Source organism: Melanerpes formicivorus, unplaced genomic scaffold (genome assembly GCF_026170545.1).
Source record: "Melanerpes formicivorus ecotype bairdi unplaced genomic scaffold, bMelFor1.0.p_v2 SCAF_14, whole genome shotgun sequence".
Classification (NCBI taxonomy): Eukaryota; Metazoa; Chordata; class Aves; order Piciformes; family Picidae; genus Melanerpes; species Melanerpes formicivorus.
This window is the reverse complement of record NW_027142366.1, coordinates 541,098-661,250: the sequence shown is the minus strand read 5'-3', so window position 1 is coordinate 661,250 and position 120,153 is coordinate 541,098. Positions and strand designations below refer to the sequence as shown.

Sequence of the window (120,153 nt, the reverse complement as noted above, 5' to 3'; positions counted from 1 at the left end):
CCCGAGGGAACAGCACTCCCTGCTCCTGGAGAGGTCCTCTGCTGGGAGGCCAGGCTGAGAGAGCTGAGGTTGTGCAACCTGGAGAAGAGAAGGCTCCAGGGAGACCTTCTGGTGGCCTTAAAGGGACTAAGAAAGCTGGGGACAGACCTTAGAGCAGGGCCTGGGGTGCCAGGGCAAGGGGAGATGGCCTGAACTGGAAGAGGGAAATTTAGACTAGAGACAGGGAAGGAATATTGTATGATGAGGGTGATGAGACCCTGGCCCAGGGTGCCCAGAGAGGTGGGAGAAACCCCCTCCCAGGAACCGTTGCAGGGCTCTAGCTGGGGATGTCCCTGCTGGCTGCAGGGGGCTGGGGCAGCTGACCTTGCAAGATCCCTTTCAGCCCAAGCCAGCCTGATCCTTTGGTTCCCAACAGACAGGAGTTCATCAGGAGGTTTTCCCTCAGAAAGATGAACACTAGAGGTCCATCTAACAGCTTGTTCCAGAGATAGATATGCCTGGAATAAACCATCACAGTCTTCCTCCCTGGGCTCAGCACCTCTCTAACTCCATCCAGACTCCCTGGCTGGGCAAGGCACTTTGGATCCTTCTGCTCCTTTGCAGCCCTCCTTGCCTCTCTCCTCTGGAGCTCGCTGTCCTGACTCACCTGGCTCCCTAAGGTACTGAGCTACTCATTTGTGAGCCCACCAGGGACCCTGGCACTTGGGGCTGTAAATGCTGGAGGCCAAAGCTGCCCCTGGTGCAGTTCCACTGCAGCCCAGTTGTGCTGGCTTACCCCTGAGTGGAGCAGCCATGGGGAGCAGCCACAGCTGAAAGCCCAACCAAGGCAGGGCTTGGTGTCCCAGGGCTTCAAAGAGGCAGCAGGGAGCCTGTGGAGCACTGAGCTGGGATGTGAGCCATGGGCTTTGCCTTCAAGCCCCACTCCCTGCCCAAGTGTTTCCCAGCTAATGACAGCAGCAGTGACCTCCTTACCTGCACTGCACAATTTCTTCATCTCACTGGAGGGAGAGAGATTGACCCTGAGCTCAGCACTGCTGAGGCTGCCCCCCAGACACTGCCTTCAGTTTTGGGCCCCTCAGGCCAAGAAGGAGATTGAGGAGCTGGAGCAGGGCCAGAGAAGGGCAACAGAGCTGGGGAAGGGTCCCCAGCAGGGCTGGGGAGGAGCAGCTGAGGGAGCTGGGGGGGTTCAGCCTGGAGAAGAGGCTGAGGGAGACCTCATTGCTCTCTGCAGCTCCCTGAGAGGAGGCTGCAGCCAGGTGGAGATTGGGCTCTGCTCCCTAGTATCAGGAGAGGAAATGGCCTGAAATTGTGCCAGGGGAAGTTTACTTTGGACATGAGAAAGAATTTCTTTGCTGCCAGAGTGGCCAGGCACTGGCAGAGGCTGCTCAGGGAGGTGCTGGAGTCCCCAGCCCTGGAGCTGTTCCAGAAGTGTGGCCATGGCCCCTGGGGCCAGGGTTTGGTGGCCATGGTGGTAATGCTGTGCTCTGCATCCTGCTCCAGGTGAATCTGCTCTGGGGGCAGGGTTGGGCTCAATGATCTCCAGAGGTCACTTCCAAGCCCTCTCGTTCTGTGGTTCCTAAGTGCTCAGCCTTCTAGTTTCAGGTGGATTTCTTTCTCTTTCTTCCCAGCTCTTCCTAGAAACAAGACCTGGCCCTGCCAGCCTGCTTCAGCCTCCCCACTGCAGCCTTCTGCACAGCAGCCCCCACAAAAAGCCCTTTTGCAGGCTCCCACCTCAGCCAGCCTCGATGGAGGCATGGAAGGGGCTCAGGCTTCACCACCATGGAAGCTGCCTCCACCAGGAAAGCCAACGGAGGTCCAAGAAGCCAAGTCAGATAAAAGTGCAGACCCAGCAAAGGCTTCCAGCACAAAGCTCCCTCGGGGAGCGGCTGGGAGCAGCGGTGTGCCTGCCCTGAGCACATCTGTGAGTGCTTTGCTGAGCCCAGGCCCAAATGCACTTCTTTTGAATGGGGGCCAGATCCTGCAGCACTGAGTAACACCAAGGAGCAGCATTTGTTCACACAAGTGGTCTCTGCAGAGCAGGGCTGCCAAGCCCTGGCCCTGGAGGTTGTTTTTCCCCCCCCTTTAGCGAGCAGCCAGAGCAGAGCTCCATATGGCACTGCCTGCTCCTCACTCAGCAGCTCTCCTGCTGCCAGCTCCTCGCTGGAAATGGCCTAGCAAGGCAGAAATGCTCCAGCCCAACCTTCCTGTTACAATTACCTCTACAGAACCTGCCAGAGAAATTCCTTTGACTTCTTCCAGGGGGTTTCTTTCTGCAGTGGTTGCCTGCACGACCGTGGCAGCGCTGCCTGTGGATCAGAACACAGAGTGGGTTGGGTTGGAAGGGACCTGAAAGATCACCGAGTTTCAGCTCCCCTGCCATGGGCAGGGACATCTCCTGCTGGAGCAGGCTGCTCAGGCCTCCATCCAGCCTGGGTTTTGACACTTTCAGAGCTGCAGCCTCCACAGCTTCCCTGGCAGCCTGTTCCAGTGCCTCACCACCCTCGTGGGGAAGAATTTCATCCCAATGTCCAATCTAAATCAGTTTGAAGCCATTCCCCTCTCCCTCACTCCCTGCTTTGTCAAGAGTCCAGCCTCCCCATTCCCAGCAGGAGCAGCACAGGCACCAAAGGCCCCTCCAGGCTGCACAGGGGGCTGGATCCCAGCAGAGACAGCTCCCCACCTTCTCCTCCCTGGGGACAGAAGGATAGGGCCAGCAGTGCTCTCCTGGGGCAGCACCCAAGCACTCCAGGTGATGCTGTCCCCCAGAGCACAGCCAAAGGTTGCCCATCCTCACTGCCCAGCCCCTGAGAGAGCAGCCTGTGCTGCCCCTGCCACAAGGAGCTGGCTGGGAAACCTCTTCTGAGAGGCTTCTCTTCAGACAATGTGGCCACAAGGTGAAGCTTAAGCTTGTGCAGAGACCTCTCTGAGAGCCCTTCCTGGTGAGTGCACATGCAGAGAAGAGTTAAGAGTGGCACAGGGATGGATGCCCTCTGCCACCACACAAGCTGTGCAGCACCACCCTTGCTCCAAGCAGTCAGACTGGGCAGAGCTGCACAGGAAACCTCCCTCCCCAGTGACCTCCTGCGTGGTACCCCCCAGAAGCAGGCTGGGGTCCCCATCCCTCACCTTGGCAGGTGGTTGGTTTTCACTATTTAATGTGTTGTGCCCCATTAAAATGCACACAGGAAGGTGCAGTCCCCACCAGCCACGGGGGCTGCCCTCCCCCCTGCCACCATTCCTCCCCCCGGCCATTGCTGCAGCCAAGGGTTGGATCTTCCCCAGAGCTGGCAGCAGTGACCAGAGAGAGAAACCTCTCCCCACAGCAGAGGCTTGGCCCCCCTGCCAGCTGCACCAGCCACAAGAACCCCCCCAGGCACCGTGGGGACCCTGCCCAAGCCCCCAGGCACCACATGGACTGCACAGCAGAGAGCAGCAGCTGCCCAGCCAGGGTCCCACATGCATCCTGTGCTGTCACCATCCCCTCTTCCAAGGCCCACACATGTAACTGGCACAGATCCACGAGGGGGCTGGTGGCTTGCAAGGGTCTCTGAAGGCTGAGCAGAGTGCTCAGAAGACAAAGCTGCCAGCAAGGACTGGCAGCAGCTGATGGGAGCGTGGCCACCTCACACCCCTCACCAGCAGCTGCTCCCCAGCACAGCCCTCAGAGCCACCACCCTCAGCACAGGAGCTGGGCAGAGGGCAGAGCCAGGGGCACACCAAAGGGACAGAAGCCACAGCAGCACCTGAAGTAATGTGGGCTTGACCCAGCCAGGGTCAGGCCTGCCAAGCACCTGGACAGGATCAGACCCAAACCAAGACTAAGCCTGAGCCCAGGTTCCATGCCTGGGGGCTTGCAGCCCCCCCAGCCTCAGCCCTGCTGCAGGTGGTTGCTGCCAGATCAATTTGTGCATCCTCCTGGGGAGTGCTGGTGTTGGGGGGATGCTGCTGGTGCTCAGTGCTGCTGGTGTTGGGGGGATGCTGCTGGTGCTCAGTGCTGCTGGGGGCAAGGCTGCTTGCCTTTCCTTCTTGTTGGGTCAACAAAGCAAAGGCATCTGCCTCCCTCCCCCCTGGAAACACACAGAATGGGCTCCAGACCCTCCTCCTGCAAGGAAATGAGAACCAGCCCCGGAGGATCACCCAGCAAGAAGCCTCTGTGGGGAGATCTGACTCCTCTTCAAAGGGGAGGCAGCAAATGTGCTCCTACCTCTGCTGAGCTGTGAGCAGAGCCTGCACCAGGGCTGCAGGGCAAGGCTTCAGTGCTGCCAGCAGGGTCAGGCCCTCGGGGCTGCCCTGAGCAACCTCTGCTTCTTGCCTTGCTCTGCTGCCATCAGATGCAGCTTGCACTTGGGAAGGAGACCCCAGGAAGCCAGCAGCTGCAGGGCTCTGTGCCCACAGCAGAGCAATCCCAGCCAGCCCTGCCCAGCACAGGCTGATGGCACCCGGGGGTGCCAAGGGTGCCTCCTGAGCTGTGCATGGCAGAGCTGGCCTGGGACTGTGCCCCACGTGCCAGGGGACATGGGGAAAGCAGGTGGCTTGGCCATGCTGGTGGGAAAGCCAGCAGCAAGGGCTGGGGAGGAGCAGCTGAGGGAGCTGGAGGTGTTCAGCCTGGAGGAGAGGAGGCTGAGAGAGACCTCATTGCTCCCTGAGAGAAGGCTGGAGCCAGGTAGGGCTTGATCTCTTCTCTCTACTGCCAGGGGATGGAATGGGAAGAAATGGCCTGAAATTGTGCCAGGGGAGGGTTAGGTTGGAGCTTAGGAACAATTTCTTTGCTGCCAGAGTGGTCAGGGCCTGGCAGAGGCTGCCCAGGGAGGTGGTGGAGTCCCCAGCCCTGGAGGTGTTCCAGAACCCTCTGGCCATGGCTCCTGGGGCCAGGGTTTGATGGCCATGGTGGGGTTGGGTTGATGTTGGACTGGGTGAGCTTAGAGGGAAGCAAGTCCATGATTCTGTGCTGTGACTCCACATCACCTCAGCTGGGGCAGGAGCAAGGCCAGAACCATCAGTAACTGACCTAGCAGCCCAGGAAAGGCTCAGTCAGGTCAGGGGCACAGCCCAGAAGCATCATCTGAGGCTGTTCCATTCCTTCCCTCCCCACAGGGCTGGAAAGCCTCTGGGTGTAAATCATTCCAAGCTCTCTGTTTGGGTTCAATCTCTGCTGGTGCCCCAGAGTTATTTATGCTCTTGAGACACAGCAGCAGGCACGTGGGGAGCCTTGTGCTCAGGAAGTGCAGCCTGCTGCCCAAGGTACTTACTGATCAGGGCAATAACTCACTCCAGCAAGCACAACTCATCCCAGGAAGCAGAGGATACAGCCAGAGGCTGCCCATCTGCCAGTGCCTAGCACACATCCCCTCCAGGGCTGACAGAGCATTTCAGGAGCAGCTCTCTCTCATCCAAAACTACACCAAGAGAGAGTTTGGCTCCCAGGTGGGTCCCAGGGGCAGTTGTGCCCAGGGCTGGCACCAGGATCCCAGCCAGGATGGCCACTGCTGTGGGGGCATCCCTGAGGACAGGGGCTGCAGCCCTGTGCTCACCATGGGATGCTGCCAGTGAGCACCAGAAGGGCAGTGACAAAAAGCAGCTGCCTGCATCTTGTGACAGCCCCAGGCTGCCCCAGGTGAGGCTCAGGTTGGATAGCAGAGAAAGGTCTTCACTGGAAGGGGCATTAGGCACTGGCCCAGGCTGCCCAGGGTGGAGTTCCCATCCCTGGAGGGCTTTAAAAGGTGTTTGGTGAGGTGCTGAGGGATGTGGTCTGACAGCTGTGCACAGGCAGAGGTGAGGCTGTGGTTGGCCATCTCCAGCCAGGAGATGCTCTGACCTGAACTGGAGTGGAGGCACCTAAGGTACAAGCAGCCACACCAGGAGCTGGATGCCCTCAGCACCACACCCCCCAGGACAAGCAGGAGGCCACTGCTAGGAATCCAAAGCTCTCTGCAAAGGTCCTTTTTAGGGGTTGCTTTGACCATGCCTGGGGGAAAGAGGGAGGCAGTGCAGCCCTGAGCATGAACAGTTCGTGAGCAGGGGATTCCTGCAGGCTCTGACTGCTTGCCCTTCTCCAGGGGACTGCCTCACGCTGGCCACACTGAGCTTTCTCTCTCAGCTGTCCAAAGGATTTCCCTGGAAGCCTTCCCTGACCTGCAGCAAGAGGAGAGACTTGGGAAGGCCAAGCACAAGTCTGGATAGCTACACTGGGACTCATTTCTCTTAGCTCAAAGGTGACCCTCACATCAGCCTGGAGGACAGGAGCTTAACAAGCAGAGCAGGCAGAGCTCAAGCAGGTCCTGACCCAGTCCCAGGCATGCAGCTGAACCAGAGGAGGTTGATTCATGGCAGTCAGGAGCCAGCCTCAGGCTCCAACTCATGCCCAGCTCCTGCTACCACCAGCACTGCTCAGCATGGACAGACAGCTCCAGCAGAGCTCCTCCCATGAATGCTGTCCCAGTGCAGACCCACGATGTGACCCCCCCAGGAGCTCAGGACACTCACACCAAGGCACTGAGCCACTGGCATCACCATCCTGCTTGTGGGCAGCCTGAAGTGTCTGAGGGTGGCTAAGGACCCTGAGAAGGGGAGGTGCTGCAGCAGGCACTGCTCTGGGTCTCACATGGCTGCCCACCAGCACAGGCACCATGCACCTGAGGAGACCCTCAGCACCACATCGTGCATGTGGCACTGTGCCCCCAGGCAGCTCCTGGCTTTGCTGAAAGGACATTCAGACAACTAAATCCCTTCCCAGGGAAGATAACTTGCCCCAGGCTGGTGGCTCAGCCACGAGGCCAGCCCTGGAGCAGGTCCCTGAGCAGGCAGCACAGCAGCCTGCAGGGGAGCAGCCCTGCAGCTCAGGAGCGATTTTGTGCTCAGGCACAGAGGGAGACAGCAGCAGACACCTGCTGGCCCCAGCTCCTAGGCTCAGAGAATGGGTTGGGTTGGAAGGGACCTTAGAGACCATCTAGCTCCAGCCCTCCTGCCTTAGGCAGGGACACCTCCCACTAGCCCAGGTTGCCCTTAAGCTCAGGACCTTTCCACCACCAAGGAACCTTTCACAGCCTTGAGGAGCTGCAACATCTTCCATGTCCTGCAAAGTGCCCCAGCTCACTTCCAGGGCCCAAGGCACAAGTTCCTGCTGCTAGAGACACCCCCAAAGCACCCAGCATCAACAGGGTGGGGGAGCCAGCACCCACTGCACTCCCCAGTGCCCCAAGCCTCACAGATCTGGAGTGGAACCACTTCACCTTGGCCCAGTCCCCGGGTCAGAGCTGGCTGCCAAGTTCAGGCTTGGATCTAGCAGCAGACTTTTGTGCTTTGGCTCAGGGATCCTGCAAACAAGAGCTTTAATCATTGCTGGCTCTCTGTGCTGAGAGCCAAAGCTGTCTTGTTAAATACAGTAAGTGATCAGTGCTCTCAGTAAGAACATTTCCATGACTGCCTGTGTGGGTAATTATTTCAGGCTTGCCTCTCTTCCCCTCTTGAGAGATATTACAGAATGTGGAAATTATTGCAGAGCCTCTCTGGACTTGGAGCCCTTCCTGCTGCTCTCTGGGCAGCCCTTCAGCCTCTGCCTGCATTTAGCTGCCTGCTTCTGCAGCACCCTGCTCCCCAGCAGGCACCAGTCTGCCCCAGGATCACAGGTTGGGCTGGAAGGGAGCTCCAGAGCTCACCCAGGCCAAGCCCTGCAGGCAGCAGGGACATCCTCCCCTGGAGCAGGCTGCTCAGAGCCCTCTCCAGCCTCACCTTGAACAGCTCCAGGCAGGGAGCCTCAACCACCCCCTAGGTACATGGCTGTCCTAGAGGAGGACTGGTCTAAGTAACCCCCAGACCTGTGCTAAAGGCAGCAGAAGTCTCTGCTCTGCCAGCCTTGGTGAGCCTGTGCTCTCCTGCCTGAGCACACCACAGCCACTCAGCAAGAGACCTGTGGCCGTGGCACGCTGGGGCATGGCCTGGTGGCCACAGTGGGGCTAGTTGGGGAGGTTGGACCCAGTGCTCCTAAAGGCCTCTTCCAGCTGGAACTGCTCTGTGAGTGTGGGCAGCCAAGCCCAGAACACATTGGGTTTGGTGGATTTTCCCTCCCCCACCAGCTGCATGTGGCAGCCCCTGCCCCACACCTGGCAGCCTTGGCTGTGCCATGGCCCAGCCCCAGGCAGGGACCTTGCTCTTGGTTCACTGAGATGGGAACTCCAGGCAGGAATCTTTCTTCCTGCACCTCTCCTCCAGCCCTTTCTACAGCAGCTCTGTTAGTGTAGCCTCTGCCTTTCATTGCCATTTGTCCCCAAGGACAGAAGAGCTGCAGAAGCAGAGGCCCCCAGCAGCAACCACCCACGGGAGGTGCCGGCGCAGGGAGGCTCAGCAGGGAGCACTGCAGTGAGGCTGGAAGGCAGAGGCAGGGAGGAGGAGGATGGTGCTCAGCTGTCTCACCACTCAGCCCCAGCTTTGATGGAGGGACCAGGAGGGCAGGCTGCTCCAGCATCAGGAGATGTCCTGCTGGAGCAGGAAGGATTTTTCCCTTGGAGCACAGCACCCCCAGCCCCCTCACAACCGGGTTTGCGTCACCTCCTCCTCTGCAGAGGCAGCTTCTGGCCAGAGCCTCAGCAGCAGGAGAGCAAAACCCCAGACAGAGGACAACTGTCAGCTGAGACTCCTCTCTAGAGAGGGTTAGGGTTGGGGAAACACAGAACTGGCTTGGAAACACTGACAGCTTTGCACACAGCCTGCTCCACAGCAGGGTTTGGCACCCACAGACTGCCACTGAGCCTGGAAGCCCTGGGAAAGCCCAGCCCGGGGCGGGGCAGGGGATTGCCTCCACCTACAAATGCATCATCTGCCCTTGGTGAGGAGGAACAACACAGTGCCCATGCCCCAAAGTCCCCCAGCAGCCCCCACCCCCTGCTAGCAAAACCTTCAACCTCAGAGTTGTGTGGGTTGGATCATTGAGTCCAAACAACCCAACCATGGCCACCAAACCCTGTCCCCAAGGGCCATGGCCACAGCTTTCTTGAACACCTCCAAGGATGGGGACTCCACCAGGCCTAGAGGCACAGAGGCTCTGTGCCCACCTGGCAGGGGCATCCCAGGGCACCTTCTCAGGGCACCTCAAGCAAGATCACAGCAGAGACCTTTCAGGGTAGACTTCAGCTCTGGGTAGTGTGACCCCAGGCAAAACCTGCTGTGAAGAGAGACCCCAAGGCACTGCAGATCCACCCAGCACCAAGATGTGAGGGGCAGGGACAAGCAAAGCCAACCTCAGCACCACGAGCAGAGGGAGCAGATGTGTCCCACAGCAATCACAGCTCCACAGCATCAGGCCAAAAGCAGCCAGGCACACAAAAAACACCCCCAGGAGGAGCAAACATCTTTGGGGGCTGGTCCCAGCCTCAGCTGGGTGTGAAGCAGCTCCTCAGCAGCTCAGCTGCACGCACAGGGAGCTGCTCCAGATGGTTCTGGGCTTGGCTCTCTGCAGAGGCTCTGCAAGCAGCAGCAGAGAAGCCACAGGTCCAGCACAGGCAGCAGGCTTTGCCTCTTCGGACTCCTCCCTCCCCTGTGCCTCCTTGCTGGGCACTTCAGGTGTGGCTTTGACCTCCTGCAGCTGTCCCCAGACCTCCCAGTCCAGCACTTGTGCCACGACCACGCTGTGCCCTCCCAGCCCCTTCCACACCGACTGCCCCGGGAGCTGCAGCAGGGCAGGAGGATGAACTCCTCCCCTGCCTCTCTGCTCTGCGGGTGCAGGGAGCTGCCCAGCACTCCAGCCAGCCACGGCCCCGGCTGTCAGAAGGCTGGGAGCAGCGGGGTGGGGACCCTCACCCTCACGCAGGGCCGACAGGAAGGGAATCGTTCCCAAAGAGAATTGCTTCTAAACCACTCCAATATGGGCAGGCAATGCTAACCAGCTGGGGGAACGCTTTCAAGACCCTTAATTAAAGGCTGGCTGTTGCACAAGCCCCTTCCCCACCCCCACCAGAAGCCTCCTCCCCCAGTTCCTGGCCTCTCCCCCTGCTGCCCTCCATCCCTCACACTTTCTTTCCCTGCTGGCATCTGCCAGCAGCATGCTGGGGCTGCTGGGGGATGTCTCTGTGGCAGCCAGCCCCTGCTGTCAGAGGGAAATTTGTACTCACAGCAAAGAGGGAGAGGGGGAAGTGAGAAATCCTCTCCCTGTTGACTTTTCAGCTGCCAGTGTGGATGTTGGTGCTGGGGCAAGGCTGGCATGGCCATGCCAGCCTGCTCCTGCCAAGGTGCTGGGGGCATCATCTGGCTGTGCTCTGCGCCACCCCTCACCAGCTATCAGACAGACTGCTCTGGGTGGGTACAGACCTCTCAAGCTCATCCACTCCAACCTCTGCAGCCAGCAGGGACAGCCCCAGCCAGAGCAGGCTGCTCACAGCCCCAAACAGCCTGGGATGGTGCCAGGGATGGGGCAGCTCCCACCACCAGGCTCTCACCATCCTCAGTGTCAAGAACATCTCCTTCACATGGGCCTGAATCAGAGCATCCAGCACCAGTGCTCAGCTCTGACACTGACCCTCACTGAGCTGCACCACCTCTCGGTGCCACCACAGGCCAGCCCCCAGCACCACGGCACAGAGACACCACCCCTGCACTAGGGCCACCTTCTCCTTATGCCCCCACACTCTGGAGCTGCCTGCACCTGATGGTGGTGAGCTGTGCCTGCATGTGGCACCCAGCCCACCCTCTGCATGGCTTGGAAGCCCCCCCCAAGCTCCTGGTTGCAATTGCAGTGGTCCCTCCCTCGGGGTGGGCATTTCCCATCTGCTGGGGACCATGGCAGAAGCTTATTCCATGTCTTGAGGCCACATCAAGACCAAAACCAGAGCAGAAGCCAGCAGGGGTGGCAGCTCCAGGTGCTCTTCAGGGGCTGTCTGTGGGGTCAGGGAGCAGAAACCCTGAGAGGCAGCAGCAGCCTCAGCCCCTTGCTGAGCACTGCTGCCCCTGGCCCTGCTGCTCCAGCCCCAGGCCATCACAGAATGGTTTTGGTTGGAAGAGACCCTTCAGATCCAGTCCAACCCTTACCCCAGCACTGCCAGAGCACCACCAACCCATGGCCCTCAGCACCACAGCTCCAGGACTCTGAAACCTCTCCAAGGATGGGGACTACACCACTGCCCTGGGCAGTCTGGGCCAGGGCTTGACAGCCCTCTTAGGGAAGAAATTGTTCCTCATGTCCAACCTGAATCTCCCCTGAGGCAGCCTCAGGCCATTTTCCTCTTGTCCTGACACTTGCTCCTTGGAAAGAGAGACCAACTCCACCTGGCTCCAACCTCCTTCAGGAAGAGCAATGAGGTCTCCCTCAGCCTCCTCTTCTCCAGGCTGAACACCCCCAGCTCCCTCAGCTGCTCACCAGACCAACACTGCAGACCCTTCCCCACCTTTGTTTTCCTTCTCTGGACCTGCTCCAGCACCTCAATGTCCTCCTTGTGGTGAGGCCCCCAAGCCTGAACCCAGCATTCAAGGTGCAGCCCCCCATGCAGCACAGACAATGCTCCCTCTGCCCAGCAGCAGACTCCACTTACCAGCCAGTGCCTGCTCCTTGAGCTGGCACAACTCCCTGCAGCCTCCTCACCAGGAGCAGCTTCTCACCCCTCCTCACCTCCCCATTTATAGTCTGCAGGCGCCCCCATGCCCCACCTGAGAGCCATGATATGGGGCAGGTGTGAGCACAGAGAGCAGGCAGGGAGTGGGGGGAGCTGGGGCATTTTCAGGGGGAAGCCTGGCTCTGCCCTCTTCCAGGCTCTAAAACGTTCCCAGAGCATGTCAGGATGAAATATGGGACTGCAAACCAGCCCTGCTGCTCCCCTCCATCTCCTGAGCTACACAAAGGCCTCTTTAATTTCTTCCTTTTGGAAGGTTTTTGGTTTTTTGCCTTTTCCTATTTTTGTGCTTTGCCTTCTGTCCTCCTCAGTTTGGTAGGAATGAAAAATGAGTAAATAAAGCTGCTGGAAAGCTCCTGCAGTGCTGCTCTCCCTGCTCATGGGGTAGCTGGGATGGAGCAAGAGGCCCAGGGCACTGGAGCCACAGCCCTCTGGCCAGCTGGGGCTTCCAAACCCAACCAGGGTCAGAAATGGACACTGAGATGGGGACAAAAGCTTCCCCAAGCTGCAGCTCCATCAGCCTCCTGCTCTGGCACTTCCCCCGTTTAACTCTGTGCCCCCAAGGCCATCCTGCAGCTCTGGCAGCGTGGGGGGCATCTTGTCTCAGAAGGGTAGGGGGCAGAAGGGACCTCTGGAGCTCATCCAGCTCGGCTCCTACCACTCTGTGCCCCTGGCAGAGCCACCAAGCAGCTTCAGCTGCAGGCACATCACAGAACCATGGAATGCACTGGGTGGGAAGGGACCTTTGAAGCCCATCCAGTCCAACCCCCCTGCATCCAGCAGGGACATCCCCAATGGAACAGCTTGCTCAGAGCCCCACCAGCCTTCACTGGACTCGTTCCAGGCATGAAGCCTTCACCACCTCCTTGTGCAACCTGTTCCAGTGTTCCACCACGCTCCTAGCAAAGAGCTTCTTCCCGGGGTGGCCACGGCACCGCCAGCCTGCTGGTTGGACTCGGTGGTCTTGGAGGTCTTTTCCAGCTGAAACGCTTCTAGGGCTCCATTCCCAACCTGCCGTTCTGCAGTCTCAAACCATCGGCCCCTGTCCTGCCGCATGCCTCAGAAACGACCCAAAGCCTGCCCCGGAGCCTCCACCCTGGGCACCTTCCCCCTTCCAACCCAAAGCCGCTTTTTATTGTCTTGATCTAATGAAGTGCAGCCTTCACCTGGACAGAGCCATAAGTGGCTCCTCTTGGAGGCAATGAATACAAATACTTGACCTCCTGAGCTGTGGGGGCAGCAATTAGTTTAAGCAAGGGGTTTGTGTAACACTTCAAAAAGTCTTAATCCGGGCGGTCACCCCTGGCAGGGTATTTGCCAGGACCTATTGAGTAGTCTTAATGAGTCCGCAAAGCAAAGCTTTCAATGCATTTTGGGTCGCTTCAGATGCTCTAAATGGCGCAGTCTATATGGCATTGTGGGGCTTTAGAAAGCCCGGGGCCTTAAAAAAGTGTGGGTGCCTTTCAGCGGGCAGACAGAAACCATCTTTAGAGCTGGGGACCCTCAGCGTTTTGCATATCAATGTGGCTGGGGCTGAATGCGGTCACTCAGCTGGGAAATAGGATCACTATCAGCGTTTCCAGGCTTTCACAGGCACTTGGGAAACTTTAAAGCCTTGGCTGGAGAATAATTTGGTCGAATGTCATGGCTGGAAACAAAAACTCAACAAGCAGAGCGCAGTCCATCACGCTGAGCTGCCAGTGAGGCTGACAACAGGCTCCAGCAGCTCCGACATCCAGCCCCCAGCAGCTCCAGCATCCAGCCCCCAGCGGCTCTGACACTGAGCCCCCAGCAGCTTCGACATTGAGCCCCCAGCAGCTTCCACATCCAGCCCCAGCGGCTCTGACATTGAGCCCCCAGCACCTTCCACATCCAGCCCCCAGCAGCTCTGAAAATGAGTCCCCAGCAGCTTCCACATCCAGCCCCCAGCGGCTCTGACACTGAGCCCCCAGCAGCTCTGACATTGAGCCCCCAGCAGCTTCGACATTGAGCCCCCAGCAGCTTCCACATCCAGCCCCCAGCGGCTCTGACATTGAGCCCCCAGCACCTTCCACATCCAGCCCCCAGCAGCTCTGACATCAAGACCCCAGAAACTCTGACATCCAGTCCCCATCAGTTCCAGCATCCAACCCCCAGCAGCTCCAGCATGCACCCCCAGCAGGGCAGTGGGCAGAGGGTGCTCTGGGAGTTCAGCCAGCGGCAGAGCAGTCTCAGTTTCCTCTCTTCAGTTTTCCAGGAGGTTTTCCCAGTCCTTGTTGTGTTCCAGGGTCCATTTCCTCTCTTATCTTGTTTCAGGATTCCCCCCCCCCCAGTTTTCCCAATTCTTCACAATTTCCACCCTCAGCCTCCTCTCCTTTGTACACCATCCCAGGTTCCTGACACCATCCACAAGCCCCAGGCTCACACCACACTGCTGGCATCTCCATGCCATCCCCAGCACACCGATGGATCCACGGAGCCCAGGCAGCAGCAGCCATCTGTTGGCAGTGACCTCTGGCACCACATCAAACCATCCCCACCCAGCTCCCTGCTCCCAGTAGCGACCAGAGGAGCCCAGAAGTGGAGCTGGGCACAGGAGCTGACCCTCAGCTGCAGCCTCCAGCACTGGGACAGAAATAGCTGCCACCCACCAGGGGCACAGGGAGGTGGCAGCAGATGGGAGGTGGGAGTAGGGAGAGCTCTGTGGGGTAAAGCATGATGTGCTGGTGTGAAACTAGGAGGAACTGGGACAGGGATGCATCCCAGAGCTGGTACCTGCTGTCTCCAACCCCCCTGGGGAGCAGCAGTGAGGAGGGGAGAGGATGGCACAGCTGGCAGGAGATGCCAGGCAGGATGGGCAGCTTGGGGATGCTGCTCCAGGGGAGAAACCACTGCAGCCAAAGCCTATTTGCAAACAATGCAGGGCCCGGGGGCCCTTGCAGACACCTAATTAGCTCATTAAAGAGACAAAATCATGTCACTAATAAGATATTAGAGGTTAATTGAGTGTTTCCCCTGTCTTTAATTAAGGGGAAAATGAGTTATTCAGATTAAAGCCATTCCTGCAGCCTCCCCTCCTGGTGCTCCACAGCTTCAGGTCTGAAAACCTATTGAGGTGCTTGAGCTGGGAGGTCGAAGTTTGGAGCTTTTGTCTGCTCTGCTGGGGTGGATTTGGGCAGGGGGAGGAGGGATTCCCATGCCCAGGGTGAGGAACCTCCTGCTTCATCATCTGAAGATCTGGGAGAGCAGCTCCCTCACCCAGAGCTGGCATTCGCTGGCATTCGTTCTGCTCATGGCTGGGATGGGCAAAGAGCTTGCTCAGGCCAGGCCCAGAGGGAGGTGGGGGGTGGAGCTGCAGAGAGCTGCCACCAGGGCTGGAGACTCCTGCAGACCATCTTCTGTCTTCAGAGCACATCCCACCCTTGGGGTCTGCTGCTTGCTCAGCCTCCCACCCCCCACCGTGCTGCCAGCCCTCAGAACCCAGGGTTGATCTAGCAAGAACCTCCTGGCCACATGCCCACAGACCAAGTGGTTTCCAAAGCTTTTATTGTGGATGGCAGAGCCAACGTGCCCAGGGCCCCAGGCTGCCACCCAGCAGGGCCCCAGGCTGCCACCCAGCAGGGCCCCAGGCAAGAGAGATCAGCAAGATTTATATGGAAGAATATTTAATCTGGTCAGGGAGGGGGAGAGGTCATCTGTGGGTTTCTCTCTTAAATATCTCTCTCTACTCCAGCAGGGTCCATTTCTCACCAGAACAGGTCTGATATAAATTAGAACAAAGGGAGGAGGTTGTGGTGGGGTGGCCACAGCCATCCCTGGACCATGAGAGCCATGAGCATCCCTGGGCCAAGGCAGCCATGAGACCCCTGAGCCACGAGAGCCATGAGCATCCCTGGACCACAGCAGCCACAAGAACCCTGGAGCACAGGAGCCATGAGGCCTCTGGACCACAGCAGCCCCAGGCAGCCCTGGAGCAGAGTGGCCATGAGACTCCTGGAGCACAGGAGCCATGAGGCCTCTGGACCACAGCAGCCCCAGGCAGCCCTGGAGCATAGCATCCAGGAGCATCCCTGGACCACAGGAACCTTGAGCCTCCCGGAGCACAGCGGCCACAGGCAGCCCCGGGCCACGGTCCCGGCTCTGGAGGCTGCCAGGCAGCCCAGGTGCCAGCACAGTGCCAAGCCCTTGGAGGGCTCAGTCCCACCCGAAGTCCTGCCCTGTCATCTGATAGAACTTCATGTTGAAGGGTCTGTAGAACTCCCGCAGGCGCTGCACCACCTGCAGGTCGATCCTGGGGTGGGGTCTGCCCTTGGACTTGCCCAGGCAGCGAGGCTTGCTGCTGCCCTCTGGCTTCTTCAGGCAGGGAAAGCCCTTGGTCTCGTTGAAGTAGAAGTGTTTGTCCGTCACCACCCTCTGGAGGCCCAGGAAGTCCTGGACACGAGCCACCTCCGCCGCGGGGTCGCTGACCAGCCTCTCCCCGCTGACGAAGAGGAACTTGGAGAGGGGGAAGTACTGCAGCCAGTTGTCCAGGTGCTTGGCGTAGATGCCGATGCGCACCGCGCTCCAGCCCGTGTCCACCAGCCCCGTGCTGAGGTTCTTGAAGGCCAGGGCCTGGAAGCTGGGGATGGAGGGGTTCTTGGAGAGGGTCTGTGTGTAGTCTGAGATGGCCCTGGTGACAGGGTTCCTCACCACCACGATCAGCTTCGTGTCCCGAGACATCTCGTAGATGCGCCGCGGAGCCTCCTTGGTCACAAAGTAGCTGGGGGTCTTCTCCATGGTGATCTGCCCCTCCAGGGTCCGTGGCATCAGGCTCCTGGGGGTGCAAAGGGACAGGCTCAGGGCTTCAGGCACAGCTACACCAACCTGATGAAGCAGCAGCACACTGCTCTGTGTCCAGGGAAGGGCACCAGAGCTGGGGAAGGGTCTGGAGAGCAGGGCTGGGGAGCTGAGGGAGCTGGGGGTGCTCAGCCTGGAGAAGAGGCTGAGGGAGACCTCACTGCTCTCTGCAGCTCCTGAGAGGAGGCTGCAGCCAGGTGGGGTTGGGCTCTTCCTCTCCCTGGTATCAGAAGAGGAAATGGCCTCAAGTTGTGCCAGGGGAAGTCTGCTTTGGCCACGAGGAACAATTTCTTTGCTGCCAGAGTGGTCATGGACTGAAACAGGCTGCCCAGGGAGGTGGTGGAGTCCCCATCCCTGGAGGTGTTCAAGGAAGTCTGGCCATGGCTCTTGGGGCCAGGGTTCAGTGGCCACAGAGGTGCTGGGCTGATGCTGGACTCAGGGATCTGCAAGGTCCCTCCAGCCCAACCCCTTCTATGGTTCTGTTATGCACAGCAGTGGGTGCTGGGCGCCATCAGGAGCAGGGCTTGCAGGTCCTGTGTCATCCCCAAAAGGGGAACAGGGGGCTGGGGGTGGGGGTGGGGAACCTCTTCTCCATTGCTACCAGAACCCCAAGAAGAGAGACAAAAAGCCCCAACAAAGGGGGTGCTGCTAGGGGGGAGAGCTCTCTGCAGGGCCACAGAGAGACTCTCTCAAGGAGCTCAGATGGGCAAGGGGACAAAACCAGCCAGGCCAGCCCAGCTTAGTGGTGCTGAGGGCTCCTCTCACCCGCCCCAGTCCAGCTCCGTCTGCCCAGGGGCACCCAGCGCCATCCGGCTGCGCCCCCAGGGGACCTCCCCGCTCAAAGCAGGGTGACAGGCAGCCCGGGACGGGGCTCAATAGGGGACAGAACCTTTTTTGTGTGCATGTAAAGCAGTTTGGAACCAGGAGAAGGGGACAGGGCTCGGGACAGATTTATCCTCTCCCCGCAGACACCCGGTACCACCCGGATCTGCATATGAATCACCCGGGGGCTTATCTCAGCCGGCCGGACAAGGCTGCCTTTGTGGCCGCACAGCAGCTATGAAGTTGTTAAACTGGAGCCAGGGATGGTAGAGTGGAAGGTACCGGCCCCTCGCAGGCGGCCAAAAGAGCAGCACCTTCGCTGGGCACCGGGAAAGGAGCAGCACCAGCGGGAGGATGTCAGCAGGGACAGGTCCAGCCTCGCCCCCCTGCTCCCAGCTCTCCCGAGCAGATCCTGGCTGCTGCAGGGTCCCCAAAGCGGGGCGGGGGGCATGCTGGGCAGCCGTGCTCACCCCCCAGCCCTGTCCCCTCCATCTCCTCCTCTTCCCAGGGGAGGCAGCAGGGCATCTGTTGAACCTCTGAGCAAGGGCCGGGGCTGACCTCAGCAGGCTGCGGTCCCCAGCGAGCCGCCCGGGAGCAAATTAGTCAATGTTCCTTTTGACTCCTCATTACCGTGCCGCCCCCCTCCTCACCCTCGCCGCCCCCCTCCTCACCCTCGCCGCCCCTTCAGAGCCGGCAGTGGGTCCTGCCAGCGCCTCCCCGAGCGGGCAGAGCCCCCGGGGCATTTTCCATCCCAGCCCTGCCTCCATCATTGTTTGGTTCTCCCAGCGATTCAAAACGATGTGGAAATGAGGCCAGGGCTTCCCAATCAGGGCTGCCCAGGAGCTAATTGGCTTTAAGCAGGGACCTGAATATGCTAATGCCGGCGGTAACGAGCCCGGGATGCGCCTGGAAGGGGCTCAGCGATCGCTGGCTCCGAGACACGTCAATTAACAGCAAGGAAGATAATTTATTAATGCTCCTTTGCACCCCCTTGGCCTTTGCTCCTAATTACAGCTTGATACATCAAACGTCCCCGAGGTTTGACGGCTCCTGACGCAGCTCCAGCCCCAGCTGCAGCATCCCTGAGCATTCCCTCCTGCCCCCCAGCAGCCTCTCACCAGGGCTGCAGCCTAGGACCACAGCTGGAGCCAAAGCAAAGGGGTCCTGCTGCAGCTCCCAAGCCAGAGCATCTGTGGGCAGCCCCAGACACCTCCTCCTGCCCCCAAGCAGCCCTTTGCCGGGGCCCAGGACAATGACTGCTGCAGCCTTGACCCCAGCTGGAGCACCCTGGGCAGCCTCAAGCATCTCCTCCTGCCCAGGAGCATCCTCTCACCAAGGGCAAGAGCTCAGGACCACCCCTGGGAGGTCTCCAGCTAAGCAAAAGGAGCCCAGAGCTCTCCTGCTGTGCAGAGTGGGGTCCCTGGGCTGGGATTCATCCAGGTCAGGCTGCAGAGCAGATGGGCTTGGGGGTACCACCAGCCAGGGCTGCTTCCCAGGGGGTGCCCACAGACCCTTCCTGAGGGGTTCCCTCACCAGCTGCAGAGCCTGGCTGCTCCCTGGCTGGAAGGCAGGAGGCCAGCAGCAGTGGGGGCTGCTGGGGGGCTCTGGGAATGGCTGGGAAGGTTTGTGTGGGACGTGGGAGAGGTGGAGCTAGGGGCAGGGGAGAAGCTGGAGCCAGCACTGGCAGTCCTGATGGGGTGGCTGCTCTCACACCCAGCCACTAACCCTGCCAGCAGCTGGCACCACTGGGGAGAGCAGGCCTGCTCTGCCAGCTGCCCAAGCCTCTGGGCAGCCCCAGCTCCTGGCCAGCAAGGTGAGAGGATGTTCCCCCTCCCCAGCACCACGGGGCAGCTACAGCCCTCTGCTCCTGCTTCCTCCCCCAGCAGCATTTGCATCCCCATCCTGCTCATGTTTATGGCTGGGGGTTGCAATTATAGAGCTGCTGGAGGCCCTGAAGGCTTTTTCTATGCATGGTTATTCCAGAGGGGTCGTGAGGGCCAAAGGGCTCCTGCTGAATGCACAGAGCAGCATCTGATTAAGAGGGGCAGAGAGCAGAGCTAATAAGGACTCAGCTCCTCAGAGGAGGCTGCCTGGGCTCTGCCACCATCCATGGGGTTCAGAGCTGCTCCCTCCTCACTCTGCTCCACTCTAGAGCTGTGCTGCATGGGTCCCCCCAAAACCAAAGCTGAACTCCCTGTTGATGCCTGCCATGGGCACAGCACAGCCACCATCAGGTCCCCCCCATGCTCTGGCTGGAGGTGGTGTCCCTTAGCCAAGGCACAAAGCCATCACCACCCCAGGAGCTCTGCTCACCACCCATGGCTGCAGCAGTGAGCATCCCAGGACGTGGCCTGGGAGCTGCCCCATCCCTGGCGCCATCCCAGGCCAGGCTGGTTGGGGCTGTGAGCAGCCTGCTCTGGCTGGGGCTGGCCCTGCTGGCTGCAGGGGGGGCAGACTGGCAGAGCTTGAAAGGTCTCTTCCCACCCTGACCAGTCTGGGAGTCTGTGACACTTGGTACCCCCAGAGCTCCCCCAGTGACAGGGCAAGAGGGACAGGGACAGGCACAGTCCCACCCACAGCCCTCAGCTGCAGGAGGAGGACCCAAATCCAAACCAAGCTCAGGTTCCCAGGAGCAGCCTCTCCCTCCTGTGCTTTGTGCAGCCCCCAGCCCTGCTGCTGGGGTTGGAGCAGCTGAGAAGCAGCACAGCCTGGGGCAGCTCCCCCAGGCAGCAGGGGCTGGCACATGCCCAGCCGCGGGGGGTGCTGTGCTGGGGGTGTAGGGGGAGGGCAGGGCTGCCAGGGGCACACCAGTGCCTCCCCTGCCCGCTGGAATGAAGTCTGTCTGCCCAGCAGCAATCAGAAACCCTCCCCCGGCAGCTCCCTCCCCCCCCCAGCTCCCTCCCCCCCGCAGCTCCCCCCCAGCTCCCTCCCCCTGCCCGGCCGGCCCGGGGCCGTGGGGCAGCCCGTGGCAGGTGTCTTGCCTGCGCCCCAGGTCAGTGGAGGGCTGTGATCTCCAAAGGACCCTCCCCAGCAGCGAGGATGTAGCCAGGCTGCAGCAGCTTGCAGATGAAGGAGCAGCAGACTGGAGATGATTTATGCAGGAATGGAAGGGTTCAGCTCCCCCGGGCAGCGCCTCGGCACTGTCAGCCTTCATTGCACACAATTAAAGGGGCTGGTGGCCCTGGCTCACCGTGGGCCTCCTCCCTCCCAGGGCAATGCAATTCAGCCAAACCGACCCCCCCAGGCCCCCCTGCCAAGCCCCAGGGCAGTCCCTCCAGCCCACGGTAGCCTGTGCAGGGGACCTGCAAACTCGGTGCAGGAGTGGCCTGGGCAGCTGCTCCGGCTCCATGCTCTGCCCAGGGCGGAGGGATGGAGACACAGTGGGGGATGCTCAGGGCTGGGGCCTCCCCTTGCCTCACAGAGCATCCAAGAGCATCCAGTCCAACCCTCAGTCCACCCCCTGGCCCCAGGGGCCATGGCCACCCCTTGCTTGAAACCTCCAGGGCTGAGGACTCCACCACCCCCCTGGGCAGCCTCTGCCAGTCCCTGACCTCTCTGGCAGCAAAGAAATTGTTCCTCATACCCAACCTAACCCTCCCCTGGTGCAGCTTGGGATGAGCCCCAGCCTCACTCCAGCCTTCCTCCAGGGAGGTGCAGGGAGCTATGAGGTCTCCTCTCAATTTCCTTTCCTCCAGGCTGCACACCCCCAGCCCCCTCAGCTGCTCCTCCCCAGCCCTGTGCTCCAGACCCTTCCCCAGCTCTGTTGCCCTTCTCTGGACCCTCTCCAGCCCCCAAAGCCCTTCCTGGAGCCAGTGGCCCAAGGCTGAACCCAGGATCCAAGGTGCAGCCTCACCAGTGCCTGGTCCAGGGGCAGGATCTCTCCCCTGCTCCTGCTGGCCAGACTAGTGCTGATCCAGGCCAGGATGCTGGTGGCCTTCCTGGCCACCTAAGCTCACTGCTGGGGTTGTCTTCAGAGAGCTGTCCACCACCAGCCCCAGGTCTTTTTCTGCCAGCAGCCACCCAGCCCCTCTGCCCCAAGCCTGGAGCTCTGCTGTCTTTCACTGATCCCCTCTGGGGCTGCTCTCCTCCAGGTTCTCAGCCCCAGAGCTCTCAGCCTTTGCTCCTCCCAGGGGGGCTCCAGGCCCCTCAGCACCTCCACAGCCTCCCCTGGGCTCTCTCCAGCAGTTCTCTGTCTCTCCTGAACCGGGGAGCCCAGAACTGGCCCCAGGACTCCAGCTGTGGCCTCACCAGGGCAGAGTAGAGGGGGAGGAGAATCTCTCTCAACCTGCTGGTCACAGTCCTCTGAATGCACCTAGGAGACCCTTGGCCTCTTCCACATGGGGACACCTGGGTGGCTTGTGGGGAGCTTGCTGTCCACCAGCACTCCCAGATCCTGCTCCACAGAGCTGAGCTCCCCACAGGGGCTGCAGCATCTGCTGCTTCTGGGAGGAAACAGAGTTCTCTGCAACTTTGCAGGTGCCTGCAGGGCCCTGGGTGGCTGCACTGCAGCCCCAGCCATGCTGAGAAGCTCTGAGGCTCACTTTGAGGCAAAATCCCCCAGTACTGTAAGTGCCTCCATCCCCTTGCTCCCCACACCATGCCCTGCCCCATGCCCTGGAGTCCCAGCCCACAGCAGTGCCAGCCTGAGCCACAAGCTCTCAGCTCATTAGCTCAGACTAATTAGTCAGGACCCACACTTCCCTCCATCCTGATGGCTTCCTGTGCTTGGCTGGCTGGTGGGGTGCAGGTGATGAGCATCCCCAGCAGCTCTGCCCATCCCATCCCATCCCATCCCTGCCCCAGGGAGGCTGCCTGGGCAGGAGCCCTGCAGGGGACACCCTGGTGCCAGCCCTGCCACAGGTGCAGGAGCAGCAGGAGCCCACATGGAGGAGGGAGAAAGGAGGAGGAAAGGAGGAGGAAAGGAGGAGGAAAGGAGGAGGAAAGGAGGAGGAAAGGAGGAGGAAAGGAGGAGGAAAGGAGGAGGAAAGGAGGAGGAAAGGAGGAGGAAAGGAGCACTCCACACATGCCTGCCAGAGCCAGGCCCTCCTGCTGGCCAGCAGCTGCTTTGATTTGCTCAGCAGATGCTGGGGGGGGAGGGAGACAACTCCCCAGGGGCAGGAATCATTTCAGTGGAGCTGTGCTTATTTGATCTCAGTATGGGGCTGGCTCCTCCACCTCGCCCAGGCCCAGCCCAGCCCCTGGCAGAGCAGGGGGAAGGAGCTGCTGGGCTCTCCAGATGGTCACCTGGAGGCCACCACTGCTGCCAGGGTTGGTTGCTCCTCTCCTTCTTGTGCTGCAGGGACAGCAGAGCCCTGGCTGCAGCCTGCCCCCTGCCCCATCCACTCCTTCCTGCACAGCTAGCCCACCAGGGTGGGGGGCTGAAGAAGGGACACCCCAACCCCCCAGCAGCTTGCAGGGAAGAGAAGAGATCCTTCCAGCCTCATCTCCAAGCCCTTTGTAACTTTTCCTCCTCTTCTAAACAGGAAACAAATGAAGGGAGAAAGCTTTGCACTTTGTGGCTGCTGCACAGGAGCTGGGATCAGGAGATGGCAAAGGCCACCAGGTGCTGCTGGCATCATCCAGGGGCAGATGCTCTGAGCCATGATTTGGCCATCATGAGCCAAGACAAACCCAGCAGAGGTTACCTCAGCAGCAGGGGCTGGCTCTCCCCTCTCAGTGAGGGGGAGCAGGCAGAGGGGAGAGCTGGCCCTGGAGAATCCTGGGATGGTTTGGGCTGGAAGGGACATTAAAGATCCAGCTCCAAATCCCTGCCAGGGGCAGGGGCTCCCCCCACCAGCTCAGGTTGCTCAAAGCCTCATCCAGCCTGGCCTGGAGCACTCAGGGGATGGGACATCCACAGTGCCTTTGGGCAGAATGCTGCTGGCAGGAGGGAAGGAAGCCAAAGCTGGAGCTGAAATGAGAGAGGCTTCCCCCTGCAGCTGGACAGCAAGGCCCAGAGGCTGCCCAACAGCTTCCAGGCAGAGGCAGACCCTGCCCCCTGCCTCCCCCTCCCCAGAGCTCAGCACAGCCCTCACCAGCCCACATCCTGTGTCTCCCCAGGCTCTGCCAGGGTGCTCCTGCTGTGGTGGTCACCTCCTCTGCTCCTGGCTGGGGTCCCCCCCAGAGCAGCTCCTGGCTCTGCAGGGTCCCTGCTAGGTGTGGCAGCCCCCAGCTGGAGCAGCTCTGCCCTGCCCACCTCCAGCAGGGCCAGGGCAGGGTTGGGCAGGGTTGAGCCCTCTCATGCTGCCCTGGCAAATGCATCCAGCTTGCTGCAGCAGCAGGCAGGATTCCCCATCTGGCTCAGATTTGGAACAGCCTGGGGGAAGATGGGAAACAAATTCAGCTTTTTTCCTCATTTCCTGGGGAAAAGGCAGAGCCAGGCTGTGCCCCAGAGCACAGCAAGCATGGGAGCCTCCTCTGCTGGCACTGCCCACGCTGCTCTGTGCCATCCCAGCCTGTGGCATGTGCCCAAACACCAGCCAGAGCCAGGGGTGAGAGAGGAGCCCCCAGGCAGAGCTCAGCCCTGGGGCTGTCCCTCCCAAGCTGCTCAGCCACCTCCACACTCTGCAGGACTCCCCAGCCTGCAGCCCACCCCAGCAGAGCCAAGCACAGAATCACTCAGGTTGGAAAAGCTCTCTGAGCTCAAGCCCCACAGCAGCCCCACACCACCCTGCCACCAAACCCTGTCCCCAGGGCTGGGGACTCCCTGGGCAGCCTGTGCCAGCCCCTGACCACTCTGGCAGCAAAGAACTTCCTCCTTGTGGCCAACCTAACCCTCCCCTGGTGCAACCTGGGACCTTTTCCTCTTGCCCTGCCCCTTGTTCCCTGGGAGAAGAGACCAACCCCAGCCTCACTCCAACCTCTTTTGGCTGTAGGGAGCCCCAAGGTCTCTCCTCAGCCTCCTCTGCAGGTGAGGGAGAAGCCTTCAAGCGACCTGGACAAGGTTTTGGGATGCTGGGAGCTGCTGCTGGGCATCCAGTGGGGTCCTCCCCTCCCCTCATGCTGGGGTTCAGCTGGTCCCCTGGCAGGGGGAGGCTGTGGGAGGGCTACAAACATTGCTGCTTCTGCAGCTCTGAAGAGGCCACAGAGCCCTGGGAGGGCTTGGAGGAGGTCACCACTCCCCTGGAGGGGTTTCAAAGCTGTGGGGATGTGGTGCTGAGGGCCATGGTTTAGTGGTGCCCTGGCAGTGCTGGGCTGAGGCTTGGACTGGATGACCTTCAAGGTCTCTTCCAAGCCAAACTGCTCCATGGTTCTGGGCTCGTGCCCAGGCTGAGCCCTTGGCAGCTTCCAGCTCCCCATCAGCACTGGGTGAGCCCCAGGCTCCCTCCACAAGCCTGGCAGGTTCAGGTTGATGATGCCAAGACCACTGCTCCATCCTCCCCTCCCTCCCTGCAGCAGGAGCAGCTGGGGATCCCCTGCCAGAGCAGCTCTGCCCTGCAGGAGCCAGGCTGTGAGGCAGGAGAGCTGCTGGTGGGACAGGGCTGCTTGGGGCTATTGCTATCCTGGCTTCCTAAGGAAATGTGGCTTAAGCAATCACACTGTCTGTCTGTCTGTCTGTCTGCCTGCCCCCCCAGCTGTCTGCCCACCTCCCCCCAGCCCCTCTCAGCCCACAGCCCTTTCTAGGCAGATTCAGTGGAGGACAAGGATCAGAGGTAGGAAGTTTTCACATTCCAGTGAAAAGCTGTGGCCAGGCAGTGGCTGGGACCCAAACCACTGTCCTCAGCTCAGGGCAAGGCAACCCCAGCACAGCCCAGACCCCAGCAGCACTCTCCACCCCAGCTCCATGCATCCAAGCCCCAAGGAGATTGCTCTGGTGGGCTTCAAGCTCTCCAGGTCCTGCTCAGCACCAGGGTCTTTGGGTGGCCAAGGAAAGAGAACTCCTTGTGTGTACAACACCCAGGGTCAGGCTGGATGGAACTCTGAGCAACCTGCTCTGGTTGGGGCTGTCCCTGCTGGCTGCAGGAGGTGGACTGGATGAGCTTGAAAGGTCCTTTCCAACCCAGACCAGTCTGGAAGTCCTCCAGAGCTCCCCCAGTGACAGGGCAAGAGGGACAGGCACAGTCCCACCCACAGCCCTCAGCTGCAGCAAAGCCAAGCTCAGGTTCCCAGGAGCAGCCTCTCCCTCCTGTGCTTTGTGCAGCCCCCAGCCCTGCTGCTGGGGTTGGAGCAGCTGAGAAGCAGCACAGCCTGGGGCAGCTCCCCCAGGCAGCAGGGGCTGGCACATGCCCAGCCGCGGGGGGTGCTGTGCTGGGGGTGCAGGGGGAGGGCAGGGCTGCCAGGGGCACACCAGTGCCTCCCCTGCCCTCCCAAATGAAGTTATTTTCCCTCCTTATTGGGAAAAGTTTAGATGAGAAACCCTGTTGGGTAAAACATTCAGCTCCTCCCAGCCCTGAGAGCTCAGCAGAAACCCCTGGGAAGCTTTGCTCCCAGGTCCCTGCTGGCAATTGGATGGTTTAAGGTCAGTTAAACTTAATGATTCACTCAAGAGTTTCTTTCAGGTCCTTGCATATTTCTAGCAGATTTCCACCACCTCCAGCTCCAGCTCCAGCCTGACTGTGTTACAGAAAGCCCTTTCCCCACCACCACCTTTTTAACCCTCCTGAAAAGAAGAAGGGGAAAAGAAAAAGAGTTGTCAAAAGGAAAGATCCTGACCAGAAACAGCTCCTGGAGCCTTAAAAGCTGACAGAGTTTGTCCTTGCTACCAGCACACACTGACACCACCCCCAGGCCCCACATCCCTCCACTCTCCCAGGGCTGAATGGAGCTGTGCTAGGAAAGAGAAGAGAATTAACCCACTTTGGGTTTCTTGTTGCCAATCCATTCCCCTCCAAACCCTTTTGTTCCACCTCCTTTCCACTGTGCAATGAAAGCAAACAACCAACCAAGGCAGCTTCTAAGGCCTGCCCCTTGCCCTGCTCTGGGGTCACCTTAGCACTTCCAGCTCAGCCTACCTGCAGCCTGTGCTCCTGCCATGCCTGTGCCAGCCCAAGGCACCAGGCAGGCACTTGGGGCTGGTTGGGTTTCAATAAAGAACACCCAGAAGGAAATGTGGTGCTGGGCTCTGGGTGTTCCACAGCAGCTCTGGAAGCAGCACACCAGCCCAGAGCAGGCTGCTCAGAGCCCTCTCCAGCCTCACCTTGAACAGCTCCAGGCAGGGAGCCTCAACCACCTCCCTGGGCAACCTGCTGCAGTGCTCCAGCAGCCTCCTGGGGCACAACTTGTTCCTCACCTCCAATCCCAATCTGCTCTGCTCTCATTTCAAACCATTGCCTCTGCTCCTGGCCCTGCAGCCCTTTGGGAGCAGTCCCTCTGCAGCCTTCCTGCAGCCCTTCAGGTCCTGGCAGGCTGCTGTGAGCTCTGCCTGGAGCCTTCTCCCCTCCAGGCTGGATGAGCTCTTGGGCAGCCTGGGCTGGTGGGAGGTGTCCCTGCCCATGGCAGGGGGCTGGAGCTGGAGGAGCTTTGAGCTCCCTTCCAACTGAAGCCATTCTAAGGTTCTGTGGGGCACACTGACCTTGGCTGAGTGTTCCTCTTCCACGAGGCTCCTCCAAAGTCCACCCTTCAAGCAGGAACAGCCTCTTGGAGATTACAGCAGAGCAAGGAGTGAATTATGTTTAATTACTCATTGTCCAGGCTCTTAAGTTTCAGCCCAAATGCTCCCAGATGTGGTGGGATCTGTGTCAAAGCCCCAGTGCCTGCCTGGATATTTCCTCTGTTGCTATCTGTGGTGTGAGGGTCAGAGACAGGGCTCTGGAGGCAGATGTTCCAAATCTTTCCTGCTCTTACCATCAACCTTTTAATCATGCCATAAATCATCAGGCACTTCTCAGGTGACCACATAATTGCCCATTTGTGTATCTCAGCAAGCTGCTCTGGACTCTTCCTCCTTGCTTGCCAGCAGAGGAGAACCTGCTGAGAGCAATCTCTGGGCCCTTGTGTGTCCCAGCTCCCCTTCCAGCAGCCGGCTCCTGGCATCTGTGCTTCAGCTGCACCGTGGCAGCATGAGGACAAGGCAAGGAGCTGAGGCAAGGAGATGAAAAGAAGGTCTGGGAGGGTCTGTTCCCAATGTGAACCCTTTGATTGCAGCAGAAAAAAGATGGAAACTCACTGGAGGCAAAGGAATTCATTAAGGGGAGAATAAAGGAGCATCAGTCTGCTGCAGCCCTGGCAGCAGTCCCCAGGCTGCTGTGGAAGTGGCCACAGTGGAACTTGTTCTGTGTCCAGCAGCCAGTGCAAGGACAGGGCCTTGCTGCAGAGGCTGCAGCAAAGGGCTGCAAGGATGCTGAGGGCACTGCAGCAGCTCCCTGGCGAGGAAAGGCTGAGAGCCCTGGGGCTGTTTAGGCTGGAGGAGAGAGCCTGAGGGGGATCTGATCAGTGCTGATCAATACTTACAGGGTGGGTGTCAGCAGGATGGGACCAGGCTTTGCTCAGTGGTGCCCAGTGACAGGGCAAGGGGCAAGGAGCACAAAGTGCAGCATCAGGAGTTCCATCCAAAGATGAGGAGGAACCTCTGTAACTGAAGGGTGGCAGAGCCCTGGGCAGAGAGGTGCTGAGTCTCCATCTCTGCAGGCATTCCAAACCCACCTGGATGTGTCCCTGGGTGCCCTGCCCTGGGTGCCCCTGCCCTGGCAGGGGTTGGACTTGATCTCCAGAGGTCCCTTCCAGCCCCTACTGTGCTGGAATTCTGAGACCCCATCCCTGGAGACATTCAGGCTCAAAGCTGATGAGGCCCTGAGCAGCCTGATCTAGCTGGGGATGTCCCTGCTCACTACAGGGGGTTGGAGAGATGGCCTTGGAAAGTCTGCCACCCTGCCCCTGCCCTGGCACCCTGCCCCTGCCCTGGCACCCTGCCCAGCACCCTACCACTGCCCCAGCACCCTGCCCCTACCCCAGCACCCTACCCCTACCCCAGCACCCTGCCCCAGCACCCTGCCTCTACCCCAGCACCCTGCCCCTGCCCCAGCACCCTGCCCAGCACCCTGCCCCTGCCCCAGCACCCTGCCCAGCACCCTGCCACCTTCTGCTTTAAAGGTTTGCCTCCAGACCCCGAAGGGAAGGAGGTTTCTGCAGCAGTTTGGTCTCTTCAGGACCCCACACCACAACCCCGAACTGAACTGCCACTAACTGCTTTCCAGCTGATCCCCTGTGGCCTTCAGCCCCTGCTGGAGTCACCATCCCTCACCGTGCCGCCGGCAGGCGCTTGGGAAGAGGCTCCAGGTGGTGTCAGCACTCTCCAGGGAGAGGTTTTGTGTAACTACCTGCAGCTGATCACAGCTCACTTTGGGGGGCTTTCCCCACACACGTGCCCCAAAGCTGGGGGTCTCTTGTCTTCAGGAGCTGCTTGCTCCAAGCTAGACCTGAAACTCTTCCTGTCTCATGGCTCAACCCCCCCTCAAGTCTCTTGGGATTCACAACATGGTCAGAAGAGTTCCCACCCCTGCTCCCTGCCCAGGTTTGTGTTCAGCTGCCAAGTGAGGGGCAAGGTCTCTCTCCAAGGGCACCCAGCTGAGCCTGGGGAGGTTCCACAGACAGATTTCTTTCCAGAGGGCACTGCTCACCCTTCCTCTCCACATGGCTCCAACTCCAGCCCAGCAGAGGGATGGAGCCTGGGGACATCAGCTGTGTGCCTCACTGGCCCATGATGTCATGCAGCCAGAAACCCCCTGGTGACAAGGTGACACCTCCAGGCAACTCCCTGAGCCCTGATACAGGTGCTGACAGGAGGCTCCCACAGCTGCACACAGCTGGAGCTGGGAGGTCACTAAACCCTGGCAGGATTTGAGCCTTAATTTGCCTTTGTTTTGAGACTGAGAGGAGGTCCAAGGGCTGATGCAGAGCGCTGCCATCCTTCAGCAAACCTCCTCCTCCTCACCAGCTCAGCATAAGTGACAAGTGACAGCCCCCCCAGCCTGCTCTGCCTGGGAGAGACTTTCATGGGCACTGAGTCCAACCCTACCCAGCACTGCCAGGGCACCACCACACCGTGGCCCTCAGCACCACATCTCCACAGCTCTGAAACCCCTCCAGGGATGGAGACTGCACCACTGCCCTGGGCCAGGCCTGGAAAACCTTTTTGGGGAAGAAATTGTTCCTCATGTCCAACCTGAACCTGCCCTGGTGCAGCCTGAGGCTGTTTCTTGTCCCTTTGCTTCTTCCTAGGCAGAAGAGACCAACCCCACCTGGCTCCAGCCTCCTCTCATGGAGCTGTAGAGAGCAAGGAGGTCTCCCCTCGGGCTCCTTTGCTCCAGTTTCCCTCAGCTGCTCCTCCCCAGACCTGTGCTCCAGACCCTTCCCAAGCATGGCTGCAGAGGCAGAACCCCAGGAGATCCTGCTGGGGGAGGGCAGGCTGCTGCCCACCCTCACCTGGCTGCTTGCCTGGAGCAGGACAGCAGGATGCTGCCACCAGCACCCCCAGCACCGCGGTGAGACCCTCACCTCCAGCCCGTGCCCTGCTCCAGCAGCTGCTCAGCCCCCCGCGGGGCCGGGGACAGTTTGCTCTCCTCTCCTTCCGGCGGCGCCCGGCCCCTGCCCGACAGCTCCTTTGTGCGGGGCCGGCGGTGACAGCCGCGCACCGCTCGGGGGGCAGCGGAGCGGATGCAGGTTGTCACGCTTGGGTCTCTGACGCCGCAGGGGCTCCCTCCCTCCCCCCGGCCCCGGCTTTTCACGGAGACAAACGATCTCTTCCCTCGACAAAACCGAAATGCTCAGCCCAAAGTACTTGGCAGCAGCCCCCTGACATTCTTCTCATGGCTGCGCGGCTGAGGAGCATCATTTGAGGAGACATAAAAGCAGCCCTGCGGAGGCAGCGCCCGATGGCTCTAGCGGGAGAATAATCCCTGCCCCCGCCCCGGCTCCGCGTCCTGCCGGGCTGCTGCTCGCAGCAATGGAGCTGGCAGGTCCCAGACAGCCAGGTCTGAGTGACTGGGGAAGGTTCTGCCCAGCCACCACCCACCCAGCGCGCCCCAGCGAGCGACCACCACACCAGGGCTGTGCTAGCTGGGGTCCAGCGGTGCCCTCACACTGAATCCCCACAATCCAGCATGGTGTTGGTTGCCAAGCACCTTGGAGCTCACCCAGTCCAAGCCCTGCTCCAGCAGGGCACCCCCAGCAGCTTGCCCAGGGGCACAGTGCCCAGGGGGGGTTGGAAGCTCTCCAGAGAAGACTCCACAACCTCTCTGGGCAGCCTGCTCCAGGCCTCCAGCAGCCTCACAACAAAGAAGTTTCTCCTCCTGCTCAGATGGAACCTCCTGGGTGCCAGTTTGTGCCCCCTGCCCCTTGTGCTGTCCCTGGGCACCACTGAGCAGAGCCTGGCCCCAGCCTCTTGCCCCCCAGCCTTTAGCTCTTGCTGAGCATTGCTCAGCTCCCCTCTGGGGCTGCTCTTCTGCAGGCTCTCAGCACCAGGGCTCTCTCTCTCAGCCTTTGCTGCTCCTAGAGCTGCTCCAGGCCCCTCAGCATCTCTGTAGCCTCCCCTGGACTCTCTCCAGCAGTTCCCTGCCTCACTTGAACTGGATGCAGTACTCCAGATGTGACCACCCTGGGGCAGAGCAGAGGAGCAGGAGAGCCTCCCTCAGCCTGCTGCCCATGCTGCTCTCCATACCCCCAGCACACCTTTGGCCTTCTTGGCCAGGAGGGCACCTTGCTGGCTCATGGGCAACCTGCTGTCCCCCAGCTCCTTCCCTGCAGAGCTGCTTTCAGGCAGTTCCCAGTCCTGCCCCCTGCCCCTATTGACAAGTGGCACTGATGAGGGCCTGCAGTGACAAGCTGCTGATCAATGGCACTGCTGGAGCCCCCTCCCTGCTCCTGGTAATTGGAGGATTTCTTTCCCTTCCACTCTTGTTGACCTTTCCTCCCTGGCAGGGCACCCCTGGGGCTGAGCTGTCTCTCGGAATTTCTGGGGGGTGCTGGGTGGCACAGGAGCAGGCACAGGGTGTGAGGGAGGTGGAGGCAGGGGGGAGCTCTGGGACACCAGCAGCCAAGCTCAAGAATGGGGAAAATAAACTGAAATAATCTGAGTTGGGGCTGCAGAGGTGGCAGAGAGCTCTTGAGACAGCAGAGAGCTCTTGAGACAGCAGAGAGCTCTTGAGACAGCAGAGAGCCAGGGCTCAGCTCCCAGAGCCCACCCTCACTGTGCCAGGGTTTGCTCAGGGGATTGGTATCAGCTGGGGGTTGCTCTGGGGGCTTGATTTCACCCACAGCAAGCAGAGACTGCTTGTGGAGGATCCATCCTGCCCTCGGCTGGGTGCTGGGGTGGGGAGCAGCATGGGGCAGTCAGCCAGCCCTGCCCACATCCCCAGGAGTCTGATTTGGGATGCTGAGGGCTCTGGAGCAGCTGGGAGATTGGGGGGAGCTGGGGGGGGTTGCAGGAGGAGCTGCTCCAGCCCCCTTTGAGCAGCACCACACAGCAGCAGGCAGGAGGAAGCATGATGTGGGCTCCAGGGATGGGACCTGTCACTTTTCTTGTCCCTTCCTATCAATCACAGGCACCAACCACAATGCAGAGCTCAGGAGGGCAGCAGCCAGCTCAGCAGCCCAGAGGATGAGACCTGGCAGGCAAAGAACCACAGAATTGTTCCAGCTGAAGAGAGCCTCTGAGAGCATCAGGTCCAACCCAGCACCACCAGGGCCACCAAACCTTGTCCCACTGGGCCATGGCCACCCAGCTCTTGCACACCTCCAGGCATGGGGACTCCACCACCTCCCTGGGCAGCCTGTGCCAGTCCCTGACCACTCTGGCAGTGAATTGTTCCTCGTGGCCAAGCTAACCCTGCCCTGGTGCAACCTGAGGCCCTTTCCTCTCATCCTGTCACTTGTTCCTTGGGGGAGAGACCAACCCCAGCCTCACTCCAAACCTCCTCTCAGGGAGTTACAGAAAGCTTTAAGGTCTCTGCTCAGGCTCCTCCATTCTTCATCCCAGCTTGAGGAGCACCTCCTGCACAGCCACCTGTGCCCACAGGCACTCTGGAGGTGCCCAGGCAGACACCCTGCGGGCAGTGAGCCTTCCCCCTGGCAAGGGAGTCGGAGGTCACATCCTGATTCTGCCCAGACTAATGAGTGGAGATGGCTGAAGGAGGCCTGTGACAAGTGACTCTGTTAATGGGATCCTCTCCTGCCCCTGATCAATGCTCTGTGTTAAAATGCACAGCGAGCTGAGCCGCCTGCCTCACCCCAGTGCTGTGGGGCTGCTGCCCGGGCTGGGAGGGAGGGAGGGAGGGAGGGAGGGAGGAGACCTCTCCTGCTGTGTTCCTGCTGGGCTGGAGGCTTTCTTCAGCAGAGCAGGGCTGCTTCTACCAAATGCCTCCCAGGAGGAGCCCAGCAGCACATTGCCCAAGTGCTGCTCCTCCCACCTTGGGCACCACAACCGTTCCTGTGCTGCGGTTTCCGTGGCTCAGGCAGGGCAGGGCTGCTGCAGCTGCCTCTAGAAGCTGATTCCAGGCATTTCACCTCCTGCTTCTCAACCCCATAGTTATAATCACCCCAGATTTCTGCAGTCATAGCCTCAAGGAATTGTTGGGGTTGGGAAAGACCCCCAAGACCCCCCAGCCCAACACCACCCTGGCCACTGAACCATGTCCCCAGGTGCCACGGCCACAGGAGCAGAGGTGGTGCTGGTGCCAGCACTTTGCATGCTCCAGGGCACCAGTGCCACCCAGCAGCCCCAAGGCAAGCAGTGCATTGTGTCCCTGGCTCTGGAGCACCTTGGCTGTGGCAAAGCCTGGGATCTCTGCAGGCAGAGCCATCCATAAATGCCAAGGTTGGGCATTTTCCAGCCCTGGCTGTGGGGATCACTGGCTGGGTCACACTCAGTCCTCCAGGCACGCTGCCTCTGTGCCCTGGTTGCCACCCCAGTGCCCTGGTTGCCACCCCAGTGCCCTGCCCCACTGCAGTACTCCCCATTTGCATTCCAAACACCTCTGCAGCCCCAGTGGCTCTCTCAGGAGCTGCATGAAGAGTTCTGAAGACTGCTGGGAGCTGTCTCAGGGCAGAGGGGAGAAGGTGAACGCAAAGGAGCTGCTGTGGATTTCCCTCCTGGGACCATCCCCAGCAGAGGGGAGCATGCAAAGCCTCATGCCCTGAGCACCAACAGGAGGACCTCAGACTCTGCTAAGGGGGTGAGCTCCAGCCCAGCCCAGATGAGTTTTCCCTCCCCCAGCCCAGGACATGCAGTGCCAGACGATGGCAGAGCCTCAGCACCTCACTGGGGTGGTGAGGACCAGACCTGCACTTCTCTGGCCTCTCAAGGCAGCTGCAGAAGGCTGTGTTGTGCTTCTGGTGAGCCAGCACTGAGCATCAGCCATTTCCCTGGCACAGAGCAGAGCTGCCCACCCCACCTCGTGCCTGGGCACTAGCATGGACAAGCTCAGGGTGAGACAACCTGCTGGGGAGATGCCAGCTGGCTCCTGCCAGCCCTGACTTGTGAGAGCAATGCACCACATCCCCCAGAGCCCCACAGGCCCCCATCAGTGTCTCCAAATCAAGCCTCCTACAGCCTCATCTCAAACCAGGGCCTGGCCATCCAGCCTGCACCCCACACCTCCCAGGCTTTCCACCAAGTGCTTTTCAAAGACCTGGAGAAATGCCCCCAGCACATCCCCCTGCCCCTCACTCTGCTGCATTCCTAACACACCACCAGGGAGGTGTGGTGGGAGGTGCAGAGGGAGAAGCCAAGAGCTCTGCTGGCTGCTCCAACACCCATCCTCAGGTAGAGGAGGTGCCCAAGGAGAGCAGAAGAGCCTGGCATGGCTCTGTGCCACAGGCAGGGCTCAGAGGTGGGGGCAGCCAGGCCTGCTTCATTTGCTTAGTGCTGGGGCGGGGGGTCTGGAGCATCCTGGTCTCCCCCTTGGTCCTCCCTGAAAGGCTGAAATACAGCCTGAGAGCAAGGGCAGGAACTAAGCTGAGGTCAGAGAACCACAGAATTGTCCTGGTTGGAAAAGACCTCTAAGAGAGGTCCAACCCCCAGCCCAACCCCCCCATGGCCACCAAACCCTGGCCCCAGGTGCCATGGCCACAGCTTCTGGAACACCTCCAGGCATGGGGACTCCACCACCTCCCTGGGCAGCCTGTGCCAGGCCCTGACCACTCCTGCAGCAAAGAAATTCTTCCTTATCTCCAGCCTAAGCCTCCCCTGGCACAATTCCAGGCCAGTTCCTCTCCTTCTATCACCTGAGACCAGGGAGAAGAGACCAACTCCCACCTGGCTCCAGCCTTCCTTCAGGGAGCAAGGAGCTCTCCCTCAGCCTCCTCTCCAGGCTGAACACCCCCAGCTCCCTCAGCTGCTCCTCCCCAGCCCTGCTCTCCAGACCCTTCTCCAGCTTCATTGCCCTTCTCTGGCCCTGCTCCAGCCCCAGAATGTCCTTCTTGGAGCAAAGGGCCCAAAACTGACCCCAGGATTCGAGGTGCAGCCTCAGCAGTGCTCAGGACGAGGAGAGAGTCCCAGCCCTGATCCTGCTGTCTGTGCAGGGATCCAGCTGTGGGGGAAGCAAACCACCTTGAGGTGCTCCAGCTGGTGAGCAGCTGATGCCAGCCTGGCCAAGCCCCCTTGGCGATGCCAGACCCTGGGATGTGTGGCAGGGGCCAGCGGGCTGGGGCTGCCCCAGCTCCCGCAGCTCTTGCTGCAGGGCAGAGCAGGCTCCTGCAGGGGATGGGCACAGCCCTCCGACAGCAGCCGGCTCCCTAAGCAGGAGGATTTCCACAGCCCTTTGAAAAGCCATTTAGAGCTAAGTCCTGGTATTAAACCTGGCCTTTCATTACTCAGCTTTGCAATCTCTGCCCCGGCCTGTTCCAGCAGAAAGTTTCTTTCAAAGGTCAGGAAGAAGCTTTTAAGCATATTTGCCAATTAACTGCCGGCTCCCCCGCCCCGACCCGACCTGCGCTGCCCACTTCCCGCTCAGGGGAGGGCAATTACTGTTTTATAAACAAGCTTTGAACTCCTTTCAGGAATAGTCTCTCCCTGCATAAAAGCCCCCTCTAAATCCACCAGCCTTTTCCACCTTCTCTCACTGTCTGCAGCTAAAAATAAGCTGAGGAAGGGGGAAAAAAAAAAACCCAACCCAAACCTCTACCCAAGCATCCCAGCCACCAAGAGCAAACTCCCAAACTCTCTTTTAGTCTGGGATTGATTGTCCCCCCCAGGTCCTCAAGGATTCAGCTAACAGGAACCCTGCAGCTTTTGCTGCTATTTGTAACCTCCTCATGATATCTGACATCATTTCTGGGCCCCGAGCTCCAAGGAGACATTGGAGGGATGGAGCAGGTCCAGAGAAGGGCAACAGAGCTGGGGAAGGGTCCCCAGCAGGGCTGGGGGGGAGCAGCTGAGGGAGCTGGGGGGGTTCAGCCTGGAGCAGAGGAGGCTGAGGGAGACCTCACTGCTCTCTGCAGCTCCCTGAGAGGAGGCTGCAGCCAGGGGGGGGGTTGGTTTCTTCTCCTTAGTCCCAGGTGATAAAAGGAGAGGGAATGGACTGAAACTGTGCCAGGGGAGGTTCAGGATAGAGATTAAGAACAACTTCCTTGCTGCCAGAGTGGTCAGGGACTGGCAGAGGCTGCCCAGGGGGGTGGTGGAGTCCCCATCCCTGGAGGTGTTCAAGGAAGGTGTGGCCATGGTCCCTGGGGCCAGGGTTTGGTGGCCATGGGGGTGTGGGGGTGATGATCCCAGAGGCCTTTTCCAGCCCCAACAATTCGATGGAGTTATGGTTTCAGTTCTGTGGAAGAGGCAGAAGCCTCTCCCTGGGGTTTCATTTCTGAGGAGCACAACTGAAAGGCCAAAGTGTTTTCCAAAGGTATTGATGCACATCATATTGATCACTTTTAAGCCAGCTCCATGATTTCTACATGCCCAGCTTTATGGATTTATCTTCTTACCTATACAGATTGGACCAGATGGTCCTTGAGGTCCCTCCCAACCTGGTGCTCCATCATGGGAGCACTCTGCTCTAGTGGGAGGTGTCCCTGGCACAGGGCGTGGAACTGGGTGATCTTTGAGGTCCTTTCCAACCCAAACCATTCTGATGTGGGCTTGCTGGAAACCCTTCAGGGACTCAGGTTACTCCTGCACACCCCGGTGCACAGCCTGTGCACAGAGCCAGCATTTATGGAAGAGGCAGCAGCACAGAAATCCTTCCCCAGCCTGGAAGCCCTTGGCTCGTTCCACTCCACAAATCACAGCTCTGCATCCCAAGCCCTCACAGCCAGCACCAACAGGCAGCTTTAATCACTTAGCAGCCTGATGCTATCTACAGAACACCACACAGAGAAACCCGGCTCGGCTTTGCCTTGCAGCTGAGCTGGGCTTAAAGTTTACCCTCCCAAACCTGCTTGGATCAGCAAGAAGCCTTTCAGGAGGGCTTCGGGTGGAGAACAAAACTCCGGAGCTGCCACATGGGAGGGAGGAGAAAGCACCAGCAGGGATTTGGGGGCAGGAGGGCCAAGTCGTGCTCTTTGCCCCACTGCAGACTCAGTACTTCCCCCCAAAAATCAGGCAGGCAGAGGCTCTCTCTCTGCCCTCCGTCACATCTCCCCAGGAGCCCTTTAAACGGTTTCAAATGTTAATTCCTCGGCGTGGCAGTAAAAGCTATTTTTAATCCCACGTGAAAGCAGTTTGCAGCAGACCAAACTCCACACGTCCTGCAGACTGCTTGCTCGGGATGGGTGCTGCTGTGGGTGGGGAGCAGGGCAGTGGGGGCACATCCTCGTGGGGAGACCTGGCTGGCTGCTCTGGGGACACACACCGCACCTAGACCCCGTCCTAAGTGTGAGGCTGGGACTAAAACCTTGCATAAACAGGCAGTGGTAAAGATGGAGCCCCTCTAGGCATGGAGACATCTTTGCTGTCTCGACAGCAAGCCCAAAGCAGTAAGCATTAAAGCCTCAAAATACCTTCTTCCCAGTTACAGAATCAGGTTGCCTGCCCCCCCCTTTCCCCCTTTTATTTTCCTCTTGTGCATGTTAGGATTTCTTTTCCAAACAAGTTGGGGGTGAAAGCAGGAAAAGCGATACAGGAAGGCTCTATTTTGTTGTAGTGGAAGTTAAGAAAGTCAAACAGGAGGAGATTGTGAGGCAGCGAACCCAAGAAGCAGGCTGCAGGAGCCGAGTTCCTGCAGAGGCACCAAGCCGAACAAGGGCTGCTCTGAGGCGCGGAGCTGAAACGCGAGGCCATCGGCGGGAGATTAGCTGCTGTCAATGAATAAAGATAACGTCCCGGAGCAGGTCCGGGTGCATCGCCATCTGACTCCTGGCAAAGAGCCTTTTGTGTTTTTTTCCCACCTATGTGTTTGGTTAGAGGAGGCTGTGAAAAGCTCTCCCTGGAAAGGGAGAGGAGCTGGGTGCCAAAATGCAGCCTGAGGTAGCTGAAAGCCTCGGGTTGTATTCAGCGGCTTTGGGCTATAGAGTGTCTTGATCTGGCTGTTCAATCACAACACACACGAAAAAAACCCACCAAAAAAAACCCCAAAGCCCCTCAAGGCATCACTCAGCTCTACTTTTCAGCTGCCAATAACCCTCCCAGCAAAAGTCAAAAGAGCAGCGCCAAAGCCGCGTCCTTTCCCTGCCGCTCAAAGGCTTTGGGGCTGCGAGGTTGGGAGATAACAAAGTCTGGCTCAAGAAATCCTGGATGCCTTTCAAGAACATTATTAGCTCCCATGAATGGGTTGGAGGGAGGGAAAGAGGGGGGGAAGGCACTCCAAATACATGGCATGTAGCAACTCACTGCTAACCATTCCCCCCCTTCCCTGGGCACCCACAGATGCTCCCAAGCTGGGACCCCCACCCCCCTTCCCACCCCAGTATCATTTCATTCATGCACCCAAGAGCAGTGTAATGCATGAGGAGCCACAGGAAAAGTTCCTCCCCCCGCAGGCAAAAAAAGGGGAGCTACAATCAAAAGCTAAACTCAGCCTCTGGGAGAGTTCGGAGCCCTGGTTCAGCTCTGCAGTGCTGGAGGCTGCTCGGTGGTGATGCTGTGCAGGGCTCCAGCCCAGCCTCTCCCCCAGAAGCTTTGCCCAAGGAACCACCCCAAACCATTGTCTTTTTCACTCTTTCTATCCCAGGCTGTGAGGAAAGAAGGAATTCTGCACAGTTCCCCCAAACTCCCCTGTGCACCATCACCCAGGGCATGGTTCACAGAGCACAACCCCAGCAGCTGCCTTCTCACAGCCGCTCAGGGATGTGAGAGTGCTTGGAAGCCTTGGCCCAGCCCCATTCCTGGGCAACTCTGCTGCAGAGAAGCAGGAAGAGGAGATGGGAAAGAGGGACTCAGCTCATGGATCACAGGAGGAAAGAGAAGAGAGAGGGAAAGCGACACACTGAGCTGGTGTCACTCCGTCAGGGGATGGGGAGAAGGAAACTTGTAGAGCTCTGCTCTCCCAAACTCTCCCTCATGCAAGGCAGAGACCCTTCCCTGCACCACCCTCCTGCTCCAAAGCCACCACTATTCCAAATGTCTCCATCCCTTTTCTCACCAGCACTGCTGAGTCTGCACTGAATCAGAGTACCAGGCAGATGGAGTGGTTTGAAGCTCTGAGGAACATCAGGTGGCTGGGTGGGAATCCAGCTCTGGCAACCAAAAGGGGAGCAACTCCTGCACAGATCTCAGCTACAGCCCTGAAGCATCACCCACAGAGCAGCATCAGCCCCACCTGCACAGGCACTGTAGGGCAGAGGACTATGGCATTGGTTTGGTTGGAGCAGACCTCTGGGATCATCCAGCCCAACCATCACAGCACCACCACCACGGCCACTAAACCCTGTGCTCGAGTGTCACACCACACAACCATTGAATACCTCCAGGGCTGGTGACTCCACCACCTCCCTGGGCATATGCAAACCTCTTGAGCCCCCCAGCTCTGCACCTGGCCTGCAGGCAGGTGCTGCTCTGCAGCCACAGTGGGGCTACACCTCGCACCCCACAGGCTCAGTCTCTCTCAGCTCACACAGAGGGCAGGGCTCTGTGGCTCTGTGAGCTGGCCCTGTGCTGCCATCCTGAGAGCATCTCTGCACACCTTGGTGATGAAGCTCTAAAGATCAACAGCAAACATCTCAGATTCCATTAATTTCTTCCTCTGTGCCTTCACCTACATCCCATAAAGCAGACAGACAGACACCTCCTCCCTGGAGGTGTTGAAGGCCAGGCTGGATGAGGCCTTGAGCAGCCTGGGCTGGTGGGAGGTGTCCCTGCCTATGGCAGGGTGTTGCAGCTGGATGAGCTTTAAGGTCCCTTCCTTAAACTTAGGCCATTCTCTGGTGACCCACAGACAGACCCACAGACAGGACACTGCATGGCAGGAGCAGAGCAGGCACTCCAGCATCCCCCTGCTGTCGCTTGAGATTGTGGCTTTCAAGCAGCAGCAAGTGCCAAAAGCAAACACAAAACCAAAGCAGTGTTTTCCTTGGGGATAAAAATGTCACCTGGGGCTGGGATCCTCCAGCAGGTAATTTATGCTGCAGCCTACAAAAGCTGTTTAATCTTCTTATAATTAGCTAAACCTGTAGTGACTCAAAGAATTCTACCTGAGTTTGTTGCTGCTTTGGCAGAAGGTTTTTTGTTTCACACGCAAAAGGAACTGCTCAAAAAGGTGGTGGGGGGAGGAAGGGGGGGAGGAAGTCTTTAGGCCATTTCAGATTTAAACAGAATCAAAGAATCCTTTGGGCTGGGAAAGGTCTTGAAGCCCAAGTCCAAGCCCTGAATACAACAGCCAGCAATAAATGCTCCTGGTCAGTGACTCACATTACAGCGTGAACTACCCAGCAGGTACTCCACAGCATCAGCCACACCAGCAGCAACTCCTCCTCCAGCAGCAGAGTCACAACAGGACTGAGCTACGAGCACCAAAAGAGTTCTCTGATGACATTGCCAAGGGAGTTGGAGTTTTCTTTCTCCAGGTTTACTCAAGACAAGCTGCGACCCACAGGTGCCTTCAGGCCGAATATCTTGGCGTGAGACCCACTCGGTGTCATTTTGGTTTCCCAGCAAGTTCAACTATCTTAAAAATGTTTATACCACTCTGAGATATTCATTGGGAAAAGCTGGGGTTTGGTCCAGCTTCTTTTTCCTTTCCTTTCCTTTCCTCCACTCCAGCACCCCCCAGCTTCGAGCATTTAGCTCCGTCTGGCTTTCCCGCGATAAAGATCCCTTGGTGTAGTGAGGGCTTGGTAAGAAGACAAAACAAGAGGCAAGGAGAAGAGGAAACTAAGGAGGAGAGTTGTGTGTGTGATTGGAAACACACTTCACACACAGCTGAGGCAAAGCATCTACTGATTTCCACACCCCCCCCCCCAAAGAGGAAGCAACTTCTCAGCGCAGGGAAGGCTGCAGCCTGCTCTGCCGAACCCCTTCCCCGCCCCTTGCCTCCAAATTCACCAGAACCAGCTGCAGAACCACCTTAGAACATCTCCCTGGTCCCAGGCCAGGCTCCCCACGAGCTCTTACAGAGCACTGAAAACTCCCAACACAGCAATCCAACCCCGAGATTGATTTCCCCTGCTCTCGCTGTGGTCCGAGCCTGCCAGCGTCTCGCCGGGCTCGGGCCAGCGAGATGAAAACCTTCAATCTTTCCAGGCTTTAATTATCTGCTCACAGTCATTAAACTCCCATTTGGCCAAGGGAGATCCAGCCTGGAATCCACATCCCAAGGAAAAAACAAAGATTAGCTCTCGCGGTTATTGTTGATGGTTGGACTCGGTGACCTTAGAGGCTGAAACAGTTCCCTGAGTCCCTGGGTTTAGAGCAGGGCAGCTACAGAGGGAGCTGAGAGATGACCTGAAGAGGTCTGCTCCAATCGAAACGATTCTGTGGTTCTAGAGGGCTACAAAGGGAGCTGAGAGATGAGCCAATAAATCGTGGTGGGATGCGTGCAGCCAGAAGTGTGACTTACTGCCTTGGAAGGTGCCTTAAGAAAATAAGTGGAGCGGCCAGATGTAGGCTCTCCGAGCTGCAACTCCGGGGTTCGATTACCGCTAAGAATGACCCTTCCCAGGGAAGGCACCGGGCTCCCCGGTGCTCCTTTCGGCCGCGGCAGACGCGATCTCAACGTTACCGCCGCCGCCGCCCCGGCCGTCAGGAAGCAGGAGGAGCGCGGCAGAAACTCAGTATTCCCGCGGGGCTCGGGGAGCAGGGAAGGACAGGGAGAGCTGCTCCCTTTATTATTTTCAGATGTTTCCCCAAGAACACCGCAGAGCTTTGAGAAATCCACACATTTGGATTCTCTTCAAACTCCCAGAGCAGATTCCTTCCCTTGCCTCCGAGGGACTCGGCGCTCCTGACGTTCCCGGCTCGGTTTGGCCCAGCCCTGCCGGGGCTGGCCGGGAGATGGGGGTTTAATAGACACCACATGCACGGTAGCTGCTCTTCCGAATGCTTTATGGCCTGAAGAGTTCAATCCCACTGAAACCCTCAGAACTGAACAACTCCCCCCCCCCCCCCCCCCCCCCCAATCAATACAGCTCTGCCCTTTGCCACAAACCCACCGGAGGGACCCAGAGCTATCGTCCCACCCTTCCCCTCACCGGTGCGAGTCAGGAGCCGTCCCCACCAGCCAAGCTCCTTTCATTTCTGTAAGTCTCTCAAATTAAATAATTCCTCGAGGAGCCCAGGCAGAAGGGGAAGCAGCGGGAAAAGAGCATTAAAGGTTAAAACTACAAATAATGGGGGGAGGGAGGGGGAAATTCTGCTGCGGGCCACCTGTCCTCAGCGGGCTGGGACCTGGGGACAGGGGAACACACAAGGGGGAAAAGGGAGATGGGGATCTGGGGACAGGGGAGACGTGAGGGACATGGGGACAGGAGAGATGGAGGGGAAAAGGGGAAGGCGGTGGGAAAAGGGGAACACCGGGACATGCAGAGACACGGGTGGGTATGGAGACCCGGAGGACAAGGGGACACGAGCAACGAGAGGACAGCAGGACGGAGGAACAAGGACATGGAAGCACAAGGAGCAGAGGGGACACAGAGGAGAGGATGGACGAGGGAGGACATGGGGTTCATGCAGAAGAAGGGGGACACGGGGGACACAAAGGGGTAGGGAGGAGGCCGGGGGACACAGCGACAGGGAGGACACAGAGACAGGGGCGGGGGACGACACACAGGACCAGAGCGATGCAGGGACCAGCTCCTACCTCTCCCAACTTCAGCAGCTGCCTCTCCAAACCGGCCACCAGACCCTGAGCGGGCACGGGCCCGGAGCTGCTCCCGCCCGAGCTCTCTGCACCTCCAGCTCTGCTCCCATCGAACCCCTGCCCCTCACTCATCCTCCTCCATCCCCTTAGCCCCCCCACTAAACCCCCATTTATCCCCTCCAGGGACCTGCGCGTTGCAGAACAACCTGATCACGACCGCGGGAGGCAATTGACACAACTTGGGGCTGAACGACCGGAGCCACCCCCCAGACCATCCCATCCTTACCTGTACCATCGCAGTCCCTTCTCATAGCACCTATCGAAAAAGTGGGGCTCAGCACCCACCGCCCGCACCCCGGGGTGCGCCCGCAGGAACTCCAGCAGCGCTCGGGTCCCACCTTTCTTCACCCCTACGATGATAGCTTGGGGGAATCTTCTGCTTCCTCCTGACACCCCCGGGTCCCCCCCGGGGACACCCAGCCCCATTTCGGAGCCGTCGGGGAGAGCGGTGGGAGGCGGCAGCAGCAGGGTGGGGGGCAGCGGCTCGCAAGGTCCCGGCAGGCAGTAGAAGAAGTAGGTGAAGAAGAAGATCATGGTGAGGAGCAACGAGGCGCGGCGGCCCCCGACGGGTCCCACCAGCCGCCCGCTACATCCCATCGGGGGCCGCTCCCGGCCCCGCCGGGCACAGCATCCCTGCAACACCACCCACCCCCCACCCACCCAAAAAACCCACCCTCAACCCAGCCCCCGACTCCTCTCCGCTCCCTTCCGCCGCCCCGACCCCTCCCCGAGCCCACCCGGTCCCGTCCGCACCGCCCCCTCCCGCTCCACACCCCCGGCAACGCCCCGATGGGGAGGGGGTGGAGAATTTGGGGGGGTGGAGGGGGAAAGCACCGGTGGGATACCCCTGGGAGAACAGGGCACCCCCACACCCGCCTGCCCCGGCACCCACGGGCAGCCCCTGCCTGGGTCCCAGCCCGGACCGGGCCCCTCAGCCGGGGCGGGGGGCAGGGGGGGGATGCCTTTTCCCGCACTCCCCGAGCTTCTCACGCGTTGTGCTATACTCGCTCATGCTTCCTGTGGTTCCCGGTGTGCTTCCCTCTTTTCCAGCACTTCCATCTCTCTCTCCCTCTTCTCTGACGTTTCCCCGCGGTTTTCCATGGCTTCCCATCTCCTTCGCCTGCTTTCCCACGTTCCCTCCTTGGTGTCGGGCGACAGCAGCAGAGGAAATGGTTCCAGGCTGCACCGGGGGAGCTTCAGGCTGGATGCTAGGAAATATTTCCTCCCAGGGAGGGCTCTCAGACCTCGGAGCAGGCTGCCCAGGGCGGTGCTGCAGTCACCTGGGGGGGTTCCAGCAGCTGTGGAGCTGTCACTTAGGGACAGGGTCTGGTGCTGACCTGCAGGGCTGGGCTGGCTGAGCCTGGAGGTTTCTTCCAGCCTGGTGTGTTCTGTGCCTGTGCCTCTCCTCTTTCTCCTCCTTTCCCCAGTTCCCATTTTCCGTGGAGCTTTCCTACCTTTCCCCATAGATCCCTCTGTCTTCTCATACTTTCCTGTGCTTTCCCCTGTGCTTCCCACACTTCTTTTCCCATCTCCCCCATATATCTTCCCCACATTTCCCCTGCCCTTTCCCCTACTTCCCCACATTTCCTCATCCCTTCCTATGCTTTCCCCAAGCTTTCCCATATCTTCACCATGTTTTCCCAGCTACCTGCCAGATATTTCCCACATTTCCCTGTGTTTTCCCACACTTCCCCATGTTTTCCAATTGCCTGACCTGCTTTACCACCTTTTCCCACGTTTCCTCATTTTCCCATGGTCTTTTTCCCCATTTCCCTTTTTTTTCCATGTATCCCCATGGCCTCCCCTGCTTTTTCCTGTTTCCCCCTATTTTCCTGCATTTCCCCACATTTCTGCATCTCCTCCACCTTTCCCCAGGGTTTCCCATGGCTTTGCACAATTCTCCACACTTTCCCACCTTTTCTCCCCTCATTTGCTCCTTTGCCTTCCTCCTTTCTCAGTTCCAGGGCTGTGAGGGGAGCCTTGCAAGGGAGGCTGTTGGATCCCGGGTGGGCACTGGGCTGGGGGATAATTAACATCACCAGTGCCATGCAATTAGCAAATGGAGAGACACTAATTAGGCTGCTCAAGATCCTGCTGCAAGTGTGGAAACAATCCCCACATGCAGGGATTTATCCTTTGGGATTGGAAGGGCAGCTCTTGGATTCTGCCCATTCCCCTGCACCTTCCCCAGTAAGCCTCAAAAGCAGCAGCTACAGAATCCAGCATGGAAGGGGCTGGAAGGGACCTCTGGGATCACCCAGCCCAACCCCCCTGCTCCAGCAGGGCACCCACAGCAGCTTGCCCAGGGGCACAGTGCCCAGGGGGGGTTGGAAGCTCTCCAGACCAGGAGACTCCACAACCTCTCTGGGCAGCCTGCTCCAGGCTCCAGCAGCCTCACACCAAAGAAGTTTCTCCTCCTGCTCAGGTGGAACCTCCTGGGCTCCAGTTTGTGCCCCCTGCCCCTTGTGCTGTCCCTGGGCACCACTGAGCAGAGCCTGGCCCCAGCCTCTTGCCGCCCAGCCTTTAGCTCTTGCTGAGCATTGCTCAGCTGCCCTCTGGGGCTGCTCTGCTGCAGGCTCTCAGCCCCAGGGCTCTCAGCCTCTGCTCCTCACAGAGCTGCTGAACGGCTTTGTGGCCTCTGCTGGCCTCTCTCCAGCAGTTCCCTCTCTCTCTTGACCTGGGAAGTCCAGCACTGGACCCAGTACTGCAGCTGTGGCCTCATCAGGGCAGGAGCAGGAGACCCCCCCTGGACCTGCTGGCCACACTCTCCATGTACCCCAGCAGACCCTTGGCCTTCTTGGCCATGAGGGCACACCCTTGGCTCTCCTAGGTGCTTCCCTCAGCTGCCCTGCCCCAGGTCTCCAGACACTGAGGCTGATTCCCACTCCAGTGCTAAAGCTTTCCTTTTTCTGTCTGAAATCAGCAGTGTCTTAATTAACCAATTAATGTAATTAGCTCTTTTTATAATTAGCTCCCTGGAGTCCCCCATGAGCTGGAGCATGGTGGGGAGGAGATCCACAGCCTGAGACCAGAGCAGAGCTGCCAAAGCTGCACCACTGTGCACTTGTACCATAGCATGGCTGCAAGGTGGCACAGTGGCATGATGGCACAGGAACGAGACTGTGGTTGCATGGCAGCTGGCTGCAGGGCAGCAGGGCAGCAGAGCTGCAGGGTGAGAGAGCTGCAGGGCAGCAGAGCTGCAGGGCAGCAGGGCTGCAGGGTGAGAGAGCTGCAGGGCGGCAGAGCTGCAGGGCAGCAGGGCTGCAGGGTGAGAGAGCTGCAGGGCAGCAGAGCTGCAGGGCAGCAGCATTGGTGCTTTGTGCCCTCTCGTGGCTGGTGCATGCAGGCCTGAGCTGCAGGAGCTGTTCCAGGAGAGGAGCCAAGTGATCCCTGAAGCTTGGGAAGGATGCCCAGGGAAGGAGGAGGAGGAAGGGTGCATGGCAAGAGGATGTGGCCAGACTCTTCTCAGGGGTCTGGAGCACAGGGCTGGGGAGGAGCAGCTGAGGGAGCTGGGGGTGTTCAGCCTGGAGAAAAGGAGGCTGAGGGAGACCTCCTGGCTCTCTGCAGCTCCCTGAAAGGAGGTTGGAGCCAGGTGGGGGTTGAATTCTTCCCCCCCCCCCAAAAAGCAACAGGACAAGAGAAAACAGCATCAAGTTGTCTCAGGGGAGGGTAAGGTTGGACATGAGGAACAATTTCTTCCCCCAAAGGGTTTTCAAGCCCTGGAACAGGCTGCCCAGGGCAGTGCTGGAGTCCCCATCCCTGGGGACATGCAAGGTCAGACTTGATGGGGCCCTGAGCACCCTGCTGTGGTTGCAGATGCCGCTGCTGGCTGCAGGGCTTGGACTGGGTGGCCTTTAGAGATCCCTTTCCACCCAAACTATTTACGACCAGAACATCCTGATCAGCTCCCCCAGCCCCTCATCCAGAGCCCTCCCCTCTGGCCACTGCAGGCAGGAGCTGCAGCAGGGACGCCCTGGGACTTCCCCAGGTTTGTTATTACAAAGAGGAAAGAAAGCAAAAGGGCTCAGGGGATCAGTGGGGGTGGAAAAACAAAGCACCTCAGACACCTGGGAGATCATGGAAGAGGTCACCCCCAGAGCTGGCTGTGCAAAGTTCAGTTCCCTAGGGATGATTCGAGACGGCTGCTCCCCACCTGCCAGTCACCCCCAGCCAGCCCAATCCAATTAGGGAAGCTGCTCCCTGGGCAGGGAGCTGTGTCCTACAAATCCAGCACAGCTCCTGGAGTTCAGAGAGCGAGCCAGGAAAAGGGATCTCGGGCAGAAGCAAGGAGGGAAACTCCATCTCCCCACCCCTGAGGCTGCAGGTGGCACAATGCATGGGACAGCAGCAGGGAACAGCCCCCTGCAGCAGTGCAGGGCAGGGGGTGGCCTGCTGGGGAGCACAGAGGACGAGGCACAAATCCTGTCCCCCGCTCACCGGGGTGCTGTGGTGGAACTCCTCCCCTCCAGAGAGGCCCTCCCATCACCTGGGGCAAAGGAAACACCGACAAACTCATCACCTCACCCATGCAGAGGAGGAAAAATGAACCCAAACCCCATCCTCGGTCCAAGAGGCTGAGCCAGGCCGGGGGGCGGGGGGCAGGAAGGGCCAAGGCTGAGGCTGGAGCTGAGCCACGGCTGCAGCACCCTCGCGCCCGTCCAAACCTCACCGCAGCAGCTCCAAGGGCTCAGCTTCAAACCCCTGGCACGTGGCCACCTCTGGGGTGTAGCACAGCTCCTCTGTTATTAAAATGTGTGACAAGCAACTGGAGATGGAAAGTGAAGTTGTACATTCTCCATCTGAAACTCCGGGAGGAATTTCAAGCAGGGGAATGCAATTTGCAGCCTGGAGCGCAGCCAGCAGCGCCCGGGCGAGATGTTGCTTAATATGGCTCTGCAGAGCTAGGGAGAGTTGCCCAGAGCTGTGGCAGCACCAGGAGCTCCAGGAAGGGAAGGCTTTGCACGGCACCAGGCCTCAGGAAAAGGTGGGTTGGGTGCTGTGGAAGTGGCAGAGTGCCCAGGGGTCCCGCTGGCAGCAGCTCTGCCTTCCCCGGGCAGGCAGGGAGCGAGGTCTGAGGCTCCACCTCGTTGTCAGCCTCCCTGACAGCCTCTCTGACACTCCTCACACCCCTTGCAGTAATTCCTGCATCTCTGCTCCATCCATCTGCAGGTCAAGTGATGGAGGGACCAGCCAGGGTGATCCTGACAGCTCCTTACCTGCTCTTTACACCGAGGTGATGCTGCAGTTAATGACCTGCCAAGCACAGCTCTCTGATTTGCTTGGAGGCAGCCCGGTACAGGCCCTGAGCACCCATCAGGATCTACCTGAGCACAGCTCTTCCTTCTGCCCAAGTCAGCTGGGAAGGGCAGAGAGCTGCTCCCAGATGGAGGAGTGAGCACTGCCTCACCGCCTGCTGGAGGTTCTGTACAGCGAGGGTGGTGAGGCACTGGAAGGGGCTGCCCAGAGAAGCTGTGGACACCATCCCTGGAATGTTTAAGACCAGGCTGGTGAGGCCCTGAGCAACCTGAATCAGTGAGAGGTGTCCCTGCCCACGGCAGGAGGCTGAAACTGGATGATCTTCAAGGTCCCTTCCAAGTGAAGCCATTCTGTGACTCCAGGCCCAGCCAGGGAGCTCCACAAGCTCTGCAGGAACCATTTTCCCCCCAAAAAAAAACCCAGTTACAAAATTTCTCTTGCATAAAAACCACCCAAAAAGAGTCCAAAGCCAAGCCCAAGAGCATTTGGGGCAGGAGGTGCTGTGCTTGTTTGCCTTCAGAGCCCTAGTGTCAGCAGGGCCACACTTATGAGTCCCTGAGGCTCTGCTGGTTCCATGCACGGGCAGGGGCAGCTGGTCTCTGGCTCAGCCTTGCATTTGGTGGCCAAAGGGAGAGGGTGCTGTGGGATCAGGAACTCAAACACCTGGAGCAGGGCTGAGCAATCAGGCAAAGCAAAGTTTGAAAGCAAAGCTCTCAAAAGGGATGGAGAGGGAGGGAAAGTGGAGTGCAAAGGGCTGCCCACAAGGAGGGAGGCAGGCTCCTGAGTGTCCTTCTCTCAGGCATCTGGGTTTGGAGACAGGGAAAACATGTGGTGTTGAAAAAGGAGGTGAAAGCAAGGGCTGGGGGAGCCCCTGGGCAGTGCACCCCCAGCAAGGCTGCTCTGAGCTGGAGCAGTGTGGAGTTCGGAGCTCAGTGGCACAAAGCCTGCACTCCCCAAGCTGGTTGGGCAGTAGCAGAGGAATCAGGCTGTGACTTTGGGGCAGAATCCTGACTTTAACCCCTATGAGATCGGGAGGGTCCCTGGGCCAGCCCAGGTCTCTCCCTGCACCCCATGGGTGATGCTGGGCAGCCCCTGGTGGGGCGCAGTGGGTGCCGGTGCCCCCTTCAGACGGGCTCCCGAAGGGCACCCCCGAGGCTGTTGAAGTCCCTCTGGGGGTGATGCATTTTCCTTGTCTCCTGTCGTGATCAGTTCCAGCCTCAGCTCCGCAGAACCCTAACGCCAGCGCAATGTTGCACCATTAAGAGCAGCTAATGAGCAGCTAATGAATCGGGTAACGACCACAAGCAGCTAATGCTCTCATTCCCCCCAACCCCCAAGCGCTTCACCTTGGCTCTTCCAGCTGCCCGAAGCAAAGCCTGGGCTGCCGGCAGGACGCTGCTGGGGGCGGGGGGGCTGCGTGTCACAGGTGCTTCAGGGGTGAAAACCAAACCTAAGCAGGACACCCAAAACATTTTCCAGGTAAAGACAAAACAAATAAACGAAGAAAAACCCAAACCACCACCAACAAAACCAACCCCACAGCACAAATCCAAACAAACGCCAAACAACAAACCCAAACCAGGCAAACCCACAACACTTCCTAGGGGTAAATATAGACAGAAACCACTAAGCTTTTTTTTTCCAGGTGAAAGTGACCAAACCGAACCAGCAGCAACAAAAGGCAAGAGCAAACCCAGACCAAATCACAAAAACGACCAAACAAAACCAAACAAGAAACAAACAGCCCCAAACCAACCCAAAACAAAAGCCAAAGCAACCAAAACCTGCAACATTTGCCACATGAAACCAAAACCAACTACCCAGAGCCCCCCGAGTGCTGCAGGTGAAGCTGTTCCTTTTCCCTGGGGGCCAAACCCGAGCCCCAGCGCTTCCAGGGGACAGCCAGACCCCAGCCCCCTGCAGGGCAGCTTTGGGGGCAAGGATATTTCTGGGTGAAAAAAATCCATTTTCCAGAGAGGTTGCTAGGAGCAGGGAGAGGGGAGGGGAGGGGAGCGGAGTGGAGCTTTCTGGGTGACGATTCCCTGTTTTCCAGGGGGATTTGTGGGGCTAGCAGAGCGCAGCAAAGCCATGGGGAGCACTGCTGCCTGCCAGGAGCTGCTGCCGCTGCACGGGCAGGGTCCAGCCCGGGCTGCCCTGCCCTGCCGATCCTCATCTCCCTGCCTCGCCCAGCAGGCAGGGCTTGATCCTCATCTCTCAGCAGGTGTGATGCACATCTTGCAGTGATCGGTGGGGAAAGGCTGGAAAGGCTCCAAGCTGGGAGAGGGTGCAGGGTACAGCTCCAGGGCTGCAGTACCTCCCACCCCGGTGCAGTGCAGGTGCTGGGGCACTGTGAGCGCTTGCCTCACGCCTCCCAGGGGGCTTGGATCTCGTCTCCCAGCGCCTCAGCCCCTTCCCAGCTCACACACAGCAGGAGCCTGGAGTCACCATCCTCGGAGATGTTTGAGAGGCACTTGGATGAGGAGCTTGGGGACATGGTCTAAGAGCTGTGTAAAGGTTGTGGTTGGACTCGATGAACTTAAGGGCTTCTCCAAGCAGGCAGCTGTGTGATTCTGTGGGCAACAGAAGCCGACAGTGCCCCAAGAACACTCAGTTTGAAGAGCTGATGGATGAAGCACGGAGGAGCACGTTGCTGCAGAGGACAGAGTGTGTCCCGAGGCACAGGCGGTGGGGGTTGGTCTGCAGGGCCAAGCAGCAGGTGACAGAGCAAGAGGGAATGGCCTCGGGTTGCACCAGGAGGGGTCCAGGTTGGGTGTGAGGAACAATTTCTTCACTGAAGGAGAAATCGAATGAAGCAACTCAGGAGGAGGCTGCCGGCTCCAGCCTGGCTGTGCCTTCCCTGCATCCCTGCTGCCATCCCCACCTCTGACTCCTGCACTGTTGGAGCTTCTCAGAAGCTGGGGAGCACTTGGGTGCTGGGAGCCCTGATGGTACTCCCCCACCCCACGCAGAGCAGATACAGAGCCAAGCCATGAGGCCAGGTCCTCCCTCCAGCCCCTCTCCCACTGCCCCCCGCAGCAGGACCAGCCCCCAGGACCCAGCACCCCGCGGTCATCCTTAACCTCAGATCTCTGGCATCATTAATAACATCCATGTGGATCTGGCTTCCCCTCTGGGATAACATCTGGGGGATATTCATCAGGGCCACCGCGGGCTGCAGCCCCCCACCCTCCCCACGGAGCAGGATGGGTCACATCTGAGCAGAGAGCTGCTTGATGTGGAATCATTAGCATGCAGAGGCTTCCAGCCCAATTACTTGACAGATGAAATCAAGATCCGTTGGCCTTATTGTTTGCATCTGGAGAGCTGCATCCACACACTCCTCCTTCTCCTTCTCCTTCCCTGCCTGCCTGTGGTCTGTGCCAGCCTTGGCTGCATCTGCATGCTGCTTGCCATGGCTTGGTGCATGGGAAGGCATCAAACGCCCCGGGGCAGCCAGCCCTGCACAAGAGCCGTCAGCCACAGCTCCTTCCGCGGGGAAGGGATGCACCAGGTCCTGACCTCCCTTTCCCTGGAGCAGGGAAGGAGCAAAGCTGAGCACCACAGCCACAAATCTTCTCAATACCTCCAGGGATGAGGACTCCAGCACCGCCCCGGGCAGCCTGCTCCAGCGCTGGGCAACCCTTCTGGGGAAGAAAACGTTCCTCACATCCAACCTAAACCTTCCCTGGGGCAACTCCTCTCCCACAGGAGGTGGTTTGCTGTCCCAGGAGAAGGAAGGTCACACCCCAGCCCGTCTGCAGTTCCCATTTGGCAGCCAAGCTGCTGCTCTTCTCACACAAAGGACCAATTATGCTTCATCTCTGCCCATTAACATGTTCGGCAGCCTCCAGCTTGCTCAGGGAAAAAAGTTGCATCAGAGCTCTGCGAGGTGCTGAAGTCAGCACCAGGTGTTGGGGCTGACGTGGTACCCGGCTCGGCGCCAGCACCAGCCCGAGCAGAACACTCCCAGCCCATAACCGTGGGGCTGGGGCTCACAGCCCGGGCTGCGGGGTTTGGCTTCACCCTGCAGCCTCTCAGAGGCAGAGGAGGTTAATTCTGGCCGCGTGTCCCCCACTGCCCTTTGCTCTTCGAGGATGCTTCACTGAGGGCTCTGCTCTGCTGCAGGGTGCTGTGGTAGTTTTAGCCTCTCCAGAGGGATTACAGAAGGGATTGAGTTGGGAGGGACCTTTAAAGCCCCCCACAGTCAGCAGGGACATCTGCAAGTAGAGCCCCAAACAAACCTGATCCTTGGCCTCCTCTGGCCCTGCTCCAGCAGGTCCACGTCTCTCCTGTGCTGAGGACTCCAGAGCTGGCCCCAGCACAGCAGGAGGGTCCAGCTCTGGAGTCCTCAGCTCAGGAGAGGCAAAGAAGCCTCAAGTCTCCCCGGATCATCACCAGGAAGCAGCAAGAGTCAGCTTCAGCTGTGGGGATGGCCCTGGGTGCTGCAGGAGCACCATCCTCAGGGAGAGGTACAGCACTGGCACCACAGAGGCTCTGCCAGCAGGCAGGAGGATGCCCAGCCAGCACTCTGGGCAGCAGAGAGCCACAGCAGCAATGAGGAGCTGCCTCAGAGGCAGGGACTGAGCAGCAGAAGGAATTTGGGCTTCTTTTCCCCCCCTGTAACCCATCTGTCCTTAATTTCTTTGGGGGTTTCACTCCAAATTCTTCAGATTCTACAGCAAATGCTTTGCAGTCCTGGGCTCAGCAGCTCAGGGCTGTCTGCAACCAGAGCAGTGGGAAGAGGAAACATCAGCTCTGCAAAGCCCCCAACCCACCTCACCAAACCCCCAGCCCCATCAACCCACCCCTGACCAGCAGCAAAGCACTGGGAGCCCTTACTGGGGGCTGTGCCAGCCCCTCACTCCGTGCCTGGGACAGGAGGTTTTGTGCCAGCAGCCCACATCCATCCCCACACATGGAGCAAGAGCCCTGAGACCTGGGCTGGGTTTTGCCAGCTGCTGGAGCAGGGACGTGGCCACGCTCCTGCCCTGCATCCCTTCCTCTCCTGCAAAGCACAGCACCGGGAGGCAGAGGTCCTGCTGTGCCAGAGCTCTGCTGGGAGCTGTTTCCATCTGCTCTCATCGTTTGCAGCAACAAATCACTCGGGTTGCCCTAATTTTGCAGTTCCAAGACAGTAGCTCTGGGCTGCAAGCAGTAAGTCTGGGGCTGGGGAGCAAACCAGCGCCACACATGCACCCAGCCCTGCAGCCTGGCAGGATGTGCACTGCTGGGGGCTGCTAATTAGCTGCTAATTTCATAGACTTCTTTATGGCTGGCAGTGATTTCACCTTCCTCATGGGCTGGAGCCCTGCAGGCAGAGCTCTCCCGGTGGGCACCAGGATGGCTCTGCAGGAGATCCCACGGGAAAGCCAAGCAGCAGGGCTGGAGGTGGAGCAGGACACCTGGCGCCAGCCCTGGACGCTGGGGACAGCCTGGGAAGCGTCACAGCAGCACTTGCAGCCTGCATGAGGTCAGGCTCTGGGAGGTCACAGCTTCCCTGGGCTGCTCCCACCTCCCCAGGACACTGGGACCTGGAATTTCCCCCAGAGGTGTCACACAGGGCAGGAATCCAAGAGCAGCCTGCCCAAAGCCACACAGAGAGTCTCAGACTGGTTTGGGTGGGAGCCTAAAGGTCATCTCGCTGCAGCATCCCAGCCAGAGCAGGCTGCTCACAGCCCCAGACAGCCTGGCCTGGGATGGTGCCAGGGATGGGGCAGCTGCCTCCTCCCTGGGCAGCCTGGGCCAGGCTCTCACCACCCTCAGTGTAACAGATTCCTTCCTTCTGTCCCCTCTGACTCTCCTGCTCTTAGCTGAGGTTCAGTCTGGGCTCGGTTTGGGGGATTTCAGCAGTGTCTTGGCTAGACAGAGGCTGTCTGCAGGAGCAGGCTCCCTCCCCTGAGCCTGCATCCAAGCCAGGGGGTTGATAAGCATCAGGACAGGCGCTGGGCTGGGCTGGGGGAATCAGAGGAATGCTTTGCATATTTTGGCGACCAGCACAGGTGAGCAGCTGGAGCTGAGGGCAGGATCTGTCTCGCCTCTCAGCCCCTGGTGGCAGCTACAGCCTCCAGGTGCTCCTCCCAGTCTAAGCTGTGCTGCAGCAGAGGAGTCCACCCAGCTCCCAGCACATCCCTCAGAAACAAGAAGTGCTGCAAGCTTCCTGAACTGTTTTGGTTGGAAGAGACCTTCAAGATCAAGGACTCCAAGCCTGACCCCAGCACTGCCAGGGCAGCACCACCCCATGGCCCTCAGCACCACAGCCCCAGGGCTCTGAAACCCCTCCAGGCATGGGCACTGCACCACTGCCCTGGGCAGCCTGGGCCAGGCCTTGACAGCCCTCAAGGGGAAGAAATTGTTCCTGATGCCCAACCCAAACACCCCTTGGGGCAACTCGAGGCCATTTCCTCTTGTCCTGTCCCTTGACACCAAGGAGAAGAGCCCAACCCCCACCTGGCCCCAGCCTCTTTTCAGAGAGCTCCAACAAAGAGGTCTCCCAACAAGGTCCTGCCCAGGCTAACAGCTCTCTGGAAGTCTCTGTAGCCACAACCCACTGCAGGTGCAGCCCAGGCAGGCTGTGCAGGAGCCCTGCTGAGAGGCTTCACCATGGAATCCACCAGCCAGACCCAGCACCCATCATGGGACCAACCATCGTGTGCCATGGGTGCCAGGACAGACAGATGGGTGCATGGCCATGGCCAGGGGATCCAGCACCTCCTGCTCTGTCATGACCTTGCTGCTCCAGCCCTTGGAGCCAGGGGCTTCAGTTCATCCAAGATTAACTCATTTGATCCCTTCCTTGGAGTTTTCTGCCTGGGAGGTGGTTTGGAAGCCCAGAGCAGTGAAATTCCAGCGGAGCTGGAGGGCTGCTGGCAGGCACAGCCACGGCTGGAGAGCAGCAGCCCCGACCCAAGACGTCAGAGAGGAACAAAGGCAGCCTGTGGTGCAGAGCTGCAAGGGGGAATCAGCTCCCAGGAATGCAGCACAGCCTGGGCATGGCCACAGTGTCCCCCCCAGCTGATCTCCTCTTTAAACAGCCTGCTCTGCCTGTGCCCTCCTGGGGGCTTTCCAGGCTTTCCTACCCCAGAATCCCAGCATGGGATGGGGGCTGGAAGGGACCTCTGGGGATCACCCAGTCCAAGCCCTGCTCCAGCAGGGCAGCCACAGCAGCTTGCCCAGGGGCACAGTGCCCAGGGGGGTTGGAAGCTCTCCAGAGGAGACTCCACAACCTCTCTGGGCAGCCTGCTCCAGGCCTCCAGCAGCCTCACACCAAACAACTTTCTCCTCCTGCTCAGATGGAACCTCCTGGGTTGGATATTAGGAAAGATTTCTTCCCCCAGATGGTCACAGGGCACTGGCCCAGGCTGCCCAGGGCAGTGGTGGAGTCTTCATCCCTTGAGGTGTTTAAGAGATGTTTGGATGAGGAGCTTGGGGACATGATCCAAGAACTGTGTGCAGGGAGCTGGGAGGTTCTGGCCTGGCTCAGTCATCCTAAGGTGTTCTCCAGCCAAGCAGTTCTGTGTGAGGTGACAGGACAGAGGTGTTGGTGGAGGAGGAGAAGGAAGCTCAGCCCTAACACCATGGAGATGAGATGAGATAGGAAACACTCCAGCAGGAGGCTTCACTAAGCCCAAAGGGCTGTGCCAAGAGCCACACTTCCTACCTCGAGGCTGGGCATGGGAGACACGAAGAGAGCACTGTCAGGGTAGGCCAGAGCCAGCCAGCAGATACAGAGCAGTGAGAACATGAAATATTAATCACCAGTGCATAAAACAATAGGAAAAAGCTGCCTTTGGAGGCAGCCATCAATCCTCACTCAGCAGGGAACATCAAGAGACACTAATTCCACACAGGTTGTGCTCAAACATTCGCCTTGCTGAATGCTCAGGCAAGAAGCCTTTGCTTTGAAGTGGAGAATGGACTGTAAATGTCTTGTGTGAGAGATGAAACATGATAAGACATGAAACCAGGAGGCTAAACTGTGCTTAATCATGGAGGGGTTACAAGCAACAAATCATTCTGGAGACAGCAACAGGGAGAGCTTGGAAGAGCACTTCAGGAGGAGTGCTGAGGAGAGACCTGGCCAAGCATCGCCCACCACGGGCTGCGGCCCCTTGGGGTGGCCACAGGAGCTGCTGTGGGGCTGGAGCGGTGCTGACAGGGCTGGAGCAGTGCTGGTGCAGTGTGAGGGAAGGCAAGGATGGAAGTGGGGCTGATGAACAAACCAACCCTCACCAACTGCCTTTAAAACCTCAGATCTCAACAGCCAGGGAAGAGGAGGGGGAAAGGGAAGATTTGGCTTTTCCTTGGGCTAAACATTTTCCTGCTGTGCCCAGACTTGCCCTGAACCGTGGCAATCATTATCTGCCTCATTAACACCCCCCACAAACCAACAACAGATCTCCCCACCTGGTGCCAATGGAATAAACCAACCCCAGGCAGAAGGTCAATGACTGCTGCCCCCCCTGCGTGGTGTCCAGGGTGGGATGCAGCCTGCAGTGGGGGAGATGAAGCTTTTACTGCTGACTGAAGTGGAATAAGCCTTTAATTTCCTCCAGCTGCTGGTGGATGTGCTGAGGGACAGGTGAGCTCCTGGGGATGGAGGAGATGATGGGGAGGGACCTCATCCCCTGCATCCTGGGCAAGCTGGGGGCATGGAGCTGTTATTTAATTAGCATCACTTCTTTATTTTGTTTGCAGCTGGCACAAAAGCACTGCAGAAATGAACCAAACAGTCCCTTGCAAGCAAACTGCTGCTCCAGAGCCCCTGGCACAGCTAGGGCTGAAGGCACTCCCCTGCTGCAGGCAGACGCTGCAAGGACCAGCAGCACAAAGCAGGCTGTGCCCCCTGGGATAAAACCTCACAAAGTGCTGCTTTGGTGTCTTGGGGCATGGACAGGGAACTGCTGGAGGGAGCCCAGGGGAGGCTGCAGAGCTGCTGAGGGGCCTGGAGCAGCTCTGGGAGGAGCAGCAGAGGCTGAGAGCCCTGGGGCTGAGAGCCTGCAGCAGAGCAGCCCCAGAGGGGAGCTGAGCAATGCTCAGCAAGAGCTAAAGGCTGGGGGGCAAGAGGCTGGGGCCAGGCTCTGCCCAGTGGTGCCCAGGGACAGGACCAGGGGCAAGGGGCACAGCCTGGAACCCAGGACGTTGTGGAGTCTCCTCTGGAGAGCTTCCAACCCCCCCTGGGCACTGTGCCCCTGGGCAAGCTGCTGGGGGAGCCCTGCTGGAGCAGGGCTTGGGCTGGGTGATTTCTTCACTGCAGGAGAGGTCAGGGATTGGAACAGGCTGCCCAGAGAGGTGATGGAGACATCATCCCTGGAGGTATTCAGGAAATGTGTGGGCCATGACAGCTGGGGACAGGGTTTGATGGCTGTGGTGGTGCTGGGCTGATGGTTGGACTCAGTGATCCTGGAGGCCTTTTCCAGCCAAGGCAGTGCTGTGCTTCTGCAGCTCTGTGGATGAGGATTGCCCTCCTGGCTCTCCAGCTTGCTCTCCCCTCAGCACCAGCTCCAAGTAGTGCACTGATCCCAGCTCCCTGGTGCCTCCAGGACGTTTGCTGCTTTCCCCTTGCCACAACACGATTTCCCCAGGGCTGTCGTCTTTATGAGGAGAATTAGTCTAAATCCAGTGGCTGGAGCCATCCTGGGGAGGGTCAAAGAGGCAGCTCTGCCTGGTGGCATGCAAATAAAAACATTAAAAAAGGGAAAGAAGAGGTCAGCTGGAGGCTGGGGGCGGAAATGAAGGGGTTTGGAAGGAGCCTGGGAAGGCTGCGTCGGCCTGGAAACATAATCCAATTGCTGCCATTAAATCCATGGGGCTGGTGTGGGGCTGGCTCTGCACAGCTAAGCAAAATCCTCTCATCAAGGCAGGATTGTCATTAGTGGAGTCATCAGCTGAGGATGGATGGAGGGATGGGAGGGTGGGAGGAGGTGGTGGGGATGCCCAGCGCCACGGGGAGCAGGCTGCGTCCTGCCTGCAGTCTTGGACCTCTCACTACAAGAAGGACTTTGAGGGGCTGGAGTGTGTCCAGGGGGCAGCCAAGCTGGGGAGGGCCTTGGGTACAGGCCTTTGAGGAGCACCTTAAGGAACTGGGGGTGTTCAGTCCTCAGGAGGCTGAGGGGAGACCTTCTCACCCCCTACTGAAAGCAGGTCGGAGCCAGGTGGGGCTTGGTCTCTTCTCACATGCAACAAGTGGCAGACAAGAGGAAAGAGCCTCAGGCTGCACCAGGGGAGGCTCAGGCTGGATGTCAGGAACAATTCCTTCCCAGGAAGGGCTCTCAGGCACTGGCCCAGGCTGCCCAGGGAGGTGCTGAGTGCCCATCCCTGGAGGGGTTTAAAAGCTGCCTGGATGTGGTGCTGAGGGAGGTGGCTTCCTGGTGGCAGCTCAGCAGCTTGCTGCTGCCGGGGTGGACCCACAGGAAGGTGAGGACCACACCATGCCCCCCCGGCAGCCTCCTTCCCTCCCGGCAGCGCCTGCAGGAGGGTTAGGCAAAGCTCTTGCACCCTCCTGTGCCTGCATCCACGAACTGCAAGGCAGCGTGGGAGTGAGGCTGGGGGATGCTGCACAGCCCCCCAGGGGGAGGGACCACCACCCTCCCCTCACCCCTGGCACTCTCAAGGAGGTTTCCTTCCAGCCCAGCATCCCAGGGACAACCACCACCAAACCACCTTTCTCCCCAGCTCTGTGTGAGGGGCAGCAGGGCAGGAGGTGTCCCAGGGATGGGTGGGCCTGTGGTGCTCCAAGGTGGGATGCAAAGGAGCAGCTCCTGCTCTGCTGGGCTGGTGTGGAGGTCATCAGAGCAGAGGCACAGCAGCAGATCAAGGGATTAAGTGGTGGGAAAGCAGCTTGAGCCTTCAGGCTGGAGCCTGCTCAGTAATCAGAGCCAAAGGTCAACCTGCCCATGCATGGGGCAGGGTCATGCCATGGGGCAAGAGCCAGCAGCAGGGCAGAGACGTGGTGCAGGCTCCCATGCTCCAAAGGGGACTTTACCCCCTGGAGGAGGCAGCTGGAGCCCAGCAAAGTCCAGCTCCAGGCTCCAGCCTCTGTGAACACAGCTCCCAACCCTGCCAGGGCAAAGTACTCCCTGGGAGGCAGACAAGGGCTGCTTGCAGCAGCTTTGTGAGAGGCAAACTACAGGGAGACACTGAGGGACTGAGATCTCTTCTGCTCAGAGACCCCTGCCAGCCCTGAAGGTGCCAACAGCACTTCATGGAACAAGCCAAGCCCAGCTTCAGCTGGGCAGGACACAAGACATATGGCTGTGGTGCTGAAGGACGTGGTGCTGGGTTGTGAGCTCTAGGCAAGGGCTTGGACTTGATCTCAAGCATCTCTTCCAGCCTTAAGAGTTCTCTGATTCTGTGACTAAAAGTAGCCCTAGGAATGCCCAGGGGCCTCCAAGGCACCAGCATGGCAAAACCTGGGGCAAGAGAACAGATGGAGTTCAAGCTCCACACACCAAGCCCAGGCCAGGCCCTGTGAGGCTGTGCAGGACACTCTGCAGCCACATCTCAGGAGACAAAGACATCAGCTGAGATCTGCTCTCAGCATTCTGGCCAGGGCTTGGGAGACACAGACACCCACCCTAGCACCCTCACACACAGCCAGCCAGAGCAGCCTCCCCTCGCTCACATCCACAACCAGGAGGACCAAGCAGAGAAGGAATCCCAGGGCTGAGGGCCCCAGGTGCCAGCACCAGGGCTGTAAAGAAGAGGCTCTTTGTTTCTCCAGCACAGTGACTCAGTGCTTTATTCTCAGCATTGGGAGAGGTACCAGAGCAGCAGTGAGCTCCAGGCACCCAGCTGGTGCATGGCACTTTGGGTTGGTGTCCTCACACTGCTGGGGCTGAGGCAGAGAAAAGCCTCCACCAGCAGCAGACTCTGCCCCCCGGTGCCTTGCACCATCACCCAAAAGCCCTGTGGGGGTGGTTTGTGAGGGGATTTGGTGTGTGGGACAGAGGGAAGGCCACAGATCAGATGGTGAGTTGAGAGGACATCAGTGTCAGAGCCCTTTGGAGCGTGGAGGGAACGCAGCAGTGGCTCCTGAAGTCTGGGAGCTGTGCAAGGTGCAGCCCAGGGGCCTGAGCTGACCACCCTGCACCGGCCCAGAGCCAGCAGGAGCCACTGCTGCATTTACAGCACAGTGACAGCTCTGGTGTAAGGCCAAGTCAGAATCAAGCCCAGAGGGAAGTCCAGAACTGTGTCTGCTGCGTGCAAGGAAGGGCAGAGAGAGGAAACTCCTGGAGGCTGCCCACGGGGATCACAACAGCATCGTCGCCCTAGCGCCCAGCAGGGTTTGTGTAGGACAATTCATACCATGAGCCCAGAGCAGCCCCAGGCACTAGCCCAGGCTCTGACCCCAGCTAATCCAGCACTGCTGCCTGCAAATGCCAGCACAGGGACTCTGGGTGGCACCAGCACCGTGCCAGAGCCACCCTCCCTTGGCTGCCATCCGGAGGCTGCTCTGCCTCCTGCCTCAGCTGAGTCGACAGCGAAGCCACCTCAGAGCTCAGCAGAGGCAGGGCCACAGGGAAGGGCAAACCCAGCTCAGAAGCAGCTGCTCCCAGCAGGAGGATGCTGGGGAGAAGAGCTGGTTGGGGAGGGGGCGAGGGGGGGTGAGACAGCCCCAGGCACAGGTCACACAAGCCCCCAGCAGGCACACACCTGCAGCACCCCTGTTCTCCCCTCGCCTCCCCTGTCCTCCTGCTAGCATCCCAAACCAGAGCAGCCCTGAGAGGGAACCAGCCCAGGGGAACCAGGAGCTTCTTTGGGGTTTCTCTTGCTCCTGGTGCCCCTTTGACCAGAGGTGGTGCAGCCCAAGGTGTGAAGGCAGGATGAGGCCAAGGGCAGTGTGCCAAGTCGAGCAGCTCGCTTACTTCTCCTTCAGGTCTGTGTCTGCTTTGCCTAAAGGGGGAAGGAAAAGTCAGGGCTTGTGTTTCACATTCCAGAACCCCTCCAAGCCCCTCTCCTGGGCTCATTCTGCCATGTGCAAAGGTCTCACAACCACTGCAGTCCAGCAAGTGGGACAGCAAGCCATGGTTGGGGCCCTGCTCTGAATCTGCCCTCAGGAAGCCTTTGGCTGCATACCAAGGACAGGAGGATGCCTTTCCCCACAGACCTGCTCCCAGGGCAGCTGCAATATCCACAGCTCCCATGCAGCTCCTCCATGGAATGAAGCAGCTCCATTTATGCCAGCAGGAGAGCTGCCAGCTCTCACTTTGCACCGCCAGCCCCCGACACTCATCCCTCCTGGGTCAACAATTGCACCTGAGGACCTTCAAGGTCTTTTCCAACCCAAACAATTCCATGATTCTGTGCTTTCCAGACCTAAGGATGCATCCAGGAGCTCCAGCACACTCCCAGTCTCACTGTGGGAGGGCAGGGAGCTGCCAGCAAGCCAGCAGCTGAGCAGATTGCTGCAGGTTGAGATTTATTTAGGCTGCAAGTGGCTTATCTGCAGGGCCAGCTCTGCCCCACCCAGAGCAGCTCAGCACACCCAGCCCGGGGGGGCTGCCAGCTGCTTCCCCACAGCAACCACTCAGGCTGAAACAACCAGAGTCAAAAAGGCTGGAAGGGAACTCACTGAGTGCCAACCACCAACCAACACCACCACAGCCACTGAACCCTGTGCCCAGGTGCCATGGCCACAGGCTTTGCCAGGGCTGGGGACTCCACCACCTCCCTGGGCAGCCTCTGCCAGCCCCTGACCACTCTGGCAGTGAAGAAAACCTTCCCCAGGTGCAAGCTCACCCTCCCCTGGTGCAACTTGAGGTGCAAGGAGCTGCAGTGTACCTTTGGGGATGAACTTGAGCGAGCTGCTGAATATTCAGAAGCGGGACTGCCCCCTCTGGGGCCCGTCGTTGAGGAACTCGTGGCCCAGGCCATTGCCACACTTGCCACAAGTCACCTGGAAGGGCGAGAAGAGAGGGCTCAGGAGGCCTCCCTCAGCACAGGCTGAGGGAATGAATGCCTGGAGGAGTGCTTTGGGGTGTGCTGCTCCCCGAAGGCTCCAGCACCATCACCTTGAGAGCCCCGGGGCGCTCCTGGCGCTTGGCCACGCTGTCCTGGCGCAGGGTCTCGGTGAACGCCGGCCACGGCGAGGAGTGCTCGTACTTGGCACGGCTGGAGAACAGCTCATGGCCACACTTGGCACACACGTAGATGCCTGGGGAGGGCAGGGGAAGGGTCAGTGCGGGGGGCACCCCTCCGGACGGCCGCCAGCAGACGTGGGGATGTCAGCAGCGTGACGTGGGACATCCGCCCGCGCCGGACTCGGTGCCAATTGGCCGCTGCCAGCCGCTGCTGCCAGACCTGCAGGGCCAGGCAGGCGAGCAGGAGCTTTAGGGACGTGGGGCAGGACCCACACATCCTCTGCAGCCCAGCCCCAGCGGACACAACCCCTCCAAGGGGACGCTATGCAGACCCCACGCCCCAGCCCCACCGTTGCTGGTGGGATCCTTCCCCGACCCTCTCAGCAGGAGGATTCCCTAACTGGGATCCCAGATGCAGGATCCCAGGAAGGAGATCCCCGCAGGACCCCAGGGAAGCACCACCAGAGAGAGAATCTCCAGATAAGGACCCCAGAGAGGGGATCCTCAAGAAGGGGAGCCCCCAGCAGGGACCCCAGAGGGAGGTCCCCAGCCCGGTCGCCGCGGCTGGAGCTCGCCCCGCATGACGAACACTTCCTCCCCCCCCATTCCCTACCCAGCACGGGGAATTCCGGTTCTTCGGGAGACACCCCCTGCCCACCCACCCCCGACCCGACCCCCCGGCTACCCACAGCCCCTTCCCGGGCCCCCCTCGGTCCCGCTCACCCGGTTTGAAGTGATCCTTGAACACCTCGCCCCCGAAGAACGAGCAGAAGGACATGGCCGCACCGCCGCCCCGGCCCCGTTCCGCTCCCACCGCTCCCCCTCCGCTCCGCCTCCCGTTCCGCCTCCCGTTCCGCCCCTGCCCCGGTACCGCCCCCGGGAAGCCGCTCCGTGGCCGGCAGGGGGCGCTGTGGGGCAGCCGGTACCGGGCTGTGGGGGGGTCCCGGTACCAGAGGAAGGGGGAGTGGGACGACGGGACACGGGGGATGGACACACACGGACCCCACCCCCGTGGGACACCCCGGGCTTGTCCTCGCAGCCCCCACCCCGGATGATGTCCCCCCGGTAAAGGCAGGGGGGAGGCGGCGGGGACAGCCCCGGTGCGCTGCGGGAGAAGGGGGAGGAGCGGGGGGGCCGGCACCGTGCTGCGGATGCTCCGGCAGCTCCGGGTAGAACGGGGTGAGCTACACCCTCCCCTCCCGGCAGCGGATAGCCACAGCCGGTACCGGCATCAGGACGAAGCCGCTGCCTCCAGCACCGACTCTTCACCACCGCCCCCGAATCCGACCCTTCTCTCCCGGCACCGGCATCAGCCCTTGGATACCGGCACGGGTCGGCCTCCTTCAGCACGGGTACCGGCTCCTCTTCCGCGGCACCGGCACCGACCCTCTGATCCCTGCTTGGATCCCAGCACAGCCTCTCTGCCAGCGCAAGATCCGCTCCTCCCCCGGTACCGGGACCGCCCCTCCTGTCATCCCCCCAGCAGTTGCTCCCCGGCACGGGGACCGGTCCGTCTCCCCGGTAGCACCGGCACCGCTCGTCCTTCTCCAGCACCAGGACCCAGCGTTCCCCGGTGCCCCCGGAGCGCTCCCCTGGCCCAGGTACCAGCACTGCGGGAACAGCGCGGGGAGGACCCCGGCAGCTGCCCGGGGTGGGCTGATGGAGGCTGGGCAGCTCCGGGGTGAACTGCGGGAGGGGAGGGGGTCCCCAGCATGCCCAAACCTGGGCTCAGTGGGGACCACACACCCCAGCACGGCAGCGATGGGATGAGGACATCCGTGGGGATCCCCTCCATGGATCCATCGTGTGGGAAGGTGATGTGGGGTCTGAGCCCTGTCCTTCTTGGGGTGTGAGGGGCTGGGGGGAGGAGGGGGCAGCAGCTTGGCATGTGGCAAGCTAAGAGCTTTGAAGGTGAGCTGCAGGCTGGCAGTTCCTTGGCAGCTCCAGGAGGAGAGGAGCTGCATGCAGCTTCTGCCTTCCAAAACTCCAGGCACTGAGTTGCCCCAGGGCAAGATCAGGTTGGACATGAGAAACGATTCCATCCCCAGAAGGGTTGCCAAGGCCTGGCCCAGGCTGCCCAGGGCAGTGGTGCAGTGCCCATGCCTGGAGGGGTTTCAGAGCCCTGGAGCTGTGGTGCTGAGGGCCATGGGGTGGTGGAGCCCTGGCAGTGCTGGGGTAAGGCTTGCATTGGATGACCTTAAAGGTCTCTTCCAGCCCAACTGATTTTGTGATCCTTCTTCCCCAGTTTCATCTGAGGACCCTTGGATGAGTCCTCAAACAATTGGATCTGCCAGGAATTGGCCAGAGCAAAAAAGCCTTCTGAGCAGAAGCTGGGGACTGTCCCACAGCAGAGCCCTTGGCCTGTCCCTGCTGCCCCTCAGCCAGGAGCTCAGCCCGGGGCTGTGCCCAGTGGGGCACCCCTGGAGCTGGCAGTGCTCCTGCCCGCTGGATGCTGCCACTGAGAATTAGGTCAGGATTTCATCCTGGGCAGGGCTGAGCTCCGGCCCCAGGCCTGGGGATTGATGATCTGCAGCAGGCACCCAGGCACGGGGGGAGGAGGAGGAGGAGGAGGAGGAGGAGGAGAGGACACACCTGTGCCACCCTGGGGTGTCCCCATGTGGTGGTGTCCCTTGTGACCCAACAGGATCGTCAAGTGGGGTGTCAGGAAGGGCTCCAGAGAGACTCCAGCTGCTTGCTCTCCCAGTGGCAGGAAACCTGGCCCCAGGGTCCCCTGGTACCCCCTCGGAGAAGCATCAGTGTGGAGGATGGGGCTGGGATCCCATTTGTGGCCAATGCTCTCCTGGGGTGTGTGAAGAGTGTGGGCAGCAGGCTGAGGGAGGTTCTCCTTCCCTTCTGCTCTGCCCCAGGGAGGCCACAGCTGGAGTCCTGGGTCCAGCTCTGGGCTCCCCAGCTCAGTACAGACAGGGAGAGGCCATCAGAGCCTACAAAGCTGCTGAGGGGCAAAGGCTGAGAGCCTGCAGCAGAGCAGCCCCAGAGGGCAGCTGAGCAATGCTCAGCAAGAGCTAAAGGCTGGGGGGCAAGAGGCTGGGGCCAGGCTCTGCCCAGTGGTGCCCAGGGACAGCACAAGGGGCAGGGGGCACAAACTGGAGCCCAGGAGGTTCCATCTGAGCAGGAGGAGAAACTTCTTTGTTGTGAGGCTGCTGGAGGCCTGGAGCAGGCTGCCCAGAGAGGTTGTGGAGTCTCCTGGTCTGGAGAGCTTCCAACCCCCCCTGGGCACTGTGCCCCTGGGCAAGCTGCTGTGGGTGCCCTGCTGGAGCAGGGCTTGGACTGGGTGATGCCCAGAGGTCCCTTCCAGCCCCCCCATGCTGCCCTGCCCATCATCCAAAGCTACATTTGGGGATCACAGTGAGACTTCCTTCCAGGCCAGGTGCTCCTCAATCCCAGTCTGTGCCAGAGCTCTCCAGCTCCTGTGCCAGTAACCAGCACTTGGGTTTCTGTGGCAGTCCCTTGGCAGGTCGCTGGATGAGGGATTCCCAGCTCCTCTGGCTGGGTGAGGAGAGCCTCTTCTGCCCCTGGCAGAGCCATGCCAGTCCTGCCAGCAGTGCCAGCCCTCCACCACCCCCTAATTAACTGGAGAGGGCTGCTGGATCATTACTTTGCCAATGGCCTCTCCCTCATCCTACAACAAAAGCCAGGAGCAGAGGGGTGGTGCCCAGCTGGCACTTGGCCCCTGGCACAGCAACATTTCCTCTCTAAGGGGTCTGTAGGTGCTGCCCCTGGGGGAGCTCACCCCACACCGTGCAGGCTCCAGCTGCCCCCAGAGCACTTTGGGGAAAGAGCCTCCAAGGCAGCAGCCTGGCCCAGCCCACAGCTTGCCCCTGGGCCAGGTCAGCTCCAAGCCCCGAGTCTGACCCTGAGCTGAGAGCAAGGAGAGGGCACTGGGAGCCTGGCTGAGGATGAGAGCCACTGAATCCCTTTGGCTGGGAAAGCCTTTGGAGATCAGCGAGTTCAGCTAACTCTGCTGCTGAACCATGGCCCTCAGCACCACGGCTCTGTGCCCTCTGAACAGCCCCAGGGGTGGGGATTCCACCACCTCCCCAGGCAGCCTGGGCCAGGTGCTGAGCACCCTTTCAGTGACGAAGCTTCTGCTGATGTCCAACCAAACCTCCCCTGGGGCAACTCGAGGCTGTTTCCCCTTGTCCCCAGGCCCCTTAGCTGCTCCTCAGCTCTTCTGCAGGCCCTTGGCTCTGGTGTCTGCAAGAGCAGCACTCAGCAGGCACCTCATGCCCCCTTGCCAGGCCTCCATCCCCTGTGCTCAGAGGCACATCCCACCCAGCACTGGTCCCTTCTGGGTGCTCCTGGGGCTGTGTGGAGGCTGTGAGCTCAGAGCTCTGCCATCCCCCTTGCTCCATCACTGGGCCATGCCCCCCCAGCTACTTGATGAAGGGATTTGCAAGGACCTTCACACTCAATTCACCCTGTACAGAGTGGGAGGATGCCCCCAGCCCTGACTGCCCCCATGGTCACAGGCTGGGCACGAGCTTTGGGCTGGAAGGTTCATGCTGATGCTGAGCAGCCACCTCGGGGCCACCTTCAGCCTGGAGATTTGCTCTCTGAAGCTTGACTCAGCCACAGAGCCCTCAGCAGGGCTGCTCTGTGGGGAGATGGAGATCTTGGCAGGCTGGTGGCACCCAGCAGGGTCCCTCCTTGGTGCTTCCCTGGCACCCACGCTCCCAGAGGTGCTGGCTGAGGTTTCAGCAGCATCTCCCAAGCCCCTGCTGCTCCTGACATCCCTGCCAGGAGCAATCCCCCACGAGGCCCAGGCTATTCTTGTCTCTGTCTCCCACCCTGCTCACGGTCTCTCAGGAAACAGACTCCTGGGTGGTTCTTTTTCCCTTCTTTTGCTTTTATCTTTTTTGTAGCTGTCAAACCCCAGGAATCCCAGAGAGGTGGTGAGGCACAGGCAGGCACAGCAGAGCCCTAAGCCCTCACCAAGCACTGGGGAGCTGGGATCCTCCCAACCCAGCCGGGGTGGGGAGCGGCAGCCAGGCAGGACCGGCCCCAGGGCTTGGAGGGCAGCACTGGGGGTACTGGGAATGGCTGTGAGCTGGGGCCACTGAGAAAGCCACATGAGGGCCAAGCAGGGGTCCTGGCTGCCATCACAGAGTGGTTTGGGTTGGAGGGGACCTTAAGGATCACCTAAATCCATCCTCCTGCCAGGCTGGGCTGGGGGTGTTGGGGAAGGGCTCTCACCTCAGGCTCAGTTCTGTTGCTCATCTCCATTTTGCTCTGGGGGTGCTCTGCCTGCTGCAGGGTGCCAGCAGCCCTGCCCACAGGCTGGATGACACCGGGGGGGCTGCTGTGGGCTGGGTATCCCCTGGGCTAGTCTGGGGCTGGGAAGTGGCTCCTGTGACAGAAGCAGAGGGGGAGGCAGGGAAGGTGCCTGGCACTATGTAAAGGGAGCTGGTGGCAGCTGCAGCACTGCCAGTGCCGAGCCCAGAGCAGAGCTCCTGGAGGGAAGCCCTCTGAAGACCCAGGGCACAGCCTGAGGAGCAGCACCCACTGCAGGCAGGGTCCTGCCCAGCCAGGGATCCCCTGGGGAGGTGTTCCTGCTCCAGCCACAGAGACACTGTGAGGGGAAGAGGGTGCTTCAGCCCCCCACCCCCACCCCAAACCTGCTAGGTGCTGAGCTCAGCTCTTCATTGGCCCTGCAGAGCCTCTCCTGCAGCCTCCATCCTCCCTCCCCGGATCCTGCAGCCCTGCTGCATCGGCAGCAGAGCAGCCAGAGGGCTCAGGGGGGCTGCTGGGGACAGGACAGCACTTTGCCACGGCCAGGAGCAGGGTTGGGGGAGCTTGGTGTGATCAGAAAGCTTCTGTGCTCCTCCAGTAGAGACAGAAGTTGCCAAGCCCCTGCCTGCAGAGCATCCTCACTGGGGCTGCTGCACTCCAGCTTCAGGCAAGGCAGGAGGAGAGGGTCAGGCCACAGTTGGTTAAGTAAGCAACGTTCAGAGGAGTCAGAGCCCTGCCCAGTGGCTTTACACAGCATGGGGGGGCTGGAAGGGACCTCTGGGCATCACCCAGCCCAAGCCCTGCTCCAGCAGGGCACCCACAGCAGCTTGCCCAGGGGCACAGTGCCCAGGGGGGGTTGGAAGCTCTCCAGAGGAGACTCCACAACCTCTCTGGGCAGCCTGCTCCAGGCTCCAGCAGCCTCACACCAAAGAAGTTTCCTCCTGCTCAGATGGAGCCTCCTAGGTTCCAGTTTGTGCCCCCTGCCCCTTGTGCTGTCCCTGGGCACCACTGAGTCTCTTGCCCCCCAGCCCTGATCAGATCCCTCCTCACACCCCCACCCTGCCCTGGGACCAGCACCAGGTCCTGCTGTGGGAAGATGCTCCCTGCTTTGCTGCAGGCCTGGCTCACAGCTCCAGGGTCCTGGAGCCAGCACTGCCAACAGCCTGGCTGAGGCTCACCCTCCTCACAGGGTGGTTTCCCAGATGCTGTCACTGAGTTCATCTCTGTGGTGACTTCTCCCTCCCACCCTGCCAGAAAGGGGCTGGAGAGCCAGGAGGCTGCTGGCAGCTCAGGGCCCCAAAGGCAGCCTGAAGCTGGCTGGGAGGTGCCCAGCAGAGGGTGATGAGGTCCTTGGGGTCACCCTGCTCCTGCTCAGTGGCTCATCCAGGCCAACCCTTCTCTAACTCTGCCAAGGCTGGTGCTCAGCACCACGGCCCTCAGCACCACATCTCTGCCTCCTGGCAACACCCCTGGGGGTGGGGATGCCTCCCTGGGCAGCCTGTGCCAGCGTCTGAGAACCCCTTCAGGGAAGAACTTTCCTCTAATGTCCAACCTAAACCTCTCCTGCTGCAGCTCGAGGCCACTTCTCATCCCATCACTTGTGAGGGAGCAGAGCCCACTCCCCACCTGGCTCAACTCTCCTCTCAGGGAGCTGCAGAGAGCAGTGAGGTCTCCCTCAGCCTCTCCTCCATACTAAACACCCCCAGCTCCTCCTCCCCAGCCCTGCTCTCCAGACCCTTGCCCAGCTCTGTTGCCCTTCTCTGGCCCTGCTGGAGTGCCTCACTCACAGAGCCATGGCTGCAGGCTGACCTCCTGCAGGGAGCCTCAGGGAAGAAAGAAACTTCCAGTTCATGGAAGAAGAGGTTTGTCCCTTGGGAGCACTACAGGGAAGCTGTCAGGGCAGGTAGGAAGGCAACAGGGAAGGGCCAAAGCCCTCTTGGAGCTGAGCCTGGCAAAGGAAGGAGAGAGAGCAAGAAGAGCTGCTTCAAACCCATCAGTAGGAAGGAGAGGGAAGGTGTGGGGGCAGTGCCACTCCTGGCATCCTCTTCCTAGCTAACCGGGGGGCCACCAGGCCCCCCGGCCTTTTGTCACCACCACCATCACCCAGTGCACACCATGGGGAGGCCATGGGTACTCACCAGAGATGAGAGGAGGATCCTCCAGCCCCGAGGGGCTCAGCTTAGGGCTGCTGCCCTTCCTGGTGGGATTAAATAGGGGAGTGGGTGGGGAGGGCCAAGTGACCACAGCTGGGGAGGGAGGAGACTGCAGCAGAGCCCAGGTGCTGTGGGTCTGAGGGGGAAAAGGGGGAAAATGGGGCAGGTGGGGTGGCAAAGGGGCAGAGTGGAAGCAGTGCTGTGAGGAGGAATGGGGATGAAAATAACACTCAAACGTGAGTGGCTGAGCTTTAGGTGCCAGGTGCTGGCCAGGGCTGCTTCCAGCTTGTCCTCTGCCCCTGGGTGTTAGGCGATCTCTTGGCCGGGTGCTGGGCGCAGTGCCCCCGGCGGTGTGTAAGGGAAGCCTGCATGAGGCACTCGGTGCCGCGGTCTGGTTGGTGAGATGGTGTTGGGTGAGCAGTGGGACTTGAGCTCTCTTGCAGCCTGGTTGACTCTGTGATGCCTGCGTGCAGAGGCTGATGCCGAGGGGGAAGGCAGGGCAGGGCAGGGGCAGGGGCAGGACCGGGGCAGGACCGGGGCAGGGGCAGGGCCGGGGCAGGGCCGGGGCAGGAGCAGGACCGGGGCAGGGGCAGGACCGGGGCAGGGGCAGGACCGGGGCAGGACCGGGGCAGGGCCGGGGCAGGGGCAGGGCCGGGGCAGGAGCAGGACCGGGGCAGGAGCAGGACCGGGGCAGGGGCAGGGCCGGGGCAGGGGCAGGACCGGGGCAGGACCGGGGCAGGGCCGGGGCAGGGGCAGGGCCGGGGCAGGGGCAGGACCGGGGCAGGACCGGGGCAGGGGCGGGGCAGGGGCAGGACCGGGGCAGGAGCAGGACCGGGGCAGGAGCAGGACCGGGGCAGGGGCAGGGCCGGGGCAGGGCCGGGGCAGGGGCAGGGCCGGGGCAGGACCGGGGCAGGAGCAGGACCGGGGCAGGGGCAGGGCCGGGGCAGGGCCGGGGCAGGGGCAGGGCCGGGGCAGGGGCAGGACCGGGGCAGGGGCAGGGGCAGGGCCGGGGCAAGGGCAGGACCGGGGCAGGACCGGGGCAGGAGCAGGACCGGGGCAGGACCGGGGCAGGGCCGGGGCAGGGGCAGGACCGGGGCAGGACCGGGGCAGGGCCGGGGCAAGGGCAGGGCCGGGGCAGGACCGGGGCAGGAGCAGGACCGGGGCAGGACCGGGGCAGGAGCAGGACCGGGGCAGGACCGGGGCAGGACCGTGCTGAGCTGAGCTGCCGCCTCGCGTTCCCTCCGCAGCCGCAGCCCCGCGGGCGATGCGAGCCATGGCAGACCAGGCTGCGGCGGCAGCAGAGGCATCTCCAGCCCTGGCACCGTCGCCAGGCTCACCGCAGCGGGGGCACAACGATGGCACAACGTCCCCTCCCACCGGCAGCCGGGAGGACAGCGGCGGCAGGGATGGCTGCGGACTCATTGCCACCACGGATGGGGACACGGAGCGTCCCCCCTCGCCCCCACCCGGGGGGATGCTCCTGGCTGACCTCCCGCGGGCCCCCCCGCCCCGGCTGAGCCCGGCCAAGTCCCGCACGGCGCCGTCCTCCCCCAGCGTGTCCCCCTCCGAGAGCCGAGCAGCCCTGCTCCGGCTGCGGGAGGCCAGGCTGGAGGACACCCGGAGGAGGCTCTCGGAGGCTGTGCAGGAGCCCCTGAGCCGCCTCAGCCGCCTCATGGCCGAGGAGAGCAGCCCGGCGCCCTGGGCGAGGGCGGGCACCGGCGGGCAGGAGCTGGGGGGCAGCCCCGGGCAGATGGGGAGCCGTGGGGCTGGGGGACACCAGGCACGGGACTGGAGCCCCTGGGAGCCCACCCAGAACTGCCGCTACGAGATCTGCTCTTACGGGGACGTGATCCAGGTGGTGGAGGTGGCACAGCAGGATGCTGAACCTCCACCGCCATCCCCTGAGGAGCCGCCGCCGGCACGGCCAGGGGGCACAGTGCCAGGCAGAGCCCTCACCTCCATCGCCCTCCTCGCCTATGGCTACTTCATCCTGCCGCTGCCACCCTACGCCGCTGGCCTCTGCCTGGGGCTCATCTGTGGGCTGGTGCTGGGCTTCCTCGCCATCCTCCTCCTCCTGCCAAAGGCTCCACCAGTGCCACGAGGACCATGGGGCCACCTCCGGCCCAAGCTGCTCCTGGGGGAGCCCCTGGAAACTCACCACCTGCAGGTAGGAGAGGGCTGAGGGGGCTGGGGGCAGCTGGATGAGGTGCTGGGGGGCAGCAGGAGTGGAGCCCCAAGTTTGGGCAGCACCGAGGAGGTGCTGAGCCCACCGTGGGAGCTGAGCCAGCTCCATCCCTCTCCCCCAGGGCTGGATGAACCAGCTGCACACCTACGACCCCGAGCTCTTCCACCCCTCGCTCACACACTCGGTGCTGGCCACGCTGGACGGGGCCACCCTGAAGCTCTCCTACCCCAAGAGCAACGTCCCACGCCAGGCCACCCGCGACGAGGAGCCCCTCGAGACCACCTTCGTCAGCCACCGCTGCTACGACCTGACCGACGCCGAGGTGAGGCTGGCGGCGCCGGGGGGAGGCAGCTCTCCTCTGGCAGAGCCTCGGCCTCACCAGGGCTCTCGCTGCCGCAGGTCCTGCTCTGCCCGCCCAGCCTGGCCCGCAAGCGGACGTGGAACAAGAAGTACCCGATCTGCGTGCGGCTCGCCGAGCCGGCAGCGCTGCGGCAGGGCGGCCAGGAGCAGGACCCCGAGCTGCAGGGGGAGGAGGGCAGGAAGGCTCCACCGGCAGGGCAGGAGGCGGCGGCGGGCTGCAGGGAGAGCTGTCTGTACCTCTTCGGGAGGACAGGCAGGGAGAAGGAGGAGTGGTACCAGCACCTTGTGCGAGCCTCCCGTGGGGCACCCAGCAGCAGCCACGGTGATGCCAGGACGGGTGAGAAGCAGCTCCTGTGGGCCCTGCTCTGCCAGGGCTGATCTAGGGGGGAGCTGAGTGTGTGCCAGGAGGACAAGCCCTTGGTAGGCAGCAGGGAACGTGGCAGGAGATGGAGAGCCAAGAGCAGAGCTTGGGGGATGTCCCCTTCCCCAGGGTGCTCAAGGCCAGGCTGGGTGAGGCCTCGAGCAGCCTGGGGGTGGTGGGAGGTGTCCCTGCCCACGGCAGGGGCTTGGCACTGGGTGGTCTTCAATGCCCCTTCCAACCCAAAACATTCTATGATCTATGTCCCTTGCCAGCAGCGGGTGGGTGGCACAGCACTGCCATCGTGCCACCCTGACCCACTCGTGTCCCCAGGCACAGGACCAGCTCTGCAGAGCAGTGGCAGCAGCACTGGAGGGAGCACTGAGGACATCCCCTCTGCTGTGCCACCCAAGGACCTGGCAGGAAGCATCCAGCAGGAGGTCTTCCTGGATTACAGCAGCTACATGGCCCGGTTCGTGCCAGCGCGGGCAGGGAGCAGCCCAGAGCAGAGCCCCTCTCACAGAGCCCTGGGCAGCCCCACGCCCACTAAGGTGAGTGGGACAAAGCCAGCAGTGGGAGGGGGACACAGGAGCTCAGCAGAGGCCGATGGACCTTGTGTGCAGCCCCCCCCAGTCCTGTGGCTCCCCTCTTGGCAGCCAGCACCGTGGGCTCACAGCCACAGCAGGGTGGAGGGGAGCCCCCAGCCAGCAGGTCCCAGCACTGGTGGGGGCCCTGGCTCCTGTGCCCCCACAGGTCAGCGAGGACAGGCTGGGGCACAGCCAGGCCTGCGTGGCCTGGGTGAACGCCCTGGCAGGACGCATCTGCTGGGACTTCCTCCGGGAGCCCTACTGGGCCCAGCAAGTGGCCAGCAAGATCCAGAAGAAGCTGAGCAAGATCAAGGTGAGGCAGGAGCAGCACAGCTGCCAGTGCAGCCCCTTCCCCCAGGCCCCAGGGCAGGGGCAGGCTGTGCTGAGCATCCCTTTGTGGCTCCAGCTGCCGTACTTCATGAACGAGCTGGCGCTGGCGGAGCTGGACATGGGCACAGCCATCCCCTCGGTGCTCAGCGCCTCCAGCCCCACCATGGACGACCGAGGTGAGAGCCCTGCACAGCAGCAGGGACCCCGGGGCTGCCTCCCCAGCAGCTGTTAGCAAGGTGCCAGCCTGTGCCTGAAGCAGGGAGGCTTTGGCAGCCCTGTGGTGCTGACAGGCTTTGTCCTCTCCCTCTCCCTGGCAGGGCTCTGGGTGGACATGGAGGTCACCTACAGTGGCTCACTGCAGATGACGCTGGAGACCAAGATGAACCTCTGCAAGCTGGGCAAGGAAGGTGCTGCAGAGGAGAGCAGCCCAGCAGATGCAGGCAGAGAGGGGTGAGGAGACTGTGCCCGGATGGGTTCCATCCTCCTCCTCCTCTTGCCTGAGCGAGGTGAGCGGGTGCTGGCCCCGGGCAGCCCTGACGCCGCTGGGTGCTGGCAGGGCCAGGCCCCGGCTGCTGCTGCTGGCAGACAGCGATGCTGAGTCCTCCAGCGCCGGCTCCTCCGAGGAGGAAGAGGTCTCTGCTGCAGAGCCCATGGGAGCCCTGGGGGAGAGGGTCCCAACCCCCGGCACCGAGGGGTAAGAGGCTGTTTGGGGTCTACCATGGGGTGTGGGGAGGTCGCAGAATGGCTTCAGTTGGAGGGGACCTTAAAGACCATCCAGTTCCAGCCCCCTGCCCTGTACAGGGACCCCTCCCACCAGCCCAGGCTGCTCAAGGCCTCATCCAGCCTGGCCCTGGACACCTCCAGGGGTGAGGTGCCCACAGCTTCTCTGGGCAAGCTGTGTCTCCCCCCCCGAGTGCAGAGCTTCTCCCTCATGGCCAATCTCACTCTCCCCGGCTCTAGTTGCAAGCCATGCTGTGGGAGGTGCCCCCAGAGCAGGGCCTTGGGGACAGCTCCCTCAGGGAGACACAGACAGGAAGGACAAGCAGGTGGTGATCGACCCTCAGAGGGGACCCCAGTCCCTGCTGGGTGCCGTGGCAGGGGGCCGGGGGGCAGCAGACCCGGCGAGGGCTGAGGCTCCTCTGGCTTTAGCCACGGCAGCAGCACGAGCAGGAGGCTCCTGCGCTTGGTGGACAAGATCGCCAAGTCCAAGTACTTCCAGAAGGCCACCGAGAATGAGTTCATCAAGAAGAAGATCGAGGAGGTCTCCAACACTCCCCTGCTGCTGACGGTGGAGGTGCAGGAGCTGGCCGGCACCTTGGCCGTCAACATCCCCCCGCCGCCCACCGACCGCCTCTGGTACCGGCCCCGCTCCCCTGCGCCTCCTGCCGCAGCTGCTCTGCGGCTCAGCCAGCCCTGGGCGCTCAGGGCGTGAAGCTTTCTGCCTCCCTCCTGCTCCCCACAGGTACAGCTTCCGCGGGCCCCCCCGGCTGGAGCTGAAGGTGCGGCCGAAGCTGGGCGAGCGGGAGGTGACCTTCCTGCACGTCACCGAGTGGATCGAGAGGAGGCTGCAGCACGAGTTCCAGGTGCCTGCCCTGCCCGGGGCTGCCCCGGGGGCTCCCCACGACCACCACCCACCTGGGGTCCTCTCTGCTTAAAAGCCAGCACCCGGTCTGGTCTGTCCAGCTGTGCACAGCTAAGGAACACAGCCTAAGGAAGCACTTGTGAGGGCTCTGGGCAGGGGGCAGGAGTGGTCTCCTGGCACTGAGTGTGGCCCCAAGCAGGGCAGGAGGAGCATCAGCAAGCCTGGGAGAAGCACCACCCCCAGGCAGCTGCTGCTTTGTTTTCTGCCTCTCATCTCTGAGCATCCCAAGAGCAGAAATGTCCTCACAGAGACTTAGGAACCCAACCCCCAGCTCGAGCCTGCTCCCTGCCCTCTGCCATGAGCACTCTGAAGCCACACACAGGCAGGGCACAGGAAAGCTGCTCCTGCCTGTCCCCACCCAGAGCTATCCAGAGCTGCTGATCCTCTAGGACCAGGTGCAGTCAGCTGCTGCTCAGAGGATGGGAGCTCAGAACCTTCCCCTCACACTCCTGACCCGAGTCCAGCTCCTGTGGCTCCTGCCAAGGCCACTGCCAGCAGCTGTGGCAGGGGCAGGCAGTGGCATCCCCAAACCCCTCCCTTGTGATTCTTCTTCCCAGAAAATCTTGGTGATGCCCAACATGGATGACCTGATCATTCCCATCATGAGCTCCAGCCTGGATCCTCAGCCACCCACGGGGGCACTGCCAGCCAGAGGAGAGAAGAGGCTCTGAAATGCAGCCCCAGGGGCAGGGCAGAGACACTGCAGAGAGCTCAGGGACCTCGCTGGGACATGGGGACAGCCAGGGCCTGGCCACCAGATGCACCCAGGGCCATCAGTGGGATCTCAGCTTCCTGGCTCCTCTCAGCCTCAGCACCTCTGTGGAGGAGCCTCCTCCTGACATACTGCAAGAGCAGAACCAGGCCCAGGGCAAGGGCTTTGCTGGAGCCCACCAGGCCCTCAGGACTCCTGGTCAGGGGAAGCAGCTCTGGACCAGTGGAGGGCTGGGCTTCCCCTGCCTGATTCCCAAAGAAGGTGCAGGACACCCAGGTGGGTTCTGCACTGGAGGAGTCATGATCCCAGCTCCAGGACACAGCACAGACTCCCCCCAGGCAGCTGGACTGCAAGGAGCAGCTGGGTGGGAAGGAGTGCAAAGTGAATAAATCCATCCCTGGCCAGCCTTACCTAGCAGCCACCTTCTGTACAGCAGCTCCCACGCTGCTGGGGGCAGGGTCAGGAGCCTCTGGGCAGAGAGAAGCCCACAGGTCACACCACCAGCTCAAGACAAGGAGTGTCTGGCTGAGAGAGGTGGAGAGCAGACAGAGGTGGTGAGGCTGGGCAGAGGCAGGGCACTGGGAGGTCCTCTGTTCCCAGTGGGAACTGGGGCAGAAGCCCTGAGCAGCACCTCCTCTGGAAGGGGATTCACTGGAGCTGGGCTGAATGCAGGCAGGGGAGGGGAAATCCCTGAGCAAAGGGAGGATGCAGAGGACAGAGCAGATGTGGCTGTCCCAGTCGGTCCCACGTGGGCCAGGCCCAAGTGCTGCTTGTCTCAGGAGCCTCAGGGACAGGCTGCTGTGCACAGGCAGCAGTGAGCACAGGCAGGACACCCTGCAGAAGGAAGAGAGGCAGCAGAGACAGCTTGGAGCCCTTTATTGAGGGTGCCCAGGTGGGTGCCATCCTTACAGCTCTTCCTGGGCCCCTGGCTTTGCTTTCACCAAGTGCTTCTTCTGAGGGCCCTGGAAGAGAGCAGAGAGGAGAGGTCTCAGCCAAAGCACAGATCCTCATCAGCCAACTCCACAGAGCCTGAGGGGTCTCCAACAGCTAAGGAGTGAGGTCCTGTGGGAGCAGATGAGAGTTACTTCCCTCCCTCTGCTCCCAGACACAGCACAGGGTAAACTCAGCCTGCAGTAGGAGATGGCAAAGAGAAGAGCTGCAAGCAGGTGAAACCTCCTCCTGCCACTAAGCTCCACCTCACAGCTCCTCAGGCCCTGCAGTGACAGCCAGAGCAGAAGACAGTTCAAGCTGCTCAGAGGCAATCAGCTTAACCTCCCAAGAGCTCTGCAGAGGCACTGCAGAGCCAATCCCCCTGCCTGGGGCTAAGGAGGCTTAGCCACTTCCACGTGGGATTCCTGGCTGACAGGCCAGACCCAGCCCCACTTTAGGCCTGCCTGGGGCCCAGGCAGTTGATTCTTCCCAAATGAAGCCTTGGCATGCTCAGTGCTTCCTCCATGTCACCTCCAGGCTGAGGCACCAGCCTGCTGGAGCTGCCAAGCTGTTCAAGGAGCCCTGCTGGGGCTGGGTTTATCTGAGTGTATTTATACCCTGGATTAAAGACAAATATCCTGCTTGGCCTCTCTGAAAGCTTCCTGATGGCAGAACCAGCAGCTTCTGGCTGCATTTGACCCAAACTTTCCTTCTGAGGAACAGGAAAGTTCCAAACCACCCCAAGGAAAGCCAAGCAGCCATGCAGGCCAGGGGGAGGAACCATATGTCCCCAGGCAGCTCCTGCCAAGTGCTGGTGGAAAGCATCCCATGGGGAGTGGGAGCTGGTTGGCCATCTGCAGGTCATGTGCTGGTTGGGTTGTCCTGGGTCACTCACACAACCACCAGCTAGCACCAGGACAGACAGGGGCTGAGCTGCTGGAAAGCAGCTCCCAGGAGAAGGTCCTTGGAGTCCTGGGGGACAAAAGTCATCCATGGGACAGCACTGTGCCCTTGTGGCCAAGAAGGCCACTGGGGGCATTGAGAGTGTGGCCAGCAGGCCAAGGGAAGGTCTCCTCCCCCTCTACTCTGCCTTGGTGAGACCCCCTCTGGAGCACTGGGTTCAGTTCTGGGCTCCCCAGTTCAAGGGGGACAGGGAACTACCAGAGAGGGTCCAGTGGAGGCCACATGGATGGTGAGGGGCCTGGGACTTGCGTGGTGAAGAAAGGCTGAGTGCCCTGGGATGGCCTGAGGGAGACCCTGCTGATGTTTAGAAGCACCTGAAGGGGTGGGGGGCAGGGAGAAGGGGCCAGGCTCTGCTCAGTGGTGTCCTGTGGGAGGAGGAGGGGCAGTGGACACAAACCGGAACCCAATTGGTTCCACCCCAGGCTGCTGGAGGCCTGGAGCAGGCTCCCCAGGGAGGCTGTGGAGTCTCCTTGTCTGGAGACTTCCCAGACCCATCTGGATGCCTTCCTGTGAGCTCTGCCCTGGGTGATGCTGCTCTGGCAGGGCTTGGTCTGGGTGATCCCCAGAGGTCCCTTCCAGCCCCTGGCTCTCTGTGGCTGGATCCTGCCTGTCCCTCCTGCAGGGTGCTCCTGCCCCTCCGCTGGGCTGTGCTGGAGCCAGGGGGCAGGTGCCTGGCTGGAGTGGGCCAGAGCTGCCCTGTCTCAGCTGGGGGCATGGCCTGGGGCTGGAGCAGAGCAGAACTCACCATGAAGGCTCTCTTCTCCTGAGCTGTCTGGAAGCGGCCGTGGCCGAACTTGGAGGTGGTGTCGACGAACTTGAGCTCGATGGCCTCCTGGGAGCGGCGGCTGGTGTGCACCAGCAGGGACTGGGGGAGCAAAGGCACCCTGCAGCAGCCTCACCCCCCAGAAAGGCCACACAGGCACCCAGAGAACAGGAGCAGAGCAGCACCTCGCTTGGAAAGGACCTTGAAGGTCTCTGGCCCAACCCTTAGAACTAGCCAGCCTGCTGCTAAGCTGTGTCCTTCCTGCAGTCGCTGGAGTCAGGAAAGGCCTCCAACAGCCTGGAGTCCAACTCCCCCCAGCACTGCCAGGGCACCACCAAGCCTCAGCACCACAGCCCCAGGGCCTTGAGACCCTTCCAGGGGTGGGCACTGCACCACTGCCCTGGGCAGCCTGGGCCTCATGTCCAACCTGCACCAGCTGGTCCCACTGAGCACCACACTCATGGCCACGAGTGAGAAGGAGCCAGGCAGCCTCCCTGGCCAGAGCCTGGGGGGGAGCTGAGCCCAGCCCTGCCCAGCTCAGCAGCGCTCTCACCTTGCGCAGGGTCAGCACTCGCTTCCTGGTGCCCATCACACAGCCCTTCAGCATCAGGAAGTCGTTGTTGACCTCCCCATAGTGAGGAAAGCCACCCTGTGAGGGGAGACAGAGAGGGCTGGCAGGCAGGAGAGCTGGCAGCAGATGTGCCCTCAGGTGGCATTTGCTAAGGAAGGAGACCACCACCAAAGCTCTGCACCCCTGGGGCTGCCTTCTGAGGACCACCAGAGCACAGCAACCACACTGAGTGCATGACCCCAGCTCAGGAGCTGGGAAAGCAGGAAGCCTGGAACCCCTTCCCTGCAGGACATGGGAGACAGGAGCTGGCTGGATGCCTGAGTCAGCAGCTTTTGGTGAGCAAAAGGGAATCCTTCAGGCAAGCATTTATCTGGGCCAGGTTTCTAACACACTTTAGGCTTCCTTTGCTTTTCAGAGCTCTCAGCTGCTGCCCAAGTTACCAACTGGAGGTTAACTCTTTGGGCCTAAAAACCACCTGAGGCAGGAGGCCTTCCCTGTCCCAGGCATCAGGAAACTTCTCACTGCTTTCAGTGGATTTCCTTCAGACCATTTCCTGTGCAGCTGTCTCCAAGCCAAGGAACTCCTTGCCTGGTCTCCTCAGCCCTTACCAGAGGTGTGATGGTCTTCTCTGTCAGGTCATAGTTGGTTGAGGCATTGTTCCTCACCACCTTCCCATCCTCCACGTGGACCCCACGCCCGATGCGGTAAATCTGGGAGCAGAGAGCACAGGGAGCTGGAGCTGGCCCTCTGAGGGAGGTCACAGGGGTGAGTTGGGTTCCAGACTGAGTCCTGTGGCCAGCTCTGGAGCACTCAGCACAGGAAGGGCCTGGAGCTGATGGAGCAGGGCCAGAGGAGGGCCAGGAAAATGCTCAGGGGGCTGGAGCAGCTCTGCTGCAAGGCCAGGCTGAGGGAGCTGGGGCTGTGCAGCCTGCAGGAGAGAAGGCTCCAGGCAGAGCTCACAGCAGCCTGCCAGGACCTGAAGGGCTGCAGGAAGGCTGCAGAGGGACTGCTCCCAAAGGGCTGCAGGGCCAGGAGCAGAGGCAATGGTTTGAAATGAGAGCAGAGCAGATTGGGATTGGAGGTGAGGAACAAGTTGTGCCCCAGGAGGCTGCTGGAGCACTGCAGCAGGTTGCCCAGGGAGGTGGTTGAGGCTCCCTGCCTGGAGCTGTTGCAGGTGAGGCTGGAGAGGGCTCTGGGCAACCTGCTCCAGGGGAGGATGTCCCTGCTGCCTGCAGGGCTTGGCCTGGGGGAGCTCTGGAGCTCCCTCCCAGCCCAAAGCCTTCCATAAGCTGTGACCTCTGTGATGTGTCCCTCGAGCAGGGAAGCACCAGGAGAGGCAGGGAGCACAGCAGCGCTGGGAAAGAGCTGGGAAGCTGTGGGGAAGAGAGCAGCCTGCAGAGGACGCAGCCAGGGCAGGCAGGAGGTGCAGCAGCGCTGCCAGGGCCAGCCGGGCCATACCTTCTTGTTGAGCTCGGTGCGGTGCTGGTAGCCCTTCTGGCCGGCGCGGGCGATGGAGTAGCCGACCCGGGACGGGTGCCAGGCCCCGATGCAGGCCACCTTGCGCAGCCCCTTGTGAGTCTTCCTGGGCAGCTTCTTGGTGTGCCAGCGGCTGGTCACCCCTGCAGGTCACCGCAGAGGCCGCTGAGCGCGGCGCGGGCGGGAGGCTGCCGCCCCCCGGCACGGCGCCAGGCGAGGAGGGGAGGCCCCAGCCCCGGGGAGGGTCTCCTGCCCTGCACCTTTCATGCCGTGCCCCTTGGTGACGCCGATGACATCGATCATCTCGTCCTGGCTGAAGACGCTGTGCACCGGCACCGGCTGCTCCAGCCGCTCCCGCGCCCAGTCGACCTTCTCGGCCACGCTGCCGCCGTTCAGCTGCACCTCCACCACGTGAGCCTTCTTCTGCCGCAGCGGCAGCAGCCTCATCTGCAAGGCACGGCAGCCCCGCTGCAGCCCCACCGCAGCCCCACCGGCAGCCTCATCTGCAAGGCACGGCAGCCCCGCTGCAGCCCCACCGCAGCCCCACCGGCAGGGCACGGCAGCCCCACCGCAGCCTCATCTGCAAGGCACGGCAGCCCCGCCTGCAGCCCCACCGCAGCCCCACCGCAGCCCCACCGGCAGCCTCATCTGCAAGGCACGGCAGCCCCGCCTGCAGCCCCACCGCAGCCCCACCGGCAGGGCACGGCAGCCCCACCGGCAGCCTCATGTGCAAGGCACGGCAGCCCCGCCTGCAGCCCCACCTGCAGCCCCACCTGCAGCCCCACCGCAGCCCCACCGGCAGGGCATGGCAGCCCCACCTGCAGCCCCACCGGCAGCCCCACCGGCAGCACACAGCCTGCAGCCCTGCCCGGGGCCGGCCCTGCGCCCCCCAGCCCCCTTCACAACCAGCTGCTCAGGCAGCCCAGCCAGCAGGCTGCACATCCGCTGGAGCCAGCTCCTGGCTGTGCCCTCGCCCGGGGCTCTGCCCTCTCCCAGGGCTCTGCCCTCTCCCGGGGCTGCACCGCGGCTGGAGCACTCCCTGCCCCGCGGGGCACAGGCACAGATCAGCCTCAGCCCCCCAGAGCTCGGCAGAGTGGTTGGCAGCCCTGGCAAACGCTCCAGGGGAATCCATCACCAGAGCACTGCTGAGGCCTTTGCCTGTGCTCCACCCCTGCTTCCAGACTGAGCAGCCCAGGGGTGCCTCTGCTCTCTCCCAGCCCCAGCTCCCTCTCAAACCACCACAGCAGAGCTTGGAGGGCCTGTGCCAGCTGCAAGTGAAGCCTGAGCTCTGCTCCAGGCTCCAAAGCAGCCCTTAACTGCAGGGGCCAGCATGCAAAGGAGCCCTGTGCCACCGGCAAGCAGCATCTGGCAACCCTGTGCCTGCCCCTGGGTTATTTTTACCCCAAACATTTGACACCAGTTGCTAATTCGAGGTGGTCATGAGGCCTGAGGGCCCTTGCTGGCACAGGGCTCACCACCTGCTGAGGCTCTGGGCAGTCTGCTCTCCTCCATGGCTCTGTGGCCTCCTCAGTCTGCTGGAGCCACAGCCCCCTGCAGCAATCCCCCAGCCCCAAGGGACAGGGCTGGTGGCAGGAGGTAGCTGGAAAGGTCAGGCAGCACCTCCCACCCCCTGTGCAGCCTCTGGCAAGCATCTGCCACCAGGGCACCCCTGTGATGCCACCAGGGCACCCCTGTGATGCCAGCTCCCAGCAGGTGCTCCCCAGGCTGCCAGCAGAGCGCCACCCTGAGGCCAGCCCTGCCCGGTGAGGCTCTGACCTGCGTGTGCATGATGGCTCGGATCACCTTGCAGTACTTCTTCATGGCTGCAAAGTCCTTCTCCAGCTGCCTTTTGCCATCCTCATCCTGCCATTTCTTGCAGTACTTGCTGAAGGCCTTCTTCTTGCTCTTGTGCCTGCAGCAGTTGGGTGGGGAGAGCCTGGCACAGCTGCCCAGGGAGGCTGTGGCTGCCTCCTCCCTGCAGCTGGAGGAGGCCCTGAGCAGCTCGGTCCAGAGGAAGCTGTCCCTGCTCAGGGCAGGGAGCTGGAGCTGGATGACCTCTAAGGTCCCTCCCAGCCCATGCTGTGAATCTGCAGAGCTCTGAAAGATTCAGCAGAGCTGAGTGCTGCTGAGCTCTGCTCCTCACTGTGCCCCAAGACAGGGCAGAGGTGACCCCACCAGGCACCTCCCTGCAGGCACAAGGAACCTGTGGGTGCCTGAACCTTGCCTGCTCCAGGGCCAGACAGAGGTTTGATGTGAGAGGAGGAATCACAGAATGCCAGGCTGGAGAGGACCTCGAGGGCCCAGCCTCTGCTCCAGCCTTTGCAGGTGACAGTGAGGTGGAAATGAGCTGGCTCAGCACCCTGCCTGCAAGCTGTCTGTGCAGGGGGATCTCCACTTCCCTGGGGAGGCTGCTCCAGTGCCCACCTGCTCTGGCTGCCAGCACAACCTGTCCCCATCACCCCTTGTCTCCTCCAGGGGACTCCCTGTACAAAGGCAACCTCCCTCCTCGTGGCAGCCACCCTCTGTGTGCTGGGGCACGGTGAGAAGGTCTCCCCTAAGCCTTCCCTTCTCCAGGCTGAGCAAGCTCAGCTCTCCCAACCCTTCTTCAACTGAAATCTTTCAGTGTGAGGAATCCATTTGTCTCCCACTGGCTGGCCAAGAGCCATCCAAAACACCAGCACCAAACCAGAGCTGAAGAGAGAAAGGAGGAGCAGGCTGCAGCAGGGCTCAGGGAGGGTGGTGGCAGGAGAGGACTCCTGCAGCTGTGCAACTCATCTCTGCACTTCCCTCCCCACCTGATGGGCTGCTGATGGCCAAAGGTCACATTCTGCACCAGCCTGGGTTTAGCCTCTTGGTGCCTCAGCTCCAGCACTGCAGCTGAGTGGAGAGCCTGCCCTGCCCCATGGGAAATGAACCCTGCCCGGTGAGGCCCTGGGAGTGCTGCCTTAGCTCAGCCATTAGAGTAAGCCTGCACATGCAGGGTGCTGCTTCCCAGCCCCAAGCTGCTTGCAGCGTCCCTGTGTGAGACGGAAGCAGCAGCAGCCTCACCCCACGGCCAGCTGCTGGCAGCTGAGCTGTTGGCAGCAGCTGGGGGAAAGATCTGAGAGGAACCCTGAAGCAGGTTACCCAAGGAGGCTGTGGAGGACCCTCCCCTGCAGGTGTTGAAGGCCAGGTTGGAGAGGGTCCAGTGGAAGATGTCCCTGCTTGTGGCAGGGGGGGTGGAGCTAGATGGTCTCTGAGGGCCCTTGGAACCCAAACCAGTGTCCCCAGCCTGCAGACCCCTACAGACCCCTCCAATCCCCTGCAGACCCCTACAGACCCCTCCAATCCCCTGCAGACCCTGGCAGACCCCTCCAATCCCCTGCAGACCCCTACAGACCCCTCCAATCCCCTGCAGACCCTGGCAGACCGCCACAGCCCCCTGCAGCCCCCTGCCCACCCCCAGGCCGCACCAGTTCCTGTAGAAGCGCCGCCGGCACTCCTCGCTGATGTGCTCAGCAAACACAGTCTTGAAGTTCCTCAAGCCCTTGGGGGTCTCTATGTACCCCACCACCCCCACCACCACCATTGGGGGGGTCTCAATGATGGTCACAGCCTCCACCTCCTCCCTCTTGGAGATCTCTGCAAGACAGTGAGGGGAAAGGTGCTCAGCATGGCTGCCTGGAGGCTCTCCTGGAGCCGAGTCACAGCCAGCAGGCAGCGTGCCGGGGGCAAGGCCAGGCTCTGCTCACAGCCAGCCTCTGCTCACAGCCAGCCTCAGCCTCTCCACAGGCTCAGAGACTCACTCAGGTTGGAAAAGGCCTCTGAGGCAATCAAGTCAAACCAGCACTGCCAGAGCACCACTGAACCCTGCCCCCCAGCACCACAGCTTTGAACCCCTCCAGGGGTGGAGGCTCTGCCATCCCCACCAGCTGGAGGGTTTGACCCCCCAGGCATTGCTCAGCCAGTAGCCTTCAACCCAACCTCCCCAGCCCAGGGGTGGTTCTTGCCCCAGAGTTTGGCTCTAATCCTGTGGGCACCACAGAGGGTAACGCTCTAAGCCTGCCCAGCAAGATGCCCCAAGCCTAGGAGGTGTGGGGTAGCTGCCCTGCAGGACCCAGCCACCACCAGGCACTGCATCAGTGCTTCCCAGGCAGCCCAGCGCCAGCTCTGCCCCCCCGGCCCAGCAGCGCCCCCCCGCGGCCAGCCTTACTGAGGCCAGGGCGGTGCACCTCCCGCAGCGTGTGTGTCATCCCCGCCTTGTAGCCCAGGAACGCCGTCAGGTGCACCGGCTGCCGGGGGTCGTCCCTGGGCCAGGACTTCACCTTGCCGCGGTGGCGCCGGCTCCTCCGGCGGGGCAGGAAGCCCAGGTGGCCGTGCCGGGGGGCGGAGAACTTGCGGTGGGACTGCGGGGAGCGAGAGCCGCGGAGAGCAGAGTCACTGCCACGTCCCAGCGGCTGGGACCCTCGGCAGATGCCCACTTGGAGCACCAGTGACCGACGGGGAAATGCTGCACCGCGGCTGCCAGGGAATCCTGCAGAGGCTTGGGCTGGAAGGGACCTCCAGGATGATCCAGTTCCAGCCCCCTGCCACGGGCAGGGACCCCTCTACCAGCCCGGGCCGCTCAAGGTCCCCCCCGGCCTGGGGAGGAGGAGTCCACAGCAGCTCTGGGCAGCCTGCTCCAGGGTCTCACCACCCTCATGGCAAAGAGCTTCTTCCTAATGTCCAATCTAAGCCTCCCCTGCTCTGGTTGCCAACCATGGCCCCTTGAGTTCCAGCCCAGGGGGAGCCCAGGGGGGTGGGGGCTGTTGGAGCCTCCATCCTGGGCATGGAACAGTTCAGCCAGGTTTTGGACAAAGTATGCCAGTTAAAAACCCAACAACCCTTGGGCAAGATCTTCCTCCTTCTGCTGGAGGACTCTGAAGGAGAAAGATGTCCTTTACCAGGCCTGCCCCTCTGTGACCTCAATTGTAAAGCCTCTTTTGTGTTCTGCCTGCTCAGGTCCCATGGGCTTTGGTTTGCCCAGGCCACTGGCCCCAGACAAGCACAGGAGTGGGAAGGAATGCCCAAAGGACTCACTAAGAGGAGCATGGGCAGGTTAGAAATGCACCTTGCAAACCAAATTAGAAGAGCTAAATATCCAAACCCCCACTGCAAGGTCATGCTGAGCCAGGCAGGGAACAGCAACAGCTCTCCAGAGACATGGGACAAGACCTCACACAGCTGGCATCGAGGCAGGGGGAGCTGGGGCTCAGCACAAGCAGCAGAGTTAGACCTACACCCACCACAACTCCTTCCTTGCTAAGCTCAGTCCCAGCACCTGCTTACACTCTCCAGCAAGCTCTCTGCTCAGCCCAGGCGGAGCTGTGCTGAGCTCCAGCCCGCTGCAGCTGCAGTTCGGCTCACCCAGCCCTGCTGCGTCCCTCTGCACACAAGGGAAAGGTAGCAGAGCTGTACAAACCATGGGCTGCTTCCCCGGGGTCAGCTGCAGCAGGCTGTCACCCAGTGCCTCTCCTGCCTCTTAAGGTCAGGCTGAAGACACAAATTTAGCTGCTAGCTTCACCCGTTGCTATATTCACGCCCGAGTCAGCCAGGCTGGCAGGCTGTGGTGTGGTAAAGGTCAGGGGCCTGTGGCTCTCAGCTTACCCTCTCCCTCCTGGGCACAGCGAAGGCGAAAGGCAGCACTGGGGATCGCCTCCTGCCAGGGCACACCGCAGCCAGGGCTGTGAGCCTGGCAGCCAGCAGCCCAGGCTCAGGACGCTGCTCTGCACAGGACAAGCCTGCCTGCATCACAGGCTGAGACCTGGGCAATCCTGTCCAACCCTCACCCAGCACCAAACCGTGGCCCTCAGCACCACAGCTCTGAAACCCTTCCAGGGGACTCCACCACTGCCCTGAGCAGCCTGGGCCAGGCTTGACAACCCTCTGGGGGAAGAAATTGATCCTCATGTCCCATCTTAACCTCCCCTGGCACAGCTTCAGGCCATTGCCTCTTGTCCTGTCCCTTGTTCCTAGGGAGCAGAGCCCAGCCCCAGCTGGCTCCAGCCTCCTCCCAGGGAGCTGCAGAGAGCAATGAGGTCTCCCTCAGCTTCTCCAGGCTGAACACGCCCGGCCCCCTCGGCCGCTCCCCCCCGGCCCCCTCGGCCGCTCCCCCCCGGCCCCCTCGGCCGCTGCTCCCCTGCCCTCTCGGGCACCTGGGCACGCTCCGGCTGCTCTGCAGCCGCGCTCAACCAACAGCCCCCAGGGCTTTTCCCACCAGGCCACTCTGCCCCCAGCCTGGAGCCTTCAGGGGCTGCTGCGCCGCAAGCGCAGGAGCCAGCACCTGGCCCTGCTGCCCTCATCCCACCGGCCCCGGCCGCTCTGGGAAGCGCAGGGCAGCAGCCCAGGCAAGGACTGGGAGAGCCCCGGGAGGGGCACGGGAGCGCGGCTCCCAGCATGCACCGCGGCGGCAGAGCATGCGCAGAGCGCCGCCGCCGCCTGACCCTGCCGCTGGGCGCCGCCATCTTGTCCGTGCCTGCCGCCCGCAGCCGCCGCCATGCCCGAGGACTCGGTCCGGGAGGCCTACAAGCTGCCCCCGACCCGCACCCCCGAATCCGACAGGATCACATCGGTGCCCAACCCGGTCCAGTTCTTTCAGACCGTCTTCAACTATGTCGTGGACGCGCCCATCACCTTCGTCCGAGGTACCGGCGGCCCGGGCGGTACCGCGGCCCGGGCGGGGCCCTCTGTAGCGCCGGTCCGCGGCGGCCGCGGGAGCCGAGCCCCGGCATGGCACGGGAGCACTGGGGGGGTCGGGAACCGGGACGGTAACGTGCGAGTGGGGCACGGCCCCGGGGCTGGCCCGGGGGGAGGCGGGGGCGGCACACAGCCTGGACACCGGCACAGGGACGCAGGACGCAGCCAGCGCCGCACACAGGGATGTGGGGGAGAGCAGGGGAGGTGGGGCAGGGGACAGACAGCAGGGCACGGCGAGACCCCAGCGCGGGCACCAGGGCAGGCGCAGGGCCGTGAGGCGAGGGCGAGGTGCGCGGGGCCGCGGGGGGCGGCATCGCCTCGGGGAGGGGGCGGGGGGGGCAGGAGGGGGCAGGAGGGGGCCGGGTGCGGGGGGCCGGAGGGGGCCGGGTGCGGGGGGCAGGAGGGGGCCGGAGGGGGCCGGGTGCGGGGGGCAGGAGGGGGCAGGAGGGGGGCCGGAGGGGGCCGGTGTGACCGGGCCGGTGTGACCCTGGCGCCCCCGCTGCAGAGTGGATCGAGCGCCAGCACGCCAAGAACAAGTTCTACTACTACCACCAGAAGTTCCGCCGTGTGCCCGACCTGAGCGAGTGTCTGGAGGGGGATTACCTCTGCTACTTCGAGGCTGAAGCACAGTGGAGGAGGGACAGGTAGGGCTGTCCCCAGGCCAGGCCCTGCTGCTCCTCCCCTGGGCTTGAGGGGCACGGAGCCTGGTGCTGCAGCAGCACCTCCTGCCCACCCTGTTAGAGTCCTGCTGTGCCCTGCAGCACGCTTGGGCTGAGCAGGGTGGCACTGGAACATGACCTTGCTGCACTGCTGGAGGGCCAGGTCCTGCAAAACCCCAGAGCTGACCTTGGCCAGGGCATCCCCAGCCCTTGCTCAGCTCCTCCAGCACCCCTTGGCTGTGCTCATGCCTCACCCTCCCCCCAGGATGGTCGACCAGGAGATCGTGGAGATCATCCGGGAGAGGCTGGGTGCCTGCAAGCACAGGGAAGGGCCCAACCAGTTCCAGAACTGTGCCAAGGAGATGGAGCTGCTGGCACAGGTCACCAAGGCCTACCAGGACAGATGTGAGTAGCACAGCAGCCCACACAGCCCTGACCGCAGGCAGGGACAGGAGGCTTTGAGCCTCATCCCAGACCCCCTCTGGAAACAGAAGGACTTTGGACCTTTATTTTCTGCCTAGATGGGGATCTTGGTGTCCATGGAAACGCAAGGACGTGCCTGATGAAGCAGAAGCAGAGGATGATGGAGGAGAGGAAGGCACAAGCAAATGCCTCCCAGTAGGTGGAAGGGGCCAGCACCTCTGTCCACGGTGTCTGTGCCCAGTGCTGCATGTGGGACCTCAATAAACCTGCAGCCCCACGTTCTGCCATGCAGCCAGGCTCCAGAGTCATTCTTGGCAGAGTTCCTTTCCCACCTGTGAATTCCATCCTCTGAGCCAAGGTCAGCCCCTTGCCTCGCTCCAGGAACCAGGATTCTCCCTGTTCCTCTCCCCCAGCTCAGTAAACCAACACAAAGACCCTGCCCAGCCCCAGCAGGGACCCCCTCAGTCGGGGTGAAGGTGGCAGCACATCATCTTCAGAGCTGCTTCTGCACCCCCTCGGTAGTGACGAAGGCTCTCCATGAGACACAGGGGGGCTGGCCTGATGACCCCTAGAGGCCCCTTCCAGCCCAGTGTTTTCTGTGACTGTTTCACTCAGATGCTCAGACTCTGAGCCTAGCCAAGCCCCCAGCAGACTGCATCCCAGCACAGCAGTTTCTTGTTCACTGATCCTTTTATTCCCCTGCACAAACCCCGCTCATGTCGCCACGGCAGCCGCCTGGGTTCTCTGCACAGAGACTCTGGTGTGGGTCTTGGCCAGGTGATCAGTGAACTCCTGGAAGGCAACAACAAGGATGCTGGTTTCCCTTCCCAGCCCCTAGCAGAGGTCCCCAGCGCTCCTGTCCCAGCTCACGGGGGCTGCAGTTCAGACACAACTCATTCCCAAAGCCTTCTTCTCTGCTTTGCCCTCCAAGTGCCCTTCTCAAGCAGCACTCCGAACGATGCCCTGCAAAGTGCCCTCTGCCCCGGCCTGCTCTGACTGCAAATGCTTTGGCAGCAGCTGAGCTTTAACCACGAGGAAGGGGAAGGCCTGGGCTGCAGGTGGCAGCAATGCTCTTACCTGGTAAGGAGACTTGGTGAACACAGTCTCTTTCCAGAGGTCTGGGGTCAGGTAACTGTAGGTCTTGGAGATGGCATCGAAGGTGGCTTTAGCTGCGGGCAGAGGTCAGACGTTCACACCCCGGCTCTGCAGACCCACTCGGGACCCCCCAGGCAGCTCCAGGAGTGTAGAGCTCAGGCTGGCACAGGGAGGCCACGGCAGGTCTCTCTGATTCGCCCCCAGAGCTCCAGCTGCTCTCTCTCGCCAGTTACGACAGTTGCACTACGGCCGCAAGGGCAACCGCGCAGATCGGGAGAGGCGCGGCACACCGCACAGCACACCGCACAGCCCTGCAGCAGCGGCCCACCGCGCAGCACGAGCAGCCCTGCAGCAGCAGCACACCGCGCAGCACACCGCGCAGCCCTGTAGCAGCAGCACACCGCGCAGCACACCGCGCAGCCCTGTAGCCCTGGCAAGGGGCAGCACAGGTCTCTGCTTCCTCCTGCCCGTGCTCTGAGCTAACACAGACTGAAAAGGCTGTGCTGTGCCCCAGGAGATGACAGGAATGGTAATCAGAGGCTCCCAGGCTGGTTTGGCCGGGAAGGGGCCTTGGAAGCTCCTCCAGTGCAGCCCCCTGCAGCCAGCAGGGACAGCCCCAGCCACAGCAGGCTGCTCACAGCCCCACACAACCTGGCCTGGGAAGGTGCCAGGGATGGGGCAGCTCCCAGCAGTCCAGGCACCCTCAGAATAAACCAGTTCTGTATCTCCAGCTCAATCTCCCTCTTTCAGTTCAAGCCATCACCCCTCATCCTATCACAGCAGGTCCTGCTCTGAAATCCATCCCCAGCCTTCCCATCAGCCTCTTGAAGCCCTGAAAGGCCACCAGAAGGTCTCCCTAGAGCCTTCTCTTCTCCAGGCTGAACAACTCTGACTCTCTCAGCAGAGAGCTTCCTGCCCTCCCAACACAGCTCTGGGCATCCTCTGGCCCCTCTCCAACAGCTTCCTCTCTCCTGTCTCCTCAGGACACCAGAGCTGGCCCCAGCACTGCAGGTCTGGTCTCAGCTGCCCTCCCTCCACCTGCACAAACCAAGCTACCAACCCAGGGCCTACATCTCCAGGCTGCAAGCCCAGCTCACCGAAGTTGCCGAGGGTGGCAGTGCAGCCCCGGGCCGAGGTGTAGCAGTCATCAATACCAGCCATCATCAGCAGCTTCTTGGGGACGGGGGCTGACACGATCCCGGTGCCACGGGGGGCCGGGATCAGGCGCACCAGGACGGACCCACAGCGGCCGGTGACCTGCAGGGACACAGCACCAGCTGGCGGCCGCCGAGCAGCGCGGCAGGGCCGGGCAGCGCCGCGGCTGGGCACGGAGCTGCGCTCACCTTGCAGGGCACGGTGTGGGGCTTGCCGATCTTGTTGCCCCAGTAGCCTCTCCGCACCGGCACGATGGAGAGCTTGGCCAGAATGATGGCCCCGCGGATGGCAGTGGCGACCTCCTTGGAGCACTTCACGCCCAGCCCCACGTGGCCGTTGTAGTCCCCGATGGCGACGAAAGCCTGGGGCCGAGGGAGAAGCTCAGGGGCTGCCTGTGGAACCCTCTCAGCACATCACCCTCCCGGGTCTCAGCAAGGACCCACGGCACCGAACAGACCCCAGCCAAGAAACCCACTTTCCAGCGCTCACCTTTCCGTCCAGCCAACGATGCCTCGGGCTGCTCTCCAGCCCTGCTGATCCCCAAGCACAACTCCTGGACACCCCAAGCTTCTCTTTCCACCATCACCCCCGAAGAGCCAACTGCTGCCCAAGCAAAACTTCCCTTTGCTAGGACACAAACCGACCCCTCCCCCCAGCCTCCAGGGGATTTATTGCGCCCTATGCTTCTAGACGTCTTTCTCATGTGACACCCAGAAGGAGCAGCAGGCCTGAAGGAGCAGAGGAGGATGAGGATGGCTACCTTGAAGCGGGTGCGCTGACCGGCACGAGTCTGCTTCTGCACGGGCATGATCTTCAACACCTCATCCTTCAGGGACGAGCCCAGGAAGAAGTCGATGATCTCCGACTCCTGCAGAGGTCAGCGGGCTGGTTACCCACCCGCGGCCACTCGCTGCAGCCAGAGCCACGCAGCCCAGGGGCCTCCTCCACCTCAACGAGCCCACACACATCTGTTTGCAGCAGGATGTATTTAAACGGTCAGGGACCCATTTCTTCGAGCTGACTCCGCAACCCAGCCCAGCAAGTGGGAGCCCAGCAAGTGGGAGCCCAGCAAGTGGGAGCCCAGCAAGTGGGAGCCCAGCAAGTGGGAGCCCAGCAAGTGGGAGCCCAGCAAGTGGGAGCCCAGCAAGTGGGAGCCCAGCAAGTGGGAGCCCAGCAAGTGGGAGCCCAGCAAGTGGGAGCCCAGCAAGTGGGAGCCCAGCAAGTGGGAGCCCAGCAAGTGGGAGCCCAGCAAGTGGGAGCCCAGCAAGTGGGAGCCCAGCAAGTGGGAGCCCAGCAAGTGGGAGCCCAGCAAGTGGGAGCCCAGCAAGTGGGAGCCCAGCAAGTGGGAGCCCAGCAAGTGGGAGCCCAGCAAGTGGGAGCCCAGCAAGTGGGAGCCCAGCAAGTGGGAGCCCAGCAAGTGGGAGCCCAGCAAGTGGGAGCCCAGCAAGTGGGAGCCCAGCAAGTGGGAGCCCAGCAAGTGGGAGCCCAGCAAGTGGGAGCCCAGCAAGTGGGAGCCCAGCAAGTGGGAGCCCAGCAAGTGGGAGCCCAGCAAGTGGGAGCCCAGCAAGTGGGAGCCCAGCAAGTGGGAGCCCAGCAAGTGGGAGCCCAGCAAGTGGGAGCCCAGCAAGTGGGAGCCCAGCAAGTGGGAGCCCAGCAAGTGGGAGCCCAGCAAGTGGGAGCCCAGCAAGTGGGAGCCCAGCAAGTGGGAGCCCAGCAAGTGGGAGCCCAGCAAGTGGGAGCCCAGCAAGTGGGAGCCCAGCAAGTGGGAGCCCAGCAAGTGGGAGCCCAGCAAGTGGGAGCCCAGCAAGTGGGAGCCCAGCAAGTGGGAGCCCAGCAAGTGGGAGCCCAGCAAGTGGGAGCCCAGCAAGTGGGAGCCCAGCAAGTGGGAGCCCAGCAAGTGGGAGCCCAGCAAGTGGGAGCCCAGCAAGTGGGAGCCCAGCAAGTGGGAGCCCAGCAAGTGGGAGCCCAGCAAGTGGGAGCCCAGCAAGTGGGAGCCCAGCAAGTGGGAGCCCAGCAAGTGGGAGCCCAGCAAGTGGGAGCCCAGCAAGTGGGAGCCCAGCAAGTGGGAGCCCAGCAAGTGGGAGCCCAGCAAGTGGGAGCCCAGCAAGTGGGAGCCCAGCAAGTGGGAGCCCAGCAAGTGGGAGCCCAGCAAGTGGGAGCCCAGCAAGTGGGAGCCCAGCAAGTGGGAGCCCAGCAAGTGGGAGCCCAGCAAGTGGGAGCCCAGCAAGTGGGAGCCCAGCAAGTGGGAGCCCAGCAAGTGGGAGCCCAGCAAGTGGGAGCCCAGCAAGTGGGAGCCCAGCAAGTGGGAGCCCAGCAAGTGGGAGCCCAGCAAGTGGGAGCCCAGCAAGTGGGAGCCCAGCAAGTGGGAGCCCAGCAAGTGGGAGCCCAGCAAGTGGGAGCCCAGCAAGTGGGAGCCCAGCAAGTGGGAGCCCAGCAAGTGGGAGCCCAGCAAGTGGGAGCCCAGCAAGTGGGAGCCCAGCAAGTGGGAGCCCAGCAAGTGGGAGCCCAGCAAGTGGGAGCCCAGCAAGTGGGAGCCCAGCAAGTGGGAGCCCAGCAAGTGGGAGCCCAGCAAGTGGGAGCCCAGCAAGTGGGAGCCCAGCAAGTGGGAGCCCAGCAAGTGGGAGCCCAGCAAGTGGGAGCCCAGCAAGTGGGAGCCCAGCAAGTGGGAGCCCAGCAAGTGGGAGCCCAGCAAGTGGGAGCCCAGCAAGTGGGAGCCCAGCTCTCCCCCGGCACTGAGAGGCACTGCCGCACCAACCCTTGCAGAGCCTGCTGCCACCTCCACGGGACGCAGGCAGCCTCCCCCCCCACTGCAGGCAGCTTCATGCGCCTCAGCGTCTGCTAGCGAGGGACCCGAGCTCAGGCAGGCGCAACCGGAGCACTTCCAGCGGCTCAGCCCAGGGCTCTGCGGCACGCCCCCCCGCACGGCCGCTCACCTTGATGGGAAGGGAAAAGAGATAGATCTCCTCCAGAGACTTGATCTTCATATCCTTCACCAGGCGACCAAGTTTGGTGACAGGAATCCACTAGGGAGGAAGCCACGGCGCAGGGTCACGGGCAGCCGGGTCCCGGGCGGCAGGGTCCCGGGCGGCAGGGTCCGGCAGCTCCGCCGGGAGCCAGCTCCCTGCCCAGCCCAGCTGCCAGCACGGAGCACAGCCCCGGCACTTACTTCCTTATCTTCGGCCTTGCCTCCACGGGCCCCGCGACCTCTCCCGCGGCCCCTACCGCGGCCACGCCCGCGGCCCCGCAGCCCGGTCCCGAAGCCGCCGCGGAAGCCCCCTCGGGCCGCTCCTGCACCTCCCGCAGCACCGGCGTCGTCCGCCATTTGCTAGAGCGAAGAGGGGCGCGTTAGGCAGGACGGCACCGTCGCTGCCAACGCGGCGGCGACCGATACGGCCGAGAACGGCTGTCCGCGGGCCACCGGCAGCCCCGATGGGCACGGATGCGGCGTAGGCCGCACCGCTCCGCCACGGCTCCCTCCCGCCTCACTTACGTGATCTCGTATAGTAAAAGGCCGCGCAGCCCCCGCGCTCGCCTTTTATAGTGCGCGAGTATCGCGAGAGTTAATCTCCGAGGGCCCTGCGCGCTGGATGCCGAATACCCAGCGGCGCGGGCAAGGCCTCCTGCCTGCCCATACAGGTTGCGGGGCACGCACGCCGCCGGCAGCGCCGCCTGCGCTATTAAGCGGAGCGCAGCGGCGTGGCTGTGTCTGAGGCGCGGCGGCGGCAGGTGAGGACGCGCGGCGCTGCGGGGAGCCTGGTGTCTCTGCCTCATGCTCTCTGAGCTTTTAAAGATCGTTGTTGGGGAGCTCTGTTGTTCGAGGAGCGGAGACGAGCGTCTCGGGAAGTGGCCTAGGGCGGTGTTTCGGGGGTCTCGTTACTTGCGGGCACCAGGCGCAGTCTGAAAATCACTTGGGGTCTCCTGTGGCCCCTGGTGAGATAACTGTGCCGACAGCATCGGGAACATTAAGCTTATTACCCACGGCGAAGTGTGGGGAATGAAACCCGTGTTCCTATAGCCCCTGCACTGAGTGGGTGCCAGAGATCAATGCGTGCTGAGGCTGTCTCAGAGCTACCTTTTTCTTTGTTAGCAGGTGCTGAGCGCGGCCCGGGAGCGCAGCGCGGAGAGAACGGACCTGCGGCTGGGGCTGGTCGGCTCGGGCAGGAGGGATTGGCCTTGTCTCCCCTCTTGCCGCTAGTGAAAGCCTTGCTGGAGCGGGCGATGATGGGGTACTCACAACTGGACCCCTTTGAAGTGTTTACATTCCTTCACGTGCAATAAAGAGTAATTCTGTGAGAACTTGTCCGTCACGTTTATTTTCGTTCCCGTGCTCCGCAGTCCCACTTCCCAGCGGCTGGAGCGGGGGAAGCCATCCGTGCGGTGAAGGGCTTGGCGGGGGGGATGCGCTGCCGGGCGGCGCTCTGGAGCGCTCGGCAGCTGCTCTGGCACCGAGCCATGGGGGTATTCCCCCGCCACGCCGGAGGCGCGTGGGGGGCCGAGGCGCCGCGCAGCTGCCGCGTTGAGGACGGCATCCGCCCGGAGTGAGTGGGGCGGTGTCTGCGCTGACGTCACCTGAGTGCGCCGGAAGTGACGCACTCAGAAGCGGGCGGCACGCGCTGCGCCGCGGGGGTGAGCCATGGAGGCCGCCGCCGCCAGCCCCGTGCGCTTCAAGAGCAAGTGAGGAGCGGCTGGGACGGGCTGGGGAGGAGGGAGCCATGGCGCTGGGTGAGCGTGGGCCGCGCCGCCCTGCGGCTTCGCTTGCAGGAGCCAGCAGGGCCCCGTGGGTGGCATCCAGCCGCCGGTACACGCGCGTCTGTCTGTCCCTTGCAGCTATGCCGTGTCGAGGAGGATTGAGCCCTTCTACAAAGGAGGCAGAGTGCAGGTAATGCTCGGCCTCGGGCGGCGAGGAGTGGGCTTGGAGGTGTCCCGTCCCGCGCTTCTGTAGCCTCCCTGGGTTTCGTTTCCTTTCTCTCCAGCTAAGCCGAGATGGGAAGTTTATGTTCTGCCCCTGCGGGACCAAGCTGAACATCATCGACGTGGAGACAGGAGCCCTGCGCAGCCTCCAGCAGGTGAGGACAGCCCGCTCTGCTCACGGGGAATGGAGCCACTGAGGGGCGTTCAGGGCTCTTGGGGTGCTTCACAGCTGTTGTTCCAGCGCTCCCATGAGTGAGAGGTGGAGGGAGGGATGAGGATGGCCGCAAACACCGACAGGTCGTGTTGGTGTGCTTTGAGTGCTGCTGACTCTGCTCAGTGTCAGCAAACCCACAAAGAATCAGAGTCCAGGGGCTGGGGGCTCACCCCTCTCAGTGAACAAATCTCTTCCATCTCTTTAGGCTGAATCTCCCTCTTTTAGTTGAAAACCATCACCCTGTGTCCTGTCCCTGGCCTGTGTTTAGGACCTTGAGCTTGGCTTTGTGAGAGAAGGGAGCCCTGAGAGCACCCCACAGGTGGTTTAACCTTTAGCCTTTTTGCTGTCCATGTGCACAGGATGAAGAGGAGGATATCACTTCCTTTGTTCTCAGCCCTGATGATGAGGTATGTGTTTGCTTTGTGGCTCTCTGGGCTGCTCTCAGGCCTTCTGTGAAGCCAGTGAGCAGTGGAGGTTGTTCCCCATGGCACTGGTTTGCACTTCTGGAGAGCTCTGTTGAGGTCTTCCCTGGAGCCTCCATCGCTGTCCCCTTTCAGCTCCGAGTCAGAGGAAGGCTGAGCGTCACAGAGCTGTCTCTTGTGCTGTGTGCAGGTACTGAAGGGTCCATGGTGAGGGTTAAATTTGCTTCCCTTGTCTCTCCCCCAGATGCTGGTGACAGGGAGCAGAGCCCTGCTGCTGAGGCAGTGGAGCTGGCGAGAGGAGCGCTGCGTCCGCAGCTGGAGGGCTGTGCACACCGCGCCCGTGGCCAGCATGGCCTTCGACTCCACCTCCACTCTGCTAGCCACAGGTAGGCTTCTGCTGCAGCAGGGCCAGTGGGCAGCTCTGCACGTGGGGAGGAATAACCTCCTGCACAGCTGCAGGACCTGCTGGGAAGGAGCTCTCTGCAGGAGGACTTGGGAGCGCTGATGGTCAGCGCTGAGCCAGCGCTGTGCCCTCATGGCCAAGGAGGCCAGTGGGGTCCTGGAGTGCATGAGGAAGAGTGTGGCCAGCAGGTTGAACGAGGTTCTCCTTCTCCATTCTGTCCTACAGAGGCCATAGTTGGAGTACTGTGCCCAGTTCAAGAGACAGGGAACTGCTGGAGAGAGTCCAGGGGAGGCTCCAAAGCTGCTGAGGGCCCTGGAGCAGCTCTGTGAGGAGCAGAGCCTGGGGGAGAGCAGCCCCAGAGGGGAGCTGAGCAATGCTCAGCAAGGGCTAAAGATCTCCAGAGGTCCCTTCCCCTGTCACCATGCTGGGATTCTAGGGTGTCACTGTTGGAGTGGGGATGACACCAAGCAGCTCTGCTCTTGAATCAGTTAGGCTGAGGTCTCCTCAGCTTGGACAGAATCAGAGGAGGCTTCACTGAGATGGAAGCTGTGTGGGGGCAGACCCCAAGGGATGGGTTTCAATATTCTGCCTAAAATACCCTTAGTGAAATGCTGCTAAATGCCAGGTACAGCTGCTCTGGTGGAGAAGAGGGCCTCAGCAGATCAGCCATGACCTGGAATTTAACTGCCTCAGGTGTGGCTGTGCCCAGGAGGGGTTTGCCCAGCTCTCAACCTTTGAAGTGCTCTGTGAGCTTCTCCTGGCGTGGGCTTTTCACTGGATTCCTTCTATCTGCTGCTTTGGCTACCCAGAAAGTTCTGCATGTTGGACACCTGGCCTCTGCTGCAGGCTTCATTCCTCTGTCCTTCTGTTCCCAGGTGGCTGTGACAGCACCATTAAGGTCTGGGATATGATCAAACAGTACTGCACACACAACCTGAGAGGATCCTCAGGAGTTGTACAGTAAGGCTGAGTCATTTCTGGTGCCAGTGGTGCTTGGCTGCTGGGGCTGCTGTGAGGTATCTTGGGTTGGTGCCCTGTAGAAGCCCACTCTGAGCAGGGGCTGAGCTCTTCTGCTTCCTGACCTTTGAACTGCCTGGTGAGGGAGCAGGGCTGGGACCAGTCTTAGCCTGGAGAAGAGCCTTGGGTCAAGAAACTTGCTGGGATGGCAGTGGGGTCCCAGAATCACAGAAGGTATCAGGTTGGAGACCCTCAGAGGTCATCCAGGCCAACCCCCTGCAGGGACATCTCCAACTGGAGCAGGGAGACCAGGGCCCCATCAGGGTTGCTCCTGAATGGCTCCAGGCCTCAGCCACATCCCTGGGCAGCCTGTTGCAGTGTTTCCCCCCTCTGCTGGTGCAGAGCTTTGGTGCTTGCTCACTGCTGAGCTCCCAGAGCAGGGAAGGGCTGGCAGAGGTCAGGGGAAACGTTGCTGGTGGTGCTGGAGGAAATGAAGGCCTCCAGAGTCCCCTTAGAAGTTAGCATCACCTAATCTGTCAAGCTCTGTGAAGAGTGAGTGCCAGGAGGCTGCTTCCTGTCCTGCTCAAGTGCCTCTCCCTCTGCAGCTTGGTGGAGTTCCACCCTGACCCCTCCTGCCTGCAGCTCTTCTCCTCCTCCATCGACTACAAGATCCGCATCTGGGACCTGGCCTCCAGCAAGTGTGTGGCCATGCTGGGTGGGCACTTCAGTGCTGTCACCTCCCTGGCCTTTGCAGATGGAAACACCCTCCTCAGGTAGAGCCTTGCAGGGCCTTTGCCTTCCTCTCTTCCCTCTGTTTCCCTGGGGTGGGCCTGGGAAGGCTCTGCTGGGAGGAGAGGCTTCGCTGCCTCTGTTTAACAGCCCAGGGGAGCGAGTGGGGGTGTCAGCTTGTGCTGCCACATGATGCTGTCCCACATGGGCCTCTGCAGAGGAGTGCTGGACTCCCCCAGCTCCAGATCTGTGCTTGGAGCTTGGAGGGGCTGAGCTCTGAGCTGCTCTCTTGCCTGCAGCTCTGGCCGTGACAAAGTCTGCCTGGTGTGGGACCTGCAGAGCAGAGAGAGCAAAGGGACTGTGCCTGTCTACGAGGTGAGGCTGCAGCTCCTTGGGCCCTTTGAGGTCTGGAGTGGGGTCTAGGTCAGCTTCCTACAGAGCCTCTCCCTCTTTGGCTGCTTTTCTGTTGTGAAGTCTCACTGCTCTTCCTCATGCTTCCCAGAGTGCTTAGATCCCTGCCTGGAGCTGGTCATTGTCCCTCTCCTGCTGTGGTTGTGTCTGGGCAGGTTGCACAGCTCTGGGTGCTGGAGTGAGGCTCCAGTCCCTCAGCTGCTGCCTGACCAACTCTCTTGCAGAGTGTGGAAGCTGCTGTCCTGCTGCCCAAGGAGGGAGATTTCTCTCAGCTGGGTGTCAAGAAACAAGGCCTGCACTTTGTCACAGCTGGCAGCAAAGGTGAGTGCCCTGGCACGTGGCTGCCACAGCTGGAGGCTGAGAGGACAGTTCTTGAGATGCTGGCCCTGGGGAGTGAGAGCTCTGGTGCAAGCCTGGGGCTGGAGAGCAGAGCCTTCCTTTGCCTTCTGCTAGCAGTGTGGGGCAGGGTTGATCAGGGGTGCTGGGGAGCTGCCTGTGCTTCCAAACTGCAGCTGGAAGTTGGGTTTGGGCTGAAGAACTAAAACCTTGTGGCCCTTCATGTCCCTTTGGTTGGATCTCTCCCCAGTCCTGCCCTGAGGCTGTGTCCTTTTCCAGGAGGCAGGGACAGAGCCTGGCTGGCAGCACCTGGATGATCACAGCTGGGACAGACAGTTTCTCCTCTTGTTTTCAGGTGTGCTGAAGGTCTGGGAAGCTGCCACAGCTGCTTGTGTGTACAGCCAGGCTGTGCCCTTCGAGCCCCAGGAGGAGGCCAGCGAGCACAGCCTCACCCAGTGCCTGCTCCTGCCTGGCAGGAAGGAGCTGGTCACAGTCTCTGTGGAGCACAACATTGTTCTCTATGATGCTCAAACTCTTCAGCTCAAGAAGCAGGTAACAGCCTCCAGCCATCGTCTTCCTCTTCCTTTATCCACCCCTCAGGAGCAGCTTTGCCATGGGCTCCTTGTCTCCTGCCTGGGCTTGCACTGTCCCTTGCTCACAAGGCAGAAACCATTGTCCCTGGGGGGCTGTTTGCAGCAAGCAGGAGAAAAAGGAAGCAGAGCAGGCCAGGGGACCCCTGTGCTGCAGCTTCTGTGCTGCAAAACCCAGCACTACTCCTCCCAGCACTGCATGAGAGTGACAGCAGCAATGCAGCCTGTGAGCAGGGAGCCACTCAAGACCTCTCACAGCAGCCCAGCATGGAAGGGGCTGGAAGGGACCTCTGGGGATCTCCCATCCGCCCCCCTGCTCCAGCAGGGCAGCCACAGCAGCTTGCCCAGGGGCACAGTGCCCAGGGGGGGTTGGAAGCTCTCCAGAGGAGACTCCACAACCTCTCTGGGCAGCCTGCTCCAGGCCTCCAGCAGCCTCACACCAAAGAAGTTTCTCCTCCTGCTCAGATGGAACCTCCTGGGCTCCACTTTGTGCCCCTTGTGCTGTCCCTGGGCACCACTGAGCAGAGCCTGGCCCCAGCCTCTTGCCCCCCAGCCTTTAGCTCTTGCTGAGCATTGCTCAGCTCCCCTCTGGGGCTGCTCTGCTGCAGGCTCTCAGACCCAGGGCTCTCAGCCTCTGCTCCTCCCAGAGCTGCTCCAGGCCCCCCAGCACCTCCATAGCCTCCCCTGGGCTCTCTCCAGCAGTTCTCTGTCTCTCTTTAACCAGCTGAACTGTTCCTGTTCTGCCACTCTCAGCTTGCAGGCTACAATGATGAGGTTCTGGATGTGAAGTTCCTTGGCCCAGGTGATTCTCACATCGTGGTGGCTACCAACAGCCCTCAGCTGAAGGTCTTTGAACTGGCCACATCCCACTGCCAGATCCTCTATGGCCACACAGGTGTGTGCTCAGCTCTGCCCCGGGGTGGGACATGGGTGGGCATTGCTCCCTTGGGCCCCAGCCAGCAGTGAGCAGGCTCAGGAGCCACAAGCTCTGGTGCCTGGCTGCAGCACTGCTTTGCTTGCATCCAGCCCTTGTGTTTCCTTCTCTGTAGAAACAGTTCTTGCTCTGGATGTCTTCAGGAAAGGTCTGATGTTCGTCAGCTGTGCTAAGGTCTGGCACTTTGTCTTCCTTTAATGAACCTTCACTGCCAGTCACCTTCCTGGCCCCTCAGACTCCTCCTTGGTGATGCAGGAAGGCTTTCCAAGCAGCTGGGGTCCTGTCTGCTACATCCCTCACATAGGATCAGGGAAGGCTTTGGGCTGGGAGGGAGCTCCAGAGCTCACCCAGCCAAGCCCTGCAGGCAGCAGGGACATCCTCCCCTGGAGCAGGTTGCTCAGAGCCCTCTCCAGCCTCACCTGCAACAGCTCCAGGCAGGGAGCCTCAACCACCTCCCTGGGCAACCTGCTGCAGTGCTCCAGCAGCCTCCTGGGGCACAACTTGTTCCTCACCTCCAATCCCAATCTGCTCTGCTCTCCTTTCAAACCATTGCCTCTGCTCCTGGCCCTGCAGCCCTTTGGGAGCAGTCCCTCTGCAGCCTTCCTGCAGCCCTTCAGCTCCTGGCAGGCTGCTGTGAGCTCTGCCTGGAGCCTTCTCTCCTGCAGGCTGCACAGCCCCAGCTCCCTCAGCCTGGCCTTGCAGCAGAGCTGCTCCAACCCCCTGAGCATTCTCCCGGCCCTTCCACTACCCCTGGTCCCTTGGGAAGGGAGGTTGGTTGTGTTTGATTAGCCTGGAAGGAGATGCCTTGCTCTTGCACCAGAGTTCAGGGATGTCTTTAGAGTGGGGGTGCTGAGGAGCTGTTGGTGAAGCTGTTGGGGGGCAGCAAGGATCCAGCTGCTCCCCAGAGCCCCCCCAGGCCGCAGTCCCAGGCCCTGCTGGGCTCTCCCTGCTCGCCAGCCCCGGTGGGCAGGGGCAGGGCTGCAGGCTTGAGGCCAGAGGAGCGGTCAGGCTGGTGGGTGGGCTGAGTCCCTGGGGGCTTGGTGCCTTGGCAGGCCCCCAGCAGGGGCAGAGGAGTGAGTGTGTGCCCCGACAGGACCGGAGCCTGCGGCTGTGGCGGCTGCGGCGGGACGGCAGCGTGGCCTGCGTGGCGCAGGGGCTGGGCCATGCCCACAGCCTGGGGGCTGTCTGCTGCTCCAGGTAAGGCACCCAGCTGGGGCTGCTGCTCTGCCCCTGGGGGTGACCCTCCTGCAGGGTGCCTGGCCCTGAGCCCTGCTCTGCCTCGCTGCTGCCAGCCTGCCCTGCTGCTCTGGGCTGCTGCTGCTGCACCTCCCTGTGCCCAGCACCTGCAGGTCTGCACTGCTTTGGCAGCCTAACTCCTGCTCTCCCTGGGGAGGGGAGCTGCCAGACAAAGCCTGAGTGACCTGGAGAGAGGGGAGGGGAGGGGATGCCCCTGCAGGTGCTGCTTGAGGAGGCTCTGTCAGCTCCTCTCCTTCCTTCGTGCTGCCTGGCAGCCCAGCAGCCCAGCTTGGCTCTTCAGGGGCTGCAGTGTAGCTGTGGCTGGGAAGGGCTGGCAGTGCTTTGGCTTCTGGCTGACCTGCTGGAAGCCATCCCAGGCACCCAAATCAAGTGAAACTGCTTCAGAGAAGCACTGAAGCACTTTGGTGCAGGGCCCAGCAGGGAGGGAGCAGAGCTGTGTGCAGGGGGAGCCTCTGCTCTGCTTCCTTACCCTTGGCCTCCCTGTGCTCCCAGGCTGAAGGAAAGCTTCGTGGTGACCAGCAGCCAGGACTGCACAATCAAGATCTGGGACATCCCAGAGTCCCTCACTTCCAGAGCAAAAGCTGCTGTGGTCTGCAGCCCAGAGACCCTTCGTGCCAGAGTGACCCAGCGGGGCCACAGCAAGGTACAGCTGCCCCTGGGGTCCTGCCTTGGAAGGGACCCCAGAGACCATCCAGCCCCTGCCAGGGGCAGGGACCCCTCCCTGCAGCCCAGCCTGCTCAAGGCCTCATCCAGCCTGGTCCTGAACACCTCCAGGGAGGAGGCAGCCACAGCCTCCCCGGGCAGCCTGTGCCAGGCTCTCCCCATCTCCTCTCCAGACTCAATCTGCCCTCTCCCAGCTCAGAGCCATCCCCTCTCCTCCTGCGCCCCCCCCAGCCCTTGTCCCAAGCCCCTCCCCAGCTCTCCTGGAGCCCCTGCAGGTGCTGGCAGGCTGCTCTGAGGGCTCCCTGGAGCGCTCTCTCCTCTGGGCTGCAGGTGCTTCCTCCCCCCTGCACTGCCTCTCTTCTGTGCCCGCAGGACGTGAACAGCCTGGCAGTGTCCCCCAACGACCGGCTGCTGGCCACGGGCTCGCAGGACCGGCTGGCCAAGCTCTGGGCAGCTGCAGATGGCTCCCTGCTGGGTGTCTTTGCTGGGCACAGGCGTGGCATCTGGTGTGTGCAGTTCTCCCCCGTGGACCAGGTGCTGGCCACCTCCTCAGCTGATGGCTCCCTGAAGCTCTGGAGCCTGCGGGACTTCAGCTGCCTCAAGGTGAGGAGCTGGGAGCCGCCCGGGGCCGGGGGCAGCTGCGGGAGCCTGGGGTGCTGCAGGGAGGGCTCCCCGGGCCTGGCCTGGCTGCCCTGGGGTGCAGAGCTGTGGCCCTGCTGCAGGGAGGGCTCCCCGGGCCTGGCCTGGCTGCCCTGGGGTGCAGAGCTGTGACCCTGCTGCAGGGAGGGCTCCCCAGGCCTGGCCTGGCTGCCCTGGGGTGCAGAGCTGTGGCCCTGCTGCAGGGAGGGCTCCCCAGGCCTGGCCTGGCTGCCCTGGGGTGCAGAGCTGTGGCCCTGCTGCAGGGAGGGCTCCCCGGGCCTGGCCTGGCTGCCCTGGGGTGCAGAGCTGTGATCCTGCTGCAGGGAGGGCTCCCCAGGCCTGGCCTGGCTCCCCTGGGGTGCAGAGCTGTGGCCCTGCTGCAGGGAGGGCTCCCCGGGCCTGGCCTGGCTGCCCTGGGGTGCAGAGCTCCCTGCTGCAGGGAGGGCTCCCCAGGCCTGGCCTGGCTGCCCTGGGGTGCAGAGCTCCCTGCTGCAGGGAGGGCTCCCTGGGCCTGGCCTGGCTGCCCTGGGGTGCAGAGCTCCCTGCTGCAGGGAGGGCTCCCCGGGCCTGGCCTGGCTGCCCTGGGGTGCAGAGCTGTGACCCTGCTGCAGGGAGGGCTCCCCAGGCCTGGCCTGGCTGCCCTGGGGTGCAGAGCTGTGATCCTGCTGCAGGGAGGGCTCCCCAGGCCTGGCCTTGCTGCCCTGGGGTGCAGAGCTGTGACCCTGCTGCAGGGAGGGCTCCCCAGGCCTGGCCTGGCTGCCCTGGGGTGCAGAGCTGTGACCCTGCTGCAGGGAGGGCTCCCCAGGCCTGGCCTTGCTGCCCTGGGGTGCAGAGCTGTGATCCTGCTGCAGGGAGGGCTCCCCAGGCCTGGCCTTGCTCCCCTGGGGTGCAGAGCTGTGATCCTGCTGCAGGGAGGGCTCCCCGGGCCTGGCCTTGCTGCCCTGGGGTGCAGAGCTCCCTGCTGCAGGGAGGGCTCCCCAGGCCTGGCCTTGCTCCCCTGGGGTGCAGAGCTCCCTGCTGCAGGGAGGGCTCCCCAGGCCTGGCCTTGCTCCCCTGGGGTGCAGAGCTCCCTGCTGCAGGGAGGGCTCCCCAGGCCTGGCCTGGCTGCCCAGGATCTGTGAGATCAGAGAACTCTTTGGGGTGGGAAAGGCCTCTGGGAGTGAGTCCAACCCTCAGCCCCACACCACCACAGCCCCAGCAGCCCTGGCCACAGCCTCTGGAACAGCTCCAGGGGTGGGGACTCCACCACCTCCCTGGGCAGCCAGGGCCAGCCCCTGACCCCTCCTGCAGTGGCTCTAACCCTCTGGAGACTTCTCTCTGATTTCCAGACCTTTGAAGGCCACGATGCCTCTGTCCTGAAGGTCATCTTTGTGAGCAGAGGAACACAGCTGCTCAGTGGGTGAGGGGGGTGAGGGGCCCAGGGGGTGAGGGGCCCGGGGGGTGAGGGGGGGTGAGGGGCTCAGTGGGTGAGGGGGGGGTGAGGGGGCCCAGGGGGTGAGGGGGCCCAGGGGGTGAGGGGGGGGTGAGGGGGCCCAGGGGGTGAGGGGCCCAGGGGGTGAGGGGCCCAGGGGGTGAGGGGGCTCAGTGGGTGAGGGGGGTGAGGGGCCCGGGGGGTGAGGGGGCTCAGTGGGTGAGGGGGGGGTGAGGGGCCTGGGGGGTGGGGGGCCCAGGGGGTGAGGGGCCCGGGGGGTGAGGGGGGGGTGAGGGGCCCAGGGGGTGAGGGGCTCCAGCAGAGAGGCCTTAGCTGGTAGCAGCAGTGAGAGGGAAGGGTCCTGTGCAGGGGCTTGGTTTGGGACAGCAGGCAGGGGCTGCTGTGGCCCTGCTGGGGGGGGCTGGGGCAGGGCAGGCTCTGCAGGGGGGGGCAGGGGGAGGCTGCATCTCTCCAGTGCTGCTCTCTCCCCTTCCCCCAGGGGCTCTGATGGCCTCCTGAAGCTCTGGACCATTAAAACAAACGAGTGTGTGAAGACCCTGGATGGCCATGAGGATAAGATCTGGGGCCTGCACTCCAACCAGCAGGATGATATGGTTGTGACAGCATCCAGTGACTCCTGCATCATCCTCTGGAAGGTACCAGGGGCTCTCTGTGTCCCCCCCGGGCAGGGCAGCTCAGGGGCTCCCCACTGCTCCACCCAGCAGCACCTCTGCTCTGCTCATGCTCTGCACTTGCAGTCTGGCTCACAGGCAACCCTGGGGGGGTTCACTTGACCTGGAGACCTTGCTGCTGGGCTCCTCATCCCCTGAGGGCTCTCTCCCAGGCTAGAATCCAGCTCTGAGCCTTGCTGCTGGGCTCCTCATCCCCTGAGGGCTCTCCCAGGCTTGAGGCAAGCTCTGAGCCTTGCTGCTGGGCTCCTCATCCCCTGAGGGCTCTCTCCCAGGCTAGAATCCAGCTCTGAGCCTTGCTGCTGGGCTCCTCATCCCCTGAGGGCTCTCCCAGGCTAGAGTCCAGCTCTGAGCCTTGCTGCTGGGCTCCTCATCCCCTGAGGGCTCTCTCCCAGGCTTGAGGCAAGCTCTGAGCCTTGCTGCTGGGCTCCTCATCCCCTGAGGGCTCTCCCAGGCTAGAATCCAGCTCTGAGCCTTGCTGCTGGGCTCCTCACCCCCTGAGGGCTCTCCCAGGCTAGAATCCAGCTCTGAGCCTTGCTGCTGGGCTCCTCATCCCCTGAGGGCTCTCCCAGGCTAGAATCCAGCTCTGAGCCTTGCTGCTGGGCTCCTCATCCCCTGAGGGCTCTCTCCCAGGCTAGAATCCAGCTCTGAGCCTTGCTGCTGGGCTCCTCATCCCCTGAGGGCTCTCTCCCAGGCTAGAATCCAGCTCTGAGCCTTGCTGCTGGGCTCCTCATCCCCTGAGGGCTCTCTCCCAGGCTAGAATCCAGCTCTGAGCCTTGCTGCTGGGCTCCTCATCCCCTGAGGGCTCTCCCAGGCTAGAGTCCAGCTCTGAGCCTTGCTGCTGGGCTCCTCATCCCCTGAGGGCTCTCTCCCAGGCTTGAGGCAAGCTCTGAGCCTTGCTGCTGGGCTCCTCATCCCCTGAGGGCTCTCCCAGGCTAGAATCCAGCTCTGAGCCTTGCTGCTGGGCTCCTCACCCCCTGAGGGCTCTCCCAGGCTAGAATCCAGCTCTGAGCCTTGCTGCTGGGCTCCTCATCCCCTGAGGGCTCTCCCAGGCTAGAATCCAGCTCTGAGCCTTGCTGCTGGGCTCCTCATCCCCTGAGGGCTCTCTCCCAGGCTAGAGTCCAGCTCTGAGCCTTGCTGCTGGGCTCCTCATCCCCTGAGGGCTCTCCCAGGCTTGAGGCAAGCTCTGAGCCTTGCTGCTGGGCTCCTCATCCCCTGAGGGCTCTCCCAGGCTAGAATCCAGCTCTGAGCCTTGCTGCTGGGCTCCTCATCCCCTGAGGGCTCTCTCCCAGGCTTGAGGCAAGCTCTGAGCCTTGCTGCTGGGCTCCTCATCCCCTGAGGGCTCTCCCAGGCTAGAATCCAGCTCTGAGCCAAGCTCTCTTTGGGGTGGTTCTAGGATGTGACTGAAATGGAGCAGCAGGAGGAGCAGGCTAAGCAGGAGGAGCAGATTCTCAAGTAAGTTGGTGCTGTGCCCTGGGAGCTGTGAGGGGTGCAGTGCCTGAGGGAGCTCTGCACACCTGCAGCCATCCAGCTCTCTGATCCCAGGCTGCACCACAGCTACTGGGCTGAGCTTCAGCAAGGCCAGGGGCTGGGTGCTGCACTTGGGTCACAGCCACCCCATGAGTGCTGCAGGGGTGAGGTAGGGTGGGAAGGGACTTGGGGGTCCTGGTTGACAGCTGAAGATGAGCCAGGGGGGGGTCCAGGTGGCCAAAAGCAGCCTGGCCTGGATCAGCAGTGGTGTGGCCAGCAGGAGCAGGGCAGGGACTGTGTCCTTGTGCTGGACACTGGTGAGGCTGCACCTTCAGTCCTGGGTTCAGTTTTGGGCTCTGCACCCCAAGGACTTTGAGGGGCTGGAGAGGGTCCAGAGAAGGGCAACAGAGCTGGGGAAGGGTCTGGAGAAGAGGGCTGAGGAGGAGCAGCTGAGGGGGCTGGGGGTGTGCAGCCTGGAGAAGCTGAGGGAGACCTCAGTGGTGGAGTCCCCATGGCTGGAGGGGTTTCAGAGCTGTGGTGCTGAGGGCCATGGGGTGGTGCTGGCCTGGCAGTGCTGGGGTAAGGACTGGACCTGCTCTGCCCTCCTGTGCCAGCCTTGCCCTGCTGCTCTGTCTGGCAGTTGCTCAGCTCCACGTTCCCTCACTGCTGGAGCAGGCAGAGTCAGACCCCCAAAGGGATTTTGCCTCCCTCCAGCCAGCCCTGGATGGTTCTGAGCACCCTTGAGGGTGCCAGGCCTGGGCCCTGAGGCAGGCACTGAGCTGCAGGCTGAGCTGGCTGCCAGAGCACTGCCTGCTGGAGTGCCCCAGCTGCCTGCTGTGTGCCAACCTTGCCTGCTGTTGCAGGGAGCAGGAGCTCTCCAACCTGCTGCAGGAGAAGAGCTTCCTCCGCGCCCTGGGCCTGGCCCTGGCCCTGGCTCGCCCCCACACCGTGCTGACCGTGCTGAAGGGTGAGTCCCTGCCTGCCCCAGGGGCTCTGCTGCCACAGCCCAGGCACCCCCACACTGGCCCAGGGAGCCCTCACATCTCCCTGTCATGACTGGGCCCTGCTTGCCTGGGGGGATGGAGCATTGCCCCCCCTGGGACCACCCCAGCCCAGGTGGTTTGGGCTCTGGTTGGGGCCCTGCTGGCTGCAGGGGGCTGGGTTTGGAAGGTCCCTTCCCACCTAAGGCACTCCATGATTCCCCATGTGAGGGATGTGCTGCCTGCTCAGCCTGGCTGTGGGCTGGGGTCTCCATGCTCTCCACTTCTCCTTTCTGCAGCCATCCTCAAGGAGCCTGATGGGAAGAAGCAGCTGGAAGAGAACATAGCTCAGCTGAGGAGGGACCAGAAAGGTTTGCACAGAGTGGTTTGAGGTCTTTCAGACCTGGTTCTCAGCTGAGGTGAAAAGAGCCACCCCAGCATGGGGGGGCTGGAAGGGACCTCTGGGCATCACCCAGCCCAAGCCCTGCTCCAGCAGGGCACCCACAGCAGCTTGCCCAGGGGCACAGTGCCCAGGGGGGGTTGGAAGCTCTCCAGAGGAGACTCCACAACCTCTCTGGGCAGCCTGCTCCAGGCTCCAGCAGCCTCACACCAGAGGAGTTTCTCCTCCTCAAGCTGTGAGTGGCTTTCTCTGGCCTTTACCCCCCTTGCTTTGGAGCCTTTGGGGACAGCTCAGGGAATGGTTCTGCCCCTTCTGCCCCTGCCCCTTCTGCCCCTTTTGGCTCCTCAGGGGCAGTGTGCAGGAGCTGACTGCTCTGCAAGGCACCAGAGAGGTTTTCTGCCTTGGTGTCTCCTGTGTGCCAGCAGCAGTGGCAGAGCTGAGGGCTCCACACTTCCTCCCTCCCCAGAGGCAGTGCTGAGCTTCCTGGTGACGTGGAACACCAACTCCAGGAACTGCCACGAGGCCCAGGCTGTCCTGGAGACCCTCCTGAGGCATGAAGCCCCTGACAGCCTCCTGCAGTACTCAGGCATCAAGTCTGCTGTGGAGTCCCTGCTGCCCTACACTGGTGAGTGCTGGGAATGTGCCTTGGGCTAGAGAGGAGAGGCCTTGTGCCCCCCTCCTGCTGAGCTCTCCCTCCCCTGGTGCTAACCAGGGCATTGCCATCCAGAGGGACCTGGGCAGCCTTGGCATGTGAGCCTGGGTGAGCCTCAGGAGGGCACAAAGGCCACGTGCCAGGTCCTGCACAGGAGCTGGGGCAGCCCCTGGCATCAGCACAGGCTGGGGAGCAGCCCTGTGGAGAAGGACCTGGGGGTGCTGGTGGGTGAGAAGCTGGACAGGAGCTGGCACCTTGTGCTGCCAGCCCAGAGCCAGCCCTGCCCTGGGCTGTCCCCAGCAGCAGGGGCAGGGAGGGGCAGGGAGGGGATGCCCTGCGGTGCTGGGGCAGCTCTGGGGTCCTCAGCACAGCACAGACAGGGAGCTGGGGGAGCAGGGCCAGAGGAGGCCACAGCAGTGCTGGGAGGCCAGGTTGGGGTTGTGCAGCCTGGAGAAGGCTCCAGGAGACCTCCTGGGGGCCTTGCAGTGCTTGAAGGGCTGAGCAGAGGGCTGGGGCCAGAGCTCTGGGCAGGGCCTGTGGTGACAGAGCAGGGGGGCATGAGCTGAGAGAGAGATTTGGACTGGAGAGAAGGAAGAGGGTGGTGAGGGCCTGGCCCTGGGAGCAGCCTGCTGAGGCTGGGGCTGTCCCTGCTGGCTGCAGGGGGCTGTGCTGGGGGTCCAGAGCAGCTCCCCAGGGTCCCTCTCTCGGCAGAGCGTCACTTCCAGCGGCTGAGTCGCCTGCTGCAGGCCTCCACCTTCATCGACTTCCTCTGGCAGAACATGAAGCTGGCTGAGGTGTCCCAGCAGGAGGAGATGACCCTGTGACCCCCTCCCCTCCAGCTGCCCTTCCCAGGGGGGCAGGGCCCTGCTCTGCATCCAGCTCTGGCAGCTGCACTGCTCCTGGGTTTTGCAGTAAACTTGGAACAGTTGAGTTTGTAAACCAAGTCCTCCCCTGGGCTCCTGTGGCTGAACCTGGGGAGGGTCCTTGCCCTGGCCAGACCCTGGCTCCCCTTTGGCTTTCCACCCCCAGGCATTTAAACAGCAGAACCTGGCCCTGGCAGCTGCTCTTTCCTGGGGCTTTAAAGGTGACTTGGAGTGGAGAGACAGCACAGCCCAGAGCCCAGCCAGGGCCTGGGGGCTGCCTACAGAGCTCTTCAGGTTGGGAAAGCTCTCCTAAGATCATCAAGTCCAGCAATCAACCCCAGCCCAGCCTGGCCCTCAACCAGGGCCCAGCGTTGCCCTCTCTTGGGCACAGCACAACCTGAGCCCAGCACCAAGGGTAGGAGCAGGGAGGGAGAGAGCCCATCCCAGTGCTCCAGGGGGCACTTGTGGAGCTCCAGGCCCTGGAGACCTTCCAAAGGGCTTTATTTTAAACGACCAAACTGTACAAAAGTGGAACAAGCTCAGCCCCTCCCCTGCCTGGGGCAAGGACCCAAGGACTCGACCCCCTCCTGCCCCCAGCAGCTGCCTCTGTCCCCCCTGGCGCTGCTCCTGCCGCTGCCCAGGGCTGTGGCAAGGAGGGAGGGGGCTGTGGCTCGTGCTGGGGCTCTAGTGCAGGGGGGGCAGAGGCTGGGGGGCTGGGGGGCACTGCAGGGCACGCCTGGTGACGGTGCTGCAGCGCTGCAGGATCTCCTGGGCCGAGGGCCGGGCGGGCACCCGCGGCGCAGCCGGGGCCAGCTCAGGGCCAGCCAGGGGAGAGCTGAGGTCGGCTGCAGATGACTCCACGAAGCCAGAATCGTTCCTGTCCCTGTGGCTGAGGCCTGGGGCCTTGCTGCTGTGTGTGGCCAAGTGCTGGCCCAGGGCAGAGCTCCTGGCCTGCTCCACCTCTGGCAGAGACCTTGACAAGTTGGGCTGCCAGCTGAGGAGGTTGTCCTGCTCCTTGCTGCCCGAGCTGAGGGACAAACTGTCCAGCTCCAGCTCTGGGGTGGAGCTGGCTCTGGGCAGAGACCTTGACCTGCCCCTCTGCGAGCTCAGCTCCTCTTCAGTCTGAGCAAGGGAGGAGCAGACCTGCACCCTGGGGTGTCCTGCAGCCTCCTCCGGGGGGGAGCAGAGGCTGGGGGTGGAGGCGTTCAGCCCACAGTCTACAGCGGTGTGGAGCTTGTGGTGAGGGTTCCTGTAGGGCTTGAGGCAGATGCAGGGCACGTAGCCAGTGCTGCCATTGTACCTGGGGGGCAGGGGGAAGAGCAAGGCTGAGGAGAAGCCTGCTCCCAGCTCCCAGCGAGGGCAAGGGGCAGGGCAGCTGGGGAGGCAGGTGAGGACTCAGCCCTGGAAGGGAAACCCATCCCTAGGCCAGGGCAGAGAGCCTGGGGAGAGGCAGGCAGGAAGCCCTGCAGCAGGGCAGGAGGGCTTGGGCAGCCTCCTGCTCTCACCTGATCAGCCACCAGCCGTTGTCAGAGGTCCTGAGCACCTGCACCAGCACCCCGCTGCTCAGCGAGAGCTCGTCGGCCGCCTGGCACTCGTAGGCTTGCACCACGAAGTGGAGGCTGCCTGCAGGCAGGGGAGAGGCTGCCTGCAGCCCTGGGCCACAGCCTGGCAGCCCTGGGCCACAGCCTGGCAGCCCTGGGCTGCAAGCAGGAGCTGCAGGGCACTGTGTGACTGAGCTCAGGGCCCTACAGCCAGCTCCAGGAGTCAGAGCTGCAGGCAGGAGCCCCCAGAGAGGCTGAAGGGCTGGGGGGGTTCAGGACTCACTTCTTGAGGGAGGAGTGGCGGTGCCCCAGGGAGCAGAAGCAGACTCACCTTCCTCCTTGGAGGCCAAGGCACTCTGGATGTCCCTGTGGACATCAATCTCCTCCAGGTAGGAGGCTGGGAACCAGGCCAGCTGCTTGTCTGTGTTCTCCACCAGCCACCAGCCTGCAGAAGCAGCAGAGAAAAGGTTTCCAAGAGGCTGCAGGCAGAGGAGTCTCAGAACCAGAGAACTGTTGCAGTAGGGAAAGGCATTGAGGAGCATCCAGGCCAACCACAGCCTCATCTGCCAAGGCCAGAAGGTCTCCCCCTGTGCCTCCTCCAGGCTGAGCATCCTCAGCTGCCCCTCCCCAGTCCTGTTCTCCAGACCCTTCCCCAGCTCTGTTGCCCTTCTCTGGACCTCAACAAGCAGCCCAAGAGCGAACCCAGGACTCAAGCTGCAGCCTCAGCAGTGCCCAGCACAGAGGCACAATCCCTGCCCTGCTCCTGCTGGCCACACCATTGCTGCCAGGCTGCTGGTGGCCTTCTTGCCCACCTGGGCACTGCCTGGCTCCTCTTCAGCTGCTCTCAACCAACCCTCCCAGGGCCTTTCCTGCTGGGCACTTTGCAGCCACTCTGCCCCAGGCCTGGAGTGCCCAGGGGGTGGTTGTGACCCCCAGCCCGTGGCAGTGCCTGGGAGGGGGCAGCTCAGCTCTAAGGCAGGAGCAGCTGACTTGGCTCCTGTGTGAATCCAGCTCCCTTTAGCCCCTTGCCAACCCCCAGCTCAACCTGCAGCACCTGCCCTGCAGCAGCCCTGTGCCACCTACCGCTCCTGTCCTTCATTAGCACTTCCAGGATGTCCTCCTGGCTGACCTGGAAGGCTTTGTTCTTTGTGTCTTTGGTTTCAAAGGCTTGGATGCATCTGTAGCTCTGGGTTGCTTGGGGGGCTGTGATGGGAGGGAGCTGCTTCCCTCTCTGGGCTTTCTCTCCTCTTCCCACCTCTGAAGGCATGATCACAAGGCTGCAGAAGTGAAGTTCAACATCAGCCCCCTGAAGAACCCCCGGGGGGGGCTGAGGTTAGTGCTGGTTTGGGTCAGCTGCTCTGTGCAGGGGCCTGAGGGAAGCTTTGGGATCAGAAGCATTCAGCAGAGCTCCCTTGTTCTGCTGCCCTTTCCTTTTGTGTTCCATCAAGGCACCAACCCAGAGCAGAGCTGGGTCAGACCTGGCTGTGGCCACATGCCAGAGGTGATCCCTTACCTGTCTTTAGGAAAGGAGGGATCTAGGTCCTGAGTCTGTGCCTTGAAGAACTGAATCACCTCTTCCCCCTGTGAGATCTGAGCCTCTGTCTTCAGCAGCTTCTGGGAGTAGGTTTCCAGCACTCTCAGTACCTCCAGGCTCCTCTTTGGCTTCCCACTCTTCCTCTGCTTCACACTTGCATCTTCAAGGTACCAAGAGCAAAGCTGGTGTGAGGCAAGCTGGGTGCCCTGGGGGCAGCTCCTCTTGTCTGAGCACAGAGGTGCCCTCACCCCCCCCTTCCCTGCCCTCACCTCCCCCCTTCCCTGCCCTCACCTCCCCCCTTCCCTGCCCTCACCTCCCCCCTTCCCTGCCCTCACCTCCCCCCTTCCCTGCCCTCACCTCCCCCCTTCCCTGCCCTCACCTCCCCCCTTCCCTGCCCTCACCTCCCCCCTTCCCTGCCCAGGCTGCTGTGGGAAGCCTCAACAGCAGCTCCCTCTCCCTCCCTATCACTTTACCAGCACCTGATCAATTCTGTCAGAGGATTGATCATCAGTCACATTTAAGTGGTGCCAGGGCAGTGTTTGAGGAGTGAGATTCGTTTACCAAGTGCAATTATCCATGGGGAAAAGCCTCTCTGGGTTGAGTGTGGGACAGACCCAAGCACACTGCTGAGAGCCAGCAGGAGCAGAGCCAGGCTCAGAGGCAGCAGCTGCAGCTGTCCCCAGCAGCTCTGTCCTGCTGCTCCCCCAGGGATCTCTTCTCCTTACCTTTAAACCTGGGGATTTTCCTGACTGAGCCACTCTCAGAGGGGAATTTTCTCTTCAGCTGTTTCTAAAGGTGATCAGAAGAGAGCAGTGATGCTGCAGCAGCCTGGCACCCAGCTGGGCTCCTTCCCCCCACCCCCAGGCCCAGGATGCTGTTTGCAGGGAGATGTTCACTTACATGGAGCCTCCTAAAGTCCTCAAAGGTCCTGTAGATGAGAAGGTTGTTCTGGTCTGACCAGGACACGACCATCATGTAGCTCTGGGGAGGCAAAGGGGGCAGGGTGGGATTTAATCACCGTGCTCAAGGCTGGATGCTTCCAGGCACTCAGCTCTGAAGGGAGCTGTGGTTTAGCTCTGGCTTCAGGCTGCACAGCTGAGATTAAATACTTAAGGATCAGAGCTACACGAAGATTCCCTTCCCTGCAGGGGCCCAGGTAGGTCAGTGTGGAAACCAGGAGGCATTTGTGGCACTGAGCAGGAAGGCAGCAGAGGCACAGAATGGAGAAGACCTTAAAGATCATAGAATGGTTTGGGCTGGAAGGGACCTCCAGAGCCAGTCCAAGCCCTGCAGGCAGCAGGGACATCCTCCCCTAGGTCAGGTTGCCCAGAGCCCTCTCCAGCCTCACCTTGAATAGCTCCAGGGATGGGGCCTCAGCTCCCTCCCTGGGCAACCTGCTGCAGTGCTCCAGCAGCCTCCTGCTGCTGAACTTGCTCCTCACATCCAGCCTAGATCAGCCCTGCTGAGGAGTGGGCTCCTGGCCAACTGCCTGAGGGTTCTGCTCGCTGGGAGAAGTGCTGAATGGCTTTGGATAGCTTCAGCATCCAGGAGATCTTTGGGGTCCCTTCCAGCTCAGGCCAGGCTATGATCCATGATTCAGGAGCAGCTCAGTCAGCTCCAAAGTTTCCTCATGTTTAAGGAGCAATAATAATGACTGCTGTCATAGTTATTTCTGTTGTTGGCATCATCATCACCATCATCATCATCATCATCACCTAGCTGTTATTATCAAGAAGAAGGAGAAGAGGAGAACACTAAAAAGGAGAGGAAACAGAGAAAGGAGAAGGAAAAGAAGCAGCAGCAGCATTAAATTACCTTCTGCTTCCCCCACTGCATCAGGCCTACAGCCCTCACGTCCACGGGGTACCTGCAGCAGCTCATCCTCCCCAGCCTGCTGCAGCTTCCTCCCGGCGCGGCTGGGCAGAGCCTGGCTGCTGCCCGCGCTCGCAGCTTAAATGGCCTGGGGCAGGAGGCAGGGCTCCGGCCCCCTGCGCTTCCTCCCCCGCCCAGCAGCCGGGGCAGCGATGCTGCGCTGTGGCCAACCCCCAGCGCCCTTCCCCTGCCGCCTCCAGCACGCAAATCGTCCCAGCGCGGGCGGCCGGGGCAGAGTCCGGCGAGCTGGGCAGGAGAGCAGACTCTTATCACAGCCCTGCCGGGGTGATGCTGCTAAACCTGCCTGGCCCTGCTGCTTATCGTCCCGGGGGGTCGGGGGGCACTGGGGCACCAGCTGCGAGCTGGAGGACACTTAGGGCAGGGTTGTGTTTGCTTCCTGCCTGTGTTGGCTTACTGGCACAGGCTGCCCAGGGGGGTGCTGCAGTCCCCATCCCTGGAGGAGTTCAACAAACCTGTGGCCATGGCACCTGGGGACAGGGTTTGGTGGCCGTGGGGGTGGGGGTTGCTGGTTGGACTGGCTGAGCTTAGAGTCATACAATGGTCCAGGCCAGGGGGACCCCCAGAGCTCACCCAGGCCAAGCCCTGCAGGCAGCAGGGACATCCTCCCCTGGAGCAGGTTGCTCAGAGCCCTCTCCAGCCTCACCTGCAACAGCTCCAGGCAGGGAGCCTCAACCACCTCCCTGGGCAGCCTGCTGCAGTGCTCCAGCAGCCTCCTGGGGCACAACTTGTTCCTCACCTCCAATCCCAATTTGCTCTGCTCTAGTTTGAAGCCATTGCCCCTGGTCTTGGCACTGCAGAGTTGTTTGGGTTGGAGAAGGCCTCTAAGATCATCCAACATCAACCCAACACCTCCATGGCCACTAAACCATGGCCCCAAGTGCCATGGCCACAGGTCTCTTACACAGCTCCAGGCATGGGGACTCCACCACCTCCCTGGGCAGCCTCTGCCAGGCCCTGACCACTCTGGCAGCAAAAAAATTGTTCCTGAGGGGGAAGGGAGATTTTGACAGTGAGCAGCTGAGTCCTGTGGGCAAAGCCCTCTGGTGGCATCCCCAGGCTGCTGCCTGGCTCCTGAAGCCACCCAGGAACTGTTCTGCAGAACTGCCCTCAACAAGCCCAGATCTGGACCCTCCATGCTGCTCTCACCAGGGGTCCAGCAGGGGCAGAGGCAGTGAAATCTGCCTGGCTTGGCAAGGCAGAGCTTTTATGGAGAGCCTGGCAGTCACTTCTTGCAGCCAGTGATTCCTTATCAGCAGGCTTATCTAGCAGCTGCCAGACTCCAAACCCCTTCATCTCACCTGCACTCAGAGGCTCCTCCTTGGCAGCCAGGCCAGAGCCAAGCTCTGTAGTGTGGCTTCCAGCAAGAGCTGGAACCCAAGCCTCTCCATAAAGCACTTCTGATTGTTTCCTCCTTCAGAGCAAACAGAGCCCACAAAGTCTGTCCAAGAGCACAAAGGAGGGGAAACGCCAAAGACAATTAGGAGCTTTGAGGAGCTGCAACCTCTGCAGGCACAGGAGATGGCCAGAGGCACAGGAGATGGCCAGAGGCACAGGAGATGGCCAGAGGCACAGGAGACAGCCTGGGGCTTGGCAGCTCCTAGCTGCAGAGCCTTGGGGAGCTGTGCCCAGGGCTCTGCAGTGCTCAGGGCAGGGCTGAGGGCAGTGCTGATGTCAGGAGGCTGCCTGGCTCTGACCTCACTCCTGTGAAACAAAAGGTGCCTCCAGGTCACCACCAGTGCTCCTCCCTCACAAGCCCCTGCCCACTCAGGCTCATCCCAGCTGGGAAGGGTGGGCAGGAGAGACCCCCAGTGCCACTTCCTTCCCTGGTTTGGGCACACTTCCCCCAAGCCCCAAACCAAAGCCTTCTCCCTGACATCCCCTCAAGTTTGCTTTGTTCTTTCGATGGCTTCCACACCTCCCTGCCATAAATTGGTCTCTCCCGGTGCCTAATCATTAACTGGAGGGTGGGGGTGAGCTTCCCGGGGTGGGTGTGGGCTTCCCGGGGTGGGTGTGGGCTTCCCAGGACAGTAAAACTCGGCAGCTATCGCTGGCTGCTGCTGTTTCCTCCTCAGGATTTACTGACACCGGCTCGGAGGACCTGAGGACCTTTTTGTTTTGATCTGGAGTGGTTTTACAAGGCACAAAGGAGACCATAAATCAGCAGGCAATGCAGAGCAGGGGACTGCCCAGCTCTGAGAGGCCTGAGGAGAGCCAAGGCTTCCCCCCCGCGGCTGCAGGTGCCTGGCTGGACACCACGCAGCCCTTGCCAGGGAGCTCTCTGCCTGCCCCTCCAGGAGCAGCTCAACCACCACGGAGCTGCTGCTCTGGGCACTCAAAATCCTCTCTGTCATGGAGAGTGACTAAGCTGTAGCCCTGGGGAGCCACACCAGAGTCCCTGCCCCAAAGAACCCAAGGTCTGAAGGACAGGGAGGTCACCAGGGGTGCCTCTGGTCACCCAGGCTGCCTCTGCTGCTCCATTTCAAGAGCAGCTCTACAGAGCCATCAGCCACGGGGGCCCAGACTGCTCTGGCTGGGGAGAGACCTCCAAAAGTCCCTGCTGTGATTCTCTGACCCTTCCACTCCCACCTCTAGCCAGCAGTGCTCTTGTGCCAGCTCTCCCAGGGGCAAAAGCCAAGGAGTCTGCTGTGAACAGCCTGCCCCCCAGGCAGGACGTTCACCTCCTGGGCATCTCCTGCCTGGAGGCTCCAAGTCAGACATTTCTCTCTCTGCCTTGAACAGGGGGAGCTGCTAGAGCTGGACTCACTGACCTCTGGCAACCCACCAGGGACAGGCAAGAGAGAAAAAGGTCTTGAACCACCCTTGAGAGATGGAAAGGAGCCTGGGCACCGCTGGGGGGGCTTGGCTCTCAGGAGAGCTTCTTCCTTCCCCATCACCCCCAGGATCAAACCCTGCCCTTTAATGCTGCTGAAGGTGCCCTGTGATGACACACAACCTATCAGCACCTCTAATGAAAGGGCCAGCTGCTGAAAGCTGATTGTGAGAACACAAAGATGGTTCAGACTTCAAATGGATGGAGGAACAGACCCTGATTTCCAAATAACCATCATCATCTTCATCAGCAGAGAGTGGAGCTGACAAAAGCCTCCTTCACCTGGGAGACAAAGGAAGCAGTTGAACCTCCACCCAGCCTGGGATGAGAGGTTTTGCAGTGTCTGACCCAGGAGAAGGATTTCAAGTGGCTCCCAACTCCAAGATGCAGTTTTTCAGTGGCTGAGGACTGGAGCTCAGAAATGCTCTGGGCACAGGCAGCATCTCCCCACCCCTGGGGCAGCTGCACTGCAGGAGCCTCAGAGGCTGTGTCCAGCATCAGTGCAGGGCATTCACTCAGCTCCTCAGGGGAAGAGTGTGGGGTGGAGAACAAAGAGCTGTGGCAGCTGGCAGTGTACATGCAACAGGGGAGCTGCACACCACAGGTTGGGTGGGGAATGGCTCAAGAGCAGCCTGCAGGAGAAGGCCTTGGGGGTGTCAGGTGGTGACAAACTCCCCAGGAGCCAGCAGTGGTCCCTGGCAGCCCAGAGCCAGCCCTGTGCTGAGCTGCAGCCAGAGCAGGGAGAGCAGCAGCACAGGGAGGGGATTCTGCCCCTCTGCTCAGCCCCCACCTGCAGCACTGCCTCCAGCTCTGGGACCCCCAGCACAGGAAGGACCTGGAGCTGATGGAGGGGCTCCAAAGGAGGCCAGGAAAGTGCTCAGTGGGTTGGAGCAGCTCTGCTGCAAGGCCAGGCTGAGGGAGCTGGGGCTGTGCAGCCTGCAGGAGAGAAGGCTCCAGGCAGAGCTCACAGCAGCCTGCCAGGAGCTGAAGGGCTGCAGGAAGGCTGCAGAGGGACTGCTCCCAAAGGGCTGCAGGGCCAGGAGCAGAGGCAATGGTTTGAAATGAGAGCAGAGCAGATTGAGATGGGATGGCAGGAGGCTTCCAAGAGGATCCAACCCTCCAGGCCATTGTGGCTCCACGGTGCACAGCCTGCCCCACGTGCCTCACCTTCCACCAGGGGAAAATCCCAACAGCAGAATCCAGGCAGGCAGTGCTGGGGGGTGGGGAACTCTGGGCAGAATCTGACCTTGCCTCATGCTCAGTAAGGCAAAGTGCTCAGGGCCAAGGCTGTTGTGTTCCTCCTGGGTTAGTCAGAGAAGTGTTCCTGCTCTCCTAACCCCTTCCTCATTCCCCACTGCCATCCAGCAGTGTATGCAAAGTGCCTTATCTGCCCTGGGCTTCCCAGCAGCTGCTGCCTCACAGGGGAAGCTCACCCTGGCTTCAGAGAGAAGGAAAAACCTTTGTCCTCCTTGTGCCCCTCAGACCAAGCTAACCTTTCCTCTAAAGCCTGTGGGGAGAAGGGAGAGCTGCAGGGAGAGCTGTGGCTCCATGCCTGCCTGGCTCCATGCCTGCCTGGCTCCATGCCTGCCTGGCTCTGCACAGCTCAGCACTTTCTCCCTGCACTTGCAGCCTGCCAAACTTCCACCCCTGACTGAGCCTTGCTGCGTTCTGCTTGCTTGGACCTGCTTCTTCTGCTGCTTCATCATCACCATCATCATCACCAGAGCCCCATAGAATGGTTTGGGTCACAGAACCACAGCATGCCTTCTGCTGAAGAGCTCCTTGAGTCCAACCCCCCCATGCCCACAAGCCCTGGCCCCAGGAGCCATGGCCACAGGCTCCTGGAACAGCTCCAGGCATGGGGACTCCACCACCTCCCTGGGCAGCCTCTGCCAGCCCCTGGCCACTCTGGCAGCAAGGAAATTCTTCCTTAACCTCCAACCTAAGCCTCCCCTGGCACAATTTCAGGTCATTTCCTCTCCTCCTATCACCTCAGGCTAGGGAGCAGAGCCCAACCCCCCCTGGCTGCAGCCTCCTCTCAGGGAGCTGCAGAGAGCACTGAGGTCTCCCTCAGCCTTCTCCAGGCTGAACCCCCCCAGCTCCCTCAGCTGCTCCTCCCCAGCCCTGCTCTCCAGACCCTTCCCCAGCTCTGTTGCCCTTCTCTGGACCTGCTCCAGCTCCTCAATGTCCTTCTTGTCATGAGGGGTCCAAAGCTTGGGCCAGGGCTTGAGCTGTGGCCTCCCCAGTGCCCACTCCAGGGGCAGGATCCCTGCCCTGCTCCTGCTGGCCACACCATTGCCTGGCCCAGGCCAGGATGCTGGTGGCCTTCTTGGCCACTTGAGCTCACTGCTGGCTCCTCTTCAGCTGCTGTCAGCCTCTGAGCACAATTCAACCACTGGATAAATCTGAGCTGAGATCCAGGCCCCCCCTGGTGCTGAAGTGCTGTGTGGCCTCAGGCTGCTTCCTGATGGCTGGGAGGTAGTTTCATGGCTGGGGAAGTTCTGCCTGCTGTGCAGCAGCCCTGCTCAGGGTGAGTCACTTCCCTGCAAACACATTTTGGGGCTTTCTGCTGCCATTTCCTACTTGACTGCAACCTCACAAACCTCAGAGTGACTAACTCCTGCTGCTGCCTTGCTGCCTGGGTGCACTTTAGGCTCAGGTCCTTGTCTGTAAACACAGCTCAGCTTCCTGCTGGTGCTGCCCTGGAGAGGGCACAGGGCTTTACCTGGAGCTGCCTACAAAACCATCACCAAAACCTGAGGGGTTCAGGGCAGGGCCTCCAAAGACCTTCTGTTGAGGAGACAGAAAATCACAGAAGGGTTTGGGCTGGGAGGGAGCTGCAGAGCTCACCCAGCCAAGCCCTGCAGGCAGCAGGGACATCCTCCCCTGGAGCAGGTTGCTCAGAGCCCTCTCCAGCCTCACCTTGAACAGCTCCAGGCAGGGAGCCTCAACCACCTCCCTGGGCAACCTGCTGCAGTGCTCCAGCAGCCTCCTGGGGCACAACTTGTTCCTCACCTCCAATCCCAATCTGCTCTGCTCTCATTCCAAACCATTGCCTCTGCTCCTGGCCCTGCAGCCCTTTGGGAGCAGTCCCTCTGCAGCCTTCCTGCAGCCCTTCAGCTCCTGGCAGGCTGCTGTGAGCTCTGCCTGGAGCCTTCTCTCCTGCAGGCTGCACAGCCCCAGCTCCCTCAGCCTGGCCTTGCAGCAGAGCTGCTCCAACCCCTGAGCATTCTCCTGGCCCTGCTCTCCCTGCTCCATCAGCTCCAGGCCCTTCCTGTGCTGAGTGCTCCAGAGCTGGACCCAGCAGAGGGATGTGAATCTGGTCTCAAATATGGGTCTAGAGCACAAGTCCTGGAGGGGCAGCTGAGGGAGCTGG

General features: G+C 61.4%; 8 protein-coding genes and 1 non-coding gene across 10 annotated transcripts; 4 read left to right on the top strand and 5 right to left on the bottom strand.

Moving 5' to 3' along the window:
- Positions 1 to 15,202: 15,202 nt before the first annotated feature.
- Positions 15,203 to 42,985, bottom strand: LOC137445082 (heparan sulfate glucosamine 3-O-sulfotransferase 6-like). The gene is made up of 2 exons (XM_068146503.1): positions 42,615 to 42,985; positions 15,203 to 16,386 (listed from the first exon to the last, which is right to left on the bottom strand). The coding sequence occupies exons 1-2, from the start codon at positions 42,983 to 42,985 to the stop codon at positions 15,768 to 15,770; spliced, it is 990 nt and encodes a 329-aa protein (XP_068002604.1). The 3' UTR covers positions 15,203 to 15,767.
- Positions 42,986 to 59,363: 16,378 nt separating this feature from the next.
- Positions 59,364 to 62,540, bottom strand: LOC137445090 (methionine-R-sulfoxide reductase B1-like). Its single transcript, XM_068146514.1, has 4 exons — positions 62,446 to 62,540; positions 61,654 to 61,796; positions 61,424 to 61,538; positions 59,364 to 60,535 (listed from the first exon to the last, which is right to left on the bottom strand). The coding sequence occupies exons 1-4, from the start codon at positions 62,498 to 62,500 to the stop codon at positions 60,504 to 60,506; spliced, it is 345 nt and encodes a 114-aa protein (XP_068002615.1). The 5' UTR covers positions 62,501 to 62,540; the 3' UTR covers positions 59,364 to 60,503.
- A 350-nt stretch (positions 62,541 to 62,890) lies between these two features.
- On the top strand, positions 62,891 to 76,170 carry LOC137445073 (testis-expressed protein 2-like). The gene is made up of 12 exons (XM_068146489.1): positions 62,891 to 63,323; positions 70,373 to 71,292; positions 71,432 to 71,632; positions 71,710 to 72,007; positions 72,362 to 72,579; positions 72,782 to 72,928; positions 73,022 to 73,121; positions 73,263 to 73,395; positions 73,502 to 73,639; positions 74,095 to 74,301; positions 74,408 to 74,528; positions 75,145 to 76,170. Exons 2-12 carry the CDS (start codon positions 70,390 to 70,392, stop codon positions 75,256 to 75,258), a joined length of 2,580 nt encoding a protein of 859 aa, XP_068002590.1. The 5' UTR covers positions 62,891 to 63,323; positions 70,373 to 70,389; the 3' UTR covers positions 75,259 to 76,170.
- Positions 76,159 to 85,786, bottom strand: LOC137445077 (large ribosomal subunit protein uL3-like). 2 transcript variants are annotated; one of them, XM_068146498.1, is made up of 10 exons: positions 85,628 to 85,786; positions 84,195 to 84,387; positions 83,455 to 83,623; positions 81,779 to 81,914; positions 80,263 to 80,449; positions 79,985 to 80,145; positions 79,135 to 79,236; positions 78,509 to 78,604; positions 77,938 to 78,057; positions 76,159 to 76,261 (listed from the first exon to the last, which is right to left on the bottom strand). In XM_068146498.1, the coding sequence occupies exons 1-10, from the start codon at positions 85,769 to 85,771 to the stop codon at positions 76,205 to 76,207; spliced, it is 1,365 nt and encodes a 454-aa protein (XP_068002599.1). In that variant the 5' UTR covers positions 85,772 to 85,786; the 3' UTR covers positions 76,159 to 76,204. The 2 variants fall into 2 exon arrangements, with proteins under 2 accessions (XP_068002599.1, XP_068002600.1); XM_068146499.1 differs by lacking the exon at positions 85,628 to 85,786 and adding an exon at positions 85,443 to 85,533.
- A 673-nt stretch (positions 85,787 to 86,459) lies between these two features.
- Positions 86,460 to 88,089, top strand: LOC137445089 (NADH dehydrogenase [ubiquinone] 1 beta subcomplex subunit 10-like). Its single transcript, XM_068146513.1, has 4 exons — positions 86,460 to 86,664; positions 87,222 to 87,360; positions 87,641 to 87,780; positions 87,897 to 88,089. Exons 1-4 carry the CDS (start codon positions 86,517 to 86,519, stop codon positions 87,995 to 87,997), a joined length of 528 nt encoding a protein of 175 aa, XP_068002614.1. The 5' UTR covers positions 86,460 to 86,516; the 3' UTR covers positions 87,998 to 88,089.
- Positions 88,090 to 88,469: 380 nt separating this feature from the next.
- On the bottom strand, positions 88,470 to 93,408 carry LOC137445085 (small ribosomal subunit protein uS5). The gene is made up of 7 exons (XM_068146509.1): positions 93,215 to 93,408; positions 92,982 to 93,071; positions 90,809 to 90,916; positions 90,237 to 90,410; positions 89,991 to 90,150; positions 88,876 to 88,967; positions 88,470 to 88,590 (listed from the first exon to the last, which is right to left on the bottom strand). Exons 1-7 carry the CDS (start codon positions 93,368 to 93,370, stop codon positions 88,513 to 88,515), a joined length of 858 nt encoding a protein of 285 aa, XP_068002610.1. The 5' UTR covers positions 93,371 to 93,408; the 3' UTR covers positions 88,470 to 88,512.
- Positions 93,409 to 93,940: 532 nt separating this feature from the next.
- On the top strand, positions 93,941 to 94,065 carry LOC137445578 (small nucleolar RNA ACA64). The gene has a single exon (XR_010988435.1). It is a non-coding gene; the product is annotated as a small nucleolar RNA ACA64 (small nucleolar RNA).
- Positions 94,066 to 94,632: 567 nt separating this feature from the next.
- LOC137445074 (transducin beta-like protein 3) lies at positions 94,633 to 109,167 on the top strand. Its single transcript, XM_068146490.1, has 22 exons — positions 94,633 to 94,722; positions 94,876 to 94,927; positions 95,022 to 95,114; positions 95,533 to 95,580; positions 95,840 to 95,981; positions 96,874 to 96,958; positions 97,561 to 97,728; positions 97,984 to 98,059; positions 98,320 to 98,416; positions 98,787 to 98,983; positions 99,775 to 99,916; positions 100,071 to 100,129; positions 101,049 to 101,152; positions 101,705 to 101,855; positions 102,248 to 102,478; positions 103,843 to 103,913; positions 104,425 to 104,581; positions 106,011 to 106,069; positions 106,948 to 107,051; positions 107,364 to 107,435; positions 107,931 to 108,089; positions 108,828 to 109,167. Exons 1-22 carry the CDS (start codon positions 94,682 to 94,684, stop codon positions 108,938 to 108,940), a joined length of 2,421 nt encoding a protein of 806 aa, XP_068002591.1. The 5' UTR covers positions 94,633 to 94,681; the 3' UTR covers positions 108,941 to 109,167.
- Positions 109,168 to 109,469: 302 nt separating this feature from the next.
- LOC137445078 (NADPH oxidase organizer 1-like) lies at positions 109,470 to 114,010 on the bottom strand. Its single transcript, XM_068146500.1, has 8 exons — positions 113,870 to 114,010; positions 112,955 to 113,035; positions 112,780 to 112,843; positions 112,034 to 112,214; positions 111,604 to 111,797; positions 110,852 to 110,965; positions 110,485 to 110,602; positions 109,470 to 110,279 (listed from the first exon to the last, which is right to left on the bottom strand). Exons 1-8 carry the CDS (start codon positions 113,933 to 113,935, stop codon positions 109,664 to 109,666), a joined length of 1,434 nt encoding a protein of 477 aa, XP_068002601.1. The 5' UTR covers positions 113,936 to 114,010; the 3' UTR covers positions 109,470 to 109,663.
- Between the last annotated feature and the right edge of the window lie 6,143 nt (positions 114,011 to 120,153).

What these genes read in the sequence shown, in the direction of transcription:
- LOC137445082 (XM_068146503.1), bottom strand. Translation starts at nt 42,985, where the DNA reads ATGGGATGTAGCGGGCGGCTGGTGGGACCCGTCGGGGGCCGCCGCGCC. An exon ending in AAGGGACTGCGATGGTACAG is followed by an intron (nt 16,387 to 42,614) that starts GTAAGGATGGGA and finishes TTGCACCCCCAG; the next exon opens with GAGCCTGATGCCACGGACCC.
- LOC137445073 (XM_068146489.1), top strand. Translation starts at nt 70,390, where the DNA reads ATGCGAGCCATGGCAGACCAGGCTGCGGCGGCAGCAGAGGCATCTCCA. An exon ending in TGGAAACTCACCACCTGCAG is followed by an intron (nt 71,293 to 71,431) that starts GTAGGAGAGGGC and finishes CCTCTCCCCCAG; the next exon opens with GGCTGGATGAACCAGCTGCA. An exon ending in CCACGGTGATGCCAGGACGG is followed by an intron (nt 72,008 to 72,361) that starts GTGAGAAGCAGC and finishes TCGTGTCCCCAG; the next exon opens with GCACAGGACCAGCTCTGCAG.
- LOC137445077 (XM_068146498.1), bottom strand. Translation starts at nt 85,771, where the DNA reads ATGCAGGCAGGCTTGTCCTGTGCAGAGCAGCGTCCTGAGCCTGGGCTG. An exon ending in GGTGCACCGCCCTGGCCTCA is followed by an intron (nt 83,624 to 84,194) that starts GTAAGGCTGGCC and finishes ACTGTCTTGCAG; the next exon opens with AGATCTCCAAGAGGGAGGAG. An exon ending in GAGCCATCATGCACACGCAG is followed by an intron (nt 80,450 to 81,778) that starts GTCAGAGCCTCA and finishes CGTGCCTTGCAG; the next exon opens with ATGAGGCTGCTGCCGCTGCG.
- LOC137445089 (XM_068146513.1), top strand. Translation starts at nt 86,517, where the DNA reads ATGCCCGAGGACTCGGTCCGGGAGGCCTACAAGCTGCCCCCGACCCGC. An exon ending in GCCCATCACCTTCGTCCGAG is followed by an intron (nt 86,665 to 87,221) that starts GTACCGGCGGCC and finishes CCCCCGCTGCAG; the next exon opens with AGTGGATCGAGCGCCAGCAC. An exon ending in GCACAGTGGAGGAGGGACAG is followed by an intron (nt 87,361 to 87,640) that starts GTAGGGCTGTCC and finishes CCCTCCCCCCAG; the next exon opens with GATGGTCGACCAGGAGATCG.
- LOC137445085 (XM_068146509.1), bottom strand. Translation starts at nt 93,370, where the DNA reads ATGGCGGACGACGCCGGTGCTGCGGGAGGTGCAGGAGCGGCCCGAGGG. An exon ending in TCTTTTCCCTTCCCATCAAG is followed by an intron (nt 90,917 to 92,981) that starts GTGAGCGGCCGT and finishes TGACCTCTGCAG; the next exon opens with GAGTCGGAGATCATCGACTT. An exon ending in GTCAGCGCACCCGCTTCAAG is followed by an intron (nt 90,411 to 90,808) that starts GTAGCCATCCTC and finishes CCTCGGCCCCAG; the next exon opens with GCTTTCGTCGCCATCGGGGA.
- LOC137445074 (XM_068146490.1), top strand. Translation starts at nt 94,682, where the DNA reads ATGGAGGCCGCCGCCGCCAGCCCCGTGCGCTTCAAGAGCAA. An exon ending in CCCTGCGCAGCCTCCAGCAG is followed by an intron (nt 95,115 to 95,532) that starts GTGAGGACAGCC and finishes CCATGTGCACAG; the next exon opens with GATGAAGAGGAGGATATCAC. An exon ending in CAGGAGGAGCAGATTCTCAA is followed by an intron (nt 106,070 to 106,947) that starts GTAAGTTGGTGC and finishes CTGCTGTTGCAG; the next exon opens with GGAGCAGGAGCTCTCCAACC.
- LOC137445078 (XM_068146500.1), bottom strand. Translation starts at nt 113,935, where the DNA reads ATGAGCTGCTGCAGGTACCCCGTGGACGTGAGGGCTGTAGGCCTGATG. An exon ending in TGCAGTGGGGGAAGCAGAAG is followed by an intron (nt 113,036 to 113,869) that starts GTAATTTAATGC and finishes TTGCCTCCCCAG; the next exon opens with AGCTACATGATGGTCGTGTC. An exon ending in AACGGCTGGTGGCTGATCAG is followed by an intron (nt 110,280 to 110,484) that starts GTGAGAGCAGGA and finishes CCTGCCCCCCAG; the next exon opens with GTACAATGGCAGCACTGGCT.